We start from the raw sequence: 103,023 nt of genomic DNA on the forward strand, positions 1-103,023 counted from the left end.
GTTGACCATGTTTACTTCTCAACTGATTCCATTTTAGAAATCATCTCAAGCATAAATACATAGAATATTTGGCTATTATTTTTTATCACAGATTATGTCAGGCAAAGCTTACTTTTATTTAGTACTTTATACAAACTATATGTTTTGTAGGCTACATATTATCGTATTATCATTACATTGAAATAGAGACCCAATGCTGTGTATTTTACTATTTTAACTGTGTGTCTTAAGTGAAGGATGAGGTGAGATTTATCGAGCACTTTTAATTGGTCGAGAATATGTATAGACCACTTTCACTTGTATTTTAAACGTTACTTTTTGCTACACTACAAAGACTATTTTCTTAACTAAAACAATATTTCTTTATTGCAGAAAAGAACATTACGATACCCATAGAATTTTTTAGGTTATGCCTTCAATTTAATGTTAATATTTAAATTGGTTGTACAGTTTCGATAGTTGCAAATTGAAACAGTTGACAAAATAATAGCAAATCTTTGTTTACGTCGGCAAAATCCCCAAAAAAATGTTATCATTGCTTTCAAATAGTAAATATTATTTTTCCGTTGTAAAGAATGTAATGATGAATTTTCGCGGGTGATAAACATGTAACGATAACAGCTAGTACACAGTAGTGTAGTGAAAAAGATTTTTTTTTATGACCTCTTTTGGGTCACTTGCTATCAGTATTTCTATACGCAAGATCATTATCCGGAGAACAGGATTTTTAGACTATGTGCAGGATTAAAACAGGATGCATGATATAACAGGCTTTTTGGCTGTGACATCAGTTTTCTTTGGTATAATGCTTTCCAAATAAAAACCGGCCACCATTGATAGACTTATCTTAGAATAGTATCATTGTAAGGTTTAAACATGCTATGTAAAAAATCACTCAGGATATATGTCGATTTTTACAGTATTCATGTGGGATACAACATGATATTTCATTTTGTTAAGGCAGGATAAAACAGGATTTTCTTGAGCTAGTAAGCAAGCATATATTAAGCATACTCCCTTAGTAGATTTATCATCCTTATAGATCAGCTGAAAACAATTCATTTGTATGTTGGTTCCTCTCGATGCCTCTAGGGGCGTGTTTTTGTTTACAATTTCACTCTTGGTATTTCAGTCCAAACTGTCGTTTAACCAAAAAAATATACACTCATTAACAATCCCTCCTCCTCTGGTTGTACGACCAAAAAATAAAGTACGTAAAATTAACCCTAAAAATAGTAGAAACCAAATTTTTTGTCACTAGCGCCCAGTGTCACCAACATTAACTAGACATGAAAAAAAAGCTTCAGATTTTACAATGGGATGAGAAGTTCATTTTTGTTGGTTGGTCTCTGGCGGGATTTTGGTTTTGGTCTTGTGGAATCGCTGCTTTAGTCCCATCTTGTGGTATTATAGTTAAATCTTGCAAATCTGAAATGTGAGGTGCAACTCACCCACCTCGTCAACAACCCCGGGTCGTCCCGGAGCTTTCCTTCACTGCTAACTCTGCCTCAAGTGAACTGACTCAGATTGGATTCAAACCCTCAATCTCTGTTGTCTGCTGGTCGGGAGAATGCCTTAGATCACCTTGGCCATTGATAACATCTAACAAATGACACTTGTAAACCAGAAGCCTAAGCATAGTAGTTTTACACTCAGCTCCCAGGTTGCAACATATTTCATGTAGCTTTCAGTATTTTTCGTTGAGATATACTGCATAGATAGTTGTAAGTGGAAGTTTAAATATGTTAACATCTCGTTTTTTCAAAAAAATAACTAAACTTATCATCTCAGCTTTAGACTTACAATATAACTTCAACTAACCAAGTCTCTTACAGAAATAATTTTAAAAACGTAAAACTATGATAAGAATCGTTTTTAAAGAAGGCAAAAGCCGTGATTGCAGAAAAATCATAACATCTCCTTGTAGACATCATCCTCGTCACCTGCAGTCACATAAAATCATCATCGTTCTCCTCTATGGCGGCTAAAGCAAGAGTTGATTAATTGATTGAGTCGAAACGAACCTTGTCCTAGTAACGTCAACCGCAGGTAGGCTTTTTGTGCTCCCCGATTGGTACGTCAGACCTGAGTTGCTTGATGAAATGCAGCATCCTATCTATGAGCTCCTCCTGAGGAAGGTGTCTGCTCCTTATCATTGTTTCAGGATTGCTTTCCCTTACTTCATTCAGAGCTGTACAGTCATAGAGTAAATGGTCTGCAGTCTCCTAAGACTGCTTACATTTCCTTCATGCAGTATCTCTTTTGTAGATCCTCAAGCGATGCAGTTTCAGGAAGCCAGGGCCTGTGACCATTCCTGTGACCTGGCAACTGAGCCTCCTTTCTAATCGTAGAAGGGGAAGAGTAAGAGAGAATGAGCTTGCTTACCCTATGTCGTTGAAGCCTAACCGATCTTATTCTGTGTTCCTCCTGATCCCATTATATGACTGAGGACTATTTTCTATAAAATACCCTAAATTTCAGTAAAAATACAAATCATCCAAATTTTGTATTGTCTAAATGAGATGCAATCTCACTTTATTTGGTTAATTGGAGTTCTACTATATTTATTACCTTGCACAACAACATTCATGGCTGAAATGAAGTGGTAGTAGATATATACGTATTGAAAGTATGTTACAATTCAATCATTGGTTCCTCATTAATATTAATTTGATTAGTTTTTATAATTGATACTTAATTCATTCTGTTCACTAACTCCAAACGCTGAGAAAAGTTGTTTAAGTAGTTATTTGAAAAATGTATTTAGGGTGAATTTTATTGGTGCTAAAACAGCTCAATTGTCCGCTATCTTGACGTCCCAGTCAAACTTATGATAGATTGCCGAATATAGTACCATTACCAACAATTATTGTATTATGTAAATATTAAAGTTTATGACAATTTTCATTAAATTAATTAATTATTTTATCCTACTATATTTGGTTTTCTTATATTTCGACTGAATTTACTGAATCTGGCCAATTTGAATCATAAAAATCATAGTAAAACTTGACAATTGTATTTTATAATTTATTTTTTCCTACTCACAAAGATAGGGGTTTTTAATCCTACCATGATTCATTCTTTGTTCATATAAATTATTTATTTATTACTGTTTTAATTCTGAGGAAACAATATTTAATGGTAACAATAACTGAATTCAAAATTGAGGTTATAAAAACAAAAGTGGAATATAAAAACCCAACTATTGAGTTGTCCGAGACTACAATAATTATGAATTTGAATGATTAATTAATATAATTTTCTTCAGTTTAAGAAGTGCCAAATAATCAATATCTCTCTAAAAAAAATGTTTCTTATTGATTTTTGAAGAATTTTCATCTGAAATGTTCATGTACATTTGTAATGGTGAAGTAAAAGTTTAGAAAGGCTAAAATTATAACAAGTCATGATTAATAACCATATAATTTTGTGGTTGTGTTTAAAGAAATAAAATACGATATCAATAGGCCTATCGTATATCACCTAAATCTGCCATAGAAGAATTGTTTATTTCTTACAACTTCTATAAACTGTATACTTATGTTGCTTTTGTAAGTCGCTGTGGTCATTATGTACTGCTTGTTTATAAGGACTTAATTCAATTTTGAATGCCAATTACATTATGTTCTTTGTATATGATATTTATTATAATCTTTGATGTGTTTAACTTATTTATAAATAGGCTTATATAATTTTATTGTTGAACCTAATGTATTTTTGTACACAAATAAACCATTTCAAAGTTAGTTCAGATTCATTTTACTTTGACCTCTCAGTTGTATCATATACAGACTGTCCCAAAAGTCCCGGACCGGTTTAATATTTCCTAAACGACAACAGATAAATCAATAAAATTTTGCACATTAACACCATACTAAAAAATCTACTTTTTTAAGGAACTATCAGTTTTCTGTCATATCATGGGGACGTCCCACGAGGAGTCAGAAGGAAATCTTAAGTAGGAGCATAGGTCAATATGCACATCAGTTTAAAGGGCTTAGCTAGCAGAGTTCAATGCTGGAAACCGCGCCTCGAAAGGATCACCCGTTACAAAATGGCGGCCGTTCAAAGATTTCTTGAACCTGCCATTTTGAATCTTTGAACGACTGCCATTTTTTACTCAGGCGTTCTTTTGAGCTTGAATTTACGGCATTGTAATCTACTAGTGAAGACCTTTAATTTGATGTGCATATCGACCTATGCTTACGCTAACAAAAATGTTCTGACTCCTAGGGCTCTGCCCCCAAATGCAAATTAAATGAATCTTTGAACCACTGTTACTCTTGACTTGGTTGTCCGTTTGAGTTTAAATTTGCAGCATTATATTCTGCTAGTAAAGACCTTTAATCTGATGTACATGTCAACCTATGCTTCTATTTAAGATTTCCTTCTGACTCCTTGCGGGACGTCCCCATGATGTGACAGAAAATTTATATTTCCATAAAAAAGTAGATTTTTAGATGTGATGTTGATGTACCAAATCTTGTTGATTTATCTGTTGTCGTTTAGAAAATATTAAACCGGTCCGGGACTTTTGGGACAGTCTGTATATTAATATGCAGAATCCCTTTATAAATTAAAATAGACTCAAAAATAAGCACAAAAATGAATTTAAACTTAAAAATAACGAACATGGGCTTATGGGTTGCCATGCTGGTGACAAAATAACAACAAAATATAATAAAAAATCGAATTAAAATGACTATAAGGATTAATCATAACATTCAACAGTAATTTAGATTTTAAACAGAAACACAAACAAAAATAAACAAAAGAATTTTTCATGAAAACTGGGTGAATTCTCTAATATTCAAATAAATAAAGATTTTTCAACATGACCTTCAACAATTTATAATTTTACCGCTTTAAGACTTTATGGCAGATTATTGAATAGTGTTGGCACCAAATAACTCCTTGTTCGTTTGGCATACTTGTTTCTTATACTAGAAACAATATAAAATTCCTTCCTGGAGTTATTTCTATGGACTTTTTCTTTTTGTTTCAAACATATCTGAGAAGTAATAATCAATAAAGTATAGTAATAACAATAACATAATAAAGAATAGTTATAATAATAATAATCAATAATCTGTCTCTGTACAATCTATTTAGAGGGCCCCTAATCAAAACTTGTACTGTATATACCCAGAACAAAAATTTATTAGTGAACTTTTAATATAGTAGATAAATATAAATCTATAATTAATCAGGTATACACAACTTCCCGTAACACAATGTTGCAGGAAGAAATATTCAGTCAACCACAGTTTGAATGAATAGATAAAACAAAAATGAAAAATAGATAGCAAACAAAACAAGCTACATTTGAAGCTGGCACGAGGCAGGCCCAGTGCTTTCTAATTGGTTAATAGTCAACTTCCCTACCATTCCAACACTGTCAATGGTCCTATACACTTCACTCATTCTCTGTCATTCATATTGAAATGTCCCTATTGGTTACAGCCTATAATTGGTGAATGATTTTTGTGATAGAAAAGTTGTGCCCTGTTTTGCATACTCTCAGTGTATTGAGAAATGTTTTGTATGTGAAAAAGGATTAAAAATAAGGTAAGCGTATTCAATTTGGATTAGTTGTAAATTTTGTTTTGGTTTTATACTTGTTTGTTGAATATACATTAAATAATTCTATTGCTTATTTTATGTGTTCAGAAAACAAAATTTGTATGTCACTATTGGGAAGATTGATCAAAATTAGGTATTTGATTGATAATAATACAAATACCCACCCCGCAGCAAGACTGCAGACTAAGAAAATTACCATTTCCTGACTGGATTTCTACTAAAATATTCCCTTGAAATTTTCTCAGATTGATTTCCTATTTAAATAACGTTAATTTTAATGTGTAATTAGGTTTGCTGCTACAGGGAAGGTATTGAGGTTTTTTTTTATTGAAATGTTGATAGCTTAGTATGAAATAAACAAAATGGCCTAACTTGATTAAATTCTAAACATAAACAACAACAGTTCATTTATTCTTCATAAGAATAACATTGGAATTTTAAATTTACAATTTTTGAATTATCTCCGTAACCGTTAGGCATACACAACGCTTCAACATACAGAATTATTTCTTTTTTTAAGCTCTACAAAATGGTTTGGAAAGAAATTGTGAAATTTTGCGTTTTTAGGGAATTGGAAAAACAAATTTTCACCTCATAAAACTCCCCATAAACCTCCGTTCCCATAGTCCGATCATGCTGGTTCGCGAACTCATTCAAATAAACGTATGTTTACAGGTTTGTACCAAATTCAATCAAAATCGGATCATTTTTGCTTGAGATATCGCACTAACGGACACATATATATATGAATTTGAACGGAGGGTGTTTTGGCCTCTGGGGGCCTCAAAACGAAAAAGTAAATTTGTCCCGGGTCTAGGTCTTACCATGAGACCTACGGTAATAGCTTATTCTCTATATGGGAAAATCGCTTAGATAAAAAACCATGTATAATTAATTGTTTGTGAAGTGAGCAAAAAATCTTACTTTACATATTTAAAAAAATATATATTGAAAACAAAAACAACATCACCATCAGTGACTCATGGAGCCAGGCTCCGTGCTACATGACTCTCCGGGTTTCAACTGATTAGGGTATTTGAGGGGTAGATGTGATATGAAAAAAATTATGTCCAATTGGTTCCTAGAAAGATGCACGTGAGGGACTTCTCTAGAAGGTACTGGTGATATCACAGTCATATTTTTCTATAAAAACTAATACACCTGGGGGCTCTGTGGTGTCACCAATGGAGGGTTAAATAATGTAATATATAATTTTTTAAACCATATTTTTATTTGAATCATTAGAGCAGTTATGTAGGGAGGATTGTATGATGGGGAGTGTAAATCTCTGATATCTTAAGTTCAAACCAAAATGTTTTGTCCAGTGTTGTATGTCTACAAATTCTACAACATATAAATAATATACTGTACTAATTGAACAAAACTAATAATTTCATTTGATTACTTCTTCATTATCTGTTTCAAGAAGACATGTTTGTAGACTTAACAGTAGCTACAAACATGAGACAAACAAAACAAGTGGAACAAAGCCAATTTTATCAAACAATTCTGTGATTTTGTTGGGTTGGTTTTTCCCATGATAACAATGTTGTTTTTCAGCACTTGGTCTTTAATTTCCAGAATGAACATTTCTGTCCCTAAAGTAAAGACTTGCTGTTTTTTCTGCTCTTTACGAAATGGAACAAAATTCTTTGGGTGGTTTTACCTCGTAAGTATTTATATGTTATGTTTTATGTTAATATGTTATATATGTTATGTCCTGAGTTGTATATGTTTAGCTTTGTGCAAATCTTTAAATAGTCATGTTGTTATGTCTAACAAAGTTACATAAAAAAATAAAAAAAGATAAATAAAAAAAAAACATGTCATAAGGTATCCATCCACAAAACATATTTATAAAAATCTTCAGTGACTGGCTCTTGAGAAATCCTTTTTACAGTATTAAGGGCGGGTTTCCGAGCTCGGGAATACGTAATCCTGGAGTTACTTAATCAGTGAATAAAGTTAGTCATCGAATAAAAAATCGGGTTTCAGAGCTAGCGAACTAACTCCCTAGTCCGCGGACTAGTCTATTCGGAGACTAACTTTATTCGTCAACTTCTGGACTACTTATTCTAGGACTAAGGCAGGAATCACGGGGAATTTTAGTTTTTGAGTATTGGTAGTGGCAGCGGACAGACGAATTTGAGACGATACCTGCCAAAGTTGTTCACGGACTGCGCTCATAGCGACACTAGCGTCTACTGTCTAGTCTGGTTCTAATCACTTATCAGTTGGGATAATGATTCCTTGAGTTTCACTGAAGATGGTAACTAAAAGAAGAGATCGTGTTCAAAAACGAATGCCGAAATAAAAACCCTGTTATGGGAACCATCATAAAAAAAAATAAATAAATAAACTGAAGGTTTATTTATTGCTGCTAAAATTGATAAAAAAAAAACTTCCCGATTGAAGAATAAGGTGTCAAATGTATTAGTATATGCCTTTACTTTGTCCAAGTTATTTTTTATGAGAATCTAAAAACTGTAGGCATTTGAGATATTAGAGATTGGTTGTGACTTTTGTAATCCTAATGCAAACCCCAATAATTGTCTATTTAGGATCTTACAATTATTTTAAAATGAATACTGTAGGATGATAAAAAATAAAGGGAAATATTTTATTATTCTTTGTATGAAAATCAACCGTAAATAAACGGTATCAGCATTCTGACACATACTTTCTCCCATAAGTTTGTCAAAAACCTTTATCATATGTAAGTGGTGAGAGTAAATATACGCGAATGGGTTTTGTACAATTTTGTTAAGAATTTAAAGGACTATAACATGCTAAATTTTTATCAAAATCGTTCGGGCCATTTTTGGGAAAATCCGATTTTTCTGTTATTTTATGGGGGTTTTATGGGAAAATGACATAATTTACAACAACCGTAATTTTTACAGAAATGGGATTTGTACCATTTTGTTCAGAATATAAAGGACTATAGCATACTAAATGTTTATCAAAATCTTTCGGGCCATTTTTGGGAAAATTATATTTTTCCGTTATTTTATGGAGTTTTATGGGAAAATTCCAATTAAAAATAAAAATTTCTAAAAAATAAAAAAAAAACTATAAAAACTGTAAGGACTATAACATACAATGTTAAATCAAAACCGGATTTTTGTCTAAAATCCTATTTTTCGTTATTTTATGGGGTTTTTATGGGAAAATAACATATTTGACCATAACTTTTGAACCGTAATTTTTACAGATATGGGATTTGTACCATTTTATTTCGAATTTAAAGGGCTACAACATACTAAATTTTTATCAAAATCGTTCGGGCCATTTTCGAGAAAATCCGATTTTTCCGGTTTTTTATGGGTTTTTATGGGAAAATCCCCATTAAAAATAAAAAATTCAAAAAAATGAAAAAAACGCCTGGAGATACCATGAATTAGAACCTACATACCAAATTTCATCAAAATCGGACCACAGGTGTGGTCTCTAGCTCTGTACACATCCAGACACACAGACACACACACACACACACACACACACACACACACACACACAGACATCACTTCGAAAACCACTTTTTTGGGTCCAGGGGGACCCATAACGAATATATCCACTCAAAACTCAAACGCGAAAATTTTGACGAAAACAATACTTTCTCCATATACTATGGTATAGGGGGAGAAAGTAAAAATTAGCATTATTACAACAATTTAAGAGTAGGCGTAGTTATAATTTATCTGCTTAGAATGTATTTGTGTTCTCTGATTGTTTTGTATTTTAACAATTCCTCTGGAAGTACAATGTGTAGTAGAGAATAAGTAGGTGTCCAAGCAACTTCAGTTAACTTCCAATCATCTGAGCTCCGGTTATCTGAGAATCCAGGTTGTCCGAGTTAGCTCACGGCTGAATTTTTTTTTACCCAAATTCCAAATTATTATACTAGGTATGAGTTTCAATTGAAAATAATACTAATACATAAGTCTTGTTTTGTTATGCATACTGTTAGTTTTGGTTAAAAGTATTATTTAGTAAAATATTGCATTACAGTAGACTATCCGGACTCCTCTGGACCGAGGCCAGTCCGGATAACGGGTTTTTCGGTAAAACCGACGTCCCCAAATACTCGTTAAATGGACCATTTAAATGCATGTAACCCTATGTAACATTATGTACCAAGCGTATTAAATACGTATTTAGATTGGATAGGCCCTACATTAATTTTTTCATACAGTTAAGTTTTTCTTTCTTTCATCGTTATATTGTTATTTTAAATTCTACGTTTAGTACCTTATAATATTAATTTTAGGGACCGTTTGGCCTATTATAGTCTTAAGCATAAATTGTAGATAAACGGGTTTCATTCAAAGATGGGTTTGCTTATACTTAAGAGAAAAATAAAATTTTACGAAAAAATATCAAGAGGTATGAACTTGCAAGTAAATTTTATGCCGATTAAGAATTTGGCATTTATATAGATACAACTTCACAAATTGAGTAATTACACCAAAAGTTAAGTTAGTCCGCCCCTTAATCCTGCCCTTCGCCTGGACTAAAAATTGTCCATATTTATTCCTCGAGTTAGTCTTTGTTGCCCAGTTGTGGATTAAATATTTGGCTCCGAAACCCGATCGAATAACATTTAATTCGAGGATTAAGTAACCCGTGGCTCCGAAACCCATGAGAGTAGGTCAGGGACTAGTTAACTCTCGGAATAGACTTAGTCGTTGACTAGCGTAATCCTCGAGCTCCGAAACCCGATTTTTTAGTCCTAGAATAAAAACTGGTTTGAACTGGATTTTAGTCCAGGAATAGCGTTAGTCCCGAGCTCCGAAACCGGCCCTAAGAGTTCCTTGAACAACCTGTGATAAGTCTGTAACTTTACATCTAAATTTGTTAATTATTACTTCTATGTAATCTATTTTTGTTTTCTTCAATTTCGTTAACTATTCATTTGTTAATGGTTTATAGTCTATTGTGATTGTTAACCCTGTAGTTGAAAGGAATTTGTACATTAGACTTTCTTAGCCACTCATACTTAAGTTAACTCTGAATCTTTAGACAATGAACATGATAATAAATGATTGGATTTTATTTGGTTTGATTTGTACAAATAGGTAGTTTATTTAGTGTATATTTATAAAGATGTATTCTAGGCATATATTTGGTCAGGTCAGTACTCTTTATTTGATACTTAGGCTACTGATCATTATATTTTTGAATACATATCATAATTTTTTAAAGTTATTTTATTAAGTTAGTGTTAAACAAATGTTTATAGGAAAGCAGTCTTATTCAAAATCATAGGTCCTGGGACCACTATAAATGTTAATGTTAGCGTTCTCATTAAACAGAAATTAATGTATGTTCAAATTGTCATAGTAAAATTGTAACACTTTGATTTTTATAAAATTTTGATGAAACTAAGTAAACCATGGCACATATTTTAAAGAGTTTACGAACCTGATTTGCTTGGTTGAGATTTGATGAAATAGCGTTTTCTTAAGACATTTACGGATTTGGTTTTCATCCAAGCCTAGTTAATTCCATTGTTTTGTTTGGTCCTTGTCATGACTAGAATACTTTGGGCAAACAAATTAACGTCCGATATTAGTATGGATGTTAAAGAGAAGCATATATTACAAAATTTCTCAAAGCCATACGTTACTTAATGCTATTAGTATAGGATTAATTTAGATTTCGGGCCAAAAACGTCATTTGTTTATGTTTGTGATCCATACCGGTTCTCTTCAAGTTTTCCTGGTCCATCCTAAAAAGCATAAATGTATGGAGAGGTGGCAGTGTGCATTGCCCATTCAGGAATGTCTTATCATAGACAAAAAGAATTAAATATAGACTGGCAGCTGTGCTGCGGTTACCATGGTTACCATAGGTTCTAGCGCACACTGCTGGGAGTGCCGTGTAGTTTCGTAGCGGTTACGCCGTAAGTACCTGGCGTTTCCAGCGGTGTGCGTCAGAACCTATGGTAACCGCAGCACGGCTGACGGTCTATATTTGATTCTTTTTGTCTATGGTCTTATTCATTAGTAAGAAACAAACATTTACAAAATCTGTGAAACAAACAAATAGAATGTCTATTAATTAATAACTCTTCATTTTAATGATTTGTTGTCGTTTTCTTGTGTTTTTTATGAGTACATCAAATGTTGTTAATTTTACTTGTCTGTTGCTGTTTATAGGTATCATGTCTGTTTGGAATATTGGGAGAAGTTTATCTGTTCTCATTTTATTTGGCTCATTCCACTAATTTTTGTAAGTTTACGCTCAATCAATTTACTAGGTATAAGGCCTACAATATATTAAGTGAAAGCATAAAGAACATATTTACTGAGGTTCAGGTGGTCTATTACTTATAGTGTGAGTTCTGTCTTGAAGGTTGGTCCAAATATTGTCCATAATTACAAATGTCCTTATTATAAATTACAAATATTATTTTTCCATAATGTTTAGTTTCAAAATAGAGGACATTTAGGATGCTTAAGCTTGAACAACATTCTTTATTTAGACATATTTCATTACAATTTCAAGGATGTCAAATTTAAGAAAAGTGGTTCATAAATAAGGGTGATACCTCATTTTTAGGATAGGTACTGTGCTTACAATATTAGAAGTGGCTATCCATCCAGGGGAGGTTTGAGGGTTTATACGCCCCCTTGACCTTACCCCCCAGACCCACGGTGTAACCCCTCCCTTAGGGTCATCCTAGATACGCCCATGAATATTAGTGCTCTTTGGGTAACTAACAATTGAAACAGCTGACTGTTTTAGGTTACTAGCATTGTTTTTTACCCAATATTGTAGATATAGTTTGATACACAGTATGAAATTAGTTTTCTCTCTTATTTATTAACCAAATTTTAATCATAAAGAAATTGTCTGAATAAAATATAGCTTTTTAGTAGTTTTTTTGTTTGTTTGTTATTTAGGTTAACAAATTTAATTGTCAATGGCCACAATTTTGTACTAAATATTATGGTTTTTGAGAAATTAATTTCTGTACCGTACCAAATTTAGATTCAGTACAAAAAGCCGTTATTGAATAGAAAATAGTTTTGTCAAAAATAAAATGGCACCTTTACAGGTCACTTTTGAGGTTTGGAATTTTTTTAGGGGATATTTTAGTTTGTCTTTGGTGCAGGAATGATACCTTAACACTTAAAAAGGTTGCTAGGCTTTGGGGACACCCTGTATGGAAAACAAAAAGTTACCACATCACTCGGGAGAATAAACATTTCTCTAGATTGAGAACTTTCTCCTCTAAAAACCACGAGGATGAGACAATTAAATTTTCAACGTTTAAATTCCAAATCATCTTAATCTAACAAATAAATCTAGTAGGAGTTAAAATGGCAAAACAGTTTTACAACTAATTTGGTAAATTTAGTTTATTTGATGTTTTAAGTTAAAACATTTACTAATTCATCTATTTTTACTATATTTTATGGCACATACACTTTTTACAACTGAAGTACCTAATTGGTAAGAGGAAAATGAGACTAAAAGACGGAGAGTGACATATACTTTGTTGAATACAAGTCAATCAATACTTAAATAAAAAAAAGATATAAATGGTGTTATTAACGTGAATACCTCAATTATTACAACTTAACTTAGTAAAATACTGTACAACAGTTTTGAAGTTTATAATTTAATTTGCTGTTGCTTTACTACTTTGTGATATTACTTCAATTTCTTATTTCAGGGTTAAGGACCATTATGTTCACCGACATCCTGCTCAAGTCGATGCAAGCAACATTTTCATTGTTCCTGCTTCTTGGAGCATACCAAGTAAGACACAAATTACGTGATTACCATTAATAATGTGAACAACATTATTTTGTACATTTGTCGTGATTTTTATTACTCATTTTTATTTTCTTCTGTGATAAAATTGTTGATATAGAAAGGAGTTTGAACAAATAACAACACTAAAAGAAGTTAGATAAAAACTTGAGTTTTCAACTGAAAAATGATTTTAACAAAATTCTGAGGCAGCATTTAGAATATTCTCTTCATGAATAAAAGTACAACTATATTCAAGTAATAACCTATTTGTTAAAAAAATACAACATATTTGCAATAGGTGAAACGTAAACTAACCAGAAATATACATTCATAAGTACCGTACCATTAGTAGTCTAAATCATAAATGTTACTGACTAGGACCCAGTTGTTATTAATTCAGGATATCTTATAATGATCTAAAGAAAGAGTCAGTGAACAAATCTGCACAGGTCATCTCAACATATTTTATAACATTTTTATTAGCTCGCTTTCTCGTCCGGTACAAATTTTGAAATCAATTTTATACTAGAGACTTGAAACTTGAAACATAGCTCACAAATGGAAGACAATGCAATATTGTATCATTTAATTTTCATATTTCCCTTGGGCTACGCCCCATGGGCTTGTTTTTATTAAATCGCTTTCTTGCAAATTTTTATACTTCCCGATGAGCTAGAGACTTGAAATTTGAAACATAGCTCATAAATGGATGACAATGCAATATTATATCATTTAATTTTCATATTTCCCTTGGACTACGCCCCATGGGCTTGTTTTTATTAGCTCGCTTTCCTACAAATTTTGATATCAATTTTAAACGAAGTTCCCGTTGAGCTAGAGACTTGAAACTTGAAACATAGCTCACAAATGGATGACAATGCAATATTATATCATTTAATTTTCATATTTCCCTTGGGCTACGCCCCTTTGGCTTCCAAATTTTCCATGTTTACATTTTAAAAGAATGTAAACATATAAATTAATTTCAGTCAGCTGTAAATACTTAAATTTGACTGTTAGAAGAGCAGAGGTTAAGAGGTACAGGTTCTGCTCCCGAGATCTAAAAATATAAAACAATCATTTCAAAGTAAAGATAAAACATCTGATTACAGATAATAAGGTTTTGGGTTTTGGTTATGTATTAAGAGGCAATATCAAATAGATTTAACATATTTACTCATTAGAGACTAAAAACTAGAAAATAATTTATAAATAAAAATACTTTTTAAAAATGCCACGTTTTTAAACGCACTAAAAAGTATAAAATAATTTATAAAATGTTGAGAGAATAAATACTTGTAAGATTTAAAACAAAAAATGTGGGGCGCATGCAATAGATCATAATAGTTCAATAGGTGAAGTTAATTGTAAATCAGCATGCGCCCCACGTTTTTTGTTTTAAATCTTACAAGTATTTATTCTCTCAACATTTTATAAATTATTTTATACTTTTTAGTGCGTTTAAAAACGTGACATTTTTAAAAAGTATTTTATTTATAAATTATTAAACTCACCTAACACACATTTCAGCACAAAATGCATGTTTTGTTAACATAATTAACCAACAAATCTGATTAATAGCAATGTAGGAAAATGTATAGCACAGTGGCGGTTCTAGGACCTTGTTAAGGGGGGGGGGGACTACCGGGATTGTTCGGAGAGGAGGTGACTTAATAAAGTCATTTATCACGTCTAGGACTATATCCAAAAACCTCCGTTATGTTTTTATGACAAAATGTATGTTTAAATTTATTTTTCCATGGTCTGACGGGGGATGACTTCAGCCCCTGAAGCCCCCCTTGGAATGTCAACTGGTTTAACAAGGTTTTGTGATGTTTCAGAAACAGGCGAGATACATCCTATGGTGGGTGATCTCCAACTCAGTCCTCACATTACTTGGTATCATCGGCTTGACTATGCTGCTAGTAACACTTCACGTCATCACATCTACCGTTGTTTTCTACGTCTTCTCCAACCGTGAGTTGCATAGTAATTACTTAGGACAGTAAAAGTACTCTTTCATCTAATCTGAAACATTTTTAGTTGGGTGTGTTTAACTTTCAGTTAGCCTAGAGAGCGATGAGACTGTTAAATCTTGAGTTTTTGTCAAAAAGTCAATTTTGGTCCTAGTGATGAAATATTATATTATGTTCATGGATTCAAAAGCTTAGATCACAGTGAATAAAACACCACCATACCATGTTAATTTAAAATTTGACTATTGATAACTAGACATGTCATCCCTATGTTTAAGTTGTCTGCAGTTTTTAAATCAAATGGACGTAGTTGAATTGAGCCTATGACAGATTGCGCTAACGTGAATTATAAAATTCTTTTAGATACTTTTTAACCAAATCTAACTTATTGGACGACTTAGTGTAAGTTATAGCATCATTTTTGTCACTTCAACAATCTCAGTAAAGACAAGGGCAGAAAATAGAATTTTAGGCACTAACACTGTCTATGAACGGCTCATTCAACTATGTATTTTTTTATGAAAAATTGGAAATAACTGGTCCATACAGATGGAATTTCTACTTCAGTACGGTATTCAAAAATCAATGTTTAAGCTCTAAACTAAAGGTTTTGTTTTTTTTAATAAAAGTGAAACTGATCAATAGAAAATAAACAACCTGCCCATGGCCTTCATAGAAACAGATGGTTCAACTGGAGATAAAAGTTGGTAAAACATTGATAACTATTAACATTGCATATATAATCCAAAGTCACAGGTTGTCTTGGATCAATGATAAGGTGAAGATGGTATCAGGATTGAGCTTAATTTAGTAAAACACAAGTCTATTTTTAATTCAATGACGCTGGCTCATTAAAACGTTTTTAATCGTTACTGTACAAGTTTCAACGTTATGACTATTGTTATCTCGTGAGAACAAGCTCAACGTTCACTGATGGATTTATTTTTCTGAGAAATTTAAAGTCCATCTATGGATCTTGACGTTAACGCACTCTGTTAACCGCCACGGTCCCTATTTCTTTGACGCAACTAGTTTCAAACTGTTGAACCGGCTACTATCACAGATACCGTAATCTTTGCTTATATTGAGGCAAATATAAAACTTTTTCAATATTAAAATATTTTTGCAACTTAGTTGTGAGTATTTAAAATTGTGTCCTTGTATGTACATTAATGTCCACACTAGTGATTAGTACAACTATCCACAGTACTATCCAGATAATTAGACCAATTTGTTAATTACAAGGACAAAAATGTGGTTTGGATTCCACTATCCCGATTGTCACAAACATAAATTATCACAACCCCAATGCTGTAAAAAAATTACGGTCCAAAAGTTATTGCAACTTTTAAGTACCATACTTTTTCCCACCGCTTGCCCATGATAAGGCTTGCTGACAAGGTAATGGAAGAAGGTATATGTGTAAATTTGCTGATACCGTCTATTTTTTTTTCAGTTGTCGACATCTACAGTATTCTAGTAGTCTACAGCTATTACTACGAAATATCAGAGAACCTTCCAGTATGATTTTAATATTATTTATACATGAACTGAGTGATACTGTTTTTGTAATTGTAGTGTTTAAAAATTGTATTTTTGTTACAATAAAACTTTTATATTTAAATATTAGTGTGGCGTTTTAAAATTATTTAACTTTTTGCCTGTTTTTAATAACCCTCTCTAAATTATTTAGTTGCTGTCTACAAATCCATGGTTATATTTTATTTGATCGTTCTATTTCATAAGAAATATAGAATTTACACATAAAAACATTTTTTATGTCATTAAATAAAAAGTTGCTACTATTATGCTTGGGGGACCATATATCTAAATTACTTTACCTACAACTAATTCATTTTTTCAGAAATTTGCTAAACAAATGTGTGAGAGTCCTTTAAACGTAATTGAACATAATTATTGAACATAATTAATTGGTACATTTTACCCAATTTTGTATGGAGGAATACAACAAATAGCTATCAAAAACATATTTTCAACACAATAAATTATAAAAATTATCTTTTCAGAAGCAAAATTGAAATATTGATTTAACAATATTAACAAGAAACCAGTTCATGCTTATGTAATGTTTTTGTTTCAATAAAACCTTTGATTTAATCAATAATTATTCAAATAATCTCAAAAAGAAAATTGTAAGCAGTAAAATTATTTGTCAAACTATTCTCTTCAATTTAATTGAATAAAGGACAAAAACTTTCTATCCTAGTGGTTACGTAAATATGTAGCCAACAATACTGTTAACATAATAATTTATCTCAAAATGTTTAGTACCTAGGCATAAAGAGTACTTGATCTAATCTAAGATACTTGTATATGCAAGATAATGTTTGTGTGCACACAGCGACTTTGGAACTTAAAGCTGCAAAGGGACCCAGTTTCAATCTTTCACAACAGTTTTGACTAGATACTGTAGTTGTGTTTATCTCTCATAGTTCAATGCTCAGTTGAATAGCGTTTTGTACAGCAAGAAATCACTACTTTATGACTAAGACGTGAGTTTATATTATATTGCTTGCCTGATTTATGGTTAGTTAAAAACATTTATGGATTGATTGAATTTGTCATTTCAACAAAAATAAAAGTAGAATTTATATCCAATAGTTTAAAACAATTTTTTAAGCACTACAAAGTATAATTTTAATCTTGAATGCATCTTTTACAACTAATATCCATTTTAGATACTAGTTTTACGTAGCATTAATAAAATATTATTAATGCTTGATATTTTACATCTTGTGCTTTCCCCTAGATCCACAAATTTTTAGGTAATAAACCTCCTGTTAAATAACTTATCACCTGATTTACACTTCCCTTGCGATTGTATGCATTGTGTGTTAAATTGGACAAAGGTACAACTTCACCTAATCACCTCTTGCAGTTTTAGCAAATTTCCCATATAGGGAATAAGCTATTAACGTAGGTCTAATGGTAAGACCAAGACCCGGGACCGGTTTACTTTTTCGTTTTGAGGTCCCCAGAGGCCAAAAACATCCTCCGTTCAAATATATATATATATGTTATGTGTTTGTTAGCGTGATAACTCGAGCAAAAATGATCCGATTTTTTTAAATTTGGTACAAACGTGTTACATTACGAGCATGATTGTACTATGGGAACGGGAGTTTATAGGGTAAAAATTTGGTTTTCCCATTTTCCACCCTAAAACACAAAATTTCACAATTTCTTACCAAACCATTTTGAAGAGATAAAAAAAGAAATAATTTTGTGAAGCGTTGTTGTATGCCTATCAGTTACAGAGATAATAAAAAAAAATTAAATTTAAAATTCCCATGTTATTCTTAGGGAGAATAAATAACATTTTGTAGTTTGTTTATTTATGGATATATTTTAATCAAATCTGGAAATTTTGTTAATTCCATACCAAGCTATCAACATTTCAATAAAAAAAACCACACCTCAATACCTTCCCTGTAGCAGCAATCCTAAGTAGGTACTCATTAATGTTATTTAAATAGGAAATAAATCTCACAATTTTAAGGGAATATTTAAGTAGAAATCCAGCCAGGAAAATGGAAATTCGCTTAGTCTGCAGGTTTGTTGTGGCGGGGGTATAGTTAACTAGGTATAGCTCAAACCAATCTAGAAAAAAAAACACTAGTCTCTAATATATTTTAGGTAACATTTATATTTTATATATAAAGACTACAAGATCGCGCCACTTATCCTACACTCATCCTTCACTCATATTTGGGTTAAAATATGCACATAGTGGCGTCCCCATCTTAAATAATTGATTGATTGATTGATAACTTATATAGGCTTGTGGGGTCAACTTAACAGCTACATGCTCTGTCTTGCATTTTAGTATTTATTTTCAACTGTTAAATGCTTGTTGTTTTTGTTTAGTTGATTCAATTACCCTCTTATTTTTATCAAATTATAGGCCTACACCAGAAATTATACAGCCGTCATTTTTGTCCGTATAGTGTGTTAAACACAACACACTATTTTAATAGTGAACCGAGTTATTAATTTATATTAACTTACACACAGTTTAACACACTATTTTAATGGCACAACAACTGCCTATGTGTAGTATAAATTATCAACTCGGTTCACTATAACCTACACTTTACCTTCCTAATCTAATCTAACTTTAAAACACTTAATACAGTCACGAATCCGCATAAGCCCGACTTGCCTTCCGCACATGCCTAAATAAAATCATTAAAAATCATTCTGAAATAAGTTATTCAGTGCCGTGTTGTTTCTTAGATGTTTGTAGTACATATACTTTGAATGTCTTTGATTGACTTATTAGCGAATTTCCCTATAGGGAAGTAGCTATTACCGTAGTACTCATGGTAAAACCTGGACACACACACACATATATATATATATATAATGAATTAAATTAATTAATTAATTGTGAAAACAATTTTAATTCAATTGTAAAACTACTATATATAACATGAATATTATACAGGGTGATTGATACTCAGTGTGACAAAATTTTTTGGTGTAAGTACAAAGTAAATGAAGTGTGATGATGCATATAAAATGTTCCAAGTCTAAATTTCCGTCTCATTGGAAAGAGTGTGTCGCGTAGATTTGCAAACTGGCCTTACATTTTTGAAAAAGTCCCTTGGGCTCTACCCCAGTGGATTTGAAAGTGCCCATGTTATCCTTATGGAGAACATAAATGTTTACATTTTGATCGATCAGCTGTATAATTTAATTGCTGTTATTTATTTTTCAATTTAACGCGTTTCGCATTGCCCTGATTGATGGCCTGTTGGGCAAAGCCCGAGGACTTTTATTACAGGAATTGATAAAAGGGGGCGTCTATAAAAAATACTTAATTTTGAAACATCGTTTGTAAAAATCCGTCCATTATTAACGGAGGAGTAGTGTTTGGTAGAAATCACCTTCACGTATTATTTATGAGGATGGAATGCAAATAATACATTTTAACTAACTTTGGTTAAGTTAACCCTATCTTAATCTACATTAAAAAATAAGTTATGGCAGTTCTAGCTTTATTGTGGGTCCTTTTGTTTAGTAATAACTTTTTCAATAAGTTTTTAAATGATTGAGTCATAAACGGTGTTGATGATTTACTAGTACCGGTACTATGATTATTGGTTTTCAGATAAACATGGATCAGACAATACCAGATTGGTTGAACAAGACATTCTTATCAACGTGTCTGCAAGGGAATGGTCCTGATGCTTCCCCTGTTACCATCAACTGGTATGATGTAACGGCAGGAGTGGCTCCTGGAAACAACTACGGAAGTGTAATTCTACGAGTCAAAGTTAAATACAGAGAGGAAAACAGAGATAAAGATAAGTCTTTAATAATCAAAGGACCTATCAGCAATAGTCTAGTGGATGCAATCGTCGAGCTTTTCGGAATGGCAGAATACAGCTTTTACTACTTGTACCTCCCAAAACTGGCTGATATTATCAAAGATTGGATAACACCAAAGGCTTACCACACACCTATGAGCTCAGTAATCGTTCTGGAGGACTTGAGTGAGTTAGGGTTCACAATGGCCGACAGACAAAAACAATTGGATTTTGACCACTGCAAACAATACTTTGCAGCTTCAGCAAAATTCCATGCAGCCGGAGTTGTTCTAGCCAACCAGCATCCTGAACTGATAGAAAAGTTCCCAGGAGTTTTAGAAAAAATGATAAAAAGCAGTGATTACTCGCAGTTGAATCTTTTCATGCACGATATACTTGTCGGGTTAAAATGTTTGATTAAAAGTATAGAAGTTCTAGGTCTTGATGAGTACAAACCGTACTTAGAGACGATAAGGAAGTTTGTTGAACTAAATGAGAATCCTAAGGATAATGTGCGAGAATTGGGTCTCAGGAAAATGGCAGAAACAAATAAAAAAATGTTCAAGTCATTCATCCATGGAGATTGTTGGACAACGAATATGATGTTCAAGCACAATCAGTCTGGACCAGGACCAACTGACATAAGGCTGATTGACTTCCAAGGGTTTCGCTATGATTCTGTTGTTTCTGATATACCGTAATCAATTTCACTTGGATGAGTTGCAACAATGACGTTCTTCAGTATCATCTAAATGAACTTTATTGTGTGTACTGTGACACTCTGAATTCGACACTGGAAGAGTATGGTTGTTCTGAAAGATATTCTTCTGAAAGTTTAAAGGAAGAAGTTTGCGAAAACAGTTTTCAAGTGCTGTCAATGGTGTGCATGATGCTTCCTCTCACCCAGCATGATGAACTCATAGACTCTTCTAAGATGTTTACTGGGAAAATTACAGAAGAAGACATCATCAAGTTTTACAGAGGAACAAACTTTTCAAGAAAATTTCCACAAGTCTTGAGGTTTGTAGCTGATCAAGGAATCTTTGATCACATGGAAAAAGATTTGTCACAGTACAAACAATTGTAATGCTCTTTCACACATCAGATAATTATTTCAAAATTTGTGCCCTTTAAAAAATGTCACCTGCAAATAGATGGATGGATATACAGTTATCAAATTCAAAATAAATAAGACAAATAATGTTTAATGTTAATGTTTTTAAGTTTGTAAATAAGAAAAATTTGTGGTGTTAGAATGCTATGGTTTGAACAAATGATTTGCCACGATTTTAACAAATAAATGGTTTAACATCAAAATGTAATGTGCTGAGTCTCGTAAAAATAAAACTTGTGATTGGAATTTTTTCCGTTTGTTTTGATTTTTTACTTGTTGTTTTGCTTGTTTTTTGATTTGTTGTTGTCACCAGCATGGTAAACCCATGAGGCCCATGTTAATTTTTAAATATTTAAAATACATTTTTTGGGCTTATTTTTTAGCTTATTTTAATTTATTACATCTATTTTCACCCCATGCTGTAAATAAAAATATGTGATTGTAATTTATTCCATTTGTTTTGATTTTCTGTTTATATTTTGTTGTTAATTCGTCACCAGCATGGCAACTCATAAAGCCCATGTTAATTTTGTTAAAATATTAAATTCATTTTTTGTGCTCATATTTGAGCCTATTTACATTTTTAAAGGGGTTCTGCACATCTACAGGAAAATATCTTTCTAACAGTATGCGTAGATTTTCCATGTGATGAACAGGAGCTGAGAAAACAGGTTTTAAAGAAACACGAGGTGTTAGCCCGTCCTACGTACGGGAATTCAGTAGTCAGTTAAAACCGCGTACAATTCAGATCAGCTAGTTTACACAAATAAAGGCAAAGTTTCTTGCAGTTTTAATGTGAAAAATCATCTTGTAAACAAATGTTGTGTGACCAAATATGTTTTTATTCCAACATAGGCCTATACGATATGCATTTTAAATCCGATAATTTTACAATAAAACAGAAATTCTGCAGTTTTTACGATGTGAAAAGCGTTGAAGTGAGATTTGCAGCCGATTCGCACAGACGCACACTGATTATAAGTACGGTAGGGGAACACTTCCATATCTGTTGGCACAAACAACCAAATGAGTAATTTTGATTATTCGATTGTTTATTTCAATATATCGTTTGGTTGGGTTAATCTTACCTTACTAACCAAACGATATATCGATCAATATTTTCATTCGGTTGTTTGTGCCAACGGATATGGAAGTGTACCCATAAGTAGCCTACGGTAGAGAGAGTAATAGTCAATTGAGAAGTGTATAGACCTAGTCAACGATACCACCTTCCATAGCATACCTGCCTCTTCCATAATTATTATCACCAAAATACAACTGCTATACACAATCCAGTAAGTCTGAATAGAAACGACCTAAAATAAAACGATAATATCCATTAAAATTCATAGTACACATAATTTAACTTTGGTGTCCTAACATCAAAACTAATCGTCACCCCTATCCTTTACATCAATTTCACTGCATTAATTGCCAAATAAATAAGTGTAAACAAAGAAAAGTAAAAACAATAACAGTTTGTTTTGAAACAGCTGTTTGGTTCAAATAACATTCATTTGAAAAAAAGAACTGGTCACATGTAGCAGGAATATAAAAAGTAAACACGCTAGTAAAGCTAATGAAGTAATTGTCAATGTTTATTATCCATACCGTTATCAGTTCTATCCTTGATAATTACCCACCCTCATTGAATAAACGTACATCGTAATTTCCCATATTAGTTAATTTAAACTACAATATATTCGTAGTTGAAATAAAAGTGATATTTTCACGTTTAGGGGCACTGATATAGGCGCCCCTAAACGTAACCACAACTGAACACGATTTCATAAAAGGATGGTTTGTATAATTGCAGTATCCTAGGTCAATGTTGACGTTGTGTTGAATCTATGTCATCCATCTGTTTATCTTTGTATAAAACCAGGCTGAGGTTGTGGTGGTAATTTAAAATCGTGATTCCTGATTATTCTTGATCTTCTTTTTATGGCACCAATATTTCCGGGCCTAATCCAAACAAAGTTAACGCAGACAAACATTAATTGTAAAAAAAGCTACCATTAAGAATTAAGACATGTAAACATTGTTATTTTTCTAATCTTTCCTTGAAAAGTAGAGCAGTAAAATAATTTGCATTTATCCTTTTTTGTTAAGACTCGTGTACAGAGCCTCGATTTGTACTGTGGTTTAATTAATTTTGGTTAAAACTGAGGTCTAATTATCTTTACTAATCTTACTTATTTCCTATAATCAATGACAAAATAAGAGTAAATAAAATAACCTCATAGTTCCATAGTTTATATTTAACCAGCTACCAATGATTTGCATTACACATAGTATAAATAAGTCAACCCTTAGTATGTCTTTGCATTTTTATCCAAATGCTGAATTTGTGACACAAAAGCTGAATGTTTACAGCTGTTATGTTAAGCAAATTATTTTATGCCAAAAGCTAGTTTAGAATCTTAGCGTCGGCTGCTAGACTTTTTAAAAATTAAAACTTAATTTCTGAAAAACTGGGACCCGGCTAAACTAAAATTATGGCTTCGACATTCCCTAGTTCTCAAAATTATCTTTCTTTCAACACAAAAATCATGAAAATCCGTCGAGTGGTTGATTCAGAATCGTGAAATAAAAAAACACAGTTTCGTTTTAATATTATAGATGCTTTCCTATTAATATATAGCTAGATTAACTTATTTAATTGTATGTATTCAAGGCTTTAACTTCAATATATTCTTAGAAAATTCTCAGGTCTATCAAAATAAAGTAAACATAATGTTATGACTTTTATATTGTAAAAAAACTTTAAAAAATATGCATAAGCATATGATTGTCATTCTGAAAACATACATTTGTGCCGTTTGAATGCTGTATGTTGAACGTAGGATTTACCACATTGTTCACAATTGAATGGTTTGATATCAGAATGTAAAAATACATGAGTTCTCAAAACATCCTTTGTTTTAAATGAGTCTCCACAGCTGTTACATTTATAGGGTCTTATTTTGTTGTGAGTTTGTTTATGAGTATTTAGATGACTCCATTGAGTAAAATCTTTTCCACATTCCTCACATTTGAAAGGTCTCAACCCAAAGTGAAAGGTCTGGTGAACTTTGAAATTGCTTGAATCTCTGAATGATTTGTCACAAATGTTGCACATATAAGGCTTCTCCCCTGTATGAACAAGTTCATGTCTCTTTAAATGAGGCAACTGTGCAAAGGTCTTAGAGCAAAATGAACATGAGTATGACTTCATTCCAGTGTGAGTGAGACAATGAATTCTTAAAAATTTCTTTTCCTTGAAGGTGGCTCCACATGTTTCACAAGATAAATGTCTATTTTTAGAATGAGCTTTAATTTTATGAAAATTTAAGCTCTTTGAACATTTGTCACAACAGAATTTATTATTTGGCTGAGTATGTAAAAGATCAATATGGATTCCTTGATAACTCTCATATTTGAATGACTTTTTACAATGAGTGCATTTGTATTCCTGTTCTGTGAAATGTGACACATTGTGTGTTTTCAACTCCTCCTTGGTTTTAAAACGTTTTGTACATCCCAAACAAGAAAAGGGAAATATTTTGGAAAAGCAAATGGCTTTTTGACACTGATTAAATTTTCCAATGTCAGTTCCACAAACTCTACATTTCTTGGTTGCTTCTGGATGTAAGTGATTCCTACTGTGATTAACTAAAGCAGACTTTTTACTAAATATTGTATTATAGCTGGCACCAGAGAAGGATATTCCGTGTTGAGCTTCATGAGTTTGTAATGAATCTTTAGTCTTAAAACTTCCACCACAAACTCCACATATGTGGCGTAGATTTCTTGCATTGAGATTATGTTTCAAAACACTGACAGGTATATTATCATCTGAGCATGTTTTGGCATCCTCACACCTGTGATTTGTAAGTTGTTCTTCTCTTCTGTAACATCTGTTACATTCAACACAGACAAACATCTTCAAATGTGGCTGAATATTCTTTTTCTTTACTAGTGGGAGTTCAGTGTTGAGTGATGTTTCAGGAAGTTGGTTTACCTGTTCTTTCCCTGCAGAAACACACTTTTGACCCTGTAAAAACAAACACCCCATTGGTACGCAATAATAAATAATATTTACAAAAATTAATATTAGAGTTCAATTGCTTTTTCACACATAAATGTGTTCATCCACCCTGATATTATTAATAATAGTACTGGAGCTCTAAATGAGTAATTCAGAGGATATTTAAAAATTGTATTAACATTTTTCATATGGATACTGATTCAATAACGTATGGATACTGATTCAGAAATGTATAAGGATACCAATAACCTACGAATACTGATTCAAAAATGTATATGGATACCGATTAAATTTTTTTCCTAGGAGGCTAGGCACGAGCCTGGGATTGTTTTTCACAAATACTTCAGGCTAGACCTAGGGGTTGCGGCATTATCACTTACATAAAATCCATTGGTAACTTGGCGGGAATTGAACCCGGGACCTCAGGGACTCAAGTACCACGCTCTACCCACTACACCAGCTTGCTACCCCAAATACTGATTCAATACCGTATATGGATACTGATTCAATAACATATATTCAATTCAAATCAATTCAAACAATTTTATTCATGCAATTCTTAAATTAATTACAAAAAATGTGCCATGCAAAGCACGGGCGAGATGAAAAACATACATATTTATTAATACATTTAATTTTTTTGTTTCTGGCAGCAAACAGTTCATTTTCCCTCCTTTATCACTTTTACAGAACAGTGAGTAGACATTTCCTATTGCAACAGTTTTAATCATATAAATAATACTTATGCTATAAATAAACAAATTAGAATAAATTTAATAAGAACATGCTTTTTTAGAAAGACAATATAAATTCTATACATGCAAATATAAATAGTTAGGTATTAATCTAAAACAAAGCTAAAAATAAGTTACAGATTATTTATGCTATATTATGATTGATAGAAAACAACAAAGCTTTTGACTTTATCACAGACCTTTCATCATTATAAACTTCATTACCGAACATTTTTACAATCGCATTAAAACATTTTGGACCAAGACAACAAAACTGATGCCTACTAGTTTCCTTTTTAAAAAAAGCTTTCTGCTAACAGGTAATATTGTGCTGATCGAGATATTCTATTGACAGGTTTCATATTAAACATTTACGGACATTTAAAAACAAACATAATCAAACAGTATACATGCAACTGATTATAGGTTAAAAGCTTTTCTTGTTCAAAAAGATAGCTTACTCTATCAGATTTTTTTTATATGGATACTGATTCAATATCGTATATACTTATTCAAAAACGTATATGGATACTGATTCAATAACATATATGGATACGATTTCAATAACGTATGTGTATACTGATTCCCTGTGAATTGTATTGTATATTGTATTGATCATCACTGAATCGAATCGGAATTCCTATGCATTTTCGGTGCATCGCAGACCCCTCATATGTAATCCCGTCCCAATGATCGGGAATACACGATCCTGAAAATTTGGTTCAAAGTTTTGTGACCCGTTCATCCCTAATTTTGAAGGGTTAGATTATTCCCGACCTTCGGCTGAAATTCATTACTATTTCACAACTTTTGCCGGCCTTTCTCTCATGTGCAGCTATGTGCCATTTCACCCACAAGTTACACAAAAAACTATTTATTTACTAGGCTTGAATTCCAAATAAATAAACAAATAAAAAATGATTTATTTTCACATTAACGTTTTGAATCATAGCACAGCTAAAAAACAGATGACATTGTCAAGATTATTACAAACTTAACCTAATGTATCACAATGCAAGAAACAATGTCATAAAAGCCACTTAGTGATGTCGCAGAAAATGTATAACAAACTCAGTAAAATTGCAAAATCGTATCAAACTCTCTTGATATTTTCTACAATCTATATATTAATTACGCAAGCAGATTCTTTGTGTTAAAATTGTGGGTGACTGGGAAGTCGTAAAACGACGGGAGAGGGCTCAAATTAAAGGTCTCAATCCCGTGACGGCGGAAAAAATAGTTACATTCCCCATATTTTAACACAAAATTAGATATAACTTAAAATGTTCTCCATAATAAAATCATTAGAAGCAATTTACTGCTGATATTTGTTTACTTCAATACAGATGATCGTGATTTATCATTAAGCCAGTAAGCAATATTACATTTGGATTACTCATTTGCCAGTCAAACCTGCAATGTACTGTATACTATACTGTATAAAACCAGGTTACCTGTAAGAAATGAGACTTTTTAGATACACCTTAGAATGTTGAAATCAATTATTTTACTGTACAATTTGCAAACTTTGTGTATTATTAAGTAAAGTAGTTAAGCGTATGCACAGACAAGGGAAACAAAGTTTGTTTCCTTAGTCAATGGTGTATGATAAGTAGTAGAATCATAGGAGATGGCTCAAATCAAAGGAATTGAACTTAGAATGGATGAAAAAAATTAGGTTTTTTATCCTCCTAATTTGAAGGTTATTGTTAATGTTGTGTCGAAGAAATGTTTAACAAACAAAAAAAACCCATATTGACTATAGGTCGGCCGCTTAGAAAACGACCTGCGCGCTAATGCTAAACCAATGCTGGAGGAGGTCGTTTTCTAAGCGGCCGACCTATAAATAAAATAAACTATTCAAGATTAGATGGAAAACTTCTGCTTTGTTTGGATTTCAAACCATGTGTTCAGGGTTTATTCTACACTTTTTTTGTATATTTACTAACATTTTTAATTTGTGATTTATTGTAATGTTTTTCTATGGAGTGGAATAACCTCAATGGCCACTATTAGAAAACAACCTGGGAATAAAAATAATTAGGTTTGTACAGGAAATATTTGTTCCAATGGGCGGAAAAACAATATTGTTTGGAGGAGATTTTCACCATTTACTGCCTGTTGTCCAAGCAAAAAAGGTTCAAATAATATAGCCTAGCATGCACGGTGGTAAAGGGAGCATCCATATATAACAGTAAAACCTAGAGGTAGTTTCCGTTTTTTAAAACTAACCAAAAGTATGCATGTTGAAGATGCTGATGGAAAGTAATTTCGTAATTGGTTTCGATAACTGGGTATAGGAATCCTAACCAGTCGCAAAATTGTTAGAAATCAGCCGTTGATTATGCCCTTTTTTATAGAATATGCAGTCAATAACACCTTTAGGAGGATTACCATCACATAATCTTACACTAAGCTAATAGTGGTTTTTTTATGTTGATCAGAAACAAATCTAGCGTTAAGTTTGGTCAATGGGATGCCTTTACCTTTCACTAATTTTGTTAAACCTTTACAAAAGGAGCATCGACTAAAAAAATTATAACTGGGTCGGGGTGCTAATTGAGCGGTTTTGACCAAGAACTAAGCTTATCTCAAACACACATTTATTTGCCTTTTCATATTTTGAAGAAGACAATTTCCAATATTTAAATCAGGGAATCCTTTTTATTATCATTAACCAAAATACCAAAACTACCTTAGTAAACCAATATTTATTCACAAACATGTTTGCTGCCTTTAGCAGAGTTAAACCTCTGGAGTAATATAAATTATTTATTATTTTATTATATCAACAAAAGCAAACTATGACAAACAACACACAAAATATATGTTGTACTGGGATATCTATCATTTCAAATAGATTCTGAGTTTGTTTAAATATTACAATAGTTTGTTTTACATTATTTTCAGCTTTTTAGGAACTTATGTCCAAACATGCCACTATAGTTATATGTATAAATGGCTTTAAAATAAAACTCTTTTATTTTCCTCTCAGAGTTATATGAGGAGTAGAAAATTGTATTTTAGTTTGAAAGCTTATGTTTTATGCCCTTTTATTAAGTTAAGATTCTTGACTGTTGCTAATAATGTACATCTATAATATATATAGCAAATATATATATTTATATTCTATCCTAGGCCAATAAAACTTTCAATTTGAGGCGACTCATAACTTGTGCTTATATAAATATATATATATATACATATATAGAAGGAAGAGACATTTCAGGTTTAGTAAAAAAAGAGGAAACCAAGTTTTATAGCTTATATTTTGCATGAAAACAGTAGAAACAAAATGCATACAAAATATGATTGTCATGCGGAAAACGGACATTTGTGGCGTTTGAATGCTGTGTGTTGAGCGTAGGATTTACCACAATGTTCACAATTGAATGGTTTGACATCAGAATGTAAAAATACATGAGTTCTCAAAACATCCTTTGTTTTAAATGAGTCTCCACAGATGTTGCATTTATAAGGTCTTGCTTTGTTGTGCCTTTCTTTATGAGTATTTAGATGACTCCGTTGAGTAAAATTTTTTCCACATTCCTCACATTTGAAAGGTCTCAACCCAAAGTGAAAGGTCTGGTGAACTTTGAAATTACTTGAATCTCTGAATGATTTGTCACAAAAGTTGCACATATAAGGCTTGACTCCTGTATGAACAAGTTCATGTCTCTTCAAATGAGGCAACTGTCCAAACTTTTTGTCACAGAATGAACATTTATGAGATTTTACACCAATATGACTCTGAGTGTGGATTTTCAATGCATATCTACTTCTAAAAAACTTTCCACATTCAGCACACTTGCTGTGATTGTAATTTTTTGAATGCATTTTGAGTATGTGTTGTTTTAAAACTGATTTATCATGAAATATTCGTGAACATTCACTGCATTTAAATATTTCATGTTCATGAATAGCTCGTATATGTTTCGTGAGTCCTGATTTATTTTTGAAATGTTTTTTACAATTAGTACATTTGTAATTCTTTTCTGAGGAATGTGATAGAAGGTGACTTTTCAAAGATTGTCTGGTTGGAAAACGTTTTGTACACTGTGAACATGAATGGAGTAAGGTTCTGAAACCAAAATTAATTTTTGGGTGCAATGGGAGTTCTTTTCCAATTTTGTCTTTACGAATTGCACATTTTCTCTTGGTTACCATAGGGCCAAAATAACTTCTGCAGTGATTAATCAAAAGATATTTTTTATCAAATTGCATATTACAGTTGGCACAAGCAAAAGAATTACTGTGACAAGCTTTATGCACTCGTAATGATTGTTTGGTTTTAAAAATTTTACCACAAATTTCACATATGTGTCGTATATTTGTTGCCTTGAAATTAAATTTCAAACCACTGATGGGTATGTCATCTTCTGAGCATGTTTTGACATCCTCACACTTGTGATTTGTAAGCTGTTGTTCCATTCTGTAACATATGTTGCAATCAACACAGACAAACATCTTCAAATGTGGCTGAACATTCTTTTCATCTACTTGTGGGAGTTCAGTGTTGAGTGATGTTTCGGGAACTTGGTATGGAGTGGTTTTCCCTGGAGAAAAATGCCTTCCTCCCTGTAAAAACAACACCCCATTGATAGGCAATAAATAAATCGTATTTCAAAGATTAACATTAGAGTTTAATTGCTTTTTCACAACATAAATGTGTTCATCCACCCTAAAATTAGTACTGAAGCTCTAAATGAGTAATTCAGAGGATTAAAAAATTGTTTAGGTTTTTTTAGATTGTTTAACTGTTAGCGAATTTCTCTAATAGGGAAGTAGCTATTACTGTAGGTGGCACAGTAAGACGTAGGCCCGGGACTAATTTACTTTTTTATTTTGATGTCCCCAGAGGCAAAAAACACAATTCGTTCAAATTTATATATATATATACGTTCGTAAACGCGATAACTTGAATAATTTTTGTCCAATTTTGAATATATTTGGTTTAAAGCTGTAAGGCGGGATAAATATAATGATTAAATATTAATTACTTACAATTAATTAGTTAATTACAATCGAGCAAACCTAATGGTGGGTATCCCTAGTACTATTTGCAGAAAACAAAGAACCAAGAGGCATGTGATCAAAAAGTCTTAGAATCCACCTATCCTGGCAAAGACGTTGGAGTTGGAGGTGTCCATGTGCAAATTAAATTTATAAAACTTACGTTAATATCAATAAAAATGGCAGATTTGATCTTTAATTAGTTTTAAAATATAACAATACGCTATAAACTATTGTCTATTGTATATACTAAATATTTTTTTATAAGGTAGAGACTATACGAAGTGATAAGAACATAAGAAGACCCCTGAAGATGCACAAGCTAGCGAAATGCATAGGGTAACACAAACATCTTACCTACGTTCTTGATTACAGGCTACAACAACAAAGGTAATCTAATGAAAATTCAACACAATGGCCTTGTCCATAAAATTTTTTTCAGTTTAAGGCCCAAAGATCAGGTTTTTGGAAACACACAACAAAGTGTAAATTTCCTCCGGAATCTCTCATAAATTATCTGTCAACAAGATTTTATCTTGTATTGTTAATCTAGTAAAAATATTGACCTCACTTGTTGACAAACATGTAAGAATGTCTTATTTCGCTTTTTCCAAATAATTTATTGCTATGGCTTGATATCATTTTGGGGAAGAAGTTAAGGAATTCATAATATTTTACTGAACCGGATAAATATTGTTAGATTTAGGCCTATATGTAATAAATATCCTAATACTCTTTTTACGAGGCTTGAATTCCAAACCGCTATCAATTTCTACATTTATGATATCATGGATTACAACCTAAATAAACATGATCAGCATTCTGACAAATACTTTCTCCCATAAGTTTGTCAACAAACTTTATCATGTGTAAGCGATGAGAGTAAATATACGGAAATGGGATTTGTACAATTTTGTTCAGAATTGAAGGACAATAACATACTAAATTTTTATCAAAATTGATCGGGCCATTTCTGGGAAAATCAGATTTTCTTTTATTTATGGGGAAAATAACATAATTTACAATAACTTTTGAACCGTAATTTTTACAGGAATGGGATTTGTACCATTTTGTTCAGAATATAAAGGACTATAACATACTAAATTTTTATCAAAATCGTTCGGGCTATTTTAAGGAAAATCCTTTTTTCCGTTATTTTATGGGGGTTTAATGGAAAATCCCCATTAAAAATCAAAATTTATAAAAAATGAAAAAAAACTATGAAAATTGTAAGGACCATAACATACTATGGTAAATCAAAACTGGGTTTTTTATAAAATCCTATTTTTTGTTGTTTTATGGGGTTTTTATGGGAAAATAACACAATTTACAATAAATTTTGAACTATAATTTTTACAGAAAGGGGATTTGTACCATTTTCTTCAGAATTTAAAGGGCTACAACAAACTAAATTTTTATCAAAATCATTTGGGCCATTTTTGAGAAAATCCTATTTTTCTGGTTTTTTATGGGTTTTTATTGGAAAATCCCCATTAAAAATCAAAATAAAAAAAAATAAAAAAAACCCCTGAAGATATCATGGACTAAAACCTACATACCAAATTTCATCGAAATCAGACCTCAGTTGTAGTCCCTAGGTCTGTACACATCCAAACACACAGACACACACATACAGACATCACTTCGAAAACCACTTTTTTGGGTCCAGGGGGACCCAAAACGAATATATCCACTCAAAACTCAAACCTGAAAATGTTGACAAAAACAATACTTTCTCCATATACTATGGTATAGGGGGAGAAAGTAATAAAAGAATTACCCAATCAAATATTACTTTCTACCCCTCATAGTATATGGAGAAAAAGTATTGTTTTCGTCAAAATTTTCGAGTTTGAGTTTTGAGTTGATATATTCGTTTTGGGCCCCCCTGGACCCAAAAAAAGTGGTTTTCGAAGTGATGTCTGTGTGTGTGTGTGTGTGTGTCTGTGTGTCTGGATACTGGATGTGTACAGAGCTAGGGACTACACCTGTGGTCCGATTTTGATGAAATTTGATATGTACTTAGGTTTTAATCCATGGTATCTCTAGGCGTTTTTTTCTTTTTAAATTTTGATTTTTAATGGGGATTTTCCCATAAAAAACCGGAAATCAATTTTGTACGATATAGTCCTTTATATTCTGAACAAAATGGTACAAATCCCATTTTTGTAAAAATTATGGTTCAAAAGTTATTGTAAATTATGTTATCTTCCCATAAAATAACGGAAAAATAGGATTTTCACAAAAATGGCCCGAACTATTTTGATAAAAATTTAGTGTGTAGTCCTTTATATTTTGAACAAAATTGTACTAATCCCATTTCCGTATATTTACTCTCACCGCTTACACATGATAAATGCTGTTGACAAACAAACATATGGGAGAAAGTATGTGTCAGAATGCAATGATATGTTTATTATGCAATGATTAAATTTTAGTCTAAAATGCCACAAGTGATTATGCAGAACACTTAAAACAAACTCAGCATTTCAAACTCTCTTGATATTGTTTTTACAATTATATAATTTGCTTTAAAAATATATCTCTTATTAGTCTGGCAGCGGCAGCTAAATTACAATTTTGTCCCTAACCTGGTTTTGTTCTATTAAGTTTTTTTTTATTGTTGATTTGAGTTATTTAGGGTATGTAGACCATAAAACCACCAGGTAATTTTTTGGTACCGGTACCCTTGGGCAATAGCCGCCATCTTGGAAAATGGCGGAAAACGTAATTTACGGTGTAAGCTTTTACTTTAAACTATTATATGAAAATACCATGCTATCTACAGCAGTGCAAAAACTTTTAAAATACTCACAGTGAAATTCCATGCAGGAAAATATCATATTTTAATTATATATTGTGGGTTTTAAGGCCAGTATCTCTTTTTAATGTTAATAATTTAGATAAAAAATGTGTTCTAACTCTACTTTTTTTTTAACTTTGTGTTAATATCTCTGAAAAAAGCCCATGATACATGTTACATGTATACATACATGTTACTCAAGTTGTAGGGATTGACATTGTGATTCTAATGCACCTATAGGGATCCTTGTTGGATCAAGGATAGTGTCACAACAAAGCGTAAAAAATAACTTTTATTATTTTTTCTCTATAATAAAGAGGGGTTTCTAATAAATTAATAATTTATACAAAATTCTTCCTAGGAATATTCTGTAGTTATTTTCTACTGTTATTGGTATCAAAATGCTCGATAAACCAAAGGCATTTATGCAAATTATAATTCAAATCTTAGGATGTTTAATAAGTGAGTTATAGACCCCCCCCCCCCCCAAAAAAAATGAGTAATTTTAATTATAAAAAAGTCTCATCAAAGTCCTATATATTTAGTGATTATTATGTTATGTTTTATGTTTTCATATGAAAACAGTCAGTAACAGGCTGTTATATCTGTTATATATATGTTTTTTTTAAACAGGCTGTCATGGAACATATTAATTTTTGGGTTTCAAAAAGTTTGAGGTATTGATCATCAAATAATAAAAAAAATCTTTTGTAATTAGTTAATTTGTAAATTTGGGAATAGTCTGGCAGCCAAATTTTCCTTGAACCTTGTTTTGTTCTATTTAGGGTTTTTTATTGTTGATATTTAATTTTGGTAGTATTTTGATGCAGCAAATAGCGGGTACTTACAAAGTACCTTTGGGCAACTTCTTAAATTTGAGATAATATTTGTCGATTTTAATAAATAATTAATTAATTTAAAACATGGTAACTAAGCTATAAACTATGCGTTTTTCGTTCAAATATCATGAAATTTAGTATGAAACCTCGTTATAATGTTACTCATAAATTTGCCAGATATTAGCCATATCAGTCAAGCTGTTTCAAAATGGCAGAGGAAAACGTGATTTTTATCTTTAAAAATGGCGATTAAAAAAAATTGGTATACGACCTTGTTTTAGTGTTAAGTTTACCTCCAAACAAACAAAATATAAGTTTTGCCAATTTAAACCTCATTCATTAAGTTACTAGCAAGACACATTATACCCGATTTTCAAGTTAGCTGAATTCCCTTGTTAGTTGGCCTATATGCGTTACATTGAAAAAGACAATATATGTTAAAAAAAATAATAAAATCAATTTTCAACATAGTTGAGTTTTATTATTTTGTATTGTAACATAAATATTTTATTTGTGTAAAATTGTAATTTAGCCTACATAATAGGCCTACATGTAAAAATAACTTGTTAATAATGTTTCAGTAACCTCAGTGACTATTAGCGAATTTCCCTAAAGGGAAGTAGCTATTACTCCTAGCTATTCTTTATATACTTTATATACCGAGGTTTCACGGTAAGACCATTGACTATATATACCTACAGGTTTATAGTCACAGTTTATAGTCGTTCATGATGTAAAACGTTCATGATAAGTAAAACGTCGTCATGATAAGTAACGTTCATGATGAAAAACGCACTAGGTACTGGTGACAGTAATGACGGCACCCAGTGCGTTGCTCATCATAAAAGTTAGTGGGGCCATCTTTAAAAGCCTTACCCACTTGTGTACCATTCCGTCACTCATAATGTTCTCGCCATACACTTCACTGATCTTTTGACGAATTTCAATAGCTTTCACACCTTTAGCAGTTAAAACCCTAATTACAGCACACACTTCACAGTCGGCGGCACCATTTTGAATGCTCAGTACCGAATGTAAACACGTCCAATTTTTGCCGAATTTCCGGTGCAGGCTTGCCAATAGATGCACATACACAGCGCTGGAACGGAGAAATTTAAAAACGGAACATACTTTCCGAATATACCTCGTACTATTTAGTTTAAAAGCTTATGTTTTATGCCCTTTAATAAGTTAAGATTCTTGATTGTTGCTAATACTGCATATTCATTTTCTATTATAAGCCATTATTATTAACTTTAAATTTGAGCAACCTTGTAACTTGTGTTTTATTTTATATATACACATACAAAATGAGGCTATGATTTTAATATTATTTTCTAAAACATAACAAAAGTAGTGAGGTACATCTAAGGTTGAGTAAAATACAGTAAACATAATTTAACACCTTTTATTTTGCATTAAACAGTAAAAACAAAATCCATACAAAATATGATTGTCATGCGGAAAACGGACATTTGTGCTGTTTGAATGCTGTTTGCTGAACGTAGGATTTACCACAATGTTCACAATTGAATGGTTTGATATCAGAATGTAAAAATACATGAGTTCTCAAAACATGCTTTGTTTTGAATGAGTTTCCACAGATGTTACATTTATAAGGTTTTACTTTGTTGTGAGTTTGTTTATGAGTATTTAGATGACTCCGTTGAGTAAAAGCTTTTCCACATTCCTCACATTTGAAAGGTCTCATCCCTGAGTGGAAGATCTGGTGAACTTTGAAATTACTTGAATCATTGAATGATTTGTCACAAATGTTGCACATATAAGGCTTGACCCCTGTATGAAGGCGTTCATGTCTCTTTAAATGAGGCCACTGTGCAAATGTCTTAGAGCAAAATGAACATGAGTATGACTTTATTCCTGTGTGTGTATTACAATGAATATTTAAATATTTTCTATCTTTGAAGGTGGCCCCACACGTTACGCAAGATAAAGGTCTATCTTTAGAATGAGCTATACGTTTATGACGTTGTAAGAATTGTTTCAAAACAAAGCTCTTTGAACATTCATCACAAAAGAATTCATTCTTTGGCTGAGTATGTAAAAGAATGAAATGTTTTCTTAGAGAGCTCTTACGTTTGAATAACTTTTTACAATGAGTGCATTTGTAATTCTTTTCTGAGGAATGTGTCACATTGTGCATTTTCAACTCCACCTTGGTTTTAAAACGTTTTGCACACTGTGAACATGGGTGGAGATAGGTTTTGAAACCACAATTCATTTTGGGGTGCAATGGGAGTTTATTTCCATTTTTGGCCTTACAAACTGCATATTTATTGGTTACCACAGGGTCTAAATGACTTCTGCAGTGATTAATCAAGAGGTATTTTTTATCAAATTGCATATTACAGCTGGCACAAGCAAAAGAATTACTGTGACAAGCTTTATGCGCTTGTAATGTTTTTTTAGATTTTAAACTTTTACCACAAATTTCACATATGTGGCGTAGATTTGTTGCATTGAGATTATATTTCAAACCACTGATGGGTATGTCATCTTCTGAGCATGTTTTGACATCCTCACACTTGTGATTTGTAAGCTGTTGTTCCATTCTGTAACATCTGTTGCAATCAACACAGACAAACATCTTCAAATGTGGCTGAATATTCTTTTCATCTACTTGTGGGAGTTCAGTGTTTAAAGATGTTTCGGGAACTTGGTTTAGAGTGGTTTTCCCTTGAGAAAAATACCTTCTGCCCTGTAAAAACAACACCCCATTGATACGCAATAATAAATCATATTTTAAAAATGAACCATAGAGTGTAATAGCTTTTTCTCAACGTAAATGTGTTCATTCACCCTGAAATTAGTCAAATGAATAATTCAGAGGATATTCAAAAATTGTTCTAATATTTTTCAGATTGCTTAATTAAATTGACTGTGTAGCCGAATGGTTACATAGTGCTAGCCTTCTAAATTTGCAGGTTTCATTCCAAGCAAGATTCAGACCCAGATGGCATTAATTCTATCATTGAGTTATTGATAACTGAAGAGTTTTCTAACTACAGATCGACGTTGGATAGTAACAAGACCAGTGTTAAGACTATTCCCTTAAAAAAACTTTAACCCTTTCAGTGCTATGAGAAGTGTTGTGTGTCTTTTTCCTGAATAGTGCTATGGAACAATATATCATTGTTTCTCATAAAAAGTGCTAAGTGACGATATATTGCGCCGAAACGACTTTCGATTGTGTGAGTTTAGATGGGCATATCGGTTGACTCGGTCGTTGTTTCGAAACAGTGATGGTTTCTTTTGATTCCTCATAAGATGAAGGCCCAATATATCATTCCTAAGCACTTTTGGTGCATATTATAAGCTGAAAATGAATGCAAGGTTGCAAGGTTGGTACAATACCTGGCTCTGTCTATGGTAGTGTGGTAACGCCTACAAGAGGCAACATGAGCCAACATAGCTATATGAGGCTTGCTGTTTCTCAAGCAAGACCATTTATTAAAATGCCAATAACCAAGGATTAGTCAGACCAGTTCCAAGTCCGACTCACTTTATCCAACACTCAAATACAAGAAAGGATTGGGACATGAATACATTCCTCTGCTAAATAAACATTTCAAAATGGCTTATCAATCGAGGAAACATAGTGGGTATCCAGAGTACTAATTGCAGAAAACAGAGAACCAAGAGCCATGTGATCGAAAGGTGTTATAGAATCCACCTACCCTGGCAAAGAAGTTGGAGTTGTAGATGTCAATGTGCAAGTTAAATTTATAAAACTTCCTTAAATATTGAGAAAAATGGCAGATTTTATATTTTATCTTTTAATCAGTTTTAAAATATAACAATATGTTATAAACTATCGTCAGGTATAGACTATAAGTGATAAGAACCATGAAGATGCCACACAAGCTAGCGAAATGCATAGGGTAACACGAACATCTTAACTACAGTTTTTGATTACAGGCTACAACAACAAAGGTGATCTAATGTAAATTCAACACAATGGCCTTGTGCATACTGCTCTTCAGTTTTTTTATATCTTAGTAGCCGAAGACAGATTGTCTTTGTTCACAATGAGATGTCAAACGAGGTTATAGTGGATTGTGGAGTGCCTCAGCAGTCTGTACTTGAACCTTGATTTTAATTCCTATTAACAATTTTCATTTAATATACAGCAGATATAACTTTCTTCGCTAAGGGCAGAGCAGTAGCGAAATTACAAGAACCAACCCAAAACGCAATGAAGGATGCCTCAGCATGGTTTTTGTCAGATAGTCTTCTTATGAGGAACAATGAAACTCAATAGTTATTTGTGTAACTAGTGTTTGAAATGGCACTTTGCTGCACATGAGAGAAATGTTTATCTTTGAGCCGCAGGCGAGTGTGGAAAGTTGAGAAAGCATGATATAAATTTTCTTGTCTCCAGCACTTTGCTCTCGTTTTACATATTATATTTGTCTACAATTGCTATAAAGCATATAAAGTTAGTCTTTCAAACACTATACAACACTTTTAGGCTTGGTTAAATCTTAAATCCAATCATTATATGAAATAGGAAACACTGCAACAGCTGATCGTAGTCATAGTATCTTTCAGTGTTGCTACCCCTTTATCCAAGCATACACCAATTATGTGCCTAATAAAAACACACCGTTTTGTTGTTTGGTTGGAATTCTGGTGTGCGGCATATTTTTGTATTTATTTATTATTTTATTTATTTTTTATTTTATTTTACTTACCAAACCGACAAACTCCATTTTTACATTCATTGGACAAAAAAAACAAAAAAAAAACACACAAGATGGAAAAATATTAAATACAACACAATGGCATTCATTAGCTCTGGCAATAGTGAAAAAAAAACATGCCCTTAGATATGAATGTGGGACAATTGAATGTACATAATTATTAAAATATAACTAAATAATCGATACCTAACAATATATAAATATAATATACATGAGTAAAAAAAAAACACATAAAAAAGAGTGCGGGAAAATTAAGGGTATGCAGCAATTAGCAGCTTTCTGTAGTAATCAGTACAAGGAAGCCTGGTGTCGCGTTACTGTAAAAAAACTTTTTTTCAGTTTAAGGCACACAGATCAGGTGTAAGGAAATGGAAATACACAACAAAGTGTAAATTTCCTCGGCATCAGCTCGGAATCTCACATAAATTATATGCCAACAAGATTATCTCATGTTGTTTGACTGGTAAAAATGTTGACCTCAATTGTTGGCAGACATGTAAGAATGTATAATTTTGATTTTTCAAAATAATTTATCGCTATGGCTTATTATTTTCAGGAAGCAGTTAAGGAATTCACAATATTTTACTGAATCAGATAAATATTGTTAGAATTAGGCCCTATGTAATAAATATCCTAATACTCTTTTTGAAGCTTGAATTCCAAACCACTATTCTAAAAAATATTTATGATATCATGGATTACCGCCTAAAAAGAATTTCCCTCTCAAATAATATGTAATGAGATGCATAGTCACAATGAACGAAACAATTTGAATGTTAAAAGAAGTTATTTTTCAGATTAAATTTGAGTCTAAAAAGCCACTAAGTGATTTCCTAATAAACGTAACAAACTCATCATATTAAACTCTCTTGTTTTAGCGAATTTCCCATATAGGGAATAAGCTATTACCGTAGTACTCATGGTAAGACCTGGACGCGGGACCGATTTTTTTTTTCGTTTTGAGGTCCCTAGAGGCCAAAAACACCATCCGTTCAAATTCATATATATATTTATATATTTATATGTTTATATATTTATATATATATATATATATATATGTGTGTGTCCGTTAGCACGAAAACTCAAGCAAAAATGATCCGATTTTGATGAAATTTGGTACAAACGTGTAAACCTACGTTTATTCGAACGAGTTCGCGATCCAGCTTGATCGGACCATGGGAACGGGGGTTTACGGGGGGTTTTATGGGGTAAAAATAGGTTTTTCCCATTTTTGACCCAAAAAACATTAAATTTAGCAATTTCTTTCCAAACCACTTTGTAGAGCTTAAAAAAACAAATAATTTAGTATATTGAAGCATTATTATGCGCCTAATGGTTACGGAGAAAATTCCAAAAAATTGTAAATTTAAAATTCCCATGTTATTCTTGTGGAGAATAAGTAAACTGTTGTAGTTTGCTTGTTTATGAACATAATTTGATCAAATTTGGAAAATGTTTTTATTTCCTATTAACTATTAACATAAAAAAAAAACTGTTTTACCCTCCCTGATGCAGCAAACCTAAGTACTTGTTAAACTAATTCTATTTAAATAGGGAATTAATGTTATATTTTTAAGTAGACATTTCAGTGTAAATCCAATAAGTCAAATGGAAATTCGCTTAGTCTGCAGGTTTGCTGCGGCGGGGGTATTTTATTAAGACATTGTTTTGTTAGTTATATAATTTGAAAAAGCTGAAAAAACAAAAAAGATGTACATCTAATAACACTAATAATAATATATTTTACTCTTATACTGTTTACTCACAAGATGGTAAGTGGTGATCGATTTCGATTGGACACTCCAATCATCATCAGACCCAATAGGCCAATGACAAGAATCAAAAATGGCGTTCCTTATATACTATTAGCTACCGGAAAGGGGTAGCGGATTTTTATCCCCCTGGAATTTTACCCCCTGGGCAAACATGACGTCACAAACCAAATAAAATTCCGGGGGTAAAATTCCAGCCACGAACTTTTGAGTTTCGTGACATCAGCTCGATGGATTAAACGCGGAATTAAACATATATTTTCACGGTTGTGAATTTAATCAGAACACATCAAATTATAAAAACCTAGAGTGTACGGCCCGGATTTTTACCCCCCGGAATTTTACCCCCGGAATTTTACCCCCTGGCTAGATATAAAAATTAGTGAGAATGATTAATTATCTTCATTCTGTTTTAATTTAATAGTAAACATTTTATTATTAAGTAGCCTATCTTAATTTATTTGTGACATTAACTAATCGAACATGTTTTAATTTTAATTTTGAGATTCAAGTATTAGGATTCGATCTTTGAAGCCAACTTTTGGTTAATATGACGTATATACAATCAACTGAATGAGATTACAAAATAAATAAATAAAGATAGGCCACTAAATAATGAAATGTTTACAATTAATTAAAAACAGAAATAAGAAAACCAATCATTCAATTTCTAAAATTGGCCAGGGGGTAAAATTCCGGGGGGTAAAAATCCGGGGGTAAAATTCCGGGAGTAAAATTCTGGGGAGTAAAATTCCGGGAGTAAAATTCCGGGGGGTAAAAATCCGGCCCGTACATTTCAGTTGTCCAAACACTAGTTATATGGACAGGGGGTAAAATTCCTGTTTTTATCGCTAATTGAATTAATCACGCTCTGACTATTTTCATTAGACTTCGAAATCCGCGGGGGTAAAATTCCGGCCGCGAACAAACTTTTGGCCACTCAGGTTACTACGTCATAGTGACGTCAGCTTTGCCCAGGGGGTAAAATTCCAGGGGGATAAAATTCCGGCGACCCACCGGAAATACCGGCAAGTAAGTTTATATAAGTACAACTGGAGTCAAAATTCACTGTACATTAATTAGCTTATTTTTTTACATTTTTCTATGTAAATATACAATAATTCTTCCCAAGCATTCATCACATTTCCTTTCTTACAATTCTTAAAAATACATACATTGTCTACCATTTTCCCTAATGAGTGGCTATTTTGTAACAAGTGTGCGACATTTGATCTTTACAGTTTATTGTTTCTCCGAGCAGAGACATGGTTTTTGAAACGTTTAATAAAGTTAACAGTTTGTCCAATGTAAATATGATGACAATCGTTACAACTTATTTTGAAGATACATGAAATGTCAAATTTGTTACAATATTGCTTTGGGATTTATACATAGCGATTTCTCATTTGCCAGTCGATTCTACAATGTATTGTATACTATATAAAACCAGGGATAACGTTACCTATAATAATTCAGACTTTTAGTAACATCTTAGTTGGAATCAAATTGTTTTACCGTGCAGTTTGCAAAATTGTGTATTTTGAAGTAAAATTGTTAGGCGATATTTAATAGAATCATAGGACATAGCTCAAATTGAGGTAGTGGAACTCAGAATGGCTGAAAAATAATGAAGTAGATGTGGTAGAAAAAAATTGGATAGAATAGAATAAGGCAGAAGCTAGTCAGGTTTGCCCCATTATACTGTACAACTAAAAATTTTAATATTTCAGCTATTTCTTATTCGATCTTTTTGAACTTGGTATCGGTGAATGGGGAGTTAAAAATGCTAAATAAATGTGCCCTTGACATTTTTTCATAAAATCAGCCGTAATTGGGTAATTTAAGTTTAAAGAGTTAAATTGGCAGCCATTTTTAAAATTTTAAGTTGAATCAAGATGATTTTTTTGACATGTGTCTCTTTTTACATTAACATACTTACTAAGTTTGATAAAAGATCGGTTGAAAAAGTCCAAAGATAATTAAAAATGTTTTTTGTAAAAAATACAAAATGGCAGATAACAAAGCGATTTTGGAAAAATGTTATTTTGATTTTCTCTTTATTTTGGCCCAAGGAATCACTAGTTAAAATAAATTAAAATCTAAAAATTCATTAAAATCTGATTTTAATATTCTATTCTAAAAATACAACGAAAGTAGGGAGACACATCTAAGGTTTAGTGAAATGAGGTAAACATGATTTTACACCTTATATTTTGCACGAAAACAGTAAAAACAAATATGCATACAAAGTGTGTCTGTCAAGATGAAAACGAACATTTGTGGCGTTTGAATGCTGTATGTTGAACGTAGGATTTACCACAATGTTCACAATTGAATGGTTTGACATCAGAATGTAAAAATACATGAGATTTCAAAACTTCCTTTTTTTTAAATGAGTCTCCACAGATGTTGCATTTGTAAGGTCTTGCTTTGTTGTGAGTTTTTTTATGATTATTTAGATGACTCCGTTGAGTAAAATCTTTTCCACATTCCTCACATTTGAAAGGTCTCAACCCTGAGTGAAAGATCTGGTGAACTTTGAAATTACTTGAATCTCTGAATGATTTGTCACAAATTTTGCACTTATAAGGTTTGACTCCTGTATGGAGGCGTTCATGTCTCTTTAAATGAGGCAACTGTGCAAAGGTCTTAGAGCAAAATGAACATGAGTATGACTTTATTCCTGTGTGCGTATTACAATGAATGTTTAAATATTGTCTATCACTGAAGGTGGCCCCACACGTTAAGCAAGATAAAGGTCTCTTTTTAGAATGAGCTATACGTTTATGACGTTGTAAGTATTGATTCAAAACAAAGCTCTTTGAACATTCATCACAACAGAATTTATTCTTTGGCTGAGTATGTAAAACATTGAAATGGATTCTTAGAGAGCTCTTACGTTTGAATAACTTTCTACAGTAAGTGCATTTGTAATTCTTTTCTGAGGAATGTGTCACATTGTGCATTTTCAATTCCACCTTAGTTTGAAAACGTTTTGCACACTGTGAACATGGATGGGGAAAGGTTTTGAAATCACAATTAACTTTTGGGTGCAATGGGAGTTCATTTCCAGTTTTGGCCTTATAAACTGCATATTTATTGGTTACCACACGGTCTAAATGACTTCTGCAGTGTTTAATCAAGAGGTACTTTTTATCAAATTGCATATTACAGCTGGCACAAGCAAAAGAATTACTGTGACAAGCTTTATGCACTTGTAATGTATTTTTATTTTTAAAACTTTTACCACAAATTTCACATATGTGGCGTAGATTTGTTGCATTGAGATTAAATTTCAAACCACTGATGGGTATGTCATCTTCTGAGCATGTTTTGGCAACCTCACACTTGTGATTTGTAAGCTGCTGTTCTCTTCTGTAACATCTGTTGCAATCAACACAGACAAACATCTTCAAATGTGGCTGAATATAATTTTCCTCTACTTGTGGGTGTTCAGTGTTTAAAGATGTTTTGAGAACTTGGTTTAGAGTGGTTTTCCCTTGAGAAACATACTTTCCTTCCTGTAAAAACAACACCCCATTGATAGGCAATAATAAATCATATTTGAACAAATGAACTGAGTTTTGAAATGAGTTTAATAGCTTTTTTTCAACGTAAATGTGTTTATTCACCCTGAAATTTGTCAAATCAATAATTCAGAGGATATTCAAAAATTGTTTTAACATTTTTCAGATTGTTTAATTAAATTGACTGTGTAGCCAAATGGTTATAGTGCTAGCCTTCTAAATTTGCAGGTTTCATTCCAAGCAAGATCGTTACCAGACCCAGATGGCATTAATTCTGTCATTGGGTTATTGATTACTGAAGAGTTTTCTAACTACAGATCGACGTTGGATAGTAACAAGACCAGTGTTAAGACTATTCCCTTAAAAAACTTTAACCCTTTCAGTGCTATGAGACGTGTTGTGTGTCTTTTTCCTGAATAGTGCTATGGAACAATATATCATTGTTCGCATAAAAAGTGCTAAGTGGCGATATATTGTGCCGAAACGACTTTCGATTGTGTGAGTTTAGATGGGCATATCGGTTGACTGGGTCGTTGTTTCGAAACAGTGATGGTTTCTTTTGATTCCTCATAAGATCGAGGCCCAATATATCACTAAGCACTTTTGGTGCATAAGCTGAAAATGAATGCAAGGTTGCAAGGTTGGTACAATACCTGGCACTGTCTATGGTAGTGTGGTAACGCCTACAAGAGGCAACATGAGCCAACATAGCTATATGAGGCTTGCTGTTTCTCAAGCAAGACCATTTATTAAAATGCCAATAACCAAGGATTAGTCAGACCAGTTCCAAGTCCGACTCACTTCATCCAACACTCAAATACAAGTAAGGATTGGGACATGAATACATTCCTCTGCTAAATAAACATTTCAAAATGGCATATCAATCGAGGAAACATGGTGGGTATCCAGAGTACTAATTGCAGAAAACAGAGAACCAAGAGCCATGTGATCGAAAGGTGTTATAGAATCCACCTACCCTGGCAAAGAAGTTGGAGTTGAAGATGTTGATGTGCAAATTAAATTTATAAAACATCTGTAAATATCGAGAAAAATGGCAGATTTTATATTTAATCAGCTTTAAAATATAACAATATGTTATGAACTATTGTAAGGTATAAACTATAAGGCTCTTATTAGACGAGGCAGCCAAGTTGCGCAACCAGCCGGGCAGCCAGTCGCCTGTCTGGCTGCCTAGCGTAGCAACCAGTAGAGCAACCAGTAGAGCAGCCACAAAATTACCAACTAGACCAGTCTCTTGTTGATAGTGGAACAGTGTTGGTGGAACAGTTATGTTGGGGAGAGACGCTGTCAGAATGCGAGATGAATATTTGCTTCTTCTGCTACTCATAAAAAAGAGAAGACGAAGGAAGAGGAGAATGCATATACATCCTATTCTTTCGTCAAGAACAGAAAAAGGATTATATTACACCTTTTTTGACGAACTTTGCGCAGATGATAATGAGATGAACGCACTTCCACAAGTGAACTGGTGTATTCCACTACTACTGATGTGTGGCAGCGGGCGACTGGCTGCCCAGTGTAATAAGATCCGTAAGCTAGACAGGAGCGCGACCAGACCGAGCAGCCAGTGGTTGCCTGTGCGGTCGCTGGGCTCGGCAACCAGCCAGTGGCTGCGCAACTGGCTGCCCCCGTGTAATAAGCTCCATAAGAACCAATGCTCAGTGACTGGCTGCCCGGCTGGCTGCGCAACTTGGCTGCCTCGTCTAATAAGGGCCTAAGTGATAAGAAGAACCATGAAGATGCCACACAAGCTAGCGAAATGCATAGGGTACCACAAACATCTTAACTACTGTTTTTGATTATAGGCTACAACAACAAAGGTAATCTAATGTAAATTCAACACAATGGCCTTGTGCATACCGCTCTTCAGTTTTTTAAATCTTAGTTGTCGAAGACAGATTGTCTCTGTTAACGATGAGATGTCAAACGAGAATATAGTGGATTGTGGAGTGCATCAGCAGTCTGTACTTGAACCTTGATTTTAATTCCTATTAACGATCTTCATTTAATATACAGCAGATACAACTTTCTTTGCTAAGGGCAGAACAGTAGCAAAATTACAAGAACCAACCCAAAATGCAACGAAGGATGCCTCAGCATGGTTTTCGTCAGATAGTCTTCTATGAGGAACAATGAAACTCAATAGTTATTTGTTAACTAGTGTTCGAAATGGCACTTTGCTGCAAATGAGAGAAATGTTTATCCTTGAGCCGCAGGCGGTAGGTATTTTTCCTATAGTTACTATAAAGCATATATATAGTTAGTCTTTCAAAACGCTATACAACACTTTTTGGCTAGGTTAAATCCAACCATTGTACGAAATAGGAAACACTGCAACAGCTGATTGTAGTCATAGTATCTTTAAGTGTTGCCAACCTATTTCCAAGCGTACATTAAATTACGTGCCTAATAAAGCACACTGTTTTGTGTTGTTTGGTTGGAGTTCTGGTTTGCAACAAAAAAAAGGAGTGCGGTAAAATTAAGTGAAAGCTGAAATTAGCAACTTTCTGTATATAATCAGTACAAGGAAGCCCATACTATGTCGGGTGACTGTAAGAAAGCCCACAGATCAGGTGTTTAGAAATACACAACAATTTGTAAATTTCCTAGGCATCTGTTTGGAATCTCTCATAAATTATCTGTCAACAAGATTTTATCTCGTGTGGTTTATCTAGTAAAAATATATACCTCTTTTATTGACAGACATGTAAAAATGTCTTATTTCACTTTTTCAAAATAATTTATTGCTATGGCTTGATATTGTTTTGGGAAAGCAGTTAAGGAATTCATAATATTTTACTGAATCGGATAAATATTGTTAGAATTAGGCCTATATGTAATAAATATCCTAATACTTGTTTTAAGAGGCTTGAATTCCAAACGGCTATTAATTTCTACATATTTGATATCATGGATTACAACCTAAAAATAATTATCCTCTCAAATATTATGTAACGGGATCCATAGTCACAATGCAGGAAGAAACAATTTGAATGTTACAAGAAGTTATTTTTCAGATTAAATTTAAGTCTAAAAAGCCACAAGTGATTTTGCAGAAAACTTATAACAAACTCAGCATTTCAAACTCTCTTGATATTGTTTTTACAATTATATAATTGGCTTCAAAAATATATGTCTTATTCACTCATAGAGTTATTTGAGGAGTATAAAATTGTATTTTCACCACACTACAATGTTTTTAGCTGTTTTACAAACGTTAATTAGATATTGAAAGCCATATATATACAGGGTGAGTTTTAATTGTCCCCCCCCCAAATTTTTTCTACATTTTTTCAAATATCAATCCCAGACCACTTGCAAACATTGTTGGGTAGTAAGTACTTCATTTTGACATTGTCTTCATTTCCGGCCGCCATCTTGGATCCGCCATATTGGATCCGCCATATTGGATGCAAAATATTTTTTTCAAATGTAAAGGTGGGGTCGTGACCCATTATTTCGAACTAGATTCTTACCCTGATTACAATGCCGCAAACCGTTTTTAAAAATCTTGATTCATTCTAAAGTTATGAGGCCTTTTTAAAACTTTATTTTTAGCCCATTTTAACATTGTGCATTTACAAACTAAGACCATAATCTCAAAATAGTGCTAGATAAAGATAAGTATACACTACCAGTTATTGTAAACCTATTTTCACTTATTTATGACTGATGCATTTTTTTCGGCCGCCATCTTGGATCCGCCATTTTGAAATGGGATAAACTATTTTAAATATGAAGGGTGTGTTGTGACCCATCATTTTGAACTACTTATTTAAGCTAAACACAATGCCGCAATCCATTTTTTGTTATCAAGTTTTATTTATGAATTATTGCAATATTCTTGTTAAAAATGTTAATATTTCAAAATTAAAATATGAAAATAAAAAATGGACCATGGAATGGAGTTCAGCTTAAAAAAGTAATCCGAAACGATGGGTCACAACACCCCTTTTATATTAAAAATAATTTATCACATTTTAAAATGGCGGATCCAAGATGGCGGCCGAAAAAAATACATCATTCATAACCAAGTGGAAATAGGTTGGCAATGACTGGCAGTGTATACTCATCTTTATCTAGCACTATTTTGAGATTATGGTCTTAGTTTGTACAAGCACAATGTTAAAATGGGCTAAAAATAAAGTCTTAAAAAGGCCTCATAACTTTAGAATGAATCTAGATTTTTAAAAACGGTTTGCGGCATTGTAATCAGGGTAAAAATCTAGTTCGAAATAATGGGTCACAACCCCACCTTTACATTTTAAAAAAATATTTTGCATCCAATATGGCGGATCCAAGATGGCGGCCGGAAATGACCACCTTGTCAAAATGAAGTACTTACTACCCAACAATGTTTGCAAGTGGTCTGGGATTGATATTTGAAAAAATGTAGAAAACAGTTGGGGGGGGGACAATTAAAACTCACCCTGTATATATAAGGCTTTGATTTCAATGTTCTTTTCTAAAATATATATATATATATATATATATACAGGGTGATTGTTATAAGTGTGCCAGCCGTTTTATTCAAAAACTATAAGAGATATAAAAAAAAGTTGAATGGTAAGTGCCTTGGATTTTTATTTAAAAAATTGTAGTCAAGTAAAAAAAATTATTTTAGCCGCCTTTTTTCCAATATGGCCGACAACTTTGATTTTTTTTATAGAACACCCTGTATTTTATGATGTATTCCTGTAGAAATGTAATTTTAAGACGATTTTATTCTTGTAATTTTTTTCATAAACCTAACCGTTTCAAAGATAATAATAGTTAATGTTGTGAAATTTTGAATAGTTTTCGAATAAAACAGCTGGCGTGCTTGCTTAGGCCATTATCGAAACTCTTTCTCATACCGAAGTTTCAAAACTTTAACCATTATTATCTTTGAAACGGTTAGGTTTATGAAAAAAATTACAAGAATAAAATCGTCTTAAAATTACATTTTCTACCGGAATACATCATAAAATACAAGGTGTTCCGTAAGAAAAATCAAAGTTGGCGGCCATATTGGAAAAATTGCGGCTAAAATAATTTTTTTGACTTGACAATTTTTTTAATAAAAAATCCAAGGCACTTGCCATTTAACTTTTTTAGCGAATTTCCCATATAGGGAATAAGCTATTGCTATTACCGTAGTACTCATGGTAAGACCTGGACGCGGGACCGATTTTTTTTTCGTTTAGAGGTCCCGAGAGGCCAAAAACACCATTCGTTCAAATTCATATATATATATATATATATTTATATATTTATATATATACTAGCTGTAACCCGCGGGCTTTGCCCCGTTTAACTTCTTAATTTTCAAGATGATCTCGTTCGCATGGCTCAATCACGTCCTGGTTGAAGTTCGTTCGCTACGCTCATTCACCTTTAGGTTGGAGCTTGTTCGCTACGCTCACTCGGCTTTAGGTTGGAGCTCGTTCGCTGCGCTCACTTGCTTTCTGGTTAGCTCGTTCGCTACGCTCACTTGCCTTCAGGTTAGCTCGTTCGCTACGCTAACTCGCCTCCAGGTTGAAGTTCGTTCGCTACGCTCATTCACCTTTTGGTTGCAAATTAGCTGTTGTCATAAATGTAAAAGAAATAATAGTGCTGCACCCTGTTGGTAATCCTTGTAACTTTAATGCTATTGAACATCATAGAACAGAACCAACTTGTTTAATTGAAACAGCTGTTATATTCATTAATTCCATTTCTCATAAGGTTAACATGGGAAACTCCAGAGCCACTGGGGCGGAGCCGATTGGACCGATCACGAAATTGATGTTGTATAAACCTATTCCATGAAATTCTACACGTGTGTACTAAGTTTCGTGGCAATCGGTTCAGCTGTGTCTGAGTTTATCACTGCCAAACAAATAAATATATATACAAACATCCTCTTTTATACTTATAGATATATGTGTCCGTTAGCACGATAACTCGAGCAAAAATGATCCGATTTTGATGAAATTTGGTACAAACGTGTAAACCTACGTTTATTCGAACGAGTTCGCGATCCAGCATGATCGGACCATGGGAACGGGGGTTTATGGGGGGTTTTATGGGGTAAAAATAGGTTTTTCCCATTTTTGACTCAAAAAACAAAAATTTTGCAATTTCTTTCTAAACCATTTTGTAGAGCTTAAAAAAACAAATAATTTAGTATATTGAAGCGTTATTATGCGCCTAATGGTTACAGAGAAAATTTCAAAAAATTGTAAATTAAAAATTCCCATGTTATTCTTATGGAGAATAAGTAAACTGTTGTAGTTTGCTTGTTTATGAACATATTTTGATCAAATTTGGAAAATGTTTTTATTTCTTACTAACTTATTAACATTTAAAAAAAAAAACAGTTTTACCCTCCCTGATGCAGCAAACCTAAGTAAATTTTTAAACTAATTCTATTTAAATCGGGAATAAATGTTATATTTTTAAGTAGACATTTCAGTGTAAATCCAATCAGTCAAATGGAAATTCGCTTAGTCTGCAGGTTTGCTGCGGCGGGGGTATTTTATATCTCTTATAGTTTTTGAAAAAAACGGCTGGCACACTTATATCAATCACCCTGTATAAGGAAGAGACATTTCAGGTTTAGTAAAAAAAGAAAATGAAAACGAGTTTTATACATTATATTTTGCATGAAAACAGTAAAAACAAAATGCATACTAAATATGATTGTCATGCGGAAAACGGACACTTGTGGAGTTTGAATGCTGTGTGTTGAACGTAGGATTTACCACATTGTTCACAATTGAATGGTTTGACATCAGAATGTAAAAATACATGAGTTCTCAAAATATCCTTTTTTTTAAATGAGTCTCCACAGATGTTGCATTTGTAAGGTCTTGCTTTGTTGTGAGTTTGTTTATGAGTATTTAGATGACTCCGTTGAGTAAAAGCTTTTCCACATTCGTCACATTTGAAAGGTCTCAACCCTGAGTGAATGATCTGGTGAACTTTGAAATTACTTGAATCTCTGAATGATTTGTCACAAATTTTGCACTTATAAGGTTTGACTCCTGTATGGAGGCGTTCATGTCTCTTTAAATGAGACAACTGTGCAAAGGTCTTAGAGCAAAATGAACATGAGTGTGACTTTATTCCTGTGTGCGTATTACAATGAACTTTTAAACATTTTCTATCATTGAAAGTGGCCTCACACGTTACACAAGATAAAGGTCTATCTTTAGAATGAGCTTTAAGTTTATGATTTTTTAAGACTTGTTGCAAAACAAAGCTCTTTGAACATTCATCACAAGAGAATTTATTCTTTGACTGAGTATGTAAAAGATTGAAATGAATTCTTAGCGAGTTCTTATATTTGAATAACTTTCTACAATGAGTGCATTTGTAATTCTTTTCTGAGGAATGTGATAGAAGGTGAATTTTCAAAGATTGTCTGGTTGGAAAACGTTTTGCACACTGTGAACATGGATGGGGAAAGGTTTTTAAACCACAATAGACATTTGGGCACATTGGAAATTCTTTTCCAATTTTGTGTTTACAAATTGCACACTTTTCCGTGGTTACCGCAGGGTCAAAATGACTTCTGCAGTGATTAATCAAAAGATATTTTTTATCAAATTGCATATTACAGCTGGCACAAGCAAAAGAATTACTGTGACAAGCTTTATGCGCTCGTAATGATTTTTTAGATTTGAAACTTTTACCACAAGGCTGACATATGTGGCAAAGATTTGTTGCATTGAGATTACATTTCAAACCACTGCTGGGTATGTCATCTTCCGAGCATGTTTTGACAACCTCACACTTGTGATTTGTAAGCTGTTGTTCTCTTCTGTAACATCTGTTGCAATCAACACAGACAAACATCTTCAAATGTGGCTGAATATTCTTTTCATCTACTTGTGGGAGTTCAGTGTTTAAAGATGTTTCGGGAAATTGGTTTAGAGTGGTTTTCCCTTGAGAAAAATACCTTCCGCCCTGTAAAAACAACACCCCATTGATACGCAATAATAAATCATATTTGAAAAATGAACAATAGAGTGTAATAGCTTTTTCTCAACGTAAATGTGTTCATTCGCCCTGAAATTCGTCAAATGAATAATTCAGAGGATATTAAAAAACATTTTTTAACATTTTTTAGATTGTTTAATTAAGTTGACTGTGTAGCCAAATGGTTATAGTGCTAGCCTTCTAAATTTGCTGGTTTCATTCCTGTCATTGGCTTACGGATTACTGAAGCTTTCTAACTACAGATCGACGTTGGATAGTAACAAGACCAGTGTTAAGACTATTCCCTTAAAAAACTTTAACCCTTTCAGTGCTATGAGACGTGTTGTGTGTCTTTTTCCTGAAACGTGCTATGGAACAATATATCATTGTTCACATAAAAAGTGCTAAGTGGCGATATATTGTGCCGAAACGACTTTCGATTGTGTGAGTTTAGATGGGCATATCGGTTGACTGGGTCGTTGTTTCGAAACAGTGATGGTTTCTTTTGATTCCTCATAAGATCGAGGCCCAATATATCACTAAGCACTTTTGGTGCATAAGCTGAAAATGAATGCAAGGTTGCAAGGTTGGTACAATACCTGGCTCTGTCTATGGTAGTGTGGTAACGCCTACAAGAGGCAACATGAGCCCACATAGCTATATGAGGCTTGCTGTTTCTCAAGCAAGACCATTTATTAAAATGCCAATAACCAAGGATTAGTCAGACCAGTTCCAAGTCTGACTCACTTCATCCAACACTCAAATACAAGTGAGGATTGGGACATGAATACATTCCTCTGCTAAATAAACATTTCAAAATGGCATATCAATCGAGGAAACATGGTGGGTATCCAGAGTACTAATTGCAGAAAACAGAGAACCAAGAGCCATGTGATCGAAAGGTGTTATAGAATCCACCTACCCTGGCAAAGAAGTTGGAGTTGAAGATGTTGATGTGCAAATTAAATTTATAAAACTTCTGTAAATATCGAGAAAAATGGCAGATTTTATATTTAATCAGCTTTAAAATATAACAATATGTTATGAACTATTGTAAGGTATAAACTATAAGGCTCTTATTAGACGAGGCAGCCAAGTTGCGCAACCAGCCGGGCAGCCAGTCGCCTGTCTGGCTGCCTAGCGTAGCAACCAGTAGAGCAACCAGTAGAGCAGCCACAAAATTACCAACTAGACCAGTCTCTTGTTGATAGTGGAACAGTGTTGGTGGAACAGTTATGTGGGGGAGAGACACTGTCAGAATGCGAGATGAATATTTGCTTCTTCTGCTACTCATGAAAAAGAGAAGACGAAGGAAGAGGAGAATGCATATACATCCTATTCTTTCGTCAAGAACAGAAAAAGGATTATATTACACCCTCTTTGACGAACTTTGCACAGATGATAATGAGATGAACGCACTTCCACAAGTGAACTGGTGTATTCCACTACTACTGATGTGTGGCAGCGGGCGACCAGTTCAAACAGCAGAGGTTAAGAGGTACAAGTTCTGCTCCCAAGATTCTTAAGTTTTATGATTATGAGAATAGTTTGATTAAAATATTTATGAAAATGTACTTATTTTAATGGAAACAAAAGGATTATTACAATGTATACATTTTTTGGAATAATCTTGATATGGTAGCTTTTTGTTTACAAATTTGAACTCATAAAAAAATCTTTGGACCAGGATTAATATAGGTTTTAAATTAAAACTAGGTAGGCCTACAGTTTTAAAAATTTAACTAACTCAATGATTACACTTTTATTTGTGTTTTAATTCAATTTACAAACTAAATTTCAACTATACCTACTTTTATTCTATCCAGATCTTCTATTATCTACTTTACATTCGATTTTTTTACATTTACAGAAATCTCCTTAGTAGTTGTGTTTTTACAACACTGCTGTAATTTGACTATTTTTTTTGTCCTAGGACGCTAGGCACGAGCCCGGAATTGTTTTTCACATTACTTCAGGCTAGACCTAGGGGTTACGGCATTATCACTTAGATAAAATCCATTAGTGATTCGGCGGGATTTAAACCCGGGACCCCAGGAACAGGAGTCCCGAGCTCTAACCACTAGACCAGCTCGCTGACTATGGAGAATATCACAAAACTAAATTGCACGCAATTCAATTTTGTTTCTAAAATCAATTAAATATCTGTAACGTTACTATGTTTCTTTACTCAATGTTTTAAATAATTATGTAAATTAATGCAAATACATACACGTTTTGAACTATGGAACGATTTAAAATAATAACTGTTATTTATTATGTTGTTGATTTATAAATAATGAAATTTGTACCCTGATTAACAATAATAGTGGTTGGCTTTCTAACACAAGGTAATACAAGTTTTCCATTAGTTTGTTTTTGCTTATTATTGTGATATATACACACTGATCTGCAGGTAAAGATTAAACTTTGAAAAAAGCTCAGTGGATACTGAAAAATATATCAATTATATCAAAATGAATAGTGAAATCAATATAAACTGTTTTCTTGCTTTACTACAGTGACCTTTATGTTGTGCGATTATTTTCCTTATTTAGTTTATATGTACGTTTTCCAACGAAATAAATGTTTAGATAAGCTTATCATTTCAAAATTGAATCGTATGGGTACATTATTTCCATAAATGCATCAGCGCCTCATATAATTCGTACTAGGTAGCCTTAAGTTAGCCTTAAAGAAAGATATTTTTCAAACTAAGAGTTTCAGTTGAGTTATGTTCCTGAAACCAAAGGGTAATGTGTAACTATTTTATAGAACGGAATTCAAGATCATTTTTTTTTGCTTCAGTGTCCTCTCCGTTGCGAAGCACGGGTACAACAGCTAGTAAATAAATAAAAAAATATGCCGCACACCAGAATTCCAACCAAACAAGAAAACAGTGTGCTTTTATTAGGCACACAATTGGTGTATGCTTGGATAAAGGGGTAGCAACACTGAAAGATACTATGACTACGATCAGCTGTTGCAGTGTTTCCTATTTCATATAATGATTGGATTTAACCAAGCCTAAAAGTGTTGTATAGTGTTTGAAAGACTAAATTTATATGCTTTATAGTAATTGTAGACAAATATAATGTAAAACAAGAGCAAAGTGCTGGAGACAAGAAACTTTACATCATGATTTCTCAACTTTCAACACTCGCCTGCGGCTCAAAGATAAACATTTCTCTCATGTGCAGCAAAGTGCCATTTCGAACACTAGTTACACAAATAACTATTGAGTTTCATTGTTCCTCATAAGAAGACTATCTGACAAAAACCATGCTGAGGCATCCTTCGTTGCGTTTTGGGTTGGTTCTTGTAATTTCGCTACTGTTCTGCCCTTAGCGAAGAAAGTTATATCTGCTGTATATTAAATGAAGATCGTTAATAGGAATTAAAATCAAGGTTCAAGTACAGACTGCTGAGGCACTCCACAATCCACTATAACCTCGTTTGACATCTCATTGTTAACAGAGACAATCTGTCTTCGGCTACTAAGATATAAAAAAAAACAAAAGTGGCAAAAGTGGTCAAAAAGGCAGACACCAAGCCGTACAATAGATATAAGATAATTCGATAAGAAATCATTTTAAGAGTTACTGTACTTTTAAGATTTTCCAATGATTTTGCAATTGAACGTTATATTGCAAAATATGACATGATGCAGAACAAAATAAATTTTAAAATCAGAAAATTACATTGCAAATACTTCTTTTTGAGAAACTCAGTAACTCCCTATATGTGTTGTTTAAAATACAATTTAAATATTAACAGCTGTTTCATTAAAAAGTAGTGAAAAATTATCCATATGACGATAATGTAAACAAATCTGGGAAGGGAACTTTAAAAGCTTCTGGGGCAGAGCCCTAAGGAAATTTACTTCGTTTTTCTTTTGATGGCTTATCTACAGACCGAGACCTTTCTTTGGACACCTCTACAAAGTTTCTACGCCCAGCTGTTCTCTCAAATTAGTGGAGACAATGTTTCCAATTAAATATTTAGATTCCCCCATGTTAATCTTATGGGAGGAAACCCAATTTTGATGAAAGATCCTGCCCAAACTAATAAAGATTTCAAAAAATGAAAAAGACTTTGCAAAACTACAGATCAGGGTCATTCTTTTGACACTTTAATCATCAAAATCGGTCCAAAAATGAGGGAGGAGTTCTGTTTACAAAAATCGGCTTAGCGTATTACATATATAGATGGCTCAAATTGAAGTAGTGGAACTCAGAATGGCTGAAAAATATTGAAGTAGATGTGGTAGAAAAAAATTGGATAGAATAGAATAAGGCAGAAGCTAGTCAGGTTTGCCCCATTATACAACTAAAAATTTTAATATTTCAGCTATTTCTTATTCGATCTTTTTGAACTTGGTATCGTTGAATGGGGAGTTAAAATGCTAAATAAATGTGCCCTTGACATTTATTCATAAAATCAGCCGTTATTGGGTAATTTAAGTTTAAAAAATTAAATTGGCGGCCATTTTTAAAATTTTAAGTTGAATCAAGATGATTTTTTTGACATGGGTCTCTTTTACCTTAACATACCGGTAAAACACACTAAGTTTTATAAAAGATCGGTTGAAAAAGTCCAGAGATAAAAATATTTTTGTAAAAAATACAAAATGGCAGATATCTGGGTAACAAAGCGATTTTAGAAAAATGTTATTCTTGATTTTTATTTTCAATTTTGGCCCAAGGAATCACTAGTTAAAATAAATTAAAATCTAAAAATTAATTAAAATCTGATTTCAATATTCTATTCTAAAAATGTAACGAAAGTAGGGAGACACATCTAAGGTTTAGTGAAATAATGTAAACATGATTTTACACCTTATATTTTGCACGAAAACAGAAAAAACAAATATGCAAACAAAGTGTGTGTGTCACGATGAAAACGGACACTTGTGGCGTTTGAATGCTGTACGTTGAACGTAGGATTTACCACAATGTTCACAATTGAATGGTTTGATATCAGAATGTAAAAATACATGAGTTCTCAAAACATCCTTTTTTTTAAATGAGTCTCCACAGATGTTGCATTTATAAGGTCTTGCTTTGTTGTGAGTTTTTTTATGATTATTTAGATGACTCCGTTGAGTAAAATCTTTTCCACATTCCTCACATTTGAAAGGTCTCAACCCTGAGTGAAGGATCTGGTGAACTTTGAAATTACTTGAATCTCTGAATGATTTGTCACAAATTTTGCACTTATAAGGTTTGACTCCTGTATGGACGCGTTCATGTCTTCTTAAATGAGGCACCTGTGCAAAGGTCTTAGAGCAAAATGAACATGAGTATGACTTTATTCCTGTGTGCGTATTACAATGAATGTTTAAATATTGTCTATGATTGAAGGTGGCCCCGCACGTTAGGCAAGATAAAGGTCTATCTTCAGAATGAGCTATACGTTTATGACGTTTTAAGTATTGTTTCAAAACAAAGCTCTTTGAACATTCATCACAACTGAATTCTTTTTTTTGGCTGAGTATGTAAAAGGATATGGGCTATTAGAGAGCTCTTAAATTTGAATAACTTTCTACAATGAGTGCATTTGTAATTCTTTTCTGATGCATGTGATAGAAGGTGAATTTTCATTTTGGTTCTGGTTGGAAAACGTTTTGCACACTGTGTACATGGATGGGGAAAGGTTTTGAAACCACAATCAATTTTTGGACTCGTTGGGAGTTCATTTCCAGTTTTGGCCTTACAAACTGCATATTTATTGGTTACCACAGGGTCTAAATGACTTCTGCAGTGATTAATCAAGAGGGGTTTTTGATCAAATTGCATATTACAGCTGGCACAAGCAAAATAATTGCTGTGACAAGCAGAAGCTTTATGACTTTGTAATGTTGCTTTAGTTTTTAAACTTTTACCACAAACTTCGCATATGTGTCGTACATTTGTTGCATTGAGATTATATTTCAAACCACTGATGGGTATGTCATCTTCTGAGCATGTTTTGGCAACCTCACACTTGTGATTTGTAAGCTGTTGTTTCCTTCTGTAACATCTGTTGCAATCAACACAGACAAACATCTTCAAATGTGGCTGAATATTTTTTCCCTTTACTAGTAGGAGTTGAGTGTTGAATGGTTTTTTAGAAACTTGCTTCAGGGTTGATTTTCCTGCAGAAAGACACTTTTGACCCTGAAAAACAAAATCCTATTGATATTTAATGTGAAAGTAAGTTGTAAGTAAGAGTTCAATCACTTTCATGCTATGGTATAGCGCTGTCAGCATGGCAACGGCCAAAACTTTCCCTTGCGCCTGCAAAACTCACTCCCACACTCATGAGTCCACAACAGTAGTAGGTCAAGAATATTGGTTGGTGTCAAGATCGAAATCAGCTATTCTAGATCACTTTCCTATAAAATCTCTTAATTTTCAGATAAGATAACTTATTCTGGATATTTGTTTACATCTAGTTCTCTATGGGATTCATAAATAAATAAAAATCACTTTATTGTCACATATCAACGTTATTCCAAATATTGAAGCTACTAAATACCCCTGACAAAGCAAATATGCAGAATAAAGAAATCTTAATTTACCTTGGTGGATTTCCACTGAAATATTCACTTGAAATTGTCAGATTTATTTCTTATTTAAAAACTATGTATTGTACCTTTACCTTCTGTCGTGAACTTTAACCAGAAAAAACTGGATTGTTCATGTCAATAAAAATTAAACTAAAATTCATACATAAAATTGAATATGAAAACATTTAAGTAACATTAATATTTACAGAGCACAAATGGCAAGCAGGTAGGTGAGTGAACTGGCAAAAAACTCATCAATTGAGTAGAAAGCCATGTCCTTTATCCACCACACCAACACACGCTCAAAGCGGTTTTTTTCAAACAGCTCAACGTCAGTTGGAAGCCTGTTGAACATCTTCAATGCCAAGTCCGGGAAGTGCTTTAAAGTCTTAACTAGCCTGCGTCTTGTGATGTCAAAATTAGATCTGCTTCTTAAGTAGTGGTCAAGAATTTCGCTTCTGGTGGTGAAGGAGGCTTTATGTCGCCCAACAGTTTTACGGGATCAGCAGCTATGTGAATTTCTATTTCACTGAGACTGCAGAGTAGTAACTGGGTTTTTGACTCGTTCAGTTGTAGCGTTTTACTCTGGAACCATGTCTTGGTTTTGTTGAAAGCCAGTTCCTGGTTGGCAATCAACTCATCAAGATTTCACCTCCTACTGAGAAGAGTGGTGTCTTCGCAAATTATCACTCCCCTCTCAACACTAAGGTTGTAGATGTATAAAATGAACAGTAGGGGACCCAGCACTGAGCCTTGCGGCACCCCATAGGGTACAGGTTGAGTAGCCGATGTCAGGCTGTTAATAGCCACACTGCAACCTCCATTCAAATAGGACTCCAGCATACTTGCCACAGAAACCATAGGAACAAAGTTTGTCCAACAGAAGGCTATGCAAAACACAGTCAAATGCGTTTGTTAAGTCACATAGTGTTAAAAGAATCAAGTCTCTATTTTCAAATGCGTCTAAGACTTGCTTGACAAGGTCCATAACTGCTGAGGTGGTAGATTCCCCAACCTGAAACCATTTTGATTGCTGGGCAAAAGGCTATTTTCCTCATAAAACTCCACAAGTTGTTTTTTCATATTTTTTTCTATTATTTTGCTTAAGACAGGGAGTATTGATATTGGTTTATAGCTACTTATTTCTTTCAGCTCTCCCTTTTTGAAGATAGGAACCGTTTTAGAAGACTTTGGCGCATCAGGAAAATAGCCATCGGCATGACAGGGCGTGACATAAGTAAGAGGGGATATTATAACAGGAGCTACTTTCTTAAACAACGACACTGACATTACATAGACATCGAGGCTACTTGAGTCCTTAGAAGCCTTTATTACACTCAAAACATCAGCTTCGGTAACTAAGTTCCATTCACTAAACCTCACTCTGTTGGCAGATTGCTTGGGCCTCATTCATTAAAATTAAGATTCATTAAAATGTTGTCATTCGTTTTTTTTTCAATTTTGAAAACAGGCTCCCCAAAATATCTAAAACTCGATTTTAAATTTGTGTTTCAGGGTAGTTCACAAATGTCTCGTTCTTCTTCGATCACATTGTGTATACAGGTCATCATGTAACCACGGCTTATGACAGGGCTTTTGTTGTTACCGCTTGTCGTCTGTGGAACAGCCTACCCCTGCACATTAGGACACTTGAAAAACTTTCCCAGTTTGTGACGGCACTTAAGGGCGCGCTTTACCCCTGACGCGCAACCGAATGCAAGGGTTTGCAAGATTTCTCTTTTCACCTGCTACATTGAAGATAGAATCAAATTTAAGGTCTCATATTAAAGAGGATGAAATTTTCTATAGTTCTGCGTTTCTATATTTCAATTATCTTTATTACACACCTTATAAACTTGAGTTTTAGTACAAGAAAAAAGGGCCTTTTCGACTAGCCGTAACTTATTTAAAAAACGTTATTTGAAAATTTTAAAAACGCAGAACTATAGATTGGTCTTTTTACTACTATAATCCGTTTAGAGTGCGTAGCTATCATTATTGGTTAATTCGAAAAGAGTAATCTTGGAAACCTCTGCAAATTAAAAATTACCACTGTGCGGTGCCGGCGTCTAGCGGCAGCTCGGGGAAGCTCGCCGGAAATCCCCCTCTCAGCACCGCTTCTCACCCCTCCAATGCTTGATCCACGTGTTTCCATCTGTCAAACCCGGCGCTACTCTACCTCTGTGTTTAACTGTGTTTGTGAAGTTTAGAGATAGTTAAAAGTGAGTTTTTAAATGCCTGGAACTTCAAGGAAAACTCGTGTCAAACGACATTTGACACTTTCCACTAAAAGGAAAAGGTCTACAGCGAAGAATCTTGATAAGTGGCGGGAAAGAAAGAGAAATATTTGGTGAGTGGTTTGTTATATTATTGTTATTATTATTGTTAATTATGTTTAGGAATCAATATAAGCCAATTAATAAGCAGATAAAATAAGTACCGTAACTGTCTTTATAGGTTTGAAGGTCATTGTCAAAATAAGGCGAACTTATGACAAATAAGGCAACAACTGTTATAAGGGTTATAGCTACCAACAGACTGTCATTGTTTTGTTTATAATCCATAGCAAAAATCTATACAATCTATATCAGCTAGTACTTTGTGCAGTGAAATATAGTAATAAACAGTGTACAAATAAATCTTAGATCTGTGTGTACCGGATAAGTAAATAACAGGGGGCCATTGTTAAAAATCAAATTATTAGTACCAGTTGTTTATACTCAATACAATAAACGCGCGGGCAATTTTTTAAATGTGTTTTAGATTACCATAAGCGGGATAACTGTATGATTAAAATACCCCCGCCGCAGCAAACCTGCCGACTAAGCGAATTTCCATTTGTCTGAATTTATTTTCAGTTAAATATATTTTAATAACATTAGGTTTAACGAGTACCTAGGTTTGCTGCTACAAGGAAACTAATAAAGTGTGTTTTTGAGTAAAATATTGATAGCTTAGTACAAAATAAATAAATTTGCCAAGTTTGATAAAAATATATCCATAAACAAGCAAACTACAACATTTGACAATATTCTCCATAAGAATAACATGGGAATTTTAAATTTACAATTTTTTAAATTTTCTCCGTTACTAATAATCGAACAAAAATACTTTTATATACTAAATTATTTGTTTTTTTAAGCTCTTTAAAAAGGTCTAAAGAGAAATCGGGAAATTTTGTGTTTTGAGGGTCAAAAGTGAGAAAAACCAATTTTTACCCCATAAAACCCCCCGTAAAGCCCCGTTCCCATGGTCCGATCGTGCTGGTTTGCGAACTCATTCAAGTTTATCCCGCTTTACACCTTTAAACCAAATTTCATCATAATCGGACAAAAATTACTCAAGTTATCGCGTTCACGGACGTATATATATATATATATATATCTATATATATATATATATGTCTATATATATATATACATATATAAAAATTTGAACGAATGGTGTTTTTGGCCTCTGGGGACATCAAAATGAAAAAGTAAATCGGTCCCGGGTCTAGGTCTTACCGTGCCACCTACGGTAATAGCTACTTCCCTATAGGGAAATTCGCTAAAAACGAAATACTTGCCTACTTAATCAATTGATAGATACTGGAAAATGTGTAACGAATATCAAAAGGTCCTTTTTAAAAACATTGTTTTTAAATTATGGAAAGTTTATTGAACCGGAATGAGCAATAAATAATCATTAAAAGGTTTAAAAAAGGTAATCTAATCATTATTTAAATTTAAACTACCCAATTTTTTTCAGCCTAGTATCTGCAAGCGAATGTCAGTCTAACGCTACTGTCTTCCATGATTTGCCAAAAACAGATGAATCAGGCATTACTTCAAAACATAACACAGTCATGTCAGAAATGAAAAACAATGATGAAATAATAGAATCTACTGATACAAGGTAAGGTATTAATTCACCCTGCCTGCCCGTTATTTAGCTTTTCATAAGGTTTATAAAGTATAGATGGTATTAAAGTATAAAAGCTCCTTCGAAAAAATGTTGGAATGCATTTTGAAGATCAACTATTTAGCTAAAACATTACCATTACTAATTAATCCTCTGCATTTAGTCGATCCTTATAAAATAACTGTTCATTGTTGCCAAACTGTGTAGGCCTACAGCTAACACAATCACTCGGAGAAATAAACCCAATTATTATTGAGTACAGTAGGTACAGACTTATCATATACCTTGTTCAGTATATATTTTTTTCAGCTTCGTACGCCTCTCCGAATGTCAGATTAGCGACAGCTTCCATCACAGTACTCCTAAAGACCATGATATAATTTCCAAAAAGGATAACGTTACTGAGGCTGAACCTACAGGAATACTAAACAATGATGATCTGCCTGATGCTGGAAGAGAGACTATTACCATCAGGTAATTAATGCATTATAAATAATATTGATGCTAGGTATTTTTTTTCCCAATCACTAACCTTATACAGTAGTATTAACTCGGTAATACATACAATTTATCTTTTTATCAATTGTACAGAGAATTAAAATATTAATGTTCTAACAGTTACTTGATAAATAATTAGAACTGACTAAAGTCAGTATAAAGTACAGTATTAGTAACTATTGTTGTTCATGTAGTTAAAACTATGTATTTAAAAATGTAAAATGTCTACCTATGTAGACTGTTTATTAAAACTACATTTGTTAATTTTAAATCGGTAAATACGTTAAATTTGATTATGTTTTTTGCAGGCGGAATGGCAGTCTTGACAGTGACAGTGACGATTCAGACTGGTTAGCCGGAATTGAGCTTCTCGCTCCCAGGTATTTTCAAAACTATGTTATTTCTTAGAAACTCCCTTTAGAGAAAAATGTATTTTTATGTAAATTATTAAAGAAAGATGGGTAATACAAACCTATTTTTTATTACTGTTAATTTTTCACAGTTTAAAATGTTATACACTACTTCTGCATGCTTAATATATTTTTTGCCCTAAAAGTAATTTACAAAATTTTAATTCACATTACAAAGACAATTAACAGTTTAATAATTAACTATTAACATTTATTTTTGAAAATAGTTTCTAAAAAAGTAGCCTAAATGAAATACATCTATGTGAAGTCTGGTCGTTGACTTTAGAGTGTATGATAATTATTCGACTACAAGTTTGGAACTTGATAAATTTGTGTTTACAGAGATGAAGAAGATAACGAAGATATCGCCAAAGAAATATCCATACATGGAAGGAGGATAGTTAACATAGATCATTTTATCAAATCCCTGCAATCTCTAGAAAACCACGAGCCTTTTGACTGCAAGTTTTCAGATATGTATTTGATAAATGACAGACGCATTGGTCTGATAGATGAATTGACATTCCATTGCAAGGTTTGTCGGAGGATTGGAAAAATCACGACGGACATATTACCTAACAATGGAAATGTAATGAATGTGAATACTTCAATGGTAAGTATTAAGACTATACGCGCGATACCATTATTAATTGAAATAGTATTGTTGTATACAGCACCAGTATATACAAGGTGATATCAAAATACCCACGTTGCAGCAGACCTTCATACTAAGTGAATTTCCAATGCATAAATGTGTCTCTCACTATTACACAAAGTCACTTAAAAAGAACCCCTACTTACCACTTACAATTCTATAAATTTATCCAAATCTATATTATTGTTCTATGTCCAACCATTGCAGGGATATTAAAATTGCTAAACACCAAATTCCTAAAATTGCCATTCATAAATCGAAAATAAATGAAGATATAAACCTAAATAACTGGAACTTGGTATGAAGCTTCATTCACTTTATTGAATCATATTGATGATTGCATAAAACACACTAATTATGCTTGTAAAAAAATGTACTTTCATCCTTTGAACGACCATTCTTATTGCGTCACATTTCATTTTCAAGGCTTGCATCATGGGGTATAAGACCAAGAAGGTTCTCTTTGTCGGGGTTCGCAACTCGTATTGTTCTATCTGTGCACGGGCTGAGTACAAACAAATCCAACCAGCTGAACATGTGTGCTATAAGAATTGGACCAAGTCATCGACGGCAATGGAGGCTGACATAATAGTGGAAGGGTTTAAAAAAAGTATCGAGATGTACAACTTGAAGTACGTGAATGTAATAGGTGAGTATTTTGTCGTAGGTTTGTCTATAGTTTACTTGCAGATAGGGTTTCTTAAAATATCGAAAATGCAGGCAAAAATTACCATAACTTTTTTTTTTAGCTACATCAATCAAATTTCAGATTTGTCTGTACATTTCTTACAACTATGAACGTTTTCGATAATTTTACCCAAAATATGAATAAATATGGAAAAAAAATTACATTTCATAGAATATGAAAACAGAGATAAGTCTCATCTCAATTTCTATCGGTCTGTCTGTTAATTGGTCTATTGTTTCATTTATATGTACGTCCACACACACACATAAGGTAAGGGAATTTTGAAGTTTGTTGATTTATGAAATGTTTTTAATAATTTTTAAAATGATTTGTGGAAGTCGTTTGTATTCGAGATTTATATATTGTTGCCTATGTTGTTTCAGGTGATGGTGATAGTAGCGTCACGTCAAAACTTACTGAATGTCAGCCGTATGGTCCACGTACACCAATAATTAAAATTGAGTGTACGAATCATCTACTCCGAAACTACATTAGAAAAGTGAGAGACATTGGTGAGCAGAGAAGAAACCAGACCGGCCCAGTCCCAGGAGAACTAAGAGATAAGGTGCTCAGTAGTTTAATGAGACTACGGCACGCAGTAACAGGAGCTGTAAAACACCATAAAAAAAATATGGAAACCCAGCGTCTTCACGAAACTGTAAAACTCCTACAATCCGACATTATCAATGGGAACTTATTGATCCTAGATACCCAAGAGGGCTACCCATCAGAGATAGGATATAAATTCTATTAGGGTCTATATCCGAGATTTAATTCATCAAATCATCAAAATCTATAATCCATAATCAACTCAATCATCAAATCCTTATTAATAAATATATTTTCAAATAATTTTATAATCCTACCGAGTTTTTAAATAGTTGCCATGTAATCCAGGATGTGGACTAGGGTCCTGTTGGAAAATAAAATAATATTAGGTACCCTTTATGTATTTGATGTGTATACTTTGCATATAGTGAAGGACAAATTATAATGTGTATTTGTACGTCATGTACACAAATTTCCTTTTTTTACTGCCAATGTCCATAATTTTAAGATGTCTAATGGTGTAGAAAAAAAGTAATAATTTTGAATAACAAACCTAGCTTACTTCGCTACATTCTACCATAGATGAAACAAACTTGTTGCTTAGTCTATGATTATACTGTACGCGACATCGGAGCGCTTACACCCAGTAGTAGCCTAGTTTGAGTTGTGTGGTTGTGTTGATGCGACGAGGCAAGGCTACCGAAAAGCGCTGGTCTACTGTGGCCGTGGCTGGCAGTGAGTGGTGCGCAGGCGGGCGCGACTGCGCGTGCGAGAGCCATCTCAGTCTCAAGCGCTGTGCAGCCCGGAGTTCGTTGCTTGCCAGTTGCGGCCATCTTGCCATTTCCCCTCTCGCCGCATCGCTCCTAGCGCTCCCAGCTCAAACGGCGTAACTGGCGTTAGCAACAACGATCGCAGGATTTCTACTGCGGGTAAAGCGCGCCCTTAAGAAGCTCTACTATGAGAAGATGGTCTCGGCTGGCGTGTCCTAGGGCTACTGTTTCTTTGCGCGTTTGTTGATGCGTGTATGTGAGAGTGTGTGGATGTGTTTTTTTTTTGTTTGTTTGTTAATTTGCATGTTTTTTCTTCATTTTCTGAGAAATGTACTTAAATTGTTAAATATGTTTATGTTTAATTAGATTAAGTTGTCCCAATGTAATATTTTTCTTTATATTTATTAATGTCATGTTAAGTGTAAGAAAGGGCCATGTGGCCCTAACTTTGCCTGAAAAAATAAATTATTTTCATTTCATTTCATAATCATCAGACCCAATAGGCGAATCTATTTGCCTATTGGGTCTGATGATGATTGGAGTGTCTAATCGAAATCGATCACCACTTACCATCTTTTTTGTATATTTACCGTCTCGTGAGTAACAGTATAAGCGTAAACAATGTTTTAAGTGTTATAAGACGTTTCTTTTATTTACTTCCCGTAAATTTAATAACACGTACAATGCTGATCAAGAAGTTACTCCAAACAGCTAAGTCCGCTGTTTTGAGAATCTGCCAATATAAATTTTCAAGTTCAGAATTTTTTTTCCTAAAGCCGGGTTTTCCTAGACACAGAAGAGGAGCGTGGAGAGCGGAGTGCGATGAAGCAATTAACATGGCATTCCGCTCTGCTTCTAGGGAAACAGTGACATTAAACTACCTAAGACAAGAGGAGTCCGCTCTCCGTAATCCGCTTCCGCGCCTAGGAAAACCCAGCTTAAGACGTTAGTATGTTGAAGCTAACCTTGTCATAAAATGTCAGAGAAGCTAGCAATGACTTAAAAATAGAACATTTTAAAAGGCTTGCAATGTCGCAGCCAGCGTCAAAGGAGTAGGTGGTTAATAAGAGAAATTCGCCAAAAGAGATTTCAAACGTAGTCAAAATCTTTATTTTACAAAAGAGGAATTACAAGAAGTTAATTTGTATAGCCTAGATAATCCATGTAGAAATTGACAGCCTTTGATTTGTAATTTTATGAAGTTCATTGTAATATTGTATTGTTGAAGTATTGAATTATTCACATTAATGGCTACTCCTACACTATACTTTTCATTACTAGTTTTAGTTTTATCTATTAGTAAACTTACCTTTGTGAAAGGTTAGAAACGACATCCATATTTTGATAAATTTACTGGAGGAACTTTTAACAAATCAAAGAATTTTTGTCCCTTGTAAAATATGGTAGGTAGCCTACTGTTTTAGGCATAGGGAACTGCAAAACCTTGCAAAACCATTTAAAAATTATTATCAGCCGCATACGCCATACCTTGTATATTTTATTCATTGGTATTTGTCTTTTTTATTTGTTTTTGTTTAGTTTTAGCAATTGTTTGATGTGAGTGGACCTGATTCTGTGGGCTTGTACCGAGAAGCGTTCAAATATAATGGTATAGAGCTTATTATGATTGAAGGATTGATAAAAAAATATAATCTGGTAGATAAGATATTAAGTAAAATAATACCCCTGCCGCTTCAAACCTGTAGACTAAGCGAATTTCCATGCCTGATTTGATTTTCAATTAAATCTATTTAAATAACATTAGGTTTTACAAGTGCCTAGGTTTGCTGCCTACAGGGTGGGTAATAAAGTGTATTTTTAGTAAAATATTAATATCTTAGTATAATATAAATAGATTTGCCAAATTTGATCCAAATATATCCATAAACAAGCAAACTATAACAGTTTACCTACTTATTCTCCATAAGAAAACAGGTAAATCCATGGGGATTTTTAATTTACAATTTTATCCTTAACCATTAACCAAACAAAAAACTTCAATATAATAATAATTTTTTTTAAGATCTTCAAAATGGCCCAGAGAAAATTTGGGAAAGTTTATGTTTTAAGAGCCAAAAAAAGAAAAACCAATTTTAACCCCATAAATCCCCCCAGAAAACTCCGTTCCCATGGTCCGATCATTCTGGTTTGCAAACTCTTTTGAATAAATGTAGGTTTACACGTTTGTACCAAATTTCATCAATCAGAGTTATCGTGCCAACTAACACACATATATATGAATTTGAACAGATGGTGTTTTAGCGAATTTCCCATATAGGGAATAAGCTATTACCGTAGTACTCATGGTAAGACCTGGACGCGGGACCGATTTTTTTTTTCGTTTTGAGGTCCCTAGAGGCCAAAAACACCATCCGTTCAAATTCATATATATATATATATATATATATATTTATATATTTATATATATATATATAAATATATATATGTGTCCGTCAGCACGATAACTCGAGCAAAAATGATCCGATTTTGATGAAATTTGGTACAAACGTGTAAACCTACGTCTATTCGAACGAGTTCGCGATCCAGCATGATCGGACCATGGGAACAAGTGTTTACGGGGGGTTTTATGGGGTAAAAATAGGTTTTTCCCAATTTTGACCCAAAAAACATAAAATTTAGCAATTAATTTCCAAAACATTTTGTAGAGCTTCAAAAAACAAATAATTTAGTATATTGAAGCGTTATTATGCGCCTAATGGTTACGGAGAAAATTCAAAAAAATTGTAAATTTAAAATTCCCATGTTATTCTTATGGAGAATGAGTAAACTGTTGTAGTTTGCTTGTTTATGAACATATTTTGATCAAATTTGGAAAATGTTTTTATTTCTTACTAACTATTAACATTTTACAAAAAAAAACAGTTTTACCCTCCCTGATGCAGCAAACCTAAGTACTTGTTAAACTAATTCTATTTAAATCGGGAATAAATGTTATATTTTTAAGTAGACATTTCAGTGTAAATCCAATCAGTCAAATGGAAATTCGCTTAGTCTGCAGGTTTGCTGCGGCGGGGGTATTTTGCTTCTAGGGACATCAAAATGAAAAAGTAAATCGGTCCCGAATACAAGTCTTACCATGAGACTGGGAATATCTTATTCCCTGTATTGGAAATTCGCTACAAAATGAAATGTTATTTACAATATTTTACATCAGGAGCTGAGTACACAATTTGTAGAACTGGTAAAAGGCCATAAGGTAGGCCTACTATATTCATTGTTTACCTTGTTCTTGCAATAAACTTATTAGTTTCACAGGTTACCGTTACATATTAGTATTTACTATTTTTATATACAGGGTGTTTAGTACTCAGTGTGAAAAAAATTTTTTGGTGTAAGTACAAAGTAAATGCAGTATGATGATGCATATAAAATGTCCCAAGTCTAAAAATTAGCTTCCCAAAGAATTATTTTATGTTTTTCAAAAATAACTATGTTTTTAAACTTAATACAGCTATTTCTCAATTACCTGTAAATGGATTTGAGTAGACAATGTCATTTTCGTGTTCTACATTAAATTTTGAATAAGAATAATACAAAATGACAGAGGATCAGTTGTAAAAACTCCATCGTAAACAGATTCAAAGATAAAAATTAAGATGTCTGATAAAAATGCAAAAAACATTGGTCAATTGCATTTGTTCACACCCTCTATACAGGAAAGTGTCGGAATATGTTAAAAACTGCGCCATTTTATAAGCTTTCCAACCATATGCTACACTATTGAGGTTTAGATATTTTTTTGTTTATTTTAGTGGTTTGAATGCAAGAAAACAGGGAACTTTTTTACTGTTTTTACTGTTCAAGCTGAAACAAAAATACAACTTTTGCTTAATACATGCTGACTTTCTATGTTTTAAATGATAAAGACGCCATGCTTTGTAGTCTTCAAACCACGAAAGCGTACATAAGCAGACAGAAAGCTCAATGGTGTAGCATATGGTTGGAAAGCTTATAAAATGGCGCAGTTTTTAACATATTCCGACACTTTCTTGTATACAGGGTGTGAACAAATGCAATTGACCAATGTTTTTTGAATTTTTACCATACATCCTAATTTTTATCTTTGAATCTATTTACGATGGAGTTTTTACAACTGATCCTCTGTCATTTTGTATTATTCTTATTCAAAATTTAATGTAGAACACGAAAATGACATTGTCTACTCAAATCCATTTACAGGTAATTGAGAAATAGCTGTATTAAGTTTAAAAACATAGTCATTTTTTAAAAACATAAAATAATTCTTTGGGAAGCTAATTTTTAGACTTGGGACATTTTATATGCATCATCATACTGCATTTACTTTGTACTTACACCAAAAATTTTTTTTCACACTGAGTACCAAACACCTTGTATATCTATACAATTATAAAGAAGACCAATCTGCCTTCTTTGTGCAAAGAGCTAGGTAAAGTAGACTGGGATGGAATCCAACATATTCATCATGCCGAAACTGCTTTTTCTGTTTTCTCAAAAGCGTACCAAGATAAATTTGTTGAGATTTTCCCGTTTAAAGTTTGTAAATTTAAATCAACTTCAAAAAAACCTAAGCCCCTAAATAACAATAAGTCATGGTATACCCCACAACTTGCAGCGATACGCTCTCATTATGATTCTAGTTCACGATCATTATAAACTTTCAGAGGAGGAAAATCAAAAAGCTCGCTATTACCTGCTCTATACAAAAATAAAACAACACTATAGTTCAGAAGTTAGAAATGCAAAGAAAGCATACAATGTTAAAGTAATCTCTGAGTCTACAAATGCCTGTAAAGCCTCGTGGGGGATTGTTAATGAACACTGCAGAAACTCCTAGCCCCATTGCTGTAGTGTCACCTGATGAATTTAATGATTCCTTTGTCTAAGTTGAGGATGACATAATCTCTACTCTGCCTTTGTTACAGCATCAGGATCCCATAGACCAACTTGATGACTTTTCCTCGAACCATTCACTAACCCATTGGAGCAAGGTGAGTGAAAAACAAATTACTAGCATAGTCAAAGGATTCAAAGATTCAACTTGCCAAGATATTAATGGCTTGTCAACCTCCATAGGTACTTAAGAGTACAATAGATGAAATAGTTAAACCACTAACCTTCCTAATAAATTTATGTTTAAGCAATAGTATTTTTCCAGACTGTCTCAAAATTGTGAGAACCATCCCAATCTTAAAAAAGGTGACCCATCTATGCCATCTAATTATAGGCCAATCTCTATACTACCAGTCTTCTCTAAGATCTTTGAGACTGTAATAAAAATCCAACTGACGGCCTACCTTGAAAATAATAACTTATTTTCCGAGGCTCAACACGGTTTTAGGCGTGGGCGTTCTACGACCACTGCATTGACTTTCCTGGTTGAGATAATCACTGAAGCCTTTGAACAAAGCGAATCGGTCCTTCTGAGACTTGCGATCTCAGCAAGGCTTTTGTTGTTGTAGTGAGTCATAATCTGCTAATAGCAAAACTAAGAAAGTATGGAGTTGGAGGTGCTGTCCTCGACACCTTGTCCTGCTACCTGGCCAACCGCAAGCAGGTTGTCTCCCTGAATGGTGCTTCGTCTTGCATTAGAGATGTTCCACACGAAGTACCTCATGGCTCGGCGCTAGGCCCAATCCTCTTCAGTTTGATGATTAATGACCTGTGGCTTAATGGATCCACCATGTTATTTGCAGATGATACCACCCTCATATCACAAGGGAAAGACATTGGACATGTTCGGACAGAAGCAGACCACCTACTGAAGCACGCCAAGGACTGATTCAACAAGAACCGACTCAAGCTAAATGAAGATAAAACCCAATCGCTGCTGTGCACCCTCAAGCTTGATATACACAAAGACCAAGCAGTGTAACTTCTAGGGTTTTGGCTGGACCCCAAGCTAAGTTGGAATACACACATAGATAAGGTATGTCCTAAACTTTCCAGAGTACTATGTCTTTTACGAAAGCTTCGTCATGTCATCACGAAGCCCTATCTACTGAATGTGTATCACGCTCTGTTTCATAGCCATGTCACCTATGGCATAGCGATGTGGGGACACGCACCATTAACTCAGGACATCCTCCTCTTATAGAAGAAGGCATTAAGAATTATTACATTCTCAGAACCGAACGACGAACATTGCAGGCCCCTCTTCATAGAGTTAGGAATTCTAACAGTGCACAGCCAATATTTTCTGAGCATTCTTCTACTCCTAAAAGATAACCTCCACCGGTTTGAAATGAGGGAAAGCCAGCATAGCTATAACACTCGGAAGGCCCAACAGCTCGATCTGCCGCGGTGTAGGCTTAGGCACTCTATCAAAAGCTACACTCGCTCAGCAATTAAAATCTTTAACACACTGCCCAAAAGAGTGGAGAGTTGGACAGAGCGAAGTTCAGAGCAGTACTGCAGGGCCATCTGGTAAATAGACCCCTCTACTCATTAGAGGAATTAAAGGAAGTACCTCTGAAAGTCAGTTGAAACAGCACTCCATTAGTTTAGGTATAAAATCGCCACAGCCCACTAAAAATTAGTTTAAGGGTTTCTGTAAGAAGTTTATAAATACAGTAGACCCGCTCTTAACCGACCCTAATGGGACCGGACCTAGGTCGGATAACTCAAAAGGTCGGATAAAACGGACAATCCCTAAAATAATAACATAATGAAGTGCTATTCATTTGGAATTATATAATCATTATTTTGAAATCATAACTGCATTATTTATCAAATAAACTACTCTTATCTCCTTTTTCCTATTGATAGAAAAGTCACAAATAAACACAAAACACGGTTAAGTCAAATAGGCCTACTTTCAGTGGAATATATTATAATACCTGGCAAGAGTCAATAAAATTCATATTTTAATAACTTTGGTACTGTAATTTATTAATTGATGCTTCACAAATCCTTCGTAATACGGTACAGAACCTTTTGTCAAAATTGAAGATACAAGCAACCATTTTGTTACAAGACAGGACGTTTATTTATAGCCTCTCATTGGAGGCTCGAGGCACAAAAACTATCTTGACCTTGGAGTTGTTAACCCCCCTTCCTGCCCTCCCTACAAGTTGCGTTGTTTGTTTACTCCAGCGATAAGATAATCAGTTCTCAAAATCGTAACACACTTTATGATGTTATAAATTTGCCGCACAGATAACAAAAAGATCAGATGCGCTTGAGCTACGAACAATGATGACAAACTGACAATAGGCTGTGCTATATTTTTTGTGATCAACACAAAATAACTTATTCTTAGTCATATCCTGTGGAGATAAGCGTATGGTTCGGTTCTCATCGCCCAGCGTGGGAGCGGAAATGCCGAGATTCCTAGAAAGCGGCGGTTAAAACGAGCTGCTCTCAAAGCAAGGTCGGTTAAAACAAACTGTATTATTTTACGATCGAAGGAGGATAATCCGATTATCGGTTAATACGAGGTCGGTTAAGAGGGGGTCTACTGTATTAGATTTTTTTTATATATGTAAATAGTATGTTAACGTTCCTCTGACGCAATCTATCCGACATCGTCGGTCAATAATTAAGGACACAAGTATACAAGTAAGTAAACAAGTATAAATACCCCCGCCGCAGCAAACCTGCAGACTAAGCGAATTTCCATTTGCCTGATTGGATTTAGCCTATTTAAATAGAATCAGTTTAACACATACTTAGGTTTGCTGCAACAGGGAGGGTAAAAGTGTTTTTTTTATGTAAAATGTTAATAGTTAGTAAGAAATAAAAACATTTTTCAAATTTGGGCAAAATATGTTAATAAACAAGCAAACTACAACAGTTTACTTATTCTCCATAAGAATAACATGGGTATTTTAAATTTACAATTTTTTGGAATTTTCTCCGTAACGATTAGGTGCATTATAACGCTTCAATATACTAAATTATTTTTTTTTTTTAAGCTCTACAAAATAGTTTAGAAAGAAATTGCAAAATTTTATGTATTTTGAGTCAAAAATGGGAAAAACCCATTTTTACCCCATAAAACCCCCCATAAACCCCCGATCCCACGGTCCGATCATGCTGGTTCGCGAACTCGTTCGAATAAACGTAGGTTTACTTGTTTGTACCGAATTTCATCAAAATCGGATCGTTTTTGCTCGAGTTATCGCGCTAACGGACACATATATAAATATATATATATATATATAAATATATATATATATATGAATTTGAACGGATGGTGTTTTTGGCCTCTAGGGACCTCAAAACGGGAAAAAAATCGGTCCCGGGTCCAGGTCTTACCATGAGTACTACGGTAATAGCTTATTCCCTATATGGGAAATTCGCTAAAAAATATTAATATTACCAAATTAATTTTTAAATATCAGATATTTAGTGACTAGTTTCAGCTCTAGGGCCATTTTCAAAGTAAACAAAAAAATAAAATAAAAATATGCAAATAAATAAATAAAATACGATATATTATAAAACTTGTTACATAATTTTGTCTTTACTGATTCATTTATATATTCATTTTCATTAATATTTTCTCAATTTTGCTATTATGGGATTATTTAATTAGAGTATCACTGTGTTTAAAATATTATCTTGACAAAGAATTTTTACTTGGATACTCAGTTTATCAATGTTGAATTTCCTATAATATGGGCATCCCTATGTATCGTACGAAACCAGGGCTTGATGAGCTAGTAGCATTGCTTATCAGGGTACAAATAAAAACGTGTTATATATAGGCCTATTATATCGATATCTATAAAAGAGGAACTATGTACAGTAGTCGCAGCTATTCTGGGCGCACGGCCGCGCTAGAGCGGGGGGTGTAGAGGGGAGTGTTTATTGCTCATTTCCAAAAACATCTGGCTTACACGGCTCTCTAGGGTTGTTCAGCGATGCTGTGGGGGTGAGCGAGCCGTTACTCTCAGCACGGCTAGTACACAAGGGTCCGCGTGCCCAGACTAGCTGTATGTATGTGTGTATATATGTATATACGTTATTGACTCCAAAACCGCTCCACAGATTGTAATGAAACTTTCAGGCATTATTAAGCACCTTTCAAGGATGGTTTGAGTAAAGTTTGGTGCAGATCCGTCAAAAGGGCTCTGCCCCAGGGGGTTTTAAGTGGGCCAATGTCAGACGGACTTTTTTATCTACAATGTTTACAAATAAATATAATTTAAAAGCAGATGTTTACTTTCACCAACTGTTTTGTAGGTTTGAATAATCACAACATTCTGTATTAGCATTAGTCATGATTTGAAATAGTGCCACAGTGTTTCTACAGAGTGCAGCACAAAAAACTATTTTACTTTTGAAAGAGTCCAAATGTATTAAACCCCAATCGGAGCACACCTGTGCACTCAAAACCGTTTAAATTCTCCAGTGTTAAATATTAAAAACATAAAAACCTTTATCAAAAGTATTATAAACAATAAAAGGGATGACAATGCCTTAATATTTTTATCTTTCGTTCTATACCCACACAATCTATAAGTATAAAAGAGGATGTTTGTATATATATATATTTGTTTGGCAGTGATAAACTCAGACACCGCTGAACCGATTGCCACGAAACTTGGTACATACGTGTAGAATTTCATGGAATAGGTTTATACACCATTAATTTCGTGATCCGTCCAATCGGCGCCGCCCCAGTGGCTCTGGAGTTTCCCATGTTAACCTTATGAGAAATGGAATTAATGAATCTTAACAGCTGTTTCAATTAAACAAGTTGGTTCTGTTCTATGATGTTCAATAGCATTAAAATTACAAGGATTACCAACAGGGTGCAGCACTATTATTTCTTTTACATTTATGACAACAGCTAATTTGCAACCAAAAGGTGAGTGAGCGTAGCGAACGAACTTCAACCTGGAGGCGAGTTAGCGTAGCGAACGAGCTAACCTGAAGGCAAGTGAGCGCAGCGAACGAGCTCCAACCTAAAGGTGAGTGAGCGTAGCGAACGAACTTCAACCAGGACGTGTTTGAGCCGAATAGAAAGACCAAAAATATTGTCTACCCACTAGCTTTAATATAAGAGCAATAATAAAGAATCGGTTATCCTTTGTACTATATGTGTTTCATTAGTTGTCGTACGTATTTTAATTTAGTTATAAGCACTTCATATACAATAAGACAATTAAACGTCACGGTACTTAAATTATAAATAGTCAAAGGCAAGACAACGTCTGCCGGGTTCAGCTAGTCTAACATAAATTTTTAAGTGAATAATAATCGTGCGTGCTATCTCGGGTATTCAAATGCCTCTCAATTTGTCATCAACCCACCACATTACTGTCATTAAAAGAAGGAACTCCAATAATACTAATGCGAATCTTAAATCCACTTAAGCTGTACGACATTACCAGACTAACGGTTTAAAAAAAAAAATGACGTCAAAATTGATTAAAACAAAAATTATCCGTGGTAGGTTTAAGGGAGAAATAGTCTTAATCATTAGAGTACTAATGATTTCATCCGAATTACCCTCTGAATTTAAGCAACTACAATTTCCTTAGTGTCTTGCTTTCGCAATCACCATTATAAGGCACTAGGGCAATCCCTGACTATCGTCAGTTTAACTGTAGAAAAACATGCTTTTCACACAGACAGATGTATTTTGTTAGCGCAGCAACACGCGCCGGGTAACTGCTAGTATATTTATGTATCAGGAACAGATGCTTTACAAAACTAAAAAAAATAGAAACCATGGTATGAATCCATGGGTTTTAAAAACATAGGCTACATTAGGCTATGTGTGCAAAACTTGGAAACAGTACAGAAATACGATATCCCTATGTATCGTATGAAACCAGGGCTTGATGAGCTAGTAGCATTGCTTATCAGGGTACAAATAAAAACGTGTTTGTGAGTCAATCCTGTGTGACTGACCGGATCCAGCGAAGTAGAATGTAACCAAGGCAACAGGAAGTATAATATTAATAGTAAAAAACAAAAACAATTCATTCACTAACTTTGCTAACCCTATTTAAAAATTAAGAATCAAAACAATTTACCTGAGACAAATTCTTCATCTCCTCCTTGAGAGCTTGTTCCAGTATATTGTTACGTTTGATTTTCACAAAAAGTTTTGATTTACTTTCAACAGTGCTTGGTGTTTCGTCATTGTTTATTTCCGTTTTCGATTTGATCTTTAAATCTTTGATTGTGGATATTTCCTGCAACAGTAATCAACTTTAGAGCTACCTTGGGGAACTGATTAACATTTTAAAATTTATAAATACTAGGGCTATCAAAAAAATAGATTACGTTTTGGAATTAAGGATAAGCAAAGTCTTGGAAAAATATTGTATTATATACAATTGAAAGCCACACTTAAATTCTACTTTTCAACATAATCACATTTCAAATTAAGGCACTTATCGTAGCAACAAATGAGCTTAGAAAATCCTTCATTGTAGAATTTGCCGCCTGCGTCTTTAACAGCTTGGTTACTTCTTCTTGTAGATGTGCTTCGTCATCAAAACGCTGCATAGCCAGTCACTTCTTCATTGCTGGGAATAAGTGAAAGTCACTCGGAACCAGGTCGGGACTGTACAGCGGATGAGGAAACAACTAGCACTTAAAATATTCAAGAACATGGCGAGTGACATTTGCCTTGTGGGGCTGGGTGTTGTTGTGAATCAACAGGATGTTTTAGCTTAACTTTCCCCTAGGCGCTTGTTTTGTATCGCTGGTCTAAGGTTTTGCTGAGTTTGGCAAAATGTAAAACCTATGAGAGTTTATCGTAGTGCCTCTTTCCAGAAAGTCCACAAAAATTACACCTTCCCAATCCCAAAAAACAGATGCCATGACTTTGATAGCCGACATTATTTGCATGCATTTCTTGGGTTGGGGGGAATTTGAATGCCTCCACTGCATTGACTGCAATTTTGTCTCGTAGTTCACACATTTGACCCATGTTTCATCACCAGTAACGATGTGATCGAGTAGTGAGTCACCATCTTTAACGTAAGCATCCAGAAAAGTTAGTGCTGCAGCCATTATTTGCTGATTTATGTGACTCTCTGTCAAGATTTTTGCAAACCCATCTTGTCCAAAACTTGTGGTAACCAAGCTTTTCGGTTATGATCTTGTGCAACAAACTTTGTCTGTGGAAAACCCATAGCGGGTTCTGTTTTAGAGATTTTTCGAGTTTTACGGATTTCAACATTGATTTTTTCAGCAGTCACAACGCTAGAATAGATCTTCCACTTTGCTCTTTGTAGTGAACGTTTGTATGATGAACGCTGCACTGGACTAACTATCAGAGATCCAGAATCTCATTAGTCTTAGACCCTTGATCAACATATGCAGATTTTGAGATGCATTATTTTTCAAAACTGAAATGCAATGTAAGTTGTAAGTAAGCAGCCACAACATCGCAAATAGAAAAAGCTAATTCAGTGGTAATGTTGATAAGGAATCCAAACATATCAGAGGGATCAATAAATTGTACTGCCTTTGAATTTTTAAGCCGCGTGAAAATGCTCACATTATTTTGTAGCCTACGATCTGATTTGCTCAGTGTGTCCGAATCAGTTTGAATAAGGCTCGAATGTTCAGACACTACGATAATATATACAGTATCAAAACCTACTTTCCCATTTGGATTTGCCAGTCCCTGTTTTGATCATCATGGAGGAGGTGCTATTAGGGTCTGTGTGTGATATTTGTTTAATATTGTAGCGTAAACTATTTTATAAAACACATAAATAAGGACATCTCCAAAATTAATTTGAAACATTAACAATAAATATTATTTATGGAGAGGTTTAATTAACAGAGGGAGTACTTTCAGAAGTTACTTAATATTTAACAAGTCGGAACTAATGAATTAATCATTGCTGAAGGGTTATTTATCAGGGTGTCCACGAGGCCAACTAGAAAATATTAACGAGTACTTCCAGGTAGTTCAGGTCGTACTTTTCATACTAATGCATTCCAAAGTTAATGCGTTAAGTTAAGTTAATGTTAAGTTAAAGGTAATGCGTTTGCTCCCGCAATGCTGTTTTAGCGCTATCACACAGTTTCCTGTTTTAGTTATCGGAAAAAGCATTATCAGTTAAAGAAACAAAATATATAATTACTTTAATATTTCCTGACACAAGTAGGCCCTATGAAATGTTTATATATTTCTGATTAAATACATACATACATCTGCACATTAAATTCTTTTAGATGTGATAACAAATAGAACAGGCACATTGTCAAAATTGAGCCTAGACTAGAAAAATACAAAGTTCAAAGTAACAGAAAAAAAAAACCTAGCCAAATAAATTTAATAGTTTAAGAAAATGAGAATCAAACAAATAACCTCAAGGGATGGTTAGAAATTTCTTCTATTTTATAAAAAGCACGTTCAAGGAGTTCATTTTTCAATGTTTCTTGAAACTTAATTTGAACTCATTTTTTATATAGGCCTATACCGGTAGTTTGTTATACATTTTTAATCCTGCGTACAAAGGACTTTTTTCAAATAAGGTCAAACGGTGATTTGGTAATCTAAAAATTGTTTAATTTCTTGTACTATAATTGTGTGTGAATTTGAATGAATCCAGGAGGTTATTTTTTGTATTGGGTATGTAATTTAATAATGCATATATGTATAGTCCTGTGAGTGTTTGGATTTTTAAATATTTAAAATGTGATTTACAAGGACTTCTGGGGTGGGAATTAGTCATAATTCGGATGGTTCTTTTTTGAAGTCTGAAAATAGTTTTTACATCAGTTGCCTATACCCACAAAATCACACTTATACCTCAAGAGGGTTTCTACATACACATGATAAATTTTATTTAGGTACTTCAATGGTGACACATTCTCTCAAGTGGACAAAGACAGAGGAAGCAGATATAATTTTTTTCTGTATAACATGAACATTTAGATGCACCCTCCAGTTAATATTTTCATCTAGATAAATACCTAGGAATTTATTTGAATGGACTAAATTTGAAAAACCATTTAATTCTCTTTCATTTCTTTTAGTCATAATATTAAAAACTATTTCTTAAACCTGCAATTTATCAATAACTTCTTAAAAATATTGATACCAAAATTTATCAAATCTCCGTTTCGACACCTAAAAAAATAGATTCTCAATACTGATAATTTTAATTTCACCAAATTTTCTTTAAGGATTATCAAACCAACCCCTGGCTTCATGTACTTTCATATAGTAGTAGCCTATGTAATTTTGGAGTTATGGTTTTTTTTCAAGTGGCCTACAGAAATATAATCAATGCAGAAATTACAAAAATCTCACATAGCCAATTTATGTTTTAAACCCTTCTTAACACATTAAATAAATACTACATTTAAGGTAAATGAAGATATCTTTATACAGGGTGAGTCTTCTAAGCTGTCTTAAACAGATTATAGACGAACGGCTTGACATACAGAGATGAAACAAAACTTTTCCCCACTAATTCATACCCAAGGAACAACGTAAAAATATTTTTACCATTTTAAAAATACAGGGTGTTCAAGAAACTGGGGGTCATGGGTTCGAATCTCAGAGTTTTCAAATGTAAACATATGTCATGTTATGCATAATTTTAAAGCTCTAGACTAGAAAAACAATTTAGTGAAAACAGAACTCATTTATCTTTGTCCGTTTCAAAATGGCGGCCATTTTTATAGAAAATATTGATACTTACAGAATACCCTGTATCTTGACAACCACTAAACTTTTTTTCGTTCTGTTTGAAAATTCTTAATCCTCGTAGGTTCAGCTTTAATTTGATATACAACAAGTCAACATTTTTAAAACTAAATATTTTTTCTATGATTTTAACTTTTTTTAAAGTCGGTAGCCTTGTAAATTAAAATTTTTAAAAGGCAACATATGTAAAATTGTGTATCATTTTTAGGGTCTTGTAAAAACAAACAACTTTTAAATTTAAACCTAAATTGGTCGTTTTCTATTAATTAACCCAAAACTCCAATTACCCATATAAAACTCATGTTAAACACACAGTATCATGGGAATAGTGTATCTGCATCCACTAATCTTCAGTACTGCACGTTTAACATGGGTTTTATGGGCAATTGGAGTTTTTGGTTAATTACTAGAAAACGACCAAAGATAGACGGTAGGTTTAAATTTAAAAGTTGTTTGTTTTTACAAGACCTTAAAAATTATACACAATTTTACATATGTTGCCTTTTAAAAATTTTCATTTACAAGGCTACTAATAAAAAAAAATTAAAATCATAGAAAAAATATTTAGTTTTAAAATGTTGACTTGTTGCATATCAAATTAAAGCTGAACCTACGAGGATTAAAAATTTTCAAACAGAACGAAAATAAGTTTAGTGGTTTTCAAGATACAGGGTATTCTGTAAGTATCAATATTTTCTATAAAAATGGCCGCCATTTTGAAACGGACAAAGATAAATGAGTTCTGTTTTCACTTGAAAACTCTGAGATTCGAACCCATGACCCCCAGTTTCTTGATCACCCTGTATTTTAAAAATGGTATAAATATTTTTACGTTGTTTCTTGGGTATGAATTAGTGGGGAAAAGTTTTGTTTCATCTCTGTATGTCAAGCCCGTCGTCTGTAATCTGTTTAGGACAGCTTAGAAGATTCACCCTGTATAAAGCCAAAAGCCAAAAGTACCCATGAACTTTTGAGAAAACTATAAGTCACACACTCATAAACATATACTTAAAATGTTCGTCATGACGAGAAACCTTGCGCAAAATCTATTATTTCATAAATTGCCCTTTAAGGTCGTAATTCCTTTCTAAAGGGAACTTTTCATATACCTAATGTTAAAAATACCTCAGCTGTACTTATTTGTTTGTTATTCTTTCAATTTATTAGACCTTATTAAAATCAGGTGTGATTATTTGTTTCTTTTACTGTATTTTGTTTATTTCAGGTTAACTTAACCAATCAATAGTTTAATTAATACTTATGATGTCAAACGGGATGAAGCCCGTGGGTAACAGATAGTTACAATAAATATGAAAATAAAACTTTCTAGAAGTGCACAATTTTGAAATTTTTTGGTCAAGCTCGAGGTTATATCGTGATCATCTACCACTTTTGTAGAGCACAGTGAACACTCATAGTAGAGTGCACACTGTTGTAGAGTAGAAAACACCATAATCATTTTCCTTGATAAATGCAAAATCCTAAATATCTTCCTCAGTAACGGAAACGTCACCACTGTCTTCTGACAAAATCCTGATATTGTTCAGGGGTAACAGAAGCATTATAATTGTCTCCCACGGTCACAAAAAAAAACTTATCATTATCTTCCGCGATTATTATTCTAATAATTTCCCTCAGTCACCATCATCAACCAAAAGTTTTTGGACATCATCATCATTTCCCGCAGTCACGGAAACATCATTGTCCACATGTGTGATCGTGAGAAAATCACTAACATATTCTGTGGCCATTTGGACATCATCATCGTCTCCTGCGGTCACAGAAACGTCATTGAGGTCTCCCACGGTCACGGAGACGCCATAACTCTCATGCGCAATTGCAGCAAAATCGTGAAAAAATCTGTTTGGATTTTTGACATCATCATCCTCTCCCAAGGTTACGGAAACGTCATCTTTATTCACGATCCCGGCAAATTGAAAATCCTTAGTAGAATACGAAATTCACGCATAATTCCTGGTTGGTAGACACCTGTTTTTATTTGAAATCCACCCCTATTAAGTTTTATAAGTGTTGGATTTGAAATAAACAGGGGCTAAGTTTAGCAATTGCTCGATTTCGAGCACACTACACTAGTATTCAATAAACAATATAAGATAGGCCAAGTACCAGAAAAAACTTATACTCAATTTATCTAGCATGCAAACCTGTTAGTTATTGCTGTATCTTTCTCGCATGTATATTTTTGATTTCTTAACTTGCTCTATCAAGATTTTATTGCATTTTTATGGTGTTTCCTGAATACTAAATCTATCTATCCATGGTAAGTAAGAAACTAGGATGAGCCCAAGGTGTGTTATGTTTAAATATAGCCTATTGAGAATGCAGTCTCATTTAGTAACACCTACCTACAGTATAAAAAATAAAATACCAAAAGAACTATCAACGGTCCAATCAACAAAAACGGGGTGTGGAGAATTAGAACAAACAAACAACTAGGCTAAGGGAAATCTATAGACCCAGACATAATCATAATAGCGCGAATAAAATGTTAGGAATGAGAGGGGCTGGTCATGTGAAGAGAAAAAAAGGATTTTACACTAAGAATGGTGTCTGAAAATCTCCCTCGGGGAAGACAACCACTAGGACTATCTGGGTTAAGATCGAGGACCAGGTGTCCTCGAGACAGTAGTCCTGTCCAGGAGACAGGGAAGCTAAGAGTGGAGACAGAATGGATAGAAGACATAGAGAGGTAGCGACTTGTTGTTGGTGAGGCCAAAAACCTACTGAGGTTTGAGTGGCCACATAGGTAAGGTAAGGTACCTACAGTATGGGCTGGCAAGTGACAATGAACAATTGTGTGAAACTCATACAAACCGAAACAGTTGAATTCTTTATTTAAACTTAAATATAAATTGGAAGGATGAAATCAATATAGGCTACCTTACAGACTTATCACTCTCCTTCCAACAAGCACAAAATGCAATCTTACAATCATTCCAGTTATTCACATAAATTAAGTGGCCTAGTCCTAAAAGCCTAAGGTATTTTATATTTCAGGTTTGTGAAACTCTATCTCACACTCTATCTTACAGTAATATAAAAATGATTTTTACTTACATTTTTCCAAATTTGGACCTCCTTCGCTTCCATGCTCAAATTAACGAGGTTCCATTTTGATTCTTTCACATCCTGAAAAGGAAAAAGACTTTGATTATAGCCTATTAAATACCCCCGTCGTAGCGAACCTGCATATTAAGCAAGTCAATTTGGCTAATTGGATTCATACTAAAAAAATTTCCATAAACAATACATATTTATTTTCCAATTAAATAACAGTAGCCTACCTGGGGACCAATCGTTAGTTTACTCTGAAAGCAGTCTTAGTATTGCAGTTAGGCTACATTAATCCATTCCCACACTCCACACTGCTTGCCTTTTCTAGCCTACTTCCTTCACCACTCCCTTTTGTCGTGGACATGTTTCCATCCATTCCCATACCATTTTGATTTTAGGATTGTAGATACATTAATGTAATTGTCACAGACAGTTCTCAGACTCTGCACTGCTAGCCTTACTACTTCCTTCACGATTTCCTACGTCATGGACCTGTTTCCTTCCCTTCTCATAGCATTTTAGGATTGCAGATACTTTGATCTAATTGCCACAAACAGTCCCCACACCCCGCAATGCTAGCCTTTACTACTTCCTTTGCCATTTCCTATGTCAAGGACATTTTCCTTCCCTTCTCATAGCATTACAGTATTGCAGATACATTAATCTAACAGCATCTTTACTACTTCCTTCACCACTTCCTACGTCATGGACCTTTCCATTCTCATAGCATTTTTTGATTGCAGATACCTTAATCTAATTGCCACAAACAGTCCCCACACTCTGCACTGCCAGCCTTTACTATTTTCTTTACCACTCCCTACGTCGTGGACCTGTTTCCTTCCCTCCTCATAGCATTTAAGTATTGCAGATACATTTATTCAACTGCCAAAAAACGGCTCCCACACTCTTCACTGCTCGCCTTTACTACGGTAGGTACTTCCTTCACCACTTCCTACGTTTTGGACCTAGGCCTATTCCTCTCCCTACCCATAGCATTTTAGAATTTTAGATACATTAATCCAACTGCCACAGACACAGTGGCGGATCTAGAACAGTCGCAAGGGGGGGGGGCGAACCGGGGGTTGAGGGGATTTGGAGGTACCCTCCTCGGAAAATTTGTGCAAACTAAGTCTCCGAAATTGCAGATTTATACCATTTCTTTGTCCAAAATTAGTGTGACAAATTATTTTATGTGTTATTATGTTTTATTATTTATGTGTATGCACTACTGTATCATATGCAATAAAAATACATGAATGTGTATGCACGAGGGGGGGGGGTAGCGGTCGCCCCCTCTGGATTGTATAAAAGTTGGCCAAAATTGTAGGTAGCCTAACATTTTTTTTATTTGCTCCATAACCAAAACCGTAGGCCTACAAAAACACTTCAAACGGCCCTATACGAGATAATTGTTTTTTTTTAGCTCTTCAAAATGAAGGGAGAAGTTAGGAAGTTTTTGGATTCAAGGGTAAAACGTGAGAAACCTTTATTTTTACCCCATAAAACACCTGTGTGAATAATATTTTTAGCTTTTGGGACATCAAAATGAAAAAGTATATCGGTTCAAGACCTATGTCTTACTGCACACCTAGGGGAATATTCCCCTACTTTGTTTTTTTAGAATATTTAGCTACTTTGCTATAGTGAAATTTGCTAAAAGCGAGTCATACTACTTTTGAGGGGAAAACTTCCTTTTCAAATGTAGCCCAATGTAAATAAAATGAAAGGTGTACTTAAAATTCTCTTTAAAGAAAGGTAAAATTTAAAAAAAAATTATTAAAAGATCAAGTGTATAGGAAGACACAGGGCAAAATTAAGTTCAACTGCATTTTATAGAGCTACGAGGGCAGTCCATAACTTTAGGTCTCCATCCAGCTCCTCCGTCGCAACCAAGCAAAGATAGTTTTGAAATCTGAAAACAGCGTCTTGTTCCATTCTAGCCATTTCATATTCCAAAGGAAAAGTCTGGTGTTAAAAGACCTAATTAAAAAGAAAATGAAAATTGATACTCAGTCTAAAAATATGAATCACACTCTGTGGTTACGTTTTCTGTAGGTATGAAGAATTCAATCACCGACACAACTAAAAGTGATGAACGCCAGCTTCAAGTCCTGTTGTGCAATTATGTAAGTCTGGGATTTTAGACGTTGTCCAAGCCCCTAAATGTACATTTTCTACGTTATTTTCTACGTATACATCAGTCAACTGGCAACAAGAATCACCTTGACTTCCTTTCTAAAAAAACTTAACCAAAGAACTAGATTCATACTTGGAAATGGTCAATTTTATTTCTATCCAGCTACGGTATTTGAAATATATATATTTTTTTTATAAAAAAAGAGGTTGGTTCTTTTAACCTTGCATTTGCTTGTCCACATAGACTACAGATCTGTTTGTGGAATGTATCCAGCAAAGCAAGGGGTGAGCCGGTATAGTACAAAGGTGAACTGTACTGATAAAAGTTAGTGACAGTGACCAGGATCCGAACCCACGACATCGCTGCCATGGGCCCAAAGTCCGCGACGCTACCAACGACTCACTCGAGGTATTTAAGGTATAAAAATAGTGAGTAAATGAAGTAGGCCTAAGAAAAACTACGATGGTCTCAGATTTGACATAGCTTGATCGGTTGCTAAGAGACCTCGCTGGGGACAACCTAATTTATTTACCGTACTTACAAACAACATTTGTAACTTAGAAGCTATCTGCCAAAGAGTTGTAAGTGGAAGCAATACATCCAGATAGTCACAGATTGTCTGATCTGATAGTAAATAAAAAACTTAAAAATTACGGTACCTCATAAACTGAAAGCTCTTTCTTGATATGAACCCCTAAGGTATCTGAGTCTATGTCTGACATGTTCAAAAGAATAGGTTAGGCTGAACGCAGACCTGAAACAAAACCATGATTTAGGCTAAATATATTTACAGAAAGTGATGAAAATCATGTTAAGCTGGAGTAGCCTAATCTAGACCCTTCAGTAACTTAACCAGCTTTCAACCATCTAAGTTACGGTACCTAAAAAGATTGTAGACTAAATTAGATTTGTGAAGTTTGTAATTTCACAATAAAATATAGCCTATTAATGGTACAAAAAAGAACAATTCAATTGTATTACTGTAATGTATCAAATTGAAATAAAATACTTACATGCCAAACTTGCTTTTCTTTACTAAGCTTAACTTAGTTAAGATCAATATCAATATATGGGCAATATCATCAGAGTCACATAAGACATTTATTCATCATTTTTTACATATGAAATGCATAGATAGGTCAAAATGTTGGTAAATACATCTTGTATTCAGTCTTGAGTAAATAAATGTATAAATATCTAAATAACAAGGAATTCAGTTAATACAGTCGATATAATACAAGAGTTAAAATTAAAATTGAGCGACGAGCAAATAAATAACACAGGCCACAGCGGTAGAATCGTGAATATATCTCTCGTGGGCTGCAATCACGGGGACATCATCAGTGACACCCGCGACCGTGGCAAAATCGTGAACATCTCCCGTGAGCCAAAATCACGACGATTTGATAGTTTTAAAAAATATTTTGTTATGCTCTTGGAAAAAAAATTACTTAGTCAATCGATTGTGGCCCTAGGCCATGGCCTAGTCGGTCTAGTCTATTGGCAAATCCAGCACTGAGGGATGAGCATCAATAGGTCAACCATCGATGTTTACCATTGGTAGTAACATCCGTGTCGACCACCAATGTAAGTTACCGGATACTAATAATATCATTGCAAAAACTTTAATTTTTTTGGGACTAAAACATGGATTTTTGTTCAGTTTTTCATCTGATTTTAGTACTCTTCAGTAATAAAACTTCGATAGGCCTATCTCAAAACTTGGCCAAAAAAATCCATGTTTGACAAAAACATTCACTATTGATACTCATCCTTACTTTGCATTCTATTTACATAGGCCTATTACTAACCTATTTTTGAACATTCTAGACTTTTATTCTAAACCATTCCTACTATCTTAATAAAATACAAAATAGACTACCCTTAAAACTTTTTTAAGGCGGAACTCACATCACTGTTAATTGCGAAAATAATAACTGTAAAGGAAAGTCCACTTACGGATAAGTTGTGATGTTGTAGATACATATAAAAAGCAGATAATTAATAGCCTAACAACAAAGTATTACATTTTCATTTATTATAAAACTTTACTTTGCAGAAGATTTAATTCTAAGGATCAGACCAGTGTCAGTCCAGTCGTGCCGTGCGTGGCGTGGCGTTGCCGTTCGTTGGGGGTTGGGTTGGGAGCCGGACGGAACACCAGCACATCATGTTTTGTTTTCCCGTTTTCTCTTTGTCTATTGTCTCGTCTAGGGCCTACGTCACAAAAAGTAACAAGTGTCAACAATCAAACAAAAGTCATGTCAAGGTCAAGTCTCTACTACTAGCCTAGGTCTAGGTCAAGTCAAATAAATGAAATTCGAACATGTTTTTTTCCTCTTCTTAATGCCACAATAGTAATAGTGATGGCCTTGATTAATAAACATGAGGCCCCAATGTTCACTTTTTGTGGTTATCCGCCTTCTTTTTTTGTTTAATTTTATACTTACAGTATCAGGAAAATGATACTGACACATTACATTTTGTTATTTACAGACATAAATTTTGAAAGTGAGCACTGATTAGTTCTGATATATATATAGTTAGTTATAAGGAAAAGGATCTCTAAAAGGAAATTAGATGGGTATGTATTTGGGAGGGAGCGAAAAGGTTTAGTCTTTAGTCATAGATAAAACGGGAGGCTTTCTTTTAGGCAACCTTTCACCTAGGTACCATTTCACTTAAATCACATATCAAGCTGGTACCGACAGCTCAAATCGGTCAGCTAGGTCCCGGCCCCTCCCATCTGGGGGAAGGGCGTGGCTTCGCCGTGGTCACATGTTTCGCGGTGCGGTCGCTTACCCTCTACACTTCTAAAAATTCCCGCGACTTCTTTGAATTACCTCTACTCCACCCAAATTTCAGCCTTCCTTCGTCTCGTTTCTTGTTCTGTTCTGCGTTTCTTCTTCTTCTTCTCTTCTAGATCTGCTTCTGCTCTAGCTCCTGGCTCCTAGTAAGTTTGAGGTTATGAGGTTGGATTTTGGAGAATTTATTGTTTGTCAATTTCAATTGTCATACAAATTTGTATTTTAGGTGTGTATTTTCAATTTATGCCTATCTTAAGTTATAACTACTACAGTTTAAAGAACCATTTTTGTCATCACAAAATTGAAAGGTGTAACTTATTGACATGGACATGGTCATTAGAATTTAACGTTTCAAGCAAATTCAAATTAGTTTCTGGTAGCCTATAAAATAAATTGGGGGTACAGTTTCCTGGGCTTCGCTAATATCGATTGAAACTATCAAATTGAAAATATTGATTAATAATCGATATTTAAAATATATCTATTTTAAAATTAAACTGCACTTTGAGCCTTACGTCCTACACTATAATTAGAATAAATATATCGATCGATAAATTGATTATTTCATTCAATAGGCTATATCAAGTTTGGTTAGTAAAGTTAACCTAGCCTAACTTAGCTAACCGAACGAATCGATACATCAAATAGGCCTAGTCTATCCATTAGTTGCATACTACGCTTTTAGTTGGATTTTTAAACTCATAGAAAATTATGACTATTAGTTTTAATATAACTTCCGGTACTAGACTATTGATCGATTTCGAGCAACAAGTGCACTAGTTTTTTTATATTTTTATTTTTTATAAGATGCTGACAATGTATAAAGTTTTTTGTATGACAGTTTTAGTTTACCATTTGAGTTTTTAGCATTTTATAACATAGCCTATACGTATTTGATACTCTCAGCAGCTGGAGTAGTATGATTTTTTTTCTTTGATTATTGTGGCTTTACGTGACAGGTGGAGGTGGATGGCTATAACTTACAAGGTTACATGGTACACATTAAATTCATAATGATTTGCCTATTTCGGTAGACTGGCTTTTTCTTAGGCCTACGCTTCATTGCTCTTTACAATTTCAAAAGATCTATTGTTCAATGCGTCAATGGGCAACTAACCTAAGTTTATCGCCGTTCTATTCTACCGCATTATAACCCACCCTACAGGGCCCGGATTTTGTAGGTAGCAAATGCGCAACTAACCTACCGCCAGGGCAACGGCCATCAAAACATTTTTATGTGTGATAATAAACCTTGATCAATAGCAATATAGGCCTATTATCACAGTCACATTTTTTATGCATAGCCTATCAAATATATAGGCTCTATCACAGACGTTAAAATAAATAATAAGTATAGCCTAGTTGTGCAGTTAAATAAGTTAGATCAGGGGTAATAGTACTTGTTGTAATATTTAGTTCTACTTCATCAAATCCATTTCAATGCATCAAGCAAAAGAGCTGTAACCCCATGAATAGCCTAGGCTAGTCTAATAATATTTTAAGAAATTTTTATTTTATGATATTAAAAACATTAGGCTACACTAAGCTAATGAAATCTTCCCATAAACTTAGCCTACTCGGCTTTTAATTTTTGCTTTGATTTTGACTGCCCTACCCGTCAATGAGGTTAAGGGTATAAGTTAGGCCTAACCTATACAAAATCCTGCCTTAATCTGAATGGGAAAACATATTATTTGCAGATGATACAACGATGCTGTCCAGAACCTTTAGGATTATTACAGTTGTTCGGCATTTGGATCATTGCCGGCCAATCTTAAAGGATCTTAAGCTACGTTTCCATTCCTGCAAATTTGTGCCGGCACAAATCTCCAAATTTGTAGGAATGGAAACATCCTGGCTCAAGTCGCGGCACAAATTTGTGCTCGCCGACTGCGCGACAAAACATGTGCCCGGGCCGCGGGCACATGTGCCTGCAACTCGCGCATGCGCAGGTCCTCCAAACTACCGCATGCTCATAAATGACAGGTAATCATAACCTCAAATTTCGTTGAGTCCGTTGGAGGAAATTTTCGAAGCCACTTTGTACGTGCAAATCTCTCATCAATTGATTAAATGCACCTTCCAATGCTCTTTTAGCCAAAAAACTTCTTATCCACTATCTAGGTAGTTTTCTTCTAAGTTCATTGTATGCACCAGCCATAAATAAAAAAGCAGAGGCTGTTATGTCATCCATGGTGATTTGTAGAACACAATATAATCAAAATCAGCCACCGAACCTCACCACATCACAATAATTGAGCGGAGCGAGCGTAGCTCTTTGGGATCAACTTCAATGCAACAAATAAAGCAACATCACTCAATAATGGCAGAACACATTTCAGCCAAACTTAACAAGATTACTTAGACTAATAGTGAGATGGTTAATAAACAAACAAATTTCAATTAGATAATGCTAATGCAATTTAAAACGAACTTAAAATTTCAAAATTTTAACATTAGGCTTATGGGACTAAAGTAGCCATATGACAGTTTTTTGTTTACAAGAAAAATGTAAACAAGAGAATCATAAGGTATTTCTGAACTTTCTAGAGTTTTCTTTTAAACGTTTTTAAACCATTCCTATGATTTCAATAAACAAGAAAATGCCGTTAAAACATTTTTTTAAGGCGCGGAATTCACTGAAAATCGAGAAAATATACGGAACTACTTTCTCAATGCGCGGAGCATAAACAAGGAGCGGAGGGATACGGACCAGTGACTACTTTCTTGGGAACCTATTTGTGTTGCCAGCTGATTAGAAACAGCCAATGTTAGAAATCAGGATTTAATAAGCGATATATCAAACCGCATCGAAATCGATATTTAATCCGATAATACATCACAGGTTATATTATGTTGAATTACATCGACGGTGCAGTAAGTTATTACACTTATTAATAAAACGCAGATTGAACACTCATCTAATTTAGGCATGTGGGGAAGGTAGGTCGGGGTTTATGAGTATTCCTGACTACATTAAGTGTTTTGAAGTAAGGTTAGATTAGGGAGGTCAAGTGTAGGTTATAAGTAGGTGATCGGGTTGTTTATTTGTGTTGCACTAAATAAACTGATAATATTTTCCTGGTCAAAACTACCATAATGCACTTTTGGAAGAGGTATCTGAATAGCAAGATGTAGTAAAAACAAATCTGAATTATTATAATTTTAATCAATAAAACAAGCATTAGTACGTCTATTGACTTTTTTACATTTATTTAGTTACTTATACAAATATCAAATCACGTTTGTTCCGCTCAACTGGCTTTCACCTCTCTGAAAGCAACCCTAGTAGAGAACACTGCCTTGTCTGCCAGTTGTAGTCGCGGGACTTGTGCCTGGAATGGAAACGGCATGACAAACTACGTGCGAAATGTGCCTCGTCATGGTCTCGACATGTGCCTCGACTTGTGCCTGCGACTTGTAGGAATGGAAATGTAGCTTAAGGGTACTCACGGCGTAGTGCTTGATATCCTGACCCTAGAAAAGATGACATGCAGGCAGTGGTGGATCTAGAACAGTCACAAGGGGGGGGGGACCGGGGTGTCTGAGAGGTTCGGGGGTACCCCCTTCCTCCCCAAATATTTGTTTAAACTAAGTCTTCAAAAATGGCAGTTTTATACCATTTCTTTGTCCTAAGTTAGTGTGACAAATTATTTTACGCAATTTGTATGCACTACTGTATTACATGCAGTCAAAAATATATGACATATATTTCCAAACTGCGACTGCCCCCCCTCTGGATCCGCCACTGGGGTGCAGGAGTACTATACCAGAAGAGCACAAAATATAGACTTTTCCTGCTGTCGTCTAAAATGTACCTAGAATAGCTATCCTCGTTCTACTATTAACTACAACTCATAACTGCCTGCTCATTTGCAGGAGATGGATGCACCCTCCTTCAGAAGGCGCTGAAAGGAATACTAATTATAGGCCGCTGTACTCCGTAAAAGAACTTAAGGAAGAGCACCTAGTGAGATAAGTGTATGTCTGCCATATCATCCGTTAAACAGCCAGCTTTTTGAAGGTATAGTTTGTTGTAAATATTATATATAGAGTTATTTATTAAATCACTTAATAATTTACTAGCTTCTGTGCCCGTGCTTCACAACGGGAAGATGAACTATACCGCCTAATCCAAACAGTTGTTAAGTAGTCCGAATTTATGAACAAAAGCCACCAAATGTTGGCCTACTGTATAAACACAATTATGACCAACATTGTAATTGCCCTACTGTTTACGTTAAAACATATCAATAACATAATATTCATTTTCATATTTGAGTTGTTTTGTCTCAAGATCAATGAACCAACTATAAAAGGTATAAAATTACCTCAGTACTGCCAGATTGATCCTGTTTAGTCCTTATGGATTACGGGTTTTAAGGACTTAAGTCCTCATCATGAGATCTTGTACAAGAACATTTAACACTGTAACATCGATAGGGTCATCAAGAGTTTAAATGCGAAACACGGACATATACTATTTACAGTCATAGACGTTTTATGAACAAAACGAGTAGGCTTACTGACAAAAACTTACAATGTCCAACCCCAACCTCGTGCACACAGTTGCAGATGAGGGTCATGACTGCGATGCGGAAGATGGTTGGTCAGTGGACTTTGTACAGTTCGGCTCCTTGTTCATCAGCTGTTCTTGTTTTTTTATTAGAGTATCATACAGAGCGTTAGACTGTAAACTGATTTTGTCGGTTACTAATGTGTTAGCTTGAATTTTGATTGTTTTATAAATTTCAAATTCTTCTAAAGCATATATTCCTGTATATTGCTTTTACAGTCAAAATAAACTACGCCATGGCTCGGTCCCCAGGTACTTATTTCAATTCAGGAAATTAAAGCCTTTACAACTATTATCCAACAAAAACTTCTTTGCACTAACTTGATCAGGGAAATATAGGCCTAGACAAAATATAAAAGGATTAATTTACCTGTTGCTGATCCTGTTAAAACTGTTAACAGGGGCAGGCCAAGACCATAAAGCACTTCATCCAAAAATAAAATTATTGCGCACCCCATACAGTTGTTTTCTTGAAGTTACAAGTTCAGGCGTCCGATAAAAGCCTGTAGCTTCCCAATTAGATCCTCCTCAGGAAGATATCTACCTCTTGCCACATTTACAAGAGTTATTCTTCTAGCAAGAAGAATAACTCTTGGTAATGTGGCAAGAGGTTAACATGTGTCTTTAACAAGCAATGAAAGCCCCTCAAAGATCGAGTTTGTGTCGCACGTTTGTAGGCGGAATAAACCAGTTAAAAACTTTTAGTTAAGGGTACCTATGGTAATTTATTGTAAAATACGACCTTTTTATTTGAAACTACCAACTACACCAACCCACATAATTTGGTACCCCTTAGTATTTTAAAATTGTGACTTTCTTTACCAAGATTAAAATGTTTGTTTCAGGAAGAAAGATGTAGCCCCAGCTCTGGACAAAAATATTATGGAGAAGGTTGGCCGCTGTACAGGGCAGCTATAGTTATTATTATATGTTGCCTTTTATTGTTATGTACTGTTTTTATACTTTACCAATAAACCTTATATTTATCTAGAGCAGTTAATTTTGTTAAAATTCTTACCAGTAAACTTCTCTGTAATTTGTAAAGAAAACATGTAAAAATGATTATATATTTTATTTTGATCTTCTAACTATTTTGACAGTTTTATAGATAGAATATTCTTTTTTTAGATATATTTTTTTATTGTTCTTGTTCGTACATGTCTCAGATAACTATACATAAAGATAAAATGATATTTATATTTATATTATATATGCGAGTGCCAATCTTAAGAAGCAAAGTTAATATATAGCTAGTAAAAAAAAATAATGTTGGTGTTTAATGACTAATGAGTGTACTGTAAAAATGAAATAAGTAATTCAAAAGTTGAAACAAAAACTCTATTTAGCCAGCCCATTAAAATCACTCAAGAATTTTCCTCTGAATAAATGTTTGAACTTCATAGTCTAGAGGTGTTAGGTTAATGTCTAGAGGTGTTAGGTTAATGAGACATAAGACTGCTTAAGGGTGTTGCTCAACGTGTAATGAACAAAATTAAATTAAGAAAAACAACAAAAGTAAAGCAAAAGAAAACTTTGAAAAGGCAAAGATCAACAATAATAAGATAAATAAATTTACAACGTTATAATTTACAAGAAAAGAAAATCAATTTAAAATTTAAAAGAATGAGTTACTGACAAACTATATGACTTGTTTGTTTTACAAAACTTTAGTTATATATTTTATTCTTTTTACATACTGTTTATTGTCCCAGAAGCACACGCACCGATACACACACTCCGAAACTCTCGATCTTGGTCCAGTGGCCCGTGGTGAACTCCTCGATTTGTTTCTTCAGGTCCTCTAGCTCCGAGACTCCTCACCCCTCCATTTTCTTCATTAGCCCTTCTCATTGGCTGATTGGGTGTTTGACTTATAGGTTAACGATGTTTCTTGGAAGTCAGCCCTACCGGCCATCGCCTAGCTCACGTCAGCTGGGAAAGGAATTTGTAAATCAATACTCATGCTACTGTTCAACTCTCTTCACACCAACTGGTCGACTATAGTCCTCGCCACCCTAAGTTGAGGCAGCCAAAGGCCGCACTAGATATACACCGTGCGGCCTTGGGCTGCCTCAACTTAGGGTGGCGAGGACTATAAGTGTAATGTAAACAGAGTATCTGCTTAGATGAGCACCGTGGGTACGGGATTAATCCCCTTTCTTACAATGTAAGTCTATGTTGTAAACTTCTTGACATACGAGAACTACTTTAAGGACAATTTATACTAGGCTTACGCTCATTCTTCCCGTATTGGGGGCCTAAGACATTGAAAAAGGCTGTGCTGGTAAAAGCGACCAGAATACACAGTAAGACCGAAGACCCTAGTTGTTGCCGCACATAAAAATTATACTGGATATATAGCAGGTATGGATAAAAAAATCATAAATGCTCAAACAGTGTCTTGCACAGCAGATCATTTTGAGAATGCCAGAAGTCTTGGCACAGATGTGCTGAATGTCTGGCCCAAAGCCCAAACGCACATGGCGAGTCAATAAGAATCTGGGAAATAGTCAATATCCAGAGAATTTTGTTAATGCCAACAATTTTTAACTTATTCTTGGTGGAATCAACCATTATCTTTGGTCAAGTCTTAGCTAAGACATCATTAAGAGACTGAGACGGTGGTGTCATCCTGTAATTCAACTACTAGGTCACGAGTTGGATATTTATAGGCATGTACTGTGGATGTGATACTTCGTGGTTTGAATTAACGCCCTTACTACGACTATCCTGATAATTAGACCAATTTTTTTATACCAAGGAAAAATGTGGTTCGGATTCTACTATAAACTGTAGGTCCCTATAGTTTCAATTAGCCCAAAGTATGGGCTATTAATTGGCAGCTGTGTCTAAGGAATATGTCAGCCTTAGTCACTAACAAGGATACAAAATCGTGCCACTCATCCATCCTACACTCATCTCCATGCATACTGGTACTTGGCTTAAAATACCTACTTTGTATGGTTGCTATTTCAAATTAAAGTATTAAGCCTAAGGCAAAATGACTCATAATCATAGAGGGAAGCAACAAACAGATTTATATCGTCAGCGAACTAAGGGATCTTGATAACTCTCTTGATGTCTTTAAAGAATATGTACAACTAAAAATATCTGTAAATTTCTTTTGATGTTTTCATGATAAATATGCAATGCAATACAACAAAGTAACTTTTGAACATTAAAAATAGCTGTTAACAACAAATTTTTCGATAAAACTCTTTACAAAAATTTGAAGGGCAGGTCCAGAATTGATGGCCTCTCAAGTCCGTAAATTGCATCTGTGATGTTGTTTAGTAAGTTCAACGCTAAATGATTATCAAGTTAAGGGGATCCAGGCTTCAGAAAATACATTTATTTTTATTTTTTATGTTTATCATTTTTTAAAGATATTTATTAACTTACATCAAATAGGCCTAAAAACTGTTATTTTATTTGTTGTAGCCACTCTATGTACCACAGTACCATTTTATGTATTTTTATGTATCATAACGTAACACATTTTTATTTTTGATATAACTCATAAAATTGTTGATCAATTTTGTTCAACTAGGTGTCTTTTTGTAGCTATGTACACTTACTGAAATCCTGGGTATTACTTTGTTTGTAGGATAATTAGTTTTTATTTTATAAAGGTTGAAAAACAAAAAAGAAATTTCTTATACTATATTTCAAATAAAAAAAAAATATATTTGTTTAACTATTTGACTTATATTAATAATTATACCCAAAAAGTTTGTAAATACTATCAAGAACATCTGGTAAAAAGTTCAACATGATAGGACAAAAATTGGCTGAGATATATCAAATTTTCTGTTACAAAACACTAAAAACCACAACTTTCGGGGAATCGCGATCGAAGTCCTAGAAAATACTAAGACGCGCGCATGTAGTATCTGGGGAAAATATATTTTTTCTTTTTTTGTTATGAAAAACGTGTAGGATACCTATAAAACTTATATTTTCTTGTACATAAATAACCAAATAACAATAAAATACTATAAAAAAGAAGTGAATTTTGGCAATTTTTTCACTTTCTGAAGCCTGGATATCCCCTTAACTTAACTTATCCAATCAATAGTGTTATTAATACTTATGAAGTCAAACGGAACGGGGTGAAGCCCGTGGATAACAGCTAGCTGTCTAGTTGATATAAAACACGTTTTTGAAAATAATTCGATTGATGCTTTAAATTCAAATGTTAGGCATTTATTTTATCAGTTATTTAACTTTTCATACAACAGATCTATGGAACATAACAATAAATTATTCTCTTTAGCGCTCCTTTAGCGAAGCACGGGTATGGCGGCCAGCTATAGTACGCTCTATTTCGCAACGGGTACACAAGTTCAGAATACATTTAATTGTTTGATAAGTCAATAGCCCAAAAGTAAACACATCCGATTTATTGTGCATCCTATGTTCAATTGTGTTTTGGATTTCGTCACATAACCTGAAAACTAGTCAAACGGTTACATGGAAATTGTGGGAAATTTAGCTCTACAAGTGCCTGCTGCATCCCTGCATTTATCCCACTGAGCTAGATTTATCCAACAGTGTTGTCATATTGAGTAACACTAAATTCAGGGGCGTAATCTCGCTGAATAAAATTAAAAGTCTGCAGCAGCACCTATTTCAAATTTTAAATACAGCTTTGTCTGGAGCTCCGTTTTTATATATTCTACTACTGTTTTTAACTTATGGATTTTATTTTGTACCTTTCATATGTGTTATATTTAGCTAATAATCTTAACATATAAAAGTAAAAGCCCTCACTCAATGATTCATTACTAATCCAACTTCCAGACTAGCTAGAACGTTGAAATTTGGTGTACTGATTCTTCAGGCATTAAATAGGAAAACTAAGTAGTTTTTATCCTGATCTGACTTGTGGTTCTGGAGTTTCCTTAACCTTATAAGTATCTATATTATTAAAAGACTTTGTTGGATTTTGTGTGCAGCAAATTGACCTATAAGTTTGAATGTTTATAGGCATATTGGGTATCTATATATTAAATATAGATACCCAATATATTTAATAGGCAAACACGAATTTTGTGACGTATCCGTTTTGAAGCTGCTATGCATCCGATCACCACGTAGATAAATGCTTTCCATTGACCTACCTTTATATTGATTGGCATATCACTGACAAATTATCACTATAATGTATCTCAAAACATATATAAGACCTAGAATAATAAAATTTTGCATTGGGACGACAATCCATGTATATGGTGTAGATGTACAAAGTTGGGGGTTTTGCAAAGTTCTAAATTCAAGGGTGGTTTAGGGGATTAAATCTATTTCAGAAGAAATTCGAGTATGCAAGATATTATTTTTATTTTGGTCTGTAACTTATAAGCTACAATGCTTGGATCTTAAATCTTATGGAAGATCGGTAGTGTAGAATTAAATTATCCACAACTTTTGTATTTCAAGAGTGTTTTTCTATCTCAAACATATTTCGAGTAAAATGGGTTTACATTCAAAACTGTGAAAATTTGCTTGTTCCGCCCCGCCACCTAAAAACTAGTCAGTGTCCGTACGTTTAACCATATGATTACCAATCTTTTATTTTATTAAATAGCACTATTTATTATATAATAATAATGCATAAATCAATAAAAGCTGTTAAAAACCTATCAAGTGTACTATCGCAAGTATAGCTACCGACATTATTACATTTTAGGAGCTTGCTCCCGTAAACATTTGAAATCTTCTATTCTAAAGCTTCAATTCAGTGTAGGTTGTTATCATTAACCGGAACTGCTACACAATTTGTTGTAAAACGGTGATAGTTTTCGTTAAACGTTAATAGAGTCAATCTTCTTATATTTAAAAATAAATTTAACCAATTTTCATGATTGAGGTCTCAAATTGAAGGTGTGCACAGATTTCACTCTAAGCATCGGCATATATATTGATCTACTGTATTACTCGTCCAAAAAACATATATTTGACTTTTTCGAATTCTTACTTCAATTTAAGATGCATTTCACCAGTTATAATTATATAATCCTACATATTTTGGTCTAAGAACCTTCAGTGAAATGCCGGCTTTCATTTAAGCTATTAATTAGTTATCCAAATCGGACGGACTACAAGCAATTGCAATGTGCGAACAACCAACATATAAATTATTTTTTTATAAGGGTTTTCTATGATTAAAAATCAATAGGTCCACTATTGTTTATGTTTTTTCATGTTTTTGACGCAAAATAGTAAGTTAATTAAAGGTTTTAATTTGAGCTATTTATCGTTTGAATCAGTTAAGATCTAGATACTCAATAAAAATGTATAAATTTGATTATTGCTCGAATATGATTTTCATTTCAACGTTGTAGAGTAGCATGGGCCCTCTAGTAAGTATTAAATGTACAGAAGGGACAACAAAATTCAAGAATAATATCAAATCAAGAGCATGCCGAGACAGTAACGGGGAACATCATATATACAGTATATCACTAAATAAAATAATGTTTTTGTGTTACTTTTAATCATACTTTAGACTATCTGAAATACTTTTCAATGAAGTTAGAGAAAACTAACTGTACCATTGGAAAATTTGGCTTGGAGTATGATTATGAATGAAAGGAGATATGAATACTTTAGTATTTTTGGTAAAAACATCATTCAGTTGTTCCAGAGAGGGTAGTTCCGTTCCGTAGCGAAGTCAGTGACAACTTCAGCAGGCTTATAGTAAAGAATAAAAGACGAAAAAGTATGTTGGGCGATGCCAACGGCAACAGCTAGTTAATTAATAAAATCTGACCCGCTATACTGTAGATTTTGTTACAAGAGAAAGTAGCTTAGCAGTGACCCAGGGGCATGGAGAGAGTCTTAATATCGTATTTTGTTATTTACAGTATTTCACCTATGAAAAGTTCTAACTAGATGTTTTATACATATAATTTCCTTCGGCATTTATACTGCCTACTTTGTAGCCGTAAATATCGGAATTACCCACATTACCCTTGTATGGGAATGTTTATTGCTCCAGACTTTTGGGTTGGCAGCACTGTTCACCCCATAACAACTACTCCCTCCCCCAGAAACCTTGCAGCCAATGAGAGCAGTCGATGCCCCTACCACAAGAGCAAGAGGGCGTTCATTACCTCACCAAATTGAAAAGTAACCAACTTGACCGATTTCAATATCGGGCAGGTAGGTCCCTTCACCAGTTTGAAAGGTTACCTACTTGAAGGGATCCCGATAAAACCATAGATAAAACATAGTCCCATAGTAGATTTGTCATCCTTATATGGAACAACTTAAGCCAATTTTATTGTTAGTTCTGTACGTCCATAGACAACAAGAATAATTCTGTCTATGGTACTTCCAACTGCAGAGGTTATATTTTGTTTGTTTCTTGTTATTTCAGTCATTTAAAACCTAATTTAACCAAATAAAACCATATAATCACAAATAATAACTCATCCTCTAGCTATATAACCAAATAGTAAAGCACAAATCATGACAATAACCCTAAAATAATATAAACAAAATTTCGTCTTCACCAGCGATTAGTGTGGACGTACATGGACTGAACACGAAAAACAAGCTTCAACATTTACATTGAATGAGGAGTCTACTTGCGTTTATTTATTTATTTCTGGTTACACCATTTAACAAGAAAATCAGTTCTTATAAATCTTATAAAGAGGAAAATTATGTAATAGGTATGTTTTATCTATGGTAATAGCTTTGATAGATTTGCCCGCCAAGCTCGGGGATAGCTTTCTTCAGGGCCTCAACAACATCAATCTCCGTCGACACACAATCAATGGCTCAAGAGTACGGACGGTGCCCTGGTCTTCAACAGCTGCCTTCAGTTCGGCAGTAAAAGCAGCCTTGTCTTTCGACCTACCCAGTTCAAGGAGAACGTTCCCGTCCCGAGTTTGTCTAATCGAACTTACAACCGTAACGGTCTGCTCCGGCTTAGCTTTGGCCTTAATAGCCCCCAAAGACCTCGGCGAAAGATCTACCCCCTGAGGGTTTGACCACGATTGCCTCCGTCCTGAGCTATTTTGGCAGCGACTTTTTCTGAGCAGGGGCTGAGCCGGGCCCAGTCTGGACCACGCTGGTTGGCTGTGCCTTCACTGCCACATTCTTCATGGAGGCGACCTCCACCCGCCTCAATTGCCTCTTCTCCTTTTTGGAAAGGCGTTTTTCCCACTCAGCCCCAGGTGTCTCTACAACTGACCCTTTTTGGGAACTTCCCTGGTTGCTGTGGCTGTCGGCGCTTCGCTGGAGCTGCAGCTACGTCAGAAAAAGGTCTGGGCACAATAGACGAGAGGTCCGTCTGAGTTGCCTTGGCTTTTACTGTAGTCTTTTTGGTCTGGACACCTTCCTCTCTTTTTGGAGGACTCTCAAACCAACGTTTCTCCGGACTTCCTCCGACGATCCAAATGTTGGATAGAATAATGGGAAAAGCCCAAAAAATTAAAGTAAAAGTATAATAAATACCTTTTGCGAGATTAAATTTGCTTACTGAACTGAAGTGTAGTGGGGTACCCCATGTGTCCTCTTCAATGGCTAACACGGAACTCCGACGTGCCTCCGACGTTTCTTTGAAGGCAGTAATCTG

At 33.9% G+C, this 103,023-nt stretch overlaps 3 protein-coding genes and 1 long non-coding RNA gene across 13 annotated transcripts; 3 read left to right on the plus strand and 1 right to left on the minus strand.

Moving 5' to 3' along the window:
• Positions 1-5,402: 5,402 nt before the first annotated feature.
• LOC128987073 (uncharacterized) lies at positions 5,403-16,958 on the plus strand. 2 transcript variants are annotated; one of them, XM_054407764.1, is made up of 6 exons: positions 5,403-5,571; positions 7,147-7,255; positions 11,748-11,820; positions 13,271-13,356; positions 15,195-15,330; positions 16,786-16,958. In XM_054407764.1, exons 2-6 carry the CDS (start codon positions 7,169-7,171, stop codon positions 16,854-16,856), a joined length of 453 nt encoding a protein of 150 aa, XP_054263739.1. In that variant the 5' UTR covers positions 5,403-5,571; positions 7,147-7,168; the 3' UTR covers positions 16,857-16,958. The 2 variants fall into 2 exon arrangements, with proteins under 2 accessions (XP_054263739.1, XP_054263740.1); XM_054407765.1 differs by having other exon boundaries at positions 7,168-7,255.
• On the minus strand, positions 15,145-89,362 carry LOC128987071 (oocyte zinc finger protein XlCOF6-like). Of its 9 annotated transcripts, XM_054407760.1 has the most exons (6): positions 89,013-89,362; positions 87,713-87,807; positions 84,920-84,991; positions 78,195-78,356; positions 24,588-25,812; positions 23,316-23,741 (listed from the first exon to the last, which is right to left on the minus strand). In XM_054407760.1, the coding sequence occupies exons 2-6, from the start codon at positions 87,773-87,775 to the stop codon at positions 23,719-23,721; spliced, it is 1,545 nt and encodes a 514-aa protein (XP_054263735.1). In that variant the 5' UTR covers positions 87,776-87,807; positions 89,013-89,362; the 3' UTR covers positions 23,316-23,718. The 9 variants fall into 9 exon arrangements, with proteins under 9 accessions (XP_054263737.1, XP_054263735.1, XP_054263733.1 ...); XM_054407762.1 differs by lacking the exons at positions 23,316-23,741; positions 24,588-25,812 and adding an exon at positions 15,145-15,381 and having other exon boundaries at positions 89,013-89,346; XM_054407758.1 differs by lacking the exons at positions 23,316-23,741; positions 24,588-25,812 and adding an exon at positions 29,792-31,118 and having other exon boundaries at positions 89,013-89,361.
• LOC128987072 (uncharacterized) lies at positions 17,703-22,026 on the plus strand. Its single transcript, XM_054407763.1, has 2 exons — positions 17,703-17,842; positions 20,464-22,026. Exon 2 carries the CDS (start codon positions 20,470-20,472, stop codon positions 21,361-21,363), a length of 894 nt encoding a protein of 297 aa, XP_054263738.1. The 5' UTR covers positions 17,703-17,842; positions 20,464-20,469; the 3' UTR covers positions 21,364-22,026.
• A 625-nt stretch (positions 89,363-89,987) lies between the features above and the next one.
• LOC128987074 (uncharacterized) lies at positions 89,988-95,436 on the plus strand. The gene is made up of 3 exons (XR_008490190.1): positions 89,988-90,086; positions 93,740-93,884; positions 95,282-95,436. It is a non-coding gene; the product is annotated as an uncharacterized LOC128987074 (long non-coding RNA).
• The last annotated feature ends 7,587 nt before the right edge of the window (positions 95,437-103,023 follow it).

This window comes from Macrosteles quadrilineatus, unplaced genomic scaffold (genome assembly GCF_028750875.1).
Source record: "Macrosteles quadrilineatus isolate MER2022 unplaced genomic scaffold, UCM_ALF_1.0 Scaffold_2__2_contigs__length_208266976, whole genome shotgun sequence".
Taxonomy (NCBI): Eukaryota; Metazoa; Arthropoda; class Insecta; order Hemiptera; family Cicadellidae; genus Macrosteles; species Macrosteles quadrilineatus.

Bases quoted from the DNA above. Each gene is read 5' to 3' on its own strand.
- LOC128987072 (XM_054407763.1), top strand. From the start codon at position 20,470: ATGGATCAGACAATACCAGATTGGTTGAACAAGACATTCTTATCAACG.
- LOC128987073 (XM_054407764.1), top strand. From the start codon at position 7,169: ATGAACATTTCTGTCCCTAAAGTAAAGACTTGCTGTTTTTTCTGCTCT. The intron at 11,821-13,270 runs GTAAGTTTACGC...TTCTTATTTCAG, and splicing joins GGCTCATTCCACTAATTTTT to GGTTAAGGACCATTATGTTC. The intron at 15,331-16,785 runs GTGAGTTGCATA...TTTTTTTTTCAG, and splicing joins TTTCTACGTCTTCTCCAACC to TTGTCGACATCTACAGTATT.
- LOC128987071 (XM_054407755.1), bottom strand. From the start codon at position 87,775: ATGTCAGACATAGACTCAGATACCTTAGGGGTTCATATCAAGAAAGAG. The intron at 84,992-87,712 runs GTACCGTAATTT...TTTCCTTTTCAG, and splicing joins AAGAGCTTTCAGTTTATGAG to GATGTGAAAGAATCAAAATG. The intron at 53,172-78,194 runs GTAAATTGTTTT...TTGTTTTTACAG, and splicing joins AGATGAAGAATTTGTCTCAG to GGCGGAAGGTATTTTTCTCA.